General features: G+C 44.4%; 2 protein-coding genes across 5 annotated transcripts in view; both read left to right on the plus strand.

The window, feature by feature from the left end:
* The first annotated feature begins 22,991 nt into the window (after positions 1–22,991).
* ACSL6 (acyl-CoA synthetase long chain family member 6) lies at positions 22,992–82,345 on the plus strand. Of its 4 annotated transcripts, XM_004384752.1 has the most exons (22): positions 22,992–23,027; positions 24,684–24,688; positions 39,511–39,731; positions 42,795–42,909; positions 43,592–43,656; positions 43,895–43,996; positions 44,543–44,642; positions 45,212–45,390; positions 46,465–46,497; positions 47,869–47,920; positions 56,758–56,831; positions 58,435–58,512; positions 59,974–60,108; positions 60,524–60,658; positions 61,738–61,833; positions 62,882–62,954; positions 65,800–65,888; positions 66,847–66,963; positions 71,165–71,308; positions 72,339–72,440; positions 73,339–73,410; positions 81,886–82,345. In XM_004384752.1, exons 3-22 carry the CDS (start codon positions 39,537–39,539, stop codon positions 82,021–82,023), a joined length of 2,094 nt encoding a protein of 697 aa, XP_004384809.1. In that variant the 5' UTR covers positions 22,992–23,027; positions 24,684–24,688; positions 39,511–39,536; the 3' UTR covers positions 82,024–82,345. The 4 variants fall into 4 exon arrangements, with proteins under 4 accessions (XP_004384809.1, XP_004384811.1, XP_004384810.1 ...); XM_004384754.1 differs by lacking the exons at positions 22,992–23,027; positions 24,684–24,688; positions 58,435–58,512 and adding exons at positions 23,341–23,457; positions 58,570–58,647 and having other exon boundaries at positions 39,511–39,626; XM_004384753.1 differs by lacking the exons at positions 22,992–23,027; positions 24,684–24,688; positions 58,435–58,512 and adding an exon at positions 58,570–58,647 and having other exon boundaries at positions 39,513–39,731; positions 81,886–82,333.
* Positions 82,346–91,873: 9,528 nt separating this feature from the next.
* The window catches only part of MEIKIN (meiotic kinetochore factor), a 128,661-nt gene continuing 96,577 nt past the window's right edge, over positions 91,874–123,957 (plus strand). Inside the window, exons 1-6 of the mRNA XM_012557943.1 lie at positions 91,874–91,985; positions 92,153–92,249; positions 92,799–92,886; positions 94,573–94,630; positions 105,649–105,786; positions 112,138–112,257. Coding sequence (XP_012413397.1) covers positions 91,874–91,985; positions 92,153–92,249; positions 92,799–92,886; positions 94,573–94,630; positions 105,649–105,786; positions 112,138–112,257 — 613 coding nt within the window. The remainder of the gene's footprint in view (positions 91,986–92,152; positions 92,250–92,798; positions 92,887–94,572; positions 94,631–105,648; positions 105,787–112,137; positions 112,258–123,957) is intronic.

Raw genomic sequence — 123,957 nt, forward strand, 5'->3', positions numbered from 1 at the left:
TACTCAACCTTGGGTTCCCTATCACCAGCTTTCCTGTCTCCTTCCGCCTTCTAGTCCTTGTCCCTGGACTGCTGTGCCTGATTAGTCCCATTTGGTTTTATGGGGCCATTTACCTTTTTTTTAATGTAGCCATTTATTATTGTACTTTCAATGAAGGTTTACAGAACAAACTAGCTTGTCATTGAACAATTAATACACGTATTGTTTTGTGACATTGGTTACCAACCCCATAACATGTCAACACTCTCTCTTCTCGACCTTGGGTTCCCAATCAGCAGCTTTCCTGTCCCCTCCTGTCTTCTAGTCCTTACCCCTGGGCTGGTGTTCCCCTTTAGTCTCATTTTGTTTTATGGGTCTGTCAAATCTTTGGCTGAAGGGTGAACCTCAGGAGTGACTTCATTACTGAGCTAAAAGGGTGTCTGGGGGCCATACTCTTGGAGTTTCTCCAGTCTCTGTCAGGCCAGTAAGTCTGTCTTTTTTTTGTCAGTTAGAATTTTGTTCTACATTTTTGTCCTGCTCTGTCCAGGACCCTCTATTATGATCCCTGTCAGAGCAGTTGGTGGTGGTAGCTGGGCACCATGTAGTTGTGCTGGACTCAGTTTAGTGGAGGCTGTGGCAGTTGTGGTCCATTAGTTGTTTGGACTAATCTTTCCCTTGTGTCTTTGGTTTTCTTCATTCTCCCTTGCCCCCAACTGGGTGAGACCAGTGGAGTATCTTAGATGGCTGCTCACAAGCTTTTAAGATTGCAGATGCTACTCACCAAAGTAGAATGTAGAACATTTTCTTTATGAACTGTAGTACGCCAGTTGAGCTAGATATTCCCCAAGACCATGGTTCCCATAGCCCTCAGCCCAGTAATTCAGTGCCTCAGGGAGTTTGGATGTGTCTATGGAGCTTCCATGACCTTGCCTTGGACAAGTTGTGCTGGCTTCCCCAGTATTGTGTACTGTCTTACCCTTCACCAAAGTTACCACTTATATATTGTTTATTTAGTGCTTGTCCATTCCCACCTCTCCCCTCCTTCGTAACCATCAAAGATTGTTTCTTTTTGTGTGTAAACCTTTTCATGAGTTTTTATAGTAGTGGTCTCATACAATATTTGTCCTTTTGTGATTGACTTATTTCACTCAGCATAATGTCCTCCAGATTCATCCATGTTGTGAGATGCTTTGCAGATTCATCATTGTTCTTTATCGTTGCATTGTATTCCATTGTGTATAGGTACCATAGTTCTTTATCCATTCATCTATTGATGGACACCTAGGTTGTTTCTATCTTTTTGCTATTGTGAGCAATGCTGCAGTGAACGTGAGTGTGCATATGTCTATCTGTGTGACGGCTCTTATTTCTCTGGATATATTCTAGAAGTGGGATTGCTGGATGGTATAATATTTCTATTTCCAGCTTTCTAAGGAAGCGTGATATCATTTTCCAAAATGGTTGTACCATTTTGCATTCCCACCAGCAGTGCATAAGAGTTCCAGTCTCCCTACAGCCTCTCCAACATTTGTTATTTTCTGTTTTTTTGATTTGTGCCAGTAATGCCAGGATGAGATGGTATCTCATTGTGGTTTTGATTTGCATTTCTCTAATGGCTAGTGATCTCGAGCCTTTCCTCAAATGTCTGTTAGCTGCTTGAATGCCTTCTTTGGTGAAGTGTCTGTTCATTTCTTTTACCCATTTTTTAACTGGATTATTTGTATTTTTGTTGTAGAGGTGGTTGGAGTTTCTGGTAGGTTTTTGAGATTAGAACTTTGTCGGATTTGTAATAGCCAAAAAAATTTTTCCCAGTCTATAGGTTCTCTTTTTACTCTTTTGATGAAGTCTTTTGATGAGCATAACTGTTCAATTTTTAGAAGATCCCAGTTATCTAGCTTGTCTTCTGAAGTTTATGCATTATTAGTTATGGTTTGTATCTTGTTAATGCTGTATGTTAGGACCTCTGGCATTGATCCTATTTTTTCTTCTATGATCTTTATAGTTTTTGGTTTTATATTTAGGTCTTTGATTCATTTTTAATTAGTCCATTTACCTTTTTATTTGTGTTTCTTCCACTGATTTTTTAAAAAAAAGTTTGACTGAGGTACAATTGTTATACATTAAGCTTCATGTATCTACAGTGTATAATTTTGTAAGTTTTGACATATGTATACACCCATAAAGCAATGACCACAATCAAGAAAATGAACATAAACATCACCCTGAAAAGTTTCCTCATGCTCCTTTGTAATTTCTCCCTCCTATTCCTTCCCTAGGCAAACCACCAGTCTGCTTTCTGTCACTATGTGCTTTACATTTTCTAGAATTTTATGTAAATAGGATCATATAGTATCTACTCTTTGTTGTCTGGCTTCTTTTATTCAGCATACTTATTTGGAGATTCATCCATGTTGTAGCATGTATCAGCAGTTCATACCTTTTCATTACTAAGTAACATCCCATTGTGTGGCTGGCTATACCACAATTTGTTTAACCATTTATCTATTGGTAGAAATTTGAAGCATTTCCAATTTTGAACTATTACAAATAAAGCTGCTATGAACATTCATGTACAAGTCTTTATATGGACATATGATTTGATTTCTCTTGGATAAATTCTTTCATTGATTTTTTTCTTAAAAGGTTTTCTCCCATTCAATGAGAGGATAAATATTAAAACTTTTTTTCTAGGGTTTTTATTTTTTTAACATTTAACTTTTATTAGCTGGAATTAATTTAGTTGTGTAGTATGAGGTAGGTATCTTAACTCGTTCTTTTTCTTTTTTCTTCAAACAGCCATTTTCCCACCACCGTTTAGTAAAGAATTAGTCCCTTCTCCATTGACTTATAATCCGTACTCTGCCTTCCTCATAATTTCAGGAACTGGAACAATTGCAGGAAGTATCCTTTACCCACACACATTCGTATCCCTACAACATTCCTCAATGACTTCTGAGTGTCCCCAGAGCAGTGTCCTGTGTCACAGACAACTCATGCTGATGCCCCACACACTTGCTCAAATATTAGAACCACTCATACCCAGTACAACTGCCCATTGATGGTTGGCAAGAGATTCTGGCAGCATCTACCCTGTTCATGCATGATCCAGGCCTTGACAGAATGGGCAGCCAGGAGTCACAAAAGTGAGGAGCCAATCCAGATAGCCATCTTCTCAGCCCAAATCTCTCTCCACTCTATTTTGTTGAAAGAGTCTAGAAAGAAAGCTTGGTTGGAGACGATGGGAGCCTTGAATGCCAGGCCAAGGATTTAAATTATTGATGCCTGCTCTGTAGTCCAATCCTGTGCTGGGTGCTGAGGACATAGAAATGACTTATTTTCAGACCATACCCTTCAGGAGCTCACTGAAAAGTAAACCGACAACTATGGTTTATTCATTCATTCCACTAATATTTATTGAGAATGCACTGATTGCCAGGCACTGTTCTAGGACTTAGGTCTCGTAACTGATCAACACAGCCAAAGATCTCTCCCCTGATGAGGCTCAGCATAGTGAAAGAGAGACAATATGACAATATGTTCCTAGTGAAAAATTATATAGTATGTTAGAAGGTGATAAATTCTGTGGAAAGAATCGAGTAGAATAAAGGAACTAGGAATGTTGGGAAGAGGAGGGAGGGGTAGCAATTTTAAATAAGGTGGTTATGATAGATTTTGGCAGATCGGTGGTGGCCTCAATGAGAACTACAGTATGGAACAGGGACTGTGGGACACAGAGAGGTACACCTCACCCAGCCAGTGGGGGGTTTAGGGAGGGCTTCCAGGAGGAGAGCCCCATGAACTGACTCTTGAAGGATAAGATGAGCAGTCAGGCAAGTGAAGACAGTGGGAAAATGTGTCAGAAACCTCAGACACCTGAGACAGAGGAAGCAGCGTGTGCAAATGCCTGGAGGTAACAGAGAGAGTAGCTCTGCGGGAAGCCAAAGAAAAATCACTCTAGCAGGAGAGTAGAGGGTGTGTAAGTAAGACATGCCCATCCTGGGGCCAGTGGGAGTTTGGGTGGAGATCACAGACCACAGGTGATCTCTAATACCTGCATCTGGACCTCTTGCTCAATGGATTAGTGGCATGCTCCAGAGCATAGAGCTAGAGTGGCTGGGAGGCCCAACAACCACACCTGTGCTGAGAGTGCAGGTGTGCCTAGAGCTACCAGGTCTATTCAGGGCCAAAAATGCCCCTTCCCAAGATATGAAGCTGGCCTGCCACTGAGCTTACCTTCTGGGCTGTAGCCCACTCACCTTGGGAAAGACTGGGTTGGGTGTATGTGGCTGATCTCACACGCATAGCCCTGTATCTTGAAGCATTCCAGCCCACTCTCAGCCAAAACCAGCCTGGAGGGGGCAGTCTCTGGGACTGAGACTGTGGCTTCTGATCTCAGAAAGAGGCAGGAAACTGTGGCCAAGGCTCAAGTGAAAACATTTGCTCATCAAACAGGAGAGAGGAAGGGTGTGCCAGGAAACGTGTGCGGCAGCTCCTCTCTGGCCGGGGCCTGAGTGGCCTCTGTCCAGCAGAGTCTCAGGGCTGACCTGAGGCCCATCACAGCAGCAGTGCACACTCTTTGCCAAATGGCGTTGCCTGACCCCGAAGATTGTGGCAGTCAAGGTGTTCTCAATGACACCATGACCTCAGGGCCCTAGCAGATGTGGAATTTGTGACCAAAGGCCTCAGGGTGACTTGAGGCCTCCCCCAACACGTTCCGACCTAGGGCCTCTCTGAGTTGGGGCTTCCCATGATTGCAGCCACAGAGGTTTCTCGGCCCCTTTTCTCTGACGCTTTTTCCATAGAACAGGTGGGAACTGATGTGAATCACCATCTGGAGACTCAGTCTCTGAAAGCCTCGCAGATTCTCCCCTGAACCCCTTCATCTGCCTCTGCACCCCCACTCTGCCCAGAGGCCTAGCAGAGAACTCTGGGCTCCAAGCTGCCATGGAGCAGGACATCTCACATCAGCAAGGCCTCGACAGTTCTCAGATGTTGAGTGGTAGCCTTCTGCTTCTATGACGGCCACACGTTGCTGGGATTCACACTCTACCCAAACACAGTGCTAGTGTCCTGGATACAGCAATGGATAAGACTGGCCCCGCCATCAAGGAGCTTCCAGGAAAGGGAGAGAGACAGAGAATAAAGAAGTGAACACATGCACCATCAAGATAATTTCCGATAGCGATAAGTGTTATTAATAAAATAAAGCAAAGGAGTGTGATAGAGGCGGGTACCATGAGATTGGGTCATCAGGAAAGGCCCCCCTGAGAAAGGGGCATCTGAGCTCAGGCCTGAATGACGAGAGAGAGACAACCATAGGAAGAATGCAGCGGGGGGTGGGGGGGTATAGAGCAGTACCAAGGCCTGATGTGGGAATAACCTGGAAGTGTTTGAGGAAAAGGAAGCCAACGTAATTGAGGAGGGAGAGCAGAAGGGGATGTGTCATAAAGTCAGGCAGGGCTATATTTCCTATAGCCTCTTAGGCCCTGATAAGGACCCTGGATTCTATTCCAAGTTGGAAGATTTTAAGCAGGTAGTGGCATGATCTAATTTAGGTTTTTCCAGGACGAGTCTGTCTGCTGTTACAGAGTAAACAGCAGTGAGACAAGAGCAGAATCAGGGAGACCAGTGAGGAAGATCTTACAGGGGAGAGGCAATGGTGGCCTGGGCTGGGCTGGTAGAGGTGGATTGGCAAGAAGTGGATGAATTCTCTATGTATTTTGAAAGTAGAACTGAAAGAAGTTGCTGACAGATGGGATGTGTGGTGTTAGAGAATGAAAGGAGTCAAGGATGAGTCAAAGGACTTTGGCTGAGCCACTGAGCAGATTGGCTTGCCATAAACTAAAATGTGAAAGACTATAGAAGAGCAGGTTGGTGGGGTAGTGGGAATATGAGAGTTCTGTTTTTGCTATTGTATTAATCATGATGCTGCAATTAATAAGTAACTGTAAGCACGAGTAAAACTGGCTTACATAGCAAGGGAATGTATTGATTCTGATAACTGAAAAATCTAGATATAGTCCAGAATTCAGGCATGGTTTTATCAGAGCCTCTTCTCTACTTCTAATTCTCTCTGCTTTGCCCTTCTCTGTGCCTTGACTTTATTCTCAGTCTGTCTTCCCTTGAACTCGTTGCCATCAAGTCGATTTCTGACTCATAGCAACCCTATAGGACAGAGCAGAGCTACCCCATAGGGTTTCCAAGGATCGGCTGTTAGACTCAAACTGCCAACTTTTTGGTTAGCAGACGTAGTTCTTAGCCACTGTGCCACCCGGGCTCCAAACCCACCAGAAGAAGAAAAAGCTTCTACTGCTCCAAACATTAAATAGAAGTCCTAACTTTTATTTAATCTGATTGGACCAACTTAGATCACTAATCATTGTGGCAATGGGGATAGAGTTATACTAATTGCCTTGAGCAATCAGAGACCACCACTGAAATTGTGGTGGGAGCATCTGTTTACCAAAGGGAAGGAGTGGAATGGTTGCTGGGAAAGCAACCAACCGTGTCCACAGAGCCAAGGTTAGCTGAAGATGTTATTTAAATTTCCAAGTGGAGCTATCAAGAGGAAAGTTGAATATAGGAGTTCAGAGCTCAGGGAAGAGATCAGGCTGGAAAATAAAGATTTAATCTTCATTGGTGTAGATAGTACTTAAAACCATGATGCTAGAAGAGGACACCTGAGAAGTGAGTGTAAATGCAATCTGAGGACTGAGCCCTGGGGCAATCCAACATTTAGAGGCAGGATTATTCCTGAAGAGAAGCAGACAAGGGCGATTACAGAGGAGCAGCCAGCCAGTGAGGAAGGGGGAAGAGGATTATGTTGTCAAGGACGCGAGAGAAGAAAATATTCAGAAAAATGTTCCCTTCAGCTGAGTTCAATGCTGCTGAGCGAAAAAGCAAGATGAGAACAGAGTCATGGCCTTTGGATTTGGCAACGTGGAGGTCATTAGTGACCTGACAAGTACGTCCTTAGCGGAAAGACTATGAGCTGAAGTGAGGGATAATGAGTTTAGACAACTCTTTCAGGGAGTTTTGCTGTGAATTGGGAAGAGAGTTGGGAATCTGAAGGGGACATGACATCAAGTAAAATCTAGTCCACCATGGCTAGAACCAGTACCCATGAAGTCCACAGCTGTGGTCCAAGAGGAGCAGCCAGGACCAAGGACAGTTATTTTCTTCTTTGTTCTGTGATAATCATAGACTTGGAGTAGCCCTAGGCTAGGAGCCCCTCTTTGCCCCTCAGCCCATTGGTGTCCCTCTATCAGAGCATGTAGCCTACCATGGTGTACCCACCCACATCCACCTCTTCTCAGCAGCCCAGGCTGGCCCAGGGCTGGGCACAGAGTGGAGAGGATGACTGAGTCCCATTCACTGTGATATTGGCCTGGTGATTGACAAAAGTGATTGATAGGGATAGGGAGTTAGGGAGCATCGGAGAGTTTGGAGCTGGACAGAAAGGAAAGTGAAGGATGAGGGACAGTAGAGGACCAACGGCCAGCATGGTGGCAGAAACAGCATGGATGCTGGAAATGCATGAGTCTGTGTTCAGGTGGGATGTGCAAGGGTAAGGGCGACAGGAGGGAGAACTAAGGTCTTGGAAGTGATTGACTAGAAGAACAGGGTTTAAAGGTCCAGGTCATCCTCAGAGGCTGCTGAAAGACAATTGGTGGTACCTGAGCTGGGAGAAGCTCCCTAAGCTGGTGTTCCCTCTGAGCTGTGTTGAGTTTCTTGACTCATGCCACAAAGAAAGAACACCAAATACCAGCCCAACACCACTGTCAACACCAGTGAAAGGAGCCACATAAGGAGATAAGCAGCATGATCATCTACTCTCATTATGAGGGGCAGGATCTATCTGTGGCTGACTCGGGGAGCTACGCAACAACCCTACAGACCACCCACACTGCATTCTAGGGAGTATCACCATGACAAGATCTAGATGTAGGGTTGGGGTTGGGGGATCAAACAAGTGGCCAAAGCCATAGGGAATAGGTGATTTATGATAGCTGTTGTTCTGCCCATCGCCTGAGACTACCTTAGTCTGGTCTAGGAGAATTAACATCCCCATTGAGAACTTCAGTGAAGCAGTTTCCCTGGACAGATCAGTGAAGAGGGTGAAAGGAGGATCTATGAAGAATGCCAGGAAGTTTGGGAATTTTCTGTCCTGGATCCCAGAGGGCACAGGAAGACTTTGTGAGATGGGAGGACGGGTTGGAAGAAGAGTCACTGATAGGGGATGGAGGAGGGTAGGGGAGCAGTGAACTGAGAGGTCTATGTCACAGGTGTCAGACTATAGCCAGGAGATTACATGGTACCCCTGAGTGTGGGCAAGGGTGGAGTGATGAGACCTCATGCCTCTCTGGAAAGGCTTAGTCTTGGTTGGATTGATTGTCATGGGGGCTAAGGGGCGGGAGGCTCTATAATAGCCCAGGGCATGGGTAAGGATCTTGACTGCCCATTGCCTGGATACTCGAATGAGCCAATGGTGACACATTCGATGAAAGGAAAAAAAAAAGGGGAGGGGGGACAACAAACGATCAAAGAATGAGTGATCAGTTCTGAAATCCAATTTCCAAAAAGGCAGCAGAGGCTCAAAAAAAGGCAGACCATCAGCTACCATTACTGAACATTTTGATCAAGAACCCAATAGCTGGATCCTGCTCAAAGGGAGGAAAAGCATGGAACAGAACTTCAAATTCATATGGAAACCACACCACTGGATCCACTGAGACTGGGGGAGCCTCCGAATCTAATTCCCAGAAATACTCTTTAAACCTTGAACTGAAACTGTCCCATGAAGCCACCATTAAACAAAACAACGGTTTAGTCCCACTAATAAAGAATGTTTACTTTGAGCATTGTGCTCTTAGAAAGAATTATATATGTGAGTTTAAACTGACAACAGTTAATCTTAAGCACAGATAAGAACAGTAAGAGGCTGAGAGCCTAAATCAATGGTGATGAAACAATATGGGTAGAGACAGTGAGAATGGTGACTCATAAAGTAGGTAACCAATGTCATTGAACTGTTCATGTAGAAATTGTGAATGGATGTATGTTTGGTTGTGTATATTACCACCAAAAAGGAAATAAAATATTATTAAAAAAAAAAAAAAAAAGCCAGGCCAGGAAGGATTGAGTCAAGCCAGTGAACAACCTGCCCTCTTGGCTGCGCAGGGGAGGCCTGGGCCTCAGCCATGCCTTGGGATGAGATGGCACTGACTCACGGAAAAGATGCCACAGTCAGGGACAATATGAGTTTGTGGGGGAGGATTTTAGAGAAAGACCTATAAGATGTTCCTTTGCCTGGACTTTTATTTCCTTCCACTTCTCAGCCTGTGTTATCTGGATCTCACACCCACCTCTGCTGATACTTCCCCAGTCCTGCCTTCACCTCCATTCCCAGAGCAGCCAGCTCCTGACCTCCATCCAGCCTGTCTTCTCTACAGCAGCACGTATTTACAGGGAAACAATCTCATGATTCTGAAATTTCAACTATTACATGTATCTCAACTTGCTTTCTTTTTAAAAAGATAGCATCTTTCTGGTTACAGATGTGATGTATGTTCATTAGAAAAAGTTTGGAAAACTCAGAAAAGCAGCAAAAAGGGCAAAAACCACCACCCTCAATCCCAATCTCAGAAGTAACAATTTCTTATTTCTAACGCATTGTCTTAGTTATCTAGTGCTACTATAACAGAAGTATCGGAAGTGGACGGCTTTAACAAACAGAAGTTTATTCTCCTACAGCCTAGTAGGCTAGAAGTCCATATTCAGGGCATCAGCTTCAGGGGAAGTCTTTTTCTCTCTGTTGACTCTGGAGGAAGGTCCTTGTCGTCAATCTTCCCCTGGACTAGGAGATTCTCAGCACAGGGACCCCGGGTACAAAGGACGCGCTATTCTCCTGGATCTTGCTTCTTGGGGGTATAAGGTCCCCAATTCTCTGCTTGTTTCCCTTTCCTTTTATCTCTTGTAAGACAAAAGGTGATGCAGACCACACCCCAGGGAAACTCCCTTTACATTGGATCACGGATGTTACCTGAACAAGGGTGTTACATCCCACCCTAATCCTCTTTAACCACAGGTAGAGATTATGATTTATAACACATAGGAAAATCACAAAATGGAGGACAACCACACAATCCTGGGAACCATGGCCCTAACCAAGTTGACACATATTTTCTGGAGACACAATTCAATCCATGACACACATCATTTGGTGTTTTTCCTGACTCTACCAAGCTCTTTCATTTTCTTCTTCTTTTAATCGAAACCACCTTAGTGAATGTTCGCCAAAGAACATTTCTTTTTGTTTTTCACTGTTACGCAAGCCCCCACTGGAGAGCAGCATATATTTTTAGTGGGACGAGCACCCTACCAAGAAACCTGAGACTCCAAAAATATTTGTGGGTGCATTCTGTCCCAAGAATCATAAAAGGTTTAGTCACTCAACAAATATTTGTCGGAAGAATAGGTTTCACAACCTGTTCTCACGTACGGCACTGTAACCATTTCCAGGCATTATTATGCATTATCTTATGCTATTATCTTTAATGCTGCATAGTATTTTATCCTGAGTATATAACAATTTATTTATCTAACCCACTATTGTTAAGCCCTGGTGCCATAGTGGTTAAGAGCAACAGCTGCTAACCAAAAGGTTCGCAGTTCAAATACACCAGGTGCTCCTTGGAAGCTCTGTGGGGGCAGTTCTACTCTGTCCTATAGGGTCGCTATGAGTCAGAATCAGTTTGATGGCAATGGGCTTGTTTTGTTTGTTTTTTACTATTGTTAAATGTTGAAGTTGTTTCAGTTATTTTATATTATAAATAACAGCGTGTGAATATCTTCGAATATTTATATATAGCTAATTCTGCACATTGTTTCCTGAAGATAAATTCCTAGAAGTATAATTTCTGGATCAAGTATAAAAAAAAAAACAACCTGTTGCCATCAAGTCAATTCCGTCTCATAGCAACTCTACAGGACAGAGTAGAACTGCCCCATAGGGTTTCCCAAGGAGCGCCTGGTGGATTCAAACTGTTGACCTTTTGGTTAGCAGCCAAACTCTTTAACCACTATGCCACCAGGGTTTCCTGGACCAAGTATAGTTACTTAAAATTTCCACACATTTTTCCAAATTGCCCTCCCATCCCCAAAAGGCTGATCCAAACCCATGTCATAAATTCTTTCCAATAGAGGGGTGGGTTAATGAATTTGACTTTACCCAAACAATTTGTCCTTGGTTCCTGAGAGAGAACTGTAAACCTTTGGAATTTTCTGAGTAATTTCCAAGTAATTGCCTTTATGATCTATAGGCCTCCAGACTCAGGGTTGTAGTGAGGGTAACGTGCACCCAGGAACAATCTCTAAGCTGTGTCCCCCCGTTTCAAGATGAATAGACGTTGATAGCAGCTATGCATCAGCAGAAACACCTTCCCGCCTCTTGTCCAGCTGCTTCAGTCAGGCGCCTTTTATATTTGTGGCATCTCGGAATGTCATTTGACACTTAGTCTGTTGCCCCTTTGCACTTGCACCCAGGGGTAAGTACCACTCTCTGCCCACCCTCCCCCCCCCCCGCCAACTATGTCTGCTTGAGGAAGGACGTTGGGCCAGAATGGGTTAATAGAAACTGCTCAGTGGCATCCCACCCCCACACCCGCCCTGCCAAGTGGCACCTAGGGCAGGTGCCATACCTGCCATACCATAGATACACCTCTGTCCAGACCACATCTGAGAGTTTATGCTAATGAGGTGATTCTTGTGGGGCTGGTCAGGCCAGAAAGACCACTTTGTGGTATCAGTTGACCTCAGGGGAGGTGGACTGATTCAATCAATCTTGCCTATGTAATAAGACTCCAGTAAAGGCTCTGGACAAGGAAGCTCCATGGGCTTCTTGGTTGGTGAAAGACATTGATGTACATGGGAGGATAGCATGTCCCTTTTTAGGGGACAGAAGCTCAATGTTGGGAACTTGCCCAAATCTCTCCCCATACGTCTCTTCATTTGTATCCTTTCTGCTGTAATAAAACTGTAATTTTAAGTATAGCACTTTCCATAAGTTCTTTGAGTTGTTCTATTAAATTATCAGACTCTGCTGGAAGCCAGCAGATCAGAAGTGAAGGGGTCTGAGAATCCCTGAGCTTACAGCTGGTATCCCGAGGGTAGAGGGAACCGTTGAATTTGTAGCCAACAGGTCAGAAGTGAGGGTTTCCTGGGGACTCCAAAGCTTGTGGCTGGTGTTTGAGGTCTTGGGCCAATTTGGCAGTCTGGAGGACTGTGTGTTCTGTAATTTGTGAGATCTGACTTAGCTCTGATGGTTATGGTCAGAGGAAGGAATACTGCATGTGCAGCTGGTGTCAGAACAGAAGTGGCAGAGAAGTGAAAAGTGGAGAGTTGACATACACTTGCAAGAGGTGATTACCATGTTTTAAATTTGATGATAGAATAGTTGTACCTTATTTTCACTGACATTTTCTTAGATAGCTTGTGGGATTGACTAATTTCCATATATTTACTAGCCATTTTTTTCTTTTCTGTATTACTTAGTCAACTTTTTGTCCATTATTCTTTTGAGGTGTGTTTGAGTTGCAAAAGTTTTAAAATTTCATGTAATATTTTTATGTACTATTTGGGCTTTCTAATCAATTGATCTATCTATCTCTGTGCTGGTACCACAGATTAAATTTTTATGTTATTCCTTGTGCTTATTTATTGTGGCATTTTAATATTTAGTATTATTCTCCTTTTGCAAATGTTTTTCAGCCACGTTCTTCAAATGAAATTTAAATGTATTTCATTAAGTTTAAAATTGAGATTGCATTAAATATGAACATAAATTTGGGGGGAATTGACATCTTCACACTATTTAGTATTTTAATTCAGCCTGTGTTACCTGGATCCCACACCCATGCATTCAAGTCTTCTTTTATGACCCTCCATAAAGTCTTACGGTGTTCTTTGTCTAGATCTTGCGCATATCTTAAATTCATTCCCATTCTATTTTTTGTTGCTTTGGTGAATGGGCTCTTTTTTCCTGTATATTTTGACTGTTATATTTTTACATTTAATAAATACTCAACCACCTTACAATTACTTCTATTTGGTACGAAAAATTTTTATTTGCATCTCTTCGAGTTTCTACTCACTAGGTGCTCAGTTTGGGACTTTCATCATTTTCTCTTCCATCCACATATGGATGCAGAACTAAATTTCAGTAATCCAAAGCAGGACATGATCAGAGCCCAAGCAGAAGTATAGATCAGCATGCACTCCTGTCCTTAGAAGAAGACAGGTGATCTTTCCCCAAACGGATCATTTGCGCTTGCCTTGGAAGATGAGTTCAGAGTGAGTGAGACAGGAAGGATGTAGTCCTCCCAGGCAAGGAACCGTGAAACAAGTCTCCCAGGAGGAGCAAAACAGAGTTAGGTGGAGTGGAGAGCGCATGGAGGAGGTTGTGGCTGGAGATTTAGCAGAACCAGATCTTGGGGGCTTTGGGTTAGCTGGAGGCCCTGAACTTCATGCACTGGACATTGAGGATCCACCCTTGAGACCATGGTGAGGAGAATGGAGAGGCCCCAAGGAGGAGGAGGGGTTGAAGATGAGTATGTTCTGGGGCAGGGGTTACGGAAGGGGGCCATGGGGAGCAGGGGGTACCTGGAAGGAGGCAGAGAATGACTACGAGCCTGTTGCCCAATGTTCCCTCTTCCTTCAAGCACCATTGTCTGTCCCCTCACCACCTGATGAAACCTTTCCCGACCCTTTCTATGGGTATAATTAGAGGTCCATCCTCCCTGCTCCCAAAAGGCCCATGTTGACTCTTGCACAAAAATTGATGCCCTGGGTTGTTTTTAACTCTCCGCCAGACTATGGTCTTATTGGTGTGTTTTGCATCTGTTTAAAGATTTCTTTTTCATTCTAAAATTCTACGGCACCAAACCTTTACTGAGTGCCTTCTGAATGTCAGATGCTGAGCATGACGCTATGCATGCTAACTGGGGGAGGGGAGGGGGTCTCAGTCCTCTGCTGTGAGTGAGAGGGCAGCCCTGTGGGTTTCAGTCTAAATCTCCACAGGTGTTGGTGGTCTAGTAGTCTCCCTCACTGCTTTACCCTTCAGTCTCTGGGAATTCACCTTGTGAAACTATCTTCTTTGCGTCACATGCTTGGCCCATCCTGTCCATCATGGGTGTTTTCCATTCCGTTGCCTTTTTCTTGTTTGGGAGCTTCCGTTGACTAAAACTTTTTAAAAAATTATCTGGAGTGGAGCTGATGTTGTATCCGCACATATGTAAGATGGACCAGTATTTTGGGTAGATTCCTTGCTGCTGTGTCATCACTGAGAGTTTGTGGTTGTCTCTACGAATGCAGAGGATATTCTTTTTCCTTTCCTCTGGGGTTTGCCCCCACTCCTCTCTCCAACCACAGGGAGGCTGTAACATTTTCAGGGTGAGAACAAGGACTCCAGTTGTTGAGGTTACACTGGCCATATTTTCCCACTAAGAAAATATTGGCTTTTGACTTCAATTAGCCTCTTCGCAAGGAATTAATTCTCCTTTTCCCTTTTCATGTAAGAAACTCTCTATTTTAATTTTAAGAGATTTTATTGAGAAATGATGTTGAATTGCATTGAATTCCCTTTTATATGATTTTTATCAATTTTCCTGTTAATAGATGTAGTGAAAAGAACACAAGCTTGAGAATTGAATAGCCTTGGGATCAAATCTCATGCCAGCTGTGGAACCTCAGGCAAGTTACTTCAATTTTCTAAGTCTCAATTTCCTTATCTTTAAAATTAGATGCATAAGTTAGTACAGGAGGCTCTGGGTGCTGCTAATGGTTAAGCTTTCAGCTACTAACCAAAAGGCTGGCTGTTTGAATCCACCCAGAGGCTCCTAGGGAGAAAGGCCTGACAATCTCCTTCCAAAAGATTACAGACATTGAAAATCTTACGGAGTGCAGTTTTACTCTATAACAGATGGCGTCACCATGAGCCGGAATCCACTCGATAGCAACTGGTTTGTTTTTGTTTTCTTTTGTTAGTACAAGTGACTGCAGGGAATTCTAACTCACTCATGCCAGCTAGGTCTAAAAGGGAATTGAAAGAAGGTCACTGGGAAGTATCACCTGAGATTTATTTTGAGATGCAACACAGTTGGTCCTGAGCCATCTTCCAGGCTGTTTCTTTTATCGACTTCCTCCACCCCTAATTTGTTCTTGCAGAGAACCCAACAATGAATTCCTCTGTTTCTCATCTCTGATTCTCATACCTGTTTCATTTTTCGCTTTCTCTGCAGATATGTACTGTGCAGAAAAGGACTATAGTCTCAGTTCCAAATTCCCAGGGAAGAATTATGATGGGTTCAGTTATTGGACCAGTTATTGGTCATCTGGATCAATCATCAGTGACCCAGGGACAAGGTCACATTTTGCCACTGCTATTGCAAAATTGGGAGTCCTGGTTGTGCAGTGGTTAAGCGCTCAACTGTTAACCAAAAATGTGGGCAGTTTGAATCCACCAGCCGCTACTTAGAAACCCTATGCAGCAGTTCTACTCTGTCTTACCGGGTCACTATGAGTAGGAATCGACTCGACGGCAGTGGGTTTGGTTTTCGGTTTTGGATTGCAAAGTTGACGATGTAATGGAGGGCATAGCAAAAGCAGATATTTTCTGAAGAAGCCACTATTAGCGTCCACCTCAAGGGGACACTTACATTTTAGAATTGCTAGGAGTAGAATATGAACTCATCATGCAATTACACCTCAATAAATCTTAAGGCCCTGCCCCTGGATGCTTGTTCCACATCAGCCTGGCATCCTGGGAATAGAGTCTACTTAACTTTAGTAAAATCCAACTTATGTATTTAATGTGACTGTTAAAATTTCATTTAGGATTTCTGTACCCATATTTATATCCAATATTGGCCTATCCATTTTTAGTTGCTCAAAAATCTGATGATGCATCAGGTTTTAGCAGTTTGTCTGTATTTACCTCGTGTATTGTATTGGGTGACAAATAATGTTTTATATGGTTTGAAATAATTTATATAATATAGGGACTATTTATGTTAAAAAAAAAAAAAACTCTCCCTAGGGGGCAGTGGATGGTGCATTGGACTGGGAGTCAGAACACTGGAATTTGTTTTGGTTTTGGTCTTAATTTTCTGTGTGTCCTTGGGCAAGTCCTTGCTCTTCCCTGGGCCTCAGAAGATTGAGGAGGACAGGCAAGCTGGCTCAGATGGTCTCTTGGATCACCATCCAGAGGGCCATTATGGGCTTTGGGAGTATTTCTTTCGGCAGGCCCTGCTCTGCACCTTTCTGGCACCCTCCAGCAGATTTCTAGCTAGTGGTTTTTTCCACCTTTGAAGTGCTTTGTGTTGCGTGTGCATTTTTCTTCTAGCCTGAACGCACTGTTTTTGTTTTCCATGAGCCTAAGCAATGGGCATTGTCTTAGGCATTGATTTCTTGGTTTGTTGTAATATGCTCTGAGAATGGGAAGCGTCCTGCCTGCCTTCAAGGGACACACTACCCTCTCTTTGGAAAGCCTCTTCTCCTTTGACTTCCCTGACACCTGGCTCCTCCTTGAGTTCGTCTTCCCACCAGCTTTGAAAGGGTTGGTCTCTGGCCCCTTGCCCTCTCTTTATAACTTCTCCCTAAGCTGCCATGAGCCACCCCAAAGGTCCTCATGGCCACCTAAACCCTAACCTCTCTCCCCAGTCTCAACTCCATGAGAACCTCTAATGGCCACCAGAGAAGAGGAGTCCCAGGGCAGACATCAGAATCCCCAAGGTCAGAGAGATGAGGTAGCAGTGACCCTCTGCTCATGCCCTATAGTTCCTTATGGGAGGGGACATCATACTGATTTCATTGATAATCTTCCCATGACCTGCTTCTCCTCTCCAGCACCCTAGCCCTTACTGAACCAAGACAGGGGTCTGGAAATGATTTCTTTTAATAGATTTTTTCCTTCTTACAAAAATGTTTATCCGCTGTAGAAAATTTGGAAAACATAGATAAATTCAAAGAAGAAAATATTCATTATTCCACCACTCAGACATAATCACTATTAACTTTTCTTCTATTTTTTCCCCAATGAAATTATAAATGCTTTTAGACATAATTGGAATCATACTGAATATACTGTTTTATAACCTGTGTTTTTCAATTGGCCATGTGCCATGAACATCTCTCCATTTCATTGTGCAGTCTTCTGCATCTTCATTTTTATGGGCAGTTGAGCATACACCATCCTATGGATGTACAAAAAAAATGTATTCAACCTTGTGATTAGGCATTTGTATTGTTTCCAACTTGGCACTACTGTAAAGAATATTGCAATGACAATCCTTGTGAACAAATAATTCCTGATTTTTTTCTGTTGTATAAATTCCTAAGCAAACCCACCCAAGATTGTCAAAGGGTGAGAATTTTTTAAGGTTTGTGACACACTTTTGCCAAACTGCCCTTCAAAAAGGGTAGAATGTCAGACCCTCAGATGCCCACACTATCTCATCATCTCTACTCTGCTTTTATTGTTTGAGATCATCTGGTTGGCTGCTGGGGCTGAGCTGCCTGGGTGATCACTGGGAAAAAGAGTCTGGATTCAGGATGTGTAGAGATAGGCATGGAGGGCTTCCAGGTGAGTCAGGTGGGGCTTATAGAATGCTGGTCCTCCCTGCTCTCAGTGCCCCTTTGACATGCCTGGGGGAGGGGACCCCTCCACAGTCTCTGGAAGAAGGAGACAAAGAACCTGGCAGTGGAAGGTGGTGGAATTCAGGTAGTGGCTTCACATTTTACCTGGATGGGCATTTAGGCACAGACAGGGGGCATTTCTTTCATGACTTGCCTCTTTATGACTTTGGTTCATTTATCTTTTTCTTATTGATTTGGGTTACATGCTAAACCTTTTGTTGTCTGTGGCATAAATATTTTTCAAGTTATCTGTTTATCTTTTAAAAATTTTAATGGTGGTTTTTAACATGTAGAATTTCTAAATTTGCACATAGTCCAATCTTCCCATCTACCAGTTTTTTTCTTTTGTGGTTTCTGTCTTCTTCATTGTGCTTAAAAGGATCTTCCCCATCCCCCAGAAGTTATAACTATTTATTGATATTTTCTTCAAGTTTGTTTCATTTTCAAAGTCTTAAAACCTGAGGTTTATTTCCCATCAAATCTTGAGCTTGTGTGTGGGAGACATATGCATAGATGTCTACTCAGGGACCTGGAGGTGTTGGTGGCTTGACCAGCCAGAACTTCCAGCCCCTGGACTTAGAACAACTCCCAAGGACTTCATATTTGTCTTTACAAGCCTCTGGGAAGATCCCAGGACCCCTCCCATTATTTAATTGGACTTTTTAAAGAAAAAGAATCTAGTTGCTTGTGTTTGTCTTGTCAGCTCATTAGAGGATTTTCTGTTAGAAAAAACCTTCCCAAATAATCAGGTCTGATAGGTGGGCAATGGCATTTCATAGAGCAAGTGCATGCCATGTGTGCAAGGACTTCTTGTTTGTTCACTTCTACATCCTCAGTACCTAAAACAATGCCTTGCACATAGTGGGGACTCAATATACACTTGTTAAATGAATGAATGCATGAGATGACTATCATGTATCCATTCTTCAAATTTAAAGAGGTAGTAACATGGGAAAAAATTATGTTGTGAAGCTTAAACAGTAGCATACGCACCAAATAAACTATATTCATCATTCATGCATTAATTCAACAAATATTTATTCAACTGCTATGTATGGGGAAAAATACTGGGTTGATGTCTGGATTAAATGAGCTAATAAATATAAAGCGCTCATAAATAATGCCTGGCATGTACTAAGCACTACAGAAGTGTCTGCTATTGTTATTATTAGGTAATACACAAAATTGCATTGGTCATTATCTTTTCGGGATGAGATTACAAACTGATTTTAATTTATATTTTTATGTACTTTCCCAAACTTCTATACTGAACAATTTTTTGGGGGGTGGGGGGTGGAATTCACTACTTGTCCAGGTACTGGCCAGTAACTTGAAATTTGCCTCTGAAAATGAAGGGTGCTGAGAGACCAAAGAAAAGAGGTGGGCAAAGGAGTATGTTAGGCAGACTTACACAGGAGGCCAAGTCCTGGGCAGCAGCAGGATCAGAGCAGATCTCCACCCCCAGCAATGGGAGGGCAGAGGTTTTATAGTGGTGATGGATAATAGTGGCTCCATGCCAGAGGCTTATATAAGAATGCAAACTGTAGTGAGCTGGTGGACCACATGGGGATGCCCATGTTCGGCCTCGCGAAGCATGTTTCCCCTTCAGTCCACCCGCCGACGTTGGCTTTTACAATCTGTCACGTTTTCTCTCTTGTGCCGCTACCCCTCCTCCTCTTATGTCATAGCACAAGAGACCCCATTCTCTCCCTGCTGGGAACAGATATAGAAGTGGGTGTGACCAGGTGCTGCATGGTGCCTGTGCATGTGCAAGAGACAGAGAAACTTACTGTGTTCCCAGAACAAGGGGAAAGCTTCTCTTATGAGGAGAAGGAACTGAGGGAGAGAAGGTGACTCAATTCCCATCCTGCTTATCAGAGAATGCTCTGGGCCCAAGGTCTTTACTTAGGCATCCTGGATAGAAGGCACAGAGGCGGACCATTCCCCCAACACTGCTATTCAATAAGAGACATAAGTGAAACACTGTTTGCAGCTCTCTGGCCATTTCATCATATGTTCAAAGCCTTTGCTCTGGATAGGGTAGCTATCCTCAGTGGATTCTTTTCTGGGTCCAGATTTTCAGCCCAGTGATTCAGATTTGTAGTGGTTAGAATAAACAGAAACAGAAATGTGACTCAGATCACCCAACCCCACCAGCCAGAGCTTCCATCTCACAGTGTCTGCAGTGATGAGGGTAGGGGAGGCATCATGCTGTGTGTCCAGTTCCATAACCACATCCTCTGAAGGGCTGGTAAGAAGTACAGTGAGTGGATCAGTCAGAATTCTTGGTTGCAAACAATAGAATTCATGCTGATTATTTTAAAGAGGTTTCTCACAGCATTGTTGGAAATGTTCAAGAAAAAGGCTCAAAACTCATCTTTCATGAACAGCTCACAGAACCATGCTACAGAATCATCCATCATTTCTGCTGCCACCCTGGTAACACCAGCAAGATGGAGGCCATGTATAGGATCTTCTCCCTCTCATTGCTGGCTTTTAAATCTAAGGCTCATGGGGACTTGTCTCATTGGTACAGTGTAAGTCACTCGCCACCCCTAGCTGCAAGGGAGGCTGGAAAAGTAAGTTTTCTGGATTATATCTTGGGAAGGAAGTATTTACAATGTTGGAAACTATCAAAACCTAGGAGAGTGTTCAAAAATGTTGGGGAGCTACAAATAACAGCATTCACCACTGTCAGAGAAGCAGGGCCCAGATGTCCTAAATGCAGGAGCCTGAGCCCAGAGTGGTTGCGCCCATCTTAGGCTGGTTCTTAGGGCCACTAGCAGACTGGACACAAGGTGGACACTGGGTCTCATAGGCCCAGAGGGTGGCCACTCGATTATGATGATAAAAAAACAGCAGAGTCATGGCTTATTTGTTCTGTTGCCTAGAAGCCTCTGTGACAGTCCCTGCTTGTACCAATGAACACAGAGCAGGCCAGAAACTTGCCTAGTGCTCCACAACATGACAGAATCAGAGTCAGGGCTGGAAGTGGTGTCCTCTGTCCCAGTTGATGCCTGGCAAATGCTTACCTTAAGCTTTAGGACCCAACTTGTATATTTCCTCCTTCAGAAGTTCTCCCCTGGGTTAGGCTAGGAGGGACCCTCTGTCATCACACTCACCACACTGGACTTAAGTTACTGCTGCTTACCTGTTTGTCTTTTTTGCCCTTAGTGCCCAGCATGGGGCTGGACACAGAGCACGTATTAGTGAACATCAGCTGAATGAATAAATGAATAAGAGTCTGGAGGCCAGAACTTCTGTGTGACTGGAAACAGATGTTCTCCTCTGTGGACTTCAGGCTCCTGCTCTGTTGAATGGGGTAATGTTCTTTGCATTCTCTGGCCAGACCCTCTACCAGGGTCAAAAACAGGTAATCAGGACTCCCTGCCTTCCTGCTCTCTCAGAGATTCTTGTCTGGGAAGAGGTATGTGTGAGCAGAGCTGCACAATACTGTGGCTGACCTTGCTGACCAAGAGGGATCACTCTGGCCTGGACACCTCTGGGTCCTGAGTTCCTCCCTGCTGTGTCCGCTGACTGCCATACCCTGCTAGCCTATAGACCTCACAGCCACAACTGCCCAGGCCCACATATGGTCCATAGATGGAGACCTATAGAGGAGGAAAGAGACCTCAGGAGCCTGAACAAGTGCCGTTATCCAGAGGAGGAAGCAGGCCTAGAGAGGAGGGAGACCTAGCCATGATCCCATAGCCAGCCCCAGGGCATTCCCATCCCCATCCCTCCAGGGGAGGCCAACCCATGTTCAGAGAGAAACAGAAAAAGTATTCAGTTAAGCTGCAGTCAGTCACAGCTCCAGCACAGGTTTTGAATTAAAATATTCACAAGTAGCAGAGACATCTGTAGGAAGAGTAACTGGATGTGACAGCCTGCAAGAGGCCAGGCTAAATGTGTTCCATGACATCACTCGAGAGGAGGCTGCCAGGAGCAGTGTGAAGGCCTGGAACACTCCTGCAGCTGATGCTTCATAAGAGGGCTGGGCCTGGGGCTTGCTGCCCAGCTTTTGGGCCCCCTCCTATGGGAAGAAGTGCTCTATCAGCCCACTGGGCCCCAAAGTCAGGAGGAAACACTGCCCACCTCCCTAGCTACCTGGTCTGGGGAGAAACCCTGTTTCTATCCAGTCCTTTGGGCTGCACTAGCAGCCAGGTCTGCAAGTAGTCTGGGGTGAGGTGAGGGGATCCTGAAATCCATGTCACCAGCTGGGAGGGACCCTGGATATTACACAGCCTCTGTGACACCCTCTTGGAGGGAGCCCTGGCCAATCTTGGAGCATGAGAAGTTGCAGCAAGGTTCCTGTCAGGCTGTCTGGGTTCAAGCAGGAGCAGCTCTCCTATGAATCCAGATCCTGTGGACAGGGAAGAAGATGGACAGTCCAGAAACAGGCGCATGCACAAACTCACACCCTAGCTGCTGAATTACGAGCGTAGCTGGTGGGTTTGAAGAGAGCTCTGGCTCTTCCATCCTCTGCTGCCTGAACTCTGCTCTCTGGTTTCCTACCCTCTTCCCCCTGGTCTCTGGCTTTAGCCAGTGCTGGGCCTTGGAGGGAAGCATATAGCAGGGTTGAGCTGCCTGAGCGCTGTCCTCGGTGCTGGAGGCCTGGTGGGCCATGAATGTTTGAGGACAAGGAAGAGTGTTGAGAGGAGGTGACCTTGAAATCCAGGCGTAGATGTCCACAGGGGTCCACCATCATGCCTGCCCTTATTCTTTCAGAAGAATGTGCTACTGGGCTTCCTCCTTTCCATCCCGGACAACCCTTAGCCCATCAGTGAGGCCATCCTGTGGCTGTGGGGGCTGTGTGTGGCCATTCATTTTAGCTATGAGGGGCTTCTTAAGAACTCCTGTGCCATATATGGCTGTGTGAAGAGTGTGGCTGCCTGTGTCCTCATCAGACGCCTATGACTCCACGTAATTTCCTGTGACCCTATGTGGATGCCTGTTACTTCATGTGACCACTTGTGACCACATGTAGCAGCCAGTGACCTTGTGCGGCCTCAAAGCTGATCCTCCCAGAAGGGGAGCTGTCACGCCTAGTGTTCCCAGAGGATCTGGGCACTAACTACCCAGCCTAGCTGACCCGTTCTGCTAGAGCCTAGATAGACCCTCCGGTCCGCTCTCCTCGCCCACTTGCAGACGTGGTACCCGGAGTCTCCCTGTGTCTGCAAATTCGCTGAGGGATTGCACAGGGCCGCGACCCCGCTGCCACGCGGGTCTGCCTAGCCATAAAGCCCAGGACGCGGGTCGCACGGGTAAGAGCTGAGCGTTGGCGGGGTGGGTCGCGGCGCTGTCACACTCCCTGCGCTCATTGCCTGTGTGCCCCCTCCCGCCGGTTTCCCCAGAACGTCTTGTCCTGACGTTGGGGGGCGGGGGCAGAGAAGGCTAGTGCGCGCCGCGGCCCGGCCCCTCCCTCACCGGGGCTCGGCGGTTCCGACGTGGCTCTCTCAGCGATGGGGGCTACCAGGACGCGGGCAGGCTGCGGACGGTGGGAGTGATGGGGTGGAGGGGCCGCCTGCGCCGAGCGCGCGCCGCGCCCTCCCCCTCCCGCGGAGAATCCGCTGCGGCTCGGGGAGGCGGGACGCTGCGGAGCCTGGCGGCGGGGGCTAAAAATACCCGGCGGCGGCGGCGGCGGTGACGGCGGCTGCGCGGCTACTGCTCGGGCTGCGGGGCTGCCGGGCTGCCGGCCGGGGAGGACGTCAGGGCCAGGCCGGGCCCCGCTGACAGACATGCTGACCTTTTTCCTCGTGTCGGGGGGCTCCCTCTGGCTGTTCGCGGGTAAGGCCCCATCCCGTCTTCGTCCTTGACCCCCATCCCCGGAACGCTATGGGACCTTGGCCCGGGATGGAGGTCTCAACATTCCCGCAGCCGCCGAGTCCCCCACCTGGGCTGACAAGCCGGCCGCTCAGGGCCCCCCAGGCCGCCCAGCCTCCGCACATCCCCCCCCCCCCCGCTTTACCTCGGGCTCCTAGTTGGGCTTGGGAAGGAGCTGGGTCTGCGGAGATGGGTGGCCTTGCTCCCTGCTCCCCCACAACAACCCCCCTCCAGTTCTCGCTCCCCTCTCCCCTTCTGGCAGAGACTATCTGCGCATAGGACTAGGCCCTGAGCCCACTCTTCCTCTTAGGCCAAAAGCGGGAACGGACTTACGGCGTGTCCTTATCCCTTTCCCGGGAACCAGAAACTGAGGATGTTGGCCCCCGGGGTCCCACAGCAGATCAGCGACTTAACCAGGTCTGACCTGGAGACTCCTGATCCCTGGCCTGGGGATTTCCTCAAGACCCCTGTTTTCTTGCCCTTCAGCTAGAGTGCAAGATTTCTGTAAAGTGGGGTTCACCTGGCTCCTCAGCTCTGCACCGGACTTGCGTCCCCACCTCTGCCATTCCCTCCTTTCTCCTTCACAGGAGTCAGTTCCCCCCACCCACACCCCAGGAGGCTATGAGGACCCCTGCTGGATCCCAGCATCCCCACCACACACACACACACACACCTGGGATCTCAGACCCATTCATCCACCAGTTCTGATGCCTGCACAGCCACTCCTCTCTCTGAACCTCTGGTTCCTCTGGGGTATAATGCCAGTGGGGTATAATGCCACTAAAGGGTCTCCACCCCCAGCCCCATGTGCAGATTAGCCTAATAATTTATGTGAAGTGCTTGATCTTTAAACTGGCTTTAAACTGGGCTGAGCCCAGAGCAAATGCTCTATGAATGTTAGAGTTTATTATTATTTCATATTCAAACAATAGCACCAGAGGAAGTAATAAGATTCTTGTTGAGTCAGAGAAGAAGGGGAGGAAGTGAACTCTTTTAAAATCCTTAACCTGAAACTTTACATGTGTTATTTAATAGTCACAGAAGATCCTAGGAGGTTGCTACCATCCCTTTTTTACTGAGGTTCAGAAATTAATTGACTTGCCCAGTGTCACACAGATATGTATCTGGCAGACTGAGGTTTGATCTGAGGTTTTAATTGATCATCCAGTGCTTAACCTGGACGTTGGTAGGCCAGGTGATCACTTTCCCTTACCCCCACCATTGCCACAGGGACACCTCCCCTGAATGGGGTGAGGGCCTGAGGAGGCCTCTCTAATCCCCTCAGCTCCCTAAGCTCCTTCTGTCTGCTCATGTCCGACGACAGGCCATGCAGGGCCACTCTGGGTCTGATGTGGGCATCTAACAGGCAAGGTTGAGGTTTGAGCTGGGGACAGGGGTTATCAAAATAATGATGATGGTGATGATAATAGTAACAGGCACCATGTATTGTCTGGGTGGTAGTCTCAGAGCCTCTGTCCAGTGCCAGAGACCCTTTGCCCTACCTTTGGAGGCCCCTCTCAGCCATGAATCCAAGGGCAGCTCTCTGAAGCCTTGGCCTTTCATGGCTGCAGGGAGGTGCCAGGAGGCTGCAGGCGTGTGTGTGGCAGGGATCATCGGCAGCCTGTGGGGTTTAGCAGACCGCTGACTCAGACTGGCCTTATTGTCCTGCTTCCTTGTGGAGTGTTTCCCAAAGTGGCCAGGTGTTTTTCAAAATGGGAGACTGGGAATCTACCTCGCTGAGGGATTGCACAGGGCCTTCAGCGTGGTTAAGCAGGGCAACACTTGGGGAAGGTCTTTCCACAGAGGCCAAGCTTCTTAATGCAAACAGGAACTCCCTCAGGATGTCACACTTGGCATAAGAGTGAGAGACTGAGGCCAGGTGTGTGATGCTTACTGGATAGAACACCCACGACACACATTGGGGCATTCCCAGGTCATGTGTCTACTTAGCTTGGGACTTTTCCTGGACCCTAGCCTTTCTCTGGGGCAGAGGGGACTCCTGGGCTAAGAACTGTGGTTTAGGGAGCAGACCCAAGAACACACTCTGCCTTGTAATCTCCAGTTTCCTGTGGCAGTGGCCAGATCCCTTGGGCTCAGCCAGAAAAAGGAGACCACCCTAAGGTGATGTCACTCTTTAGTAGAGTTCTGTGCTTTTTTCTACCCAAACTGGCCCTAGGGAGACACGATAAGGACAGGCAAGGGCTGCCCTGATGGGGCCGCAGGGAGAGAATGCCATTGGAGTGGGGTGGGGGGTGGGGGGGCAGCTGGAGGAGGAGCTGACTGTATCGGGGAGTTGTATGTATGCACAGCTTGCTCTAGGAGAGCAAGGGCTGCACCTGTCCTCTTCCCTGCTGGAGAGGCCAGCACTGAGTCCAGGGCCAGCCCAGACCTCATCTGTGTGTTGCGTAGTAAATAAGGAAACATGTAAAATAGGTTCAGCATGAGTCATATGCTGCACTGGGCCTGGGAAAATGTGGTCTCTTTGCTATGAGCATTCAGAGGACTCTGGGAGCAATGGTTGGGAGCTTCTGCCTAGCAAAGTAGAAAAAGGCACTCATCTTTGTGAATGAATTTCTAAAAGGGCACCCATTCCTCTAGGCTGATGCAGCCCGTGCCCTTGTACAGGGTTGAATCTGCCAACCGTAGACCTGACCACCAGTGACGCCTGAGTTGGCTTCTGCAGCATACAGGGGCGTTTGTCAGAGGCAGGTAGGCCAAACTCCAGGTAGATGAAGTCAGGCCAGCAAAGGTATGCAGGGTGAACTGGGGGAGGAGGAGGTCTTCAAGGTCTTGTGCCTGGTAGGGATAAAGGCTGGGAATGGTGGGAAAGGAATTCCTGATGGTGAGCGGGGTTTTATTTGGGGGACAGGGGAGCCCAGATTTAGCTGCAGTGGCCAAGCTGGGCCAAGGGGAGGGAAGTATAGGCCAGGAGAGCAGTGGGAGGCTGTTTCAATGTTATAGATGAGAATAGATGTGACCCAAGGCTGGGCTCCAGGAAAGAGAAGGGAGGAGGTCCTGCGGGAGAGGGGCTAGCCCTGGAGGGGTGAGGCAGGGCTGCCAGTCCAACAACTAGTGTAGCAGAAGTCTGACTGTAGGTGTGCTGGGCAGGGTTTGCACATCCTGGCTCAGATCAGCCCCACTTGGATCCCCAACGTGGGGTTCCATTTAGGTTGGAGGACTGGTATGAAGCCTGTGACCACCTAGAGGGTCTGAGAAGGTAGTTAGGATTGGGAGAGATGGTGGAGCTCCAGGCAGAACAGGTGGCTCTCTGACCTGCAGGGGGCATGCTTCACAAATGGAAACCTGGACTCGCACAGGGTGTACCACCATGTGAGAGGATTCTGACCTCAGCACCTTCTCACTGCTCCCCAGCCTGTGTAGTAGGATGAGAGGGGGCTCTCAGCAGAGCACAGAGACAGCAGGGGGCAACAGAACCTGATCATCCTGCTCTCCAGCTAGTTTCTGCCCTTGTGATTATGAAGGCTCCTTGGTTGGTCTTCAGAAGGCCGACTTTGGCTTAGCTGCCGCCCCAGATGGGACGCAGGCCTGTCCCAGGCACAAAGCAAGCAGGATGAGTGAGTCTGAGGCTCTGGCTTCTGGCTTGTTTGCAAAAAGAGGCAAAAGTTACAAGTTTTTGCATAACAGAACCTACACTGTGTGCCCAGCCGGCACCTGATACATAGTAGGCACTGAACTGTTTACTGAAGGAACTAGTTTGTGGATGTGTATGAATGAGGTGCTTTTAGGAGGGAAGGAGTGTTGTTGTTGCAAATATGCTGACTTAATTACTGTTTCATTAAGCATCTACCATGTGTCAAGCACTGTGCTCTACAATTCCCCAAGCTTTTCTGTAATCTTCCAGTCCAAGGAAGGACCACTAGCCATGATCAGCCAGGGTCTGAGCCCCTCCAGGCAGGTTCATCAATGGGCACAGGGGTGATTGAACGAAAGGACATCTGTAAAGTACCAAGAGCAAGGGCTGACACACAGGAAAACCAGCCAAACAAACCCATTGCTGTCCAGTTGATTCTGACTCATAGTGACTCTATAGGGCAGAATAGAACTGCCCCATAGGGTTTCCAAGGAGCAGCTGGTGGATTCAAACTGCCAACCTTTTGGTTAGCAGCTATAGCTCTTTAATGTTAGGGCTCTTTAAATGTTAGGTAAAATTTATAACAACTTGACTTAGGTCTTTAAGGAGGTTCCGGAATCCTACAAGCAAAAAGGGAGTGGGGAAAAAAAGGCATTCCAGGCAGAAAGAACTGTGTGAGGAAAAGTTTGGCACTAGGAATGAATGAGGGTCTAGGGACAAATTTTGTTTGTCCGGTGAGGTCACCAAGGCTGGTCTCTGCAGGCCCTAGAATGCCAGGCCAAGCAGTGTTGACTTTATTCTATGTGATGGTTGCCTCAAGGGGGTGTGGCTGGAACTGGGCATGTGGATGGCCAAGGTGACACCATCTCTGTGCTCCTCAAGCTGCATGCATCCCATGGTGGCCCACGTTCTACTGAACTGTGGTCTTCGGCCTCCTCCAGGGGCCCTGCTATCTCCTTGAGGACAGGGCCAGGGTGACACACCTCTGTGCCCCCAGCCCAGGGTCAGGCACACAGCAGACTTCGGTGTTTGTTGCATCAGTGAGTGATATACAGAATCCCCAGAGAATAATTTATTTTAATAATGAAGTGTTTTATAAGCTGTTTTCTGACCACAAGTTGATCAGCAAACAACAGACCTTGAGTGTGCTCCTACTAGGTGCTAGGCTGTGTGCTCAAGTGGAGGATGATGCCAATATGGTAGAAGCAGTAGGGAAAAGCAGGTGTGCACTCCTTACAGACAGGGCCAGCTTTGTCCACTGCTGAACTCTCAGTGCTGAGAACCAATGCAGCCTGGCACAAGAGGAAGTACTTCAGAAGTATTTGCTGAATGAGTGAATGAATGAACAAATAGGTGACTGGTTTTGTGGAAGGTGATCTCTTTTGAAGGTGAGATCATGTTGTTTACTTGGAGCTCCAAGGTTCTGGTGTCCCAGCACACCAAGAGCTCTGGCTGTTTTGCCAACCAGAGCTAAGAGGAGGCCCACTCAAGGTCCTCTGCCTCACTGGATGGTCTGATGCAATGGCCCCATTGTCTGGGGCAGGCTCTCCTAAGCTTGCCTTGGCCTGCTCAGAGTCCCTGCCCAACCCCATCTCATACTGTATGTGTGACTTGACCACTTCTGCTTGGAGCTTCAACTTACCCATCTAGCTCACAGCCCAGACCAGAGAATATTTGGGGTTGCTGAGACCTGAGGCTGAACTCTGACCGGCCGGGAGGTGAGGGTGTATGTGGGCCCCTGTAACCAGGCTGAGGAGGAAGCTACTTCAGGCAGTGGGACAGTAGCAACTGAGCATTGCCACAGGATGTCAGGATGTCACATACACTTTGTCTTTTCTGCTTTTTCCAAGTGTCGAGGACTGATTCCTCTCTTCATTCACAGGCTTTTGACTTTTCCATTGGGAGACCTTGGGCCCCAGGATTAGTGGAGGGGGAGGGGGAGAAGGGGGACCGTTGTGGGTTCTGGCTTAGGCCCTTGAGTTGTCCTTTAGGACATCCATGGGTGGTTCCCCCATCACCATACGGCTGCTCTGGGAACAACATGATTGGTGTAGTCATTCCCAAGCATTCGTGTGGCTCCTGATTCATGTGAGGCTTGGGGTCTGTGTAGGCAGAAATGGACATATGGGAAGTGGGTTGGGACAGAAATTCTGTGCCAAGCTGAGCTATCTAGTCTGAGGCCCAACCAGAAATCTCAAAGTTTGAAAGATTCCAAATCCCTAGAGGTCTCACCTGAGCCTATCCACCTGCTCTTCCCAGAGGCACCCTTCCTCTCCCCACACCTAGTCCAGACATTCAGCTGGGGGATGTCCATGGAAAGCTGGGGGTCAGGAGGGAGCTTGCTTCTGATTTGCCATCTGCCCATTCAGGCCTGCATTGCAAGATAGCTGCCTCCTGGGCTTTAGAGCAGAAAGCCAGGCCAGGCTGGTGCCAGTGAGGGGACGATCATCATCTCAGTTTTCAGGCTCTTGGATGAGCAAATTCAGGTTGGCAGCTGTCTGTTGGGGCCAGGGACAGACCCAGTGATTGTTGACTATTGGGGGAATGAGAGAAGGAGCAAGTAGGTCCAGGTTGAATGGGTAGCTCTGGGACAGACCCCACTAACCAATGCTAGGAACCCTACCCCACTCCCAGCATACCACAGCCTAGCCCACCGAAGCAGGAAGTGGATCCCGAGGGACCAAGCAGAACTAGGCTCTGCTACAAAGCCCTGTCTTCCCCTACAGCTCAGGGACTGTTGTCGGGGTGATGACTCCCCAGTGAGACTCCTCCTGCCCTCCCACCTGAAGGACTGAAGCATCGTTTCTCCTCTTCCTCCTTATCCTCCTCTGCTTTCTGTTCCTCTTCCCTGGGGCGGCTCCATGAACTCTCACAGAGGCATACCTGGCATCTTGGTTTATGAGCATGCTGTGTGCTCCCAGCTAATAGCAAGAAGGCTTGAGGAGGGAGGCAACAGTGGACAGTCATCAGCTAAGTGTTTTCTTTAGGCTGAGAAGCTGACAAGGCCTGTTTCCCTTGGCTTGTGGGAGATCTGGAGCGCCCACCAACCCTCCTATCTGTTCAGAATCAGTTCCTAAGTGGTTTTGTCCTAGATTTACTTTCAGGCTAAATGACCACTAAACGTGTGTTGGAGATCTTGCTGTTTCATTGTCTCCCTGTTAAAGGGAGGCTGAGTAGAATCCATGCTCCACATTGTTGTGTGCTGTAGAGTCGACTCTGATTCATAGAGATCCTATAGGACTCATAGGATTTCCTAGACTGTAATCTTTATGGGAGAAGATCACCAGGCCTTTTCTCCCACAGAGCCACTGGTGGGTTCGAACTGCCGACCTCTTGGTTAGCAGCCGAGCGTGTAACCATTGTGCAACAAGATTTGCACTGTAGTTAATGGTATGGCTTATGGTAAACCTAGGAAATCAGAAAAGCAACATTTTTGGCCTCTGAAAGTCTGGAAGACATTGAAGTTTGACCGTATCATGGTGTCTCTGTTAAAGATGGAGTCTGAGCCCTGGAGCATGTTCAGAAACTAATGATCCCATACAATGGACTCTGAGTTACCATAAATCCCACCCAAAACTCGAGAGCACCTGTGGCAACTCCACTGTGGATGCTGTGTGGTGATACATGTGGCCTCCATTCTTAATAGAAATCCTTTTTTTGCACTGCAAGGTGTTCTTGTTTGCTGTCACTGTTTTCCTTCCTATTTCTTTTCCATGTTTACCGTCTACACCATGACAGTTGCTGAAGTTCCCTGATACAGAAAAAGTTGCCACTTCATATTCAGCCATTACAGTTTTTGAAAAGAACAAAACCAACAGAACTTCAGAATAGGCCGATCCCATTTATTGATCCCACGCACCCCGACCTTACACAGTGCTTTCCTCAGCTGCTTCAGAGGCATCAGCTCTCTCTAGAAATATGGTAGATCCAGTGAGAATCCAGGTGATGGGCACTCTGAGTGGGCGAGCACAAACAACATCCAACGGCCTTCCCTGGGCAGCCAGGCCTCGTTTTGCTTTAGTCTGAAAGAGATTTTTGTTTTACGGTGAGAACAGCCCCAGCCTGGCCAGGGGCTGGAGCTAGCACCGGGAATACAAACCCTTTCATGTGACAAACCCACAGAGTGGAGTGAAGCAGGCCTGCCAGCAGTAGGCCCTCCCCTGCACTATCCTGGGGAGGCATTCATTTGCATATTCCCCATTCATTCTGGCCTTGAAAAGGAGCCTGAGTGCTCAGAGCTCCCTGCCATGCTGAGGGCTGGGCTGCTCAGGCCTGGTGTTAACCCTGTGGACGCCATGGGCTCTCACAGGCCAACATCAGGACTTGGCCACCCAGGGGCACTGAGAGGCACCCTCCAGAGACATGACTGAGGAGGTAAAAGGATCCTGTTGGTCGGCACAGGCTTCTGCTGAATTAGGGGAAATTCAGGTTTGTTTCTTCTTGTGGCATTCAGAAGAGGAATTTATCAGAGTGCAAGGAAGCCAGAAAATTAAGCCACTTTATCCATCTATCTGTCTATCTATCTATATACATACACACACACACAGATATATATATTTGCCATTTATCTACTTTGCTGGAATATTTACCTTTAACCAAAGGCAAAACTATATCTTCTCTACTTATTATCTAATCTAGGAAAAAACAGTCACACGTGGAATTGTGGGTAAAGGCACTGTGTTGGTTCCTGGCTGCAGCAGCAGTCCCTTCGGCAGCAATCTAGAGGCACAGCTTGCCTGGAGCACTTGTGTATCCCAAAAGCCAGGGTAGTAGGTCATGGTACCTGGTGGGTGCCATTAGTTTTTGAGGTCTGAGGCACATACAGTGCAGTACAGGCATTTACATATACAGTACCAATCACAATCTTTTTCCTTCTGCAGCTAAATGCCATCCTCCCAGCCTCAACTTCCTGCCCCAGTCCTCAGTGGAGCCAGGCTTCTGCCCTTCTCCACCACTGTGCAAAGACTCCTGAGAAGTGCCCCCAAGACCTTGTGAGCTCTTCCTGTGACTTGCCAACCCAGTTCTGTGACTCTGCTATACCTTGGTTCTCCTCCCCTTCTCTGAATGCTCCTCCACCCTGCCCCGGTCCTCTCTTGCTCCCCCTCCTTGACTGAGGATGTGCCCCAGATTGAGTCTTTTGGGCATTTCTCCCTGTGCATGGTGTCCCCAGTAGATCAGTAATGCTCCTGAGTGAACAAGCAAGTGAGCAAATCCCTCTCTTGCTCCCCTCACCTCAGTGACTCCACCCATATCTTAGCAGCCCCTCCCTGCCTTGAGGAGCTTCCCCAAGCTGAGGGAGGTCACAGCCTATCCTACCTGTACCCTGGCAACCTGCAGTGGAGCTATGAGAGCATGACTCTGCTAAGTGTAGCCCACATGCCCTTTACTGAGCTTGAGCCTGTAGGGTTTGCAGTGTGTCCTCAGATAGTTGGGCCAGTGATGGAAATGGATCACTGTTCCTAACGCCAGGATACTAGCAGCTGTAATGTGGGCATGGCCAGAACGGAAAGGATCATGTTATGGCCACAGGATTTGGCTTCCTGCACAGTGGGGCCTGGGCAGGGGGTGTCCCTCTGCCTATGTGGGTATCACAACCCTCATTAGTATCCCTAGGGTTCTGCCTGTTCTTGGCCTTGGTGTGGAAGAAGGAGGAGGAGGCCTGGGCTTGTCCACACCCATCAGTCCAGGTGATTGTCTCCTGTAAATATTTCCAAAGGGACAGCTGCCATTGTTTTAACTGCCCCTGCCCATTTTTCCTCGGAGAATTCGGTCCTGCCTGATTCTTGGTGAAGATAACCTTTATCTCCGAGCTTGTGAAAGACACTGTGTTTCTGTTTACTCCTCTGTTCTCAAGGCTATTCATATTTTTAAGTTCCTGAAAGTGTTGTTTGAGCCTGGTTTCCTCGTCTGACCATCAGGAATGTGGGCCTATGTTACCTGACCAGGGCTTGAGGTGAGTGAGATTCTTGAGAGGTGCTAGATGTCTATGGGGCCAGAGAGTGAATTGCTAAAGGCAGGCATGCTCCCAGCGAGTTTAGGCTGGGACAAGTGACTCTAATAAGTGGTCAGTCAACACCATCCTTAGTTAGACTTTTCCACATTCAAGAGGCTCAGTTGGACCTTCAGAGCTAAATCAGGCTCCTCAGAGAGGCTTGGCCAGCATTGTGAGCCACGCTGTAACCTGTCAACCCCATATCACAGGCCCCTCTCTCGTAAGGATGTGCAGTGGGTCTGATCTGGCGATTCCCTTGGCCCCATCTCTGCAGCAATCATCTGTGGTTCTGGGAATCTAATTAGGAAGATGCAGAGAAAGCCCCTCTCTCATATCAGAGACATGCTTGCATCCTGTGCAGATGCGGTGGATGTCAGGCAAAGTGTGTGCAGCTGTTTGTGTCTCTGTGGGTCAGGGTCACACAGGTGTGATAGTGAGGTTTGTGCTTTTCTTCACTGTGCATGGGCCACACACTTCCTGGGGCAGAACTGCTCCCAGGCCTCAGGCCCTCTGTCACCACCCACAGCACCCTGCATGGTTTTCCACCAGCCAGGGCCTTTGTTGTGACCACTGGATTTCCTGCCCCAGAAGCTGCCTAAGAAGCATTAAAGGAAGGTTTTGTGTTATTTAAAGACATCTCTGAAGATGTCTGGAGAAAGGTGGGGGTCCTGCCAAGAAGAAAGGGAAGGGGTCTCTGTGGGCAAAAGGCAGGTCCTGAGGTCAGAGACACATCTCTAGCTTGCCTATTTTAAAGCTTTCTTGGGTGGCTTGGGGGAAGGGGGAGGGGCTGGAGCAGGGTCCAGGACAGGCTGGTGCTAAGTTCTGAATGAGGGCTGCTGAGGCAGAAAGCTCTTCCCATGCCCTACTCCAGGTTGTGGGGTGAACAGTGGAAGCGTAACAGCCCAAGGGTTGGTGTTACAAGGCCAGGCAGGTTGTACATACAGCTCTCAAGTGGGAGCTCAGAGCATGGGGCCATGGCCTCGGACAGTCTTGTTTCAGGAGAGGTGGGTTGGGTTTGAGTGGACAGTGGCCCAGTCAGGGCAGATTCAGAAGCACCTGGAAGCACTGGATGTGGGTAGGGCAGCGGGAGGAGGTGGTGGTGAGCTGGATCCTGTGGCCTGGACTTCTTTTTTACTTGCTGACAGCTGCCACCATGTGCCTACTGTGTGCCTAGCCACATGCTGGCCACGGAAGTAGGAATAGACCACACCTGACCCCCACCCCTCACCCTGTGGAGACAGACCTGTCAGGAGTGAGGTTCTAGGAGTCCCAGGGACCTCAGTGTCCCAGTCTGGCAGAGGTGCTGCAGGATTTCAGGGCTCGGCTTTGGTTCCACTGGGCAAGGGTATGGATTCTAACTTCTAAGTGGCTGTCCCTAGGCAAGCCAAAAAACACTGTCTCATTAGGGAAGGGCTAGTGTGCTGCCCTGGAATCTTGTGGGGAGAGGAGTCAGTATCTTCTGCCTGCTGACCCTGATCCTTGGTCTGGGGAGTCCCCAACCCCCAGAGCATCCCTGAGCTGTTGTCTTATCTGGGACTATGCCCAGTTTCCTTCCTCTCCCAGAGTAGGCTGGTGTGACCTTGTGGGGGTGGGAAGCAGAGGCACCCCTAGGAAAGGCTGGGAGATGTGCCTTCTGGGTGGATGGTGCAGGCCTCCCTCAGTGCCAGTGTGCTGACATCCCATGCCTCACTTCTTCTACCGCCCCACCACGCACGCTGGCTGCAGGTCCTCAGCCCCGGCCCCTAATGGCTATCACAGATGGATATGTAAGGAGGCTTTGTCCTTTAGCAACTCATTTGGCAAACTCCTCTCCAGGACTGAGAGACAGGATTGGTGGGAAGGAGCAGAGGGGTGTGAGCTGAGGCTCAGGCGACCTGGCGGAGTGAGGGTTAAGGTTGGGTTACTTGGCCCTGAGCTGATCTGAGCCAGCGCCGCCCCTTGTGCCGATGGGGGGCGGGGCAGCGGGGGGCCTTGAGGGGCCAGCAGCTCCTCACAGAGCTGCTCTGTGCCCTGGTCCCTGCCAGACCTGCTCCCACAGCCACCAGGGAGCCTCTGCCACCACTGCTACCACCTCTACCACCGCCCAGCTTCTCAGAACAGGCAGCTGTTGCCATCGGCTGTCCCCAGGAGGCCAGACTTGGGGCACAGCTGTCAACCACGTTTGTGCTTTGATCAAGATGTGGTAACCTCTCTCCCTGAGCTCCACAGGCCCTATAAAGGGAGACTGGCTCTATCGGGACCGGTTCAGGCGCCTCCCCAGTGCCAGGAGCCTGCTGGAAAGGTAGGGTGTGATTGCACCTACTTTTTCAAGTTGTCTTTGAGTCCTCTTGGCTGCAAGGAGATGGAGTGACTGCTTCAGTATAGCTACTGTCTACTGAGTGTTTCCCTTATCATGCACCTGGCACTGATCCACTGCCCATGAGTTTGTTTGAGATGTGGCCCCGAGGGCCGAAGTGACTTGCCCAAGGTCATACAGCTATCAAGAGTCTGAGTCAGGATTTGGACCCAGGTCAGTCCAGCACCAGAACTCTCCTTTTGGGCATTTCCCTAGCTTGTTTGCTAGGGGCCTGGGAGAGGTTGGGATTTTCTTTTTGGAGCTCTTCATTGGAAGTCGAGGAGGTTCTTTGATGTTTTGATGGTTTGGCTTGTGCTTCCCCATCATCTCTGAAGGCCTCAGAGGTTTACAGAGGCCCTGAAGCTGCCCCTCTCCCACAGGCTGATGCAGAAGGAAGCTGGAATGATTTTAAGGGGAGGGAAGAATCTGAGGATCATGGAGGGCCTTGGTGCCAGCCTAGTGAGTCTGGACTTTTGTGCTAAGGCAGTAGGGAGCCAGATAAGATTTTTGAGCAGTGGCATGAAATGGTTACATCTGTTTATCAAGAAAATAACTTTGATATGAGTGTAAGCACAGATTAGAGCAAGGAGACCTATAAGGAGGCTGGTGTGGGCTACACTTGGTGGTGGCTGGACCAGGCTAGGGGCTGTAGGGGTGGACAGGAGTGATCAGATGTGAGAGATGTTTAGGAGGTAATCCTGCAGAGCCACTGGCTTGGTTGTGAAGGTCTGGAGTGCTGGGGTTAGGAGGCTGGACCAGCAGAGGGTTCTTGGAGCCCAGACATGGGTTCCAGGATCATTTCCACAGAAAATGTGCTCTGGGGCTTTGTTTCTGACACCCTGCCACCTTGGAGCCAGTGTGCTTCCCACCAGGGCTCCCTTCCTTGCTTTCCCTCTTATCTTGGATTTGGAGAACTATGGCTCTCATCACCCACCCTCCCCATGCCCTGAGTCAACAGAGGACACGGTGAGGTAGGGGGAAGTCCCAGTCCCCCCAGCCTGTGCCACCGCCTGGTCTTCTGAATTGGTCTGTGCCAGTGGCAAAGAGGGCATAGGATGTGCCAGGAGGAGAGGAGGCTATTTCATGTTGAGGGCTGGGCCCTCCTGCCTGGTGAGTATTTACAAACACTTACAGCCGCTCACCTGGCAACACCAGCACTGCTGATTCCTCTGGGTACCCCTCCACCCCGACACTGCTGCAACCAGGACAGCCTCTTGGGCCATGGAAGGAGGCAGCCGTGGTCCAGACCCCAGGGACCACTGAGCCCCACACCAGGTCGACAGAGAATGGAGGTCAGAGGTCCTATGAAGTCATGAGGTGAGACCAGATTCCCAGGCCTAGGCTTTACCCTGCACCATGCCAAGTGATTAATGTTGCAGGCTGGCTCTGAGGCCAGTGTCCTCAGAGGACCCCAGCTTGCAACTCTGCCCTGCAGGGTCTGAAGGGAATTGCAGAGTAAATGCAAGCAGTCCTGACTCTCAGAGGGTCCGAATGAGACCCTCTGGTTGCTACCCAGCCAGGGAGGCATGCAGGCCCAGCCTCAGAGTCAGAGGAGCTGTAGCCACTTCAGAAGCCTCCAAAGATGTGGGCACCTAAGTAGGAGCCTGAAGAGGAATGAGCAGTGAAGCCCTTTTCCCACTGCCCTCCATTGCCCCAGGCTGGTGGGCTTCCTGGAGATGGAGAGTTCTTGATGTTAGGCCGGGAGGGAGCCCACCCATGGTGTGTGCATGGAGAACTAACCTGACTGACTAACCCCCACTCACAGGCCCTGGTGGCCCAGCACTGCCTACACCCCACAGAACCTGGACTGGGCTGTTTTGAGAAGATCTGGAGCTGGTTTTCTGTGCGTTCAGGACCAAAGCAAAGGAAAGAATGGGCTCTGGGTCTGGGCCCAGTGTTGGCAGGAGTGGGGTGGCCATGGTACCACACACGGGAATGATTTTGGAGGCCCTGTCCTATAGGGTCACTGTGAGTTGGAATTGACTCGACGGCAACAGGAGCCTGGGATTTGAGTCGTGGCTCCGCCACTCCCTTACCGTGTCCTTGTAAATGACAGGTAACTTCTTCAGTGGCACCTCTGTGTTCCCATCATACAATCAAGCAGCATGATGTGTATGCAAGGTCTTCCCAGGCATCAGGAATTCAGGAAGTTTAGACAAGTCCCATTTTTCCTTCGACTGAGCATTGTGATACTTTGGTGACTACTGAATGCTCAGCACATCCAAGAAGCCAGCCTCACAGACTTGTGACACTGATACTTGTACACAATTTCTCGGGCTTAAGACTTTATTTTGTGAATAGAATATTCAGTTCCCTTAAGTGCTCCCTGCTCTATGTCATCTCCAGCCTTTGTATATTTGGTTTCTTTCGCCTGTGACACCCTTTCTTCTTTATTCCTTAGTCTCAGCATTGATATCACTTCCTGCCAGAAGCCTGCTCTGACTCCCTGTACCTGAGTTGGGTACCTCCTCTGGCTCCCTGTACCTGATCACAGCCGAGACCACTGCACAGACACTGCCTGCTCCCTCAATGTCTCCCCTGTAGGACTGAGGGCAGGCCCACATCTGGCTCATCCCAGTGCCCAACCCTGGGCTAGGTCAGAGAAGGGACTGCATAAGGATCTGGCTGGTGGATGGATGGATAGATGGATGGATGGATGGATGGATGGGTGGATGGATGGGCTGGTCATACTGGGCTATGCTCTGTGAAAACCCCAGGATTACATCTAAGCTACAACTGTGAGCAGTTTCCAAAGTGGTGGTAGTGAGGTATCCTTCCAGAGTTCTCTCTAAAACTTCTAGGACAATATAGCTGAGCCTTTAGGGGCTGTGAAAGTCCTTCTTGGGCCCCAGCTTCTCAGCCCATTGAGTCAGTTCAGCCTGTTAAAGGAGAGGACAATCACCTCAGGGCCCCCACCAAGAGCTGGAGGGCATGTCTAGATTTTCCACTGTGTAATGAGTTGTTTATCTGATAGACCTGGCTGTGACTTGATCTCCCCCTCTGCAGCTTACGGAAGTAAGTGACCCAAGGAGGCTGACTGGCTGCCTTCCCAGAGTCCTTCCCAAGGTTTTCCTTGGTGGATTCACTATGGTCCATAGACGGGCCTCTGATTTGCTGATGTAGAATCTAATTTGATCAATATGCCAGGGGTGGGTCATTCCTGTGGGATGGCCTCATGACTCACCAAGCTCAAGGAAGCTGCTGGGGAAACTGGATTTCTGGCTCAGTGAGCTCAGTAAGAGTTTTGCTCTGGCTGTCTGGGTACTCACTTTCACTGCTCCATGGGGAACACCCAGAGCATGTGGGTGGTTGGTGAGTGTTTCCAGGACTCAGACAGCCTGCAGTGCCATCTATAGAACATAAACCCTTCTGCAGGACTATAGCACCTGGGTCCAGCCACTGACCCCTTTCCTGTTCCCTGAGTTGGGCAGCTCTGTTGGACTGACAGGCACATCCCTTAGCCATCTCTTTAGGCCTGGCATGCCAGGTGCAGTGTGAGGAGCTTTCCTTGCTGAATGTACTACCCATGTTTATAGATGCGGAAACAAAGGTTCAGAGAGGTAGGGTATGCTCAACCTTGCATAGCTTATAAGTGAAGCAGAAGGCATTTGATCCAAAGAGGTTTACTTTTTCTCTCTCTCCAATGACTTTGCACATCACTTATCTCATCTCCTGCGTGGTGATGTTACAGTTTAGCACAAATACCATTTACTGGGATTTCGACAGATCTCTTCTCCCTTAGAGGTCAAGCAATTGCTGTTTGGCTCATATCCTGTGGCTGCAGAGTGGCCACTTGTGTTTCTCCTTGTTTCCGAAAAAGGGAAGCCACGGCCATGCTTCCAAAGGCTGAGGGCCCGTGATGAGGGTGCCTGTGGCTGGTGCATGACAGCCTGGAGGCTACCTAGCGTGTTGTACCAGGAGACTGTATGCCTTGGCTAGCCCAAGGCCTGCCCTGTGGTAGCCAGGGCCTTCCCAGGGCCAGGGCCAAGCTCAGTGTATTACCCATGATCCGGTACAGGTAAGAAGAAAGGCCCAGGAGCCCCTCCCTAGCTTGCCCGCCGAGGTCTCCTCTCTCACAGCACCTCCTGTCTCCTACAGAGTTTGTCCTCTCGCTTCTGGAGAAGATGCAGACACAGGAGATCCTGAGGATGCTGCGGCTGCCCGAGCTGAGTGACTTGGGCCAGTTTTTCCGCAGCCTCTCGGCCACCACACTCGTGAGTATGGGTGCCCTGGCTGCCATCCTCGCCTACTGGTTCACTCACCGGCCAAAGGCCTTGCAACCACCGTGCAACCTCCTGAGGCAGTCGGAGGAAGTGGAGGTGAGAAGAGTGGGAGCAGTCAGGCTATGGAAGGCATGGGGAGAGGACAGGCATCTTGAGGATGGAAGCCAAACTTCTGTCACTTCTGGCTTACTTGACCTCAGATGGCCCAGAGAATCTTGGTTTCCCCTGGGAGCCAGCCAGTAAGCCCTGCAGTGGCCTTGGGCAGGGCCTCCTACCAGATGCTACTCTGTCTCTCCCACGAACAGAGCCTGACGTGGCCTTGCACTGGGCCTTAGGTGCCTGCTCCCAGATGAGGGGGCCTTGGCCCATTGGCAGAGGCCCAAGCAGGTTGTCAAGGGGCTGTGAGGTGAATTCCCTCTTAAACTCTCCCTGTGACCAGCCCTGGCCTGGTGCTGAGGTCCTGAGCTGAGTGTACACCGTGGCCCTCCACAGACTCATGGGTGGAGCCGTGGAGGGGAAGAAGGTGCAGAGGCCCAGTCTGGACGAGGGTGTTCCAGGCTAAGTCTGGGAGGACTGGTGGGATTTGTTTATTAAGCTCATGGAATTTATTAGCCTTTTTTCTAAACTTTAGTTCCAGTCATTTTGCATAGATAATATATTCACACAGCTCAAAAGAAACAAAAGGATATATACTGAAAATCTTACACCTTCTTCCCCTAGCCTCCCAGTTCTCCTCCCCTGGGCACCCTGTGTTAACAGTTCTATCCTATCCACGACCAAATGTATTGATATTGTACCCCCTTTTAAATGATATCGTGCTACATACACTGTTCTGCACCTTGCTTTTTGCTCTTGACAACAGTGCATCTTGGTGATCATAAGCATGGCAGAGTCTTGCCTGATAGGGGAGGGCATAGATCAAAACAGCGGCTAGGATCTTACAGACACTTCTCTGGCAGAAGGAATGATGTGTGTGAAGGTGCAGGTGTGTGATAATGCACATGGTGGCTATGGGAAATGATGACTCATTTGGGATGGCTGGTTAATGGAGAAGGGCTGGAGAGGGTCTAGCAGAGTGACGATGAGAATGTCCTTTGGTGACCAGCAGCCCTGAACTTGAAGCCTGGCTGTGCTTCTTATTAGCTTTATGGCCCTTGGAAGTTTCTTAACACTCTGAACCTCAATTGCCTCACTTGTAAAGTGGGTCATAAGAAGAATGCCTGCTTCTTATGATTGTGGTGAGGGTTTGGTAAGATAATGCAGAGAAAGTAGTAAGAATAGTTATTTTTGGTAAGCTTATAATTATAACTCACCTGGAAAGGTCAGCAAGGATAAAACCTCATGAACTGGACAGGGACTCCCAGGGTGAGCTGCATGGATTTATTTTGGGTTTTCAGTAAGACATGGCCAATTTATACTTTAGAAGGACGGCCGTGGCAGGGGCAGGTGTGAGAGGCTGTGGGCAGCTGGGCTGGAGGTGGCAAGAGGGAGTGACTAGGGAGTGACCCTGGCTTAGTTGTGTGGGGGTCATGCAGAGTGAGTCACCTCATGGGTCTGGCTGGGAGAATAGGGCATTGGGTGCAGCTAAAGCCTCCCTTCCTGGGAAGACCAAGCTCTCCCTTCCAGGGGCAAGAGAAGAGTAAAGCAAAGGAGAGAGTGGTAGGAAATGAGATGAGAGAGGTGAGAGTGTCCCAGATTATATAGGGCCTGGTAGCACTACATGGTGAGAAACATAGTTCAGACCGCAGCTTAAAATCCTCCCCTAGCTCCCCATTGCCCTCAACATAAAGTCCAGACTCCTTGCCTTGATCTGCAGCCTGTCTGGCCTCCTCTCCCTCTATTGCCTCCTGGAGCTCCATGAATTGCTTGCAGTTCTCCACATGTGTCTGTGTTTCCTTCACCACGCATTTGTACTTGCTGTTACCTGCCATTCCCTGTTCCACAGTCTACGTGGCAAACCCCTGTGCATCCTTCAAAACCCAGCACGGTGGCCACCCCCTGACACATACCTGTTCCTGGCACGTAGTCTCTTGTGGTGTCATTTCTATCATCCAGAGTGCTGACCATGTCTGATTCTGTAAGTCCCCAGCTCCCTACATGGTTCTTACATGGGGCTGGTGCTCAGGAAGCATTGGCCAAACATAACTTGTCACTCCATAACCATTGAGAGCTGCCTGTAGTTTTGAGTTTGGCCTTATGCTTTGTGGCTCTCACAGACATTTTCCCTCATACACAATGTTCCAAGAGGTGGTAGTGTTCCAGCTGAGTGCAGCCCAAACTAATAGTGCTCAGGGAAGAGGCAGAGCTATGGTACTGGAGCTCTGGGCTTGGGGAGCCTGAGGAGGAGCCGGAGGGTGCAAAGGGGAGGGGTCAGGAGAAGAAGCCGAGTCCTCTCCCCAGCCCCCAGCACAGAAAGTATTTGGCACTGTCCCACTCTGGATCTTTTATCTATGAGGGCCCAGAAACTCGCTGCCCTCTCTCTCCCACCATGGGACAGTAACATAATTCAGCCTGTCCTCCCTCCACAGCCTGCCAGGCCTCTGCTTCTGGGAAGCACGTTCAGCATAGTCCTCAAACTAATTCATACTGTTACGTGAATGATGGATGGCAAACTTCTTAGCTACAGACTACACCCAAATGATTGTTAACCTAGGGGCATAGCAGCAGATGATGGGATGGGGATCCCTCAGTAGGCGGATCATGATGCCAGGGGGTTAGACTCCAGCTAACACTCCCTCTGTGTTGTATGAATGGACCATGGGTGTGTATGAAAAATCCCTGTAAATTCTGGACATTTTAGCTCACCTAGTGTGTGTATCCTGTGTGTGTGTGTGTGTGTGTGTGTGTGTGTGTGTGTGTGTGTGTAGGACGGTGGTATACTAGGCCCATGTGTATGAGCCAACTAAGTCTGAGCTGGGGATACCTACAGGTCGAGTGTGTATAAGCCACAGGTACTTGGCATTGTATGTGTCAGGTCATGTGTGTACAGTCCAGATGTGTATAGGTCATGTGTGTGAGTGCACAAAAAGCACGTCCTAGCCCCAACTGTGTGGACTAGGTATGCATCCAAGCTGTGTACGGTCAGGTGCATGCTGTTACCCTCTCCTGATGTCCCCTGCTTACCTGAGCTGGCTTCTCTGGTCTGTGCTTGGCTCATAGGGCAGTGATGGAGCCCGGCGATCCGTGATTGGAGATAGCCCTCAGCTCCTCACCCACTACTATGATGACGCCCGGACCATGTACCAGGTGTTCCGCCGTGGGCTTAGAATCTCAGGTGAGTAGGACTGTGGGAGTGGGGTGTATCTGTGGCAGTGATTGGGTAAGTGCAAGGGAGGTAATGGGCAAGCATAGTACTGGGGGTATGGCAGGTGGGAGGTGCCCAGGTTCAGAGCCACTCCTGACCCTCCTCCCACCCACTCAGAGAAGAGCTGTGTTATGTGGCCAAAAGACTGACGTCAGCTTTGTTCCAGCTCTTAGGAATGCCGGGCCTTAGGCCATCTCTTAGCCAACATCCCACAGCCCCCATTGGCAGCCCCTGGTGAGCCTTGATCTGCCAGGCCACTAGCCAGCATACTTCTAAACCTGAGCCTCTGAAATGTCTGAGAGGGAGGTGATCACCCAGAGGCAGCCTGCCTCACCCACTCAGGGACCCCCCAGATCTCCATCTCCCTTTGAGACTGTAGTACAGAATGTCATCCAGGTCATGGTGGGAATGGGGCACTGTGTTGGTCCCTATTCCATGGCCTCCCTGATCCCTGGAGAGATACCAGGTTTGGGTGCTTCAGTCCCTCCTGAGTTTCAGCAAGTAGACACAGACAGCTTGGGGGTGGTTCCCTTGGCCCATGGACCACCTCACAGTCTGGGATGTCTGTTCAGGTGCCTAATGGTCAGGCACAGGTGGCATCCCCACCCTGTCCTCCTCCCTGGCACAACCAGGCCTGCTTGTCTCTCTGCAGGGAACGGGCCCTGCCTTGGCTCCAGGAAGCCCAAGCAGCCTTACGAGTGGCTGTCCTACCAGGAGGTGAGTGATAGAGGACAGGCCCCCACCCATCCACCCATGCAGACCTGGCACTCGGGAGGCTTGTGAGCATCCTGCTAGATCTCAGAGGGTCAACTTTTACTTACCTGGTCTGTTTGCTTCTAGCCTACCTGGGTGGGGAGTTGACGAGTTCTCAGACCTGTAGGAATGCCACCTGAGGATCTCCCAGCCCGGCTGAACAGCCCTTCTTTTCACATCACTTCCCTGTGTCTATGTGCAGGTGGCTGACAGGGCTGAATTTCTGGGGTCTGGACTTCTCCAGCACAATTGTAAAGCATCTTCAGACCAGTTTATTGGCGTATTTGCACAAAATCGACCAGAGGTGAGCATCTGCCTTGGCTGGTTTTAGATTGGAGTAGGGGATCGAGTACCGTGAAACAGTCCTGCTCCTCCTGTTTATAGGGTCCAGGACAACAGAATAAATGGAGACCCTTGGTCCATGCTATCCTCCCCCCATCACCCCGACTCTGCCCCCCTTATCAGAACTACACACCCCAGCCAAGCTCTATCCACACCCCACCTGACCCCACAAACAGTTTCTCCTTGCCTACCCCGCTGGAATCAAGGAGGGGAAAGACCTGGGGAAGAGGTCCAAACAGGCCCTGGAAGCAGGCTTGGGGCTGTTTGGGCTTTCCCTGGAGTCCAAGAAGGGTCTAGAAGGCTGAAGGTGGGCAGGTACAACCCATTAGCCCCATGGATCCCTTGCCCCATGGACAGAGCCAGAGCAGGGCCCTCTCAGGCACCGGACCCAGAGCAGGGACACTGGTTGTCTGGGCCTGAGAGCAGTACAGCCCAGACAGCACTATTTTCTCCTTTTTGCTCCTCCCCCCTTGCCTTCCCCCGCCCCCCGCCCCGTGTGTCTCTGCAGTGGATCATCGCAGAGCTGGCCTGCTACACATATTCCATGGTGGTGGTCCCACTCTATGACACCCTGGGCCCCGGGGCCATCCACTATATCATCAACACAGGTGAGCCCACTCTCTCCTCTCCACCTTTAGCAGCCAGTCTTCCCTCCTACCACCCTGCTCCAGCCTCTTCAATTATGCCAGTTGTCTGACGCTCATAAGAAGCCCTTTCTTCTGCTCTCAGAGAATGCTGTGGGCTTTTTCTTGGGCCCCTGACTTGGCCTCCTGAGTCCCAGCTGACCCCAGCCAGACTTTACCTGAAGGCTCCCTCCACAGGGCTGGGCTACCAAGAAGGAGCCTTTGGACCAGTCCACACATAGAGTGCCAACCCTCTGAGGTTCATAGCAGCTTGGGGTAGATGCTAGGGGGTGGGGTAAATATCTCATATAATGGGGGCAGCTGAGCTTGGAACAAGGGAGGGTGCAGAATCTGCCCTGGGAGGTTCCCTGACCTTCTGCCCTTGGTTCCATCTGGGATCCTCAGCACATTCCTCTTTACACAAGGTACAGCCCGTACAGCCTGTCTTATGTACATATTTACACATAGCCCATGGCACACACAGCCCATGGTGCTGCTGCCCACAGTCACAGCCTGTGTCTGCAGAGCCTGAGTCTCCCTGATGTCTCCTGCAGCGGATATCAGCACCGTGATTGTGGATAAACCACAGAAGGCTGTGCTTCTGCTAGAGCATGTGGAGAAGAAGGAGACTCCAGGGCTCAAGCTGATCATCATCATGGAGCCGTTCGAGGAGGCCCTGAAAGAGAGAGGGCAGGAGTGCGGGGTGGTCGTTAAGTCCATGCAGGCTGTGGAGGTGAGGACTGGCTTCTGGGCTGTTTGCTGGGCCAGTTCTGGTTGACCACCAAGCTAGAGCTGTTAGGTACCTGCCCCTCTCATGCTGTGTGGTGGATGTTTTGGGCCCTCAGTGTGTGTCAGTGTTGAGATAGGACAGGCCTTGCAAGGACTGGTAGGGGTTGGGGTGGTGCCCATAGACATCCTCTAGGAGCCAGGCTCAGTGGCTGGCACAGTTGATGACACCAGGCACCAACAGGTGCACGGGAGGTGCCAGCTCCCCACAGAGCTACCCACACAGCCTCTGAGCTTGTTCATTCTCAGCTGGTTGCCAGCCTGTCTGTGCCTGAGGACTGCAGAGATGAGGTCTAGAAGTCTTGGAGAGGTTCTTACAAATGTGTCTCAGACTCCCAGCAGCCAACAGAACTGGAGTTTCTGTGCATAACCTCCCCAGAGATGCCAGGTTGATGGCAGTTTGTGGCCTGCTGGGTCATAGGACATCCTGGCCTCCAGGGATCAGTAGTAGCTAACGCCCACTGTCCTGCCTGATACAGGCCCCTGGGCTCTCCAGTTCTCCTGACTCCCTGTCTGTTCCTCACTGTATCTGTAATGCCTGTTCACTTGCAACCCTCTGTGGGTTTTGCTGCCACATCTTCACTGGCATCTCCATCTGCCACTCCATCCCAGACCACTCACCGAGAAGCCTAGGCCACACAGCTACTCTCTCCTGAGCATGTGCCCAGATGTACTGTGGGCACCTCAAACCCAGAGTGTTCAAAACTCAGTGTCATCTCCCCTACTGCACATGTGTACAAAGCCCAGCTCTCCCTGGGCCTCCGTCTCCCTGTCTGTACTGTGTGTGGTGGGCCTAGCACCTCTGGCCCCCTTCCCTTTCTCAAGAGCCTCAGGCCTCGGTTCATGCCTGAGGAGAGACCATGGAGGCATTGTCTAACACACTGGCCCACATCTGGATGGGGCATCCTGAACTCTGGGCTTGGCACAGGGGCACGTGTACTCTGCTGAGTGTATTTTTATTGTTTTTTTTGACCAATGTGAGAATTCTTGAGCATTTAAAAACAGCATTTTCTTCTTCTAGGACTGTGGCCAAGCAAATTATCATGCTCCTGTGGTAAGCTAATCTGCCAGCAGGTCTTTATTGAGCGAGATGGTGTGCTCTACAGCCTGTCCTCATGGAGCCCCACTGTGTGCAGGGGCCAGGCAGGCTCCTCCGTGGTAACGAGCAACTCCTGTGAGCACTTCAGGGAATGCCTGCTTGGGGCATGCAGGACTTCTGTGGGTTGAGGGTCCAGGGAATGACCTGGGATAGGATTCAGATGTTTGGGAGCGAAGAAAAAAAGGGTAGCCAATCCTGGCCACTCTTAGTTCTCTAGTAACTTCTTTGGGAAGTATTATTTTTCGTTTTGAATGTAATGAACTTTCCAGAGGATGGGATGGACAGAAACATCAGCAGACCTAGAAGTGGGCCCCTGGGACCAGTTGCCTTGTGGCACCTACTGTTTTTATTTAGCTTTGTTTTATCCCCATGTCATACTCCCATGATATTGCATGGGATTGAGTCTCCAGTGAGGGTAACTGCTCCTGGGGATGGGCCATTTGGGGGTTTTCAGCTAACATGGCCTCTTACCTCCAGCTGTCACTCCAGCTTGGCCCTTCCCATTGCCCTTGGCACTGTCAGTGAGCTTCCTCACACACACCCCTGCTTCCCAGGGCCCTTGATGGGCAGCCTCTGGTGTTTGTCCACTTCTCACACTTCATGCTCCAGTATCAGAGAACTGCTGTTTGATACCTTGACATGCCCTTGTCTCTTGTGCCTCTTGCCATTGCTGGGGCTAATTTTCTCTCCCCAGAAAGCCCATCCTCACTTCTAGAGAAATCCTGCTTGTCCTTCAATCTCAACTCAAGTGTCGCCTCCTCTGAGAAGTCATCCCCTGTGTACAGGTGGACTTGGTGGGCTCTGCCCTGGTGACCTCAGGATTGTATGCCCAGAGCCAGGACAAAGGCCTAATGCAGAGCAGTCCTGGTGACGCATGGGGCAGCTCCATTCCTGGACCACAGTTGTGCTCTCAAACCTAACCTCAGACATTTTGGAGACAATAGGAAGGAAGGAGGGAACTAGGTCATATCCACTAGAAAGGGGAGAACTTCGGTAGAGGCCTAGATGTGCGTGGCCACTGCAGCCTAATCCTGTTGAGGAGAGTTCAGCTCAGGCTAGAGCAGGGGTGGCAGCGGGACCGGTTATGAGATTGGTGTGCTAGATTAATGTTCAAGCCCCAGTTAAGTTTCCTTGGCTTCTTTTTCCCTTACCTGCCTACCTTTTCTGATCTGCCACACACAGGGGCATGCACACATGCCCAACACGTACCCAAGCCCATATATAACACACATACAAAGGGGCTGCCTGGAAGAGGAGCCCCAGGAGCTTGGGCTGTGGCTGGCCACATCAGTTCTCCCTAACACATGCTTTTTCTTACCCCTGCAGCCCCCCAAGCCTGATGACCTCTCGATTGTATGTTTCACAAGCGGTACGACAGGTAAGCAGAGGCACCCAGGTCACCAGCCAGGGCCACTTGCACCCTTCCTTGGGCAGCCTGGCCGGGTGACTGCAGAGGCCCCTGGTGCCCTCTCTGTGAGATGGACTGAGCCTTGGCTTGTGCCTGGCTCCAGATGTTGGGTCCCTCCCGATGCTCTCAGTGCCCAGCACGAGGGTGGATGGATGCTGATGACAGTGTGTGTTGTGAAGTCTGAGGTAGGAGTCTGGGATTTCCCAGAGCTGGGGCCAGAGGAGGGCTGGACAGCTGGGCCACATGCAGGAGGAAGCACTTGTCTCGCCCCTCTGCTTCCTGTCCCTGCCTGGCCTTTGTGTCAGGGACTGGGGAAGGAGTGCGGTGTTTGGAGTCTGAGGACCTGGGTTTGAGTCTCATCTCCACCATATGCTGGAGGGCTATAAACTAGTCACTTAACCACTCTGCCACCACTGTCCCCAATTTCTCACCTATGACAAGGGTGGTTAAAGTTGCCAAGTAGGTGATGGGATGGTGTTTGTGGAAGGGTAGTGCAAATGCACTGTAGGCTGGGGCTGCTATGCCATGGCCAGACTGTCAGGAAGAGGACATGGCTGAAATGGCACACTGCATGCCTGGAGCTGACAGGAGAGCACGCATGTCAGCAACAGCAGGAACAGTCAAGGAGGGCTTCCTGGAGGAGGTGGAATGCACATGAGGGCTATGGCCACAGGCACAGCACTTCATAGTCTGTTGTGCCCAGATTACCCTCAGACTGCACCGCTGAGGCCTCAGCACAGCCTGTGAGTAGGCAGGCAGTGGGACTGTCCAGGGACATCACCAGAAAGCAGAGGCAGCAGAACTTGTGCCTGTTCTCCTAATTCGCAGTCCAGTGCTCTTGCCACGGCACTTGCTGCTTCACCCTCTCATCTGATGACTTGGAAAGCCACTTGCCCTTGCCCTATATGGGGAAGAAGTTTCCAGCCTTCTTTTTCCAGACCAAGAACTGGCCCGGCTTGATGATAGCTCTTGAGTAGTGAACTGGGGCTCCCCACTCCTTCCACAGACCCAGTTTCCAAGGCGTTCAGCAGATCCTTGATCAGCCTCATAGTGGGACTATCCATGTGGTGTATCCTGATAAACGCGGCTTTATTGAATCAAGATTTTTGCCATTAACTCAAGTAGTTTAACTCACTCTGATAAACCCTGTTAGAAAAGAGACATAACACAGCCCTTGCTCTCCAGGAGCTGATGTCCAGAGCCAACCAAAGTCCTCGGGTTTACATTGTTTTTTTGACAGAGCTTTCAAATGTATTTTTGTCATGAGTTTTACAATGTGAATTTTTTGTGACCTGTCCCTCCACCTGGGTTTGGAGAGCAGGTCACTGCTGTGGACTTTAGATTTTACCCCTGCCTGCCCAGAGTGCCTTTGGGCTTTTAAGGGGTCACTTGGTCACAGATGCTACCCTATGCTTGGAAAAGAGCTTCACAATGCAGACTTGCTACTGCCCCATTGGAAGGCAGGCATCACATCCAGTGTTTTCCAGACTCTGGAATCACGATAAAAAGCTGAGCCATCCTGCTGAAGCTCTGTGTGGTGGAAGCAGAATGCACAGAGCCTGGAAAAAAGGTTGCAGTTTAGTGTCCCAGGCCTCCCACTCCAAAGGTGTGGCTAGTGCCTGGGCAGAGCTGGGGTAGTGAGGGCATGCCACAGCAGGCCTCTTTCCTGAAATCACCCTGCCTGGCTGCACACTTGGATTCTCTTGGCTTTGGGCTAAGTCTGTGCTGTACCTCCTGTATTCATCCTCTTGTTCAATTGTATCAGCCACCTGTGTCCTCAGCATCACAGCCCCAGATACAGCGTCCATTCCGTGCTGGGTGTCCTGGCTCCCGTGTTCATCAAGGACCACGTTATTATTCCAGTGAGGAAAGATGGAAACTGTGATCTGAGCCTGACATTTGGCCCACAGTTCCGGTGGAATCATTCCAGGGAGATTTTCTTCTTGGTATGTGGTGGAAATGTCTGTGGAGAGTCTCAGAGTAAGCTAGTGCTTCGGAGTCCCTAGTCAGGCCAAGAAGGCCCAGGAGAAAGTGAGAGCTTGGGGTCTACACCTAAGAATGACCGATTAGTGGGCATGTGGTTGGTTGGTTGTTTCAAAATAACCACTAGTTAGACTGGATTTGAAACTCCCCCCACCTCCAGAAAAAAAACAAACAACATAATTTGTGGGTATAGACCCGGCTCAGTTTGGGAAATTGGGCCCCATGAATGATATTTAAGATACCATATCCTTATGAGGTCGTGTACCTTCTCTTACCAGAGAAGAAAATACGGTGGTCTTTTAAAACGTTCTTCACAGTCTGTGTGCTTTTAGCACTTTTTTCTAACTTATGTAGATTAATCATTCAGCTGATTTATTGAGCACCTACTGCATCAGACCCGCCTTGGGGGCTGAGTACACAGGGATGAAAAAGATACAGCCAAGCCCTCATAAGCTCACGGCTCACTGTCGTCAGGCAGTTACAATACAATGTGGTCCTTTCCTTGAAGGGGACCATCCCAAGATCCGTGGAGTACCCAGCATCTGAGAAGTCAGGACAGAAAGGATTCCCAGAGGAAATGAATCCAAGCAGAGTCCTGAAGGAGCTGGAGGACAAGAGGAAAGGCATTCTCAGCAGAGGGAACAGCATGTGCAAAGGACTGCAGGAAATAAAATATTGCTTTGAGGGAGGGTCGAGTGAGGAAAAGAAAGGATTGGGAGCAGAATCTGGCAACATTAGTAGGAGAGGAATAATGAGAGTAGGAATTCCAAATGGAGGCTAAGAAGGAGCAGCCAGAGAGGTTAGAGAATAGAATGTATCTGTATTATCTGGTGACTGAGATGTAGCCATTGGATGTAGCCACATAAACAGGAGTACTTTTGGTGCTTTTGTCAAGGGCTGGTTGTGAGGTGGGAGGTGGAGGCCAAGGCTGGGTTGTAGTGGACTAAGGACTGAATGGGAAGTGTAAAACTCTTTCAAGAAGCTTAGCTGTGTTACCAAGCTGCATGCTCCAGAATGCTCATACCAACACTATTTGTAATTGTCAAAATACGGAAACAATTCAGATGACCGTCAGCAATAGAATGGAATATGCCTACAACAGAATATTATATCACAATGTTGAACAAAACAAACCAGGTACAAAAGAATACATACTGTATGATCCCTTTTATATAAAATTGCAAAACACAGTCAACTACTCTATGGTTTTAGAAGTCAAGATAATGGTTATCTTCCAGGATAATGGTGTCCTGAAAGGAGCACAAGGGGCCTTCTGGAATGCTGGTGACATTCTATTTCTTGATCTGTGTGCTGGTTACACAAGTGAGCTGTACACCTATAATTTAGGCCCTTTTCCATATCTATGTTACACTTATTTTTGAAAAAGAAAGAAAAATTAGATGTGAAGGAATGGCAGAGAGGAAGAGTAGCAGCTGATAGGGGTCATGGTTGAGGGAAGGTGGGATTTTTATTTTCCTGGAAATAAGGTATTTATTACTGTCAAGAAGGGGCCACTAGAGATAGAAGGAAGGGAGATGATGCTCAATGGGGCAAAGCCGCTGAAGCTTTGGTTGGGCTGGGGGAAGAGAAGATGCTTCCAAGCACCATGAAAGAGATGTGTCCTGCTAGGGAGGGAATAAGGAAGAGAGAGGATTCTGGGACGCCAGGAAGGTGCAGGGAGCTCTCTGACAGCTTCTGCCTCTTCTGTGAAGTAGAAGGTCAGGGTCCTGGCCTGAGGGTGAGGTGAGTCATGAATGGATCAGAATCTAAAAAAACCAACCAAACCTATTGCCATCAAGTCGATTCCAACTCATAGTGACCCTATAGGACAGAGTAGAACTGCCCCATAGAGTTTCCAAGGAGCACCTGGTGGATTTGAACATGCTGACCTTTTGGTTAGCAGCCGTAGCACTTAACCACTACGCCACCAGGGTTTCCATCAGAATCTAACGGGGGTACAATAGAACAGTTTCTGTGAAGAATGAAACATGGGGAGAGCTGGTCCAGGGAGGCCTGGAGGCTGGACAGCCCCAAGGGTCCCTCTGGGACAGGAGACTGTGAACCCCAAGGGCCATGTTGTAGGAGGAGCAGAAAAGATGGGCAGCTCGATTGGCTGGGTAGGGTTTTCAAAGTGGGGTGCTCCAGAAGAAGCCAGGGAGTTGAAGCACTTGGCAGGAGAGTGGCTGAAGTGAGGGACACAGGAATCCAGCTTGGGAGGGAGGGGTGAGAGGAAAGATAGGAGGGGGAGGGATCACGTGTCTGGAGTCCCCTGAAGGGGTCTCACAGCATGAGGGAGCTGACCCATTAAGTTATAAATGGTGACAGTGGGGCTGGATTGCTGAGGAGGAGGTGGAGGCCACTGGTGTTGGGGCATCTTTTTCGCTCTGATTGAGGATGCCTATGAAAGTCCAGTCACCAGAAGTCATTTAGCTGAGCATGTAAACACCCATCAGCCCTAGAGCTGTGGCTACTCAGAGGTGGGTTCTGTGGGGAAAATGCACACTATGACCTATTCATTTTAAACCAGTCAGTTCAAGACTTGTCTGATCAGATGCATAAAACCACATCTCAGCTGTGAGGATGATGGTCAGTGTTCAGAACACATCTTTGCCACTCCTTCTGTGTGGTTTTAGAATTATTTAACCTCTGTAAGTCTCAGTTTCTTTAGGGGTAAAGTGAATACATTTAATACCTAACATATAGCAGCTTTATTTTGGTCTTCTGTTCCATTAAACTTCCTCGGTATGTGTAGCTCTTTTTCTGTCCCTGGATTAAAAACTCAGGTTTTATGACACTAACATGTCATACAAGTCCCATGGTCATTGTAGGTCACAAACACAGGCTTAATTCTAGATTGTATCCAATAGCTGAGCTACCATGTATGAAGTGCCTAGCACAGTGCCCACATTAGTGGATGTTCAGTAATTGGCTGCCATTATAGTTATTATTTCTATTCCTACTAGCTCCAGATTAAAAAAAAAAAAAAAGATAACGGTGGATATGAGGTTGATGCAAATAAGACTCAGTCTTTAAGGTTTGGGAGACTTTAGTAGGGAGATGAACATTCTACCTGCATTATAAAACTTTCAGAGCATTTTAGTCACCTGTATGTAGATCTGTTATAATTCACCTTTGACTGTGTGAAGGTGGAAATAAGCAGCGGAGCTGCCCCTACCCCCGTGTCCACCCTGGGGGAGAAAACTCGAACTTAGCTTCAGCCCACAACTACTCTCACTTGGAGCCAGCAGCCCAGGGTGGAGCACGACCAGGGAAATGCTTTTCTGCATATCAGCCAAGGGCCGGCTTGCCCAGAACACTCGCTGAAGCCACAAAGCCATTTGTGGATTCTGAAATCAGGAGATATTTCAGCAGCTAGAGAGAAAATTAAATGCGAGGACCCTGACTTCTGAGTGGCAGGGAGAAGTGGGAAGTCAGGTTGATACTGCTGAAACATCAAGGGTCTGGGTGGCAGTGCCCCTCACAGAAAAGGAGTGACCAGAGGAAATGTCAATGCTGTCTCCTCGATTGTACAGAGGTCTGCCTAGGAATGCTTAGCCTGTTCCTCCTTGTGAGCAACTCGGGGGAAATTTTCCATGTCATGTTTAGAAGAAATGCTGCCAGCTTCTCTGGGGTATGCACTTGTCCTGAATCAGAGAAACAAGCAGAGCCTTTCCGAAGGCTCACCTTGCACCCCTCAGCTTGGACCTCATAGTCTTCTTCCAGGATTTGTGGCAACAGACATTCACTGCGCCTTCATCCTTTGGGATCGCATCTTGAGATGACTTAAGGAAATAATTTAAACATGTCTCGGAAATATTTTAAAATCCTATAAATCATCAAAAGTTTATAAAATTACATTCTTATCCACAAGAAAAAGGTTTGTTTCTAAAAGGTTTGAAGTTTGCTCATCATTTTGGAGACATGTGCTTCTCTAACCAAGCAGAACTGAATCACTACGAACGTTGTATGTGTTTTGGCCTGAACTGAATGGAGGCTTTAGAAATTTTTCATAAATGAAGACAACTTTCTCTTGAGATTCTCAAACCATCCACCCTGAGGTTATTTTAGGCATGAGCAAGCTGGCCAGTGTAGCAGATCTAAAGCTCTATAGCACAGGGCCTATTTTATGATGGTTCTGATTTCACACCTGGTATTTTGGGAATGTTCCTTGGAAACTTCCAGAACCTGAGAATCCATGGGTGAAAATCGCCAGGTGGTGCTCTCAAAATACTTTGTGGGTCCAGGAATTTCTATATAGGAGATGATTCAGGGAAATTTCTTAACATGGGCCTGAGTTTGAGGAAAATTGCTGGTAAGAAAGACAAGCAGAGGTAAAACAGATACCATGCCTCTTCTTCCTTCAAAAGGAAAATATTCTAACAGCTACCTATTAGAAAATGTTGTAATTTTTAAAATCATGTAACCTGTGTTACCAGAATCACCTCTGTGATTTGCAACATGAGTGTAAGTGCCGGAGAGCACATTAAAGTCCCGCCTACCACACATCTCTGTCAGGGGGATATGTCTGTCTCCAGAATTCAAAGACGAGGCCATTACTGATGTTCTTTTCTCTGACCAGTGGATGCTATGTATGTCACCAGTAAGTTGAACAAACAGGTCTCATGGGATGTAATTATGGGAGCAGCTTTATTTTGGTCTTCTGTTCCACTAAACTTGCTCAGTGTGGATAGCTCTTTTTCTGCCCCTGGATAAAAACTCAGGTTTTATGACACTAACATGTCATAAAAAGTCCCATGGTCATTGTAGGTCACAAACACAGTCTTAATTCTAAATTACAAGTGTAAGTCCAAAATACTCTTCATTGAGACTTCTCTCCCTCCCCCAGGTAGGTCTGGCTGCTGGCAGGTGTCTGCTGCTTGGTGGGGAGGGCGTGGGTCTCCTTTCCTCTTTTCCTCCCTGGCATTTCTCCTCCTCCGGCTTGTTAAGAGAGGTTTCTGCCCTCTTCCCCCATGTTTGAAATGGGGAGGGAGAATAGGTAAGTGGGATATGAAAGTTGGGAGATGGCTTTGGGCAGTTGTTCAAAGCTCACTCTCTCTTATGGATGCTTTCATGAGTTCTTGGGGGGCTCCTCTGCCGGGCACCCCCACTACAATCCTTGATGCAGACAGTACCCTCCTTTGGTTGTCTGCTCCCTATTCCACTTCAGCTTCTGCCTTAGGTGGTACACTTCATTGCCTTCCCCTGATGGCAAACTGCCTTTGTGGACAAGTTCCTTTTTAACCTACTGCCACTCCACCCCTCCCCAGACTATGTTCCTTCTGCAGACTCCATATCAGACCCTGGGATTTGTTATTTCCTTGCAGGGGTGGGGGGTCACTTCCCAGTCTACTGTGTCCCCCAGCTACAGGGAACACCACTGGGCTCTTGAAGTGATCTCACTGAAGCCCTGCCACCCCTATTAGGGTTTGGGCTAGCTTGGATTTCAGGTTGCCGTTGGGAGCACCCTCCGTTCCTCCCCATTTGATGGGATGTAGGACTCAGTTTAGCTCTATCCAAAGAAATCCTCCTTACAAGTACTCTCAATCTCTGTTTTCTTAGCCTTTTTATGGCCTCCTTTTGAGTGAAGGTAGCAAAGTTAACATCCTCGTTTATTTGCTGTTTCCTGGATAAGTTCTGCACATAGTCCAGCCCCTCACTTTTGGAATTTCACAGCTATTATATCTGTTGCCACAGTGGAAACTTCTAATTTAACATCTTTTAACATCTTGAATCTATCTGCCAAGCAGCTGCAGCACAGTGGTTTAGTGCTCGGCTGCTAACCAAAAGGTTGGGAGTTCAAATGTGCCAGACACTCCTTGGAAACCCTATGGGGCAGTTCTACTCTGTCCTATGTGGTAGCTATGAGTCGGAATCGACTAGACAGTAACGGGTTTGTTTTTGGGTTTTTTTTGGATACATGCATTATATCCATAAACCTTATAGCAGCCCTGTGAGGTGGGTATCATTGTCCCTGTTTTACAGGTAAGGAAACAGAGAGGAGATGCTATGCTTGCCAGTGTTACTTATGCAGGCAGTGAGTAGCAACACTAGGATTTGAGCACAGTCTGACATGTCCAGCAGCAACACCAGTGTTGTGTCCACCCTGACGTGAACTATGGCCAAGCTGGCCTCCCTCCCCAGTCTTCTGTGACCTGGGTCCCCACATGGCCTCTGTCTTCTAAGTGATCCTCGCAGCCCCCAGCTTCCTCACAAGCCCTGAAGACCAGACCTCATAAGCAGTAGTGAAGTCCTGTCAGGACAAAGCAAGAACATCTGTGGGTCATCTCTGCCAGTGAGCAGGCAGGATGGACTGCCCCAGCCCTCTGGACTTCCAGCCTGACCTGAGCCTGGGGCCTTTCCAGAAGCGTGGATGCAGCAGGGAAGCCCTCTGCTGGCACAGCTGCTTGGCAGATAGATTCAAGAGACTACCGCATCTCAGGCCCAGAGAGAAGCAGAGGGCACTGGGTGTGTGTGGGAGGGGGCTCAGGGGACAGAATCTGTGCTCCTGAGGGAGGCAGGAGAGAGTAAGGTACAGGCCGGGTAAGGTATAGACCCTTCAGCCCCCAAGCTACCCCACCTGTGCAGCCATGACACCTGCCTGCTGGACCCAAGCTCCTGGGACCCTCATACTGGTCCTGGAGTGTCTGCAGGATGGAGGTCCTGAAGCAGCATTCATCTGCCTAGAGCTCTGAAGGTGGCTGGGGACCAAGGTCAGAGGCTGAGGTGGACAGCACTTTGGTATCTGGACTGCTGACTAGGACACCGTTCTCAAGGAGTGGTCCTTGAGCTCCCGGCTCATTCGCCTTCTCACTTTCTCTTTTCAGGGAACCCAAAAGGTGCGATGCTCACCCATGGAAACGTGGTGGCTGACTTCTCAGGCTTTCTGAAAGTGACAGAGGTGAATATAGTAGACTGACTAATGCAGGTGTCTCTTGAGGACAACCTCAACCCTCAGAGGTTTTTTTTTCCTTATTTAACCCTGGCTGCCATTCACAGGCAGGTAGTTTCTGTTCACATTAGAGCAACCCCAGTTTTATAACCACTTTTAAGCCCAAACATTGAAAAGGTCTATACCTGATAAATATTCAGTTGATTTCTAAGAGTGCTAATATCCCAGGGGGGAAAAAAAACATAAAAATGGATTTTTTTTATTTTTAACTTCACAAATTAATATACCGATGGTTTTATGTATACCCTTATTTTAAAAGTAATCCATAATAATCTCTGTTTTTCAAGTAGGTCAGGGTTTAATTCAGTCATTTCGCACTTAAGGACTGCTAGAGTCTGAGAAACAACGGCAACTGCTAATTTATAAGGCTATACTTAAAGGGAAATCTGAAATCAGTAAAAAGCTTGATATAATTTTGTCCTGAAAAAAAAGCATGTTACACTTTTATAATGAACTAAGAAAAAAGGATCTCTCCACAAGTGGTGAGTATCAGAATGTCCTGTGGTTTCCTTAAGGAGAAAGGAACGTACCTTTTTAACGTAAGTTGGGCTTTTTCTCCACTGTGGAGAAAATCATTCTCCACATTCACGCTAAATGACATTAAGGAGTACATGCCCCAAACAGTTATATATTTTGATAGAAAATGGTCAGAGTAGGCAGGTCAGGAGCCATGAGCCAGGTTCCCAGGGTTTGTACAAACTCACCCAAAAGCCATCCCAGGAGAATGAAGGCCTCTGTAAAAGGGTGAAGAGATGCCCAGCAAAAGAGAGCCCCCAAAGTCCCGGGCCCGCCCCAGAGCCCAGGCGTTGTGCAGGAGCGACCACTTTCCCCTTTGAGTCCTGGACTTGCCCCACCTTTACTTTCCGGGGCTCGAACCCCAGCCACAGTCAGTGTGGGCATAGAGCTCCCTGCGCCACTTTCTCTGGAAGAAGCCAAGACCCTCTTAAACCCTGTCCAGGTGGCCAGGGAGATTGGTGAGATGGGGCCTGGGGTGGAATCCTGCAACTGTAGGGGGAGGTGAGAGAGCCCAGCTGGCGCCAACTGAGTGAGATGCAGGCCCTCCTGGAGGAGACTTCCCTACGGAGTTGGCCAACTCCGCTGGTTTCTGTGTGCTTCATTTGGCTCTTTGCTTCTGCAGATAACCTAGACACACTGGCGCTGCGACCTAACACTCCGCTTCCTACGCTGCTGCCCCTCTCTCTCCCTTTTTTCTTTCTGTGCCTTTCATCTTCCTCTCTTTCTCTCTTTCTTGATCTGTCTCTTTCTCTCCCTCCCTCTGTCTCTCTTTCTGCTCCTCTCTCTCTGTCTCTCTCTTCTCTTCCTCTGTCTCTCTTTCTCACCCTCTCTCTCTGTCCCTTTCTCCTTCTTTCTTCATCTGTATCTTCCTCTCTCACTTTTTTTTTCTCTCTCTGTCCCTCCCATCCTCACCTCCCCACTCCCATCTTCCTGTTTGCCCCTCCAGGATCATTTTCTCTTTATTGTTTTATGACTCTCTTGTCGTCTTCCTGTCAGTGTTTCTTTCCTTTCTGTCCCCCATGCTTGTCACCTGCAGAAAGTGATCTTTCCGAGACAGGACGATGTGCTCATCTCCTTCCTGCCTTTGGCTCACATGTTTGAGAGAGTAATCCAGGTAAGACGCCCGCCTGACTGACCGGGCCTTGCCTGGGCTCCTTCTCTTTTCTTACAGAGTCAGTGGGCTCCCACTTGTGCGGATGTGCACATTTCCTATTTGCCTTTAGCACACATGTTTGAGCGAATGGTGCAGGTAAGGCCCTGGCATCAGGGAGGCACAGTCTGTGCCCAGAACCCATAACCCTAGCAGCGTGTCACTGGTGGCCTGAAGTAGAACTAAACTGCCCTGTCCTAAGAAGGTACCACGGGAGTCAGAGGGGTCAGAGCACCTTGGCCACCCTACCTGTCCCTCCTGGGAGCATTGCTCCAGGGAAGACCCCAGGCCTGCCCTGTCTTACCCATGGACACAGCTCAGTTGAGAGGGGCTCCAGTTGATGGCATCCACTCCGAGAGCATTGCAGCTTCGCAGAGTGCTTTAACTTCCAAGTTCAGTGCAGTATGGGCTCCATTTATGGGTAAAACGTTTATGTTCCATAACTTCCAAAACTCACAGTCTCCTAGAAAAGAAAACGCTAAAGCTAAGGAATCAAACTGCATGGCTCCTCAGGCTATAGATGGAGACTGGAGTTATGTTTAGCCATGATATTGACCTTGTGAGGGCACAGAGGACGTTGGAGGGAGCAGGAGCATAACCACGTGTTTGTGCGACCAGAGAACTCTCCTTGTGTGTGTCACTCAAGGGGTCAGAGAGTCATTAAACTGTTTTTTTTCCACTTTGCCCTAGGGGAGATCTGGCTTTAGAATGCTTCCAGACCTGGGACATACTTTCCAGACTTGGATTAGAATGCCAGCAATTACTGTTAACTAGTTGTTTGACTCTGGGCAAGTCCCTTTACCTCTCTAAGCTTTGCACTCCTCGTCTATAAAATGGGGATTAGAAATGCTGCTTCCCTCATAGAGTTGCTGTGAACATTAAAGAAAGGCACGTATATGAAGCCCCTGGAGTACTCCTAGTCCCATTAGGAACCAGCCAGGCTTCCCCTTGGCTCCCCACCAAGCAGCATCCACACCAGCTTTAGCAACATTACTGGCTACAGCCCATGCCACCTTTTCAAGCAGTCCCTCCCCCTGACTGAGCAGCGTCTCTTGTACTCGTAGGGGCTGCACACTCTCTCCGAGACTAGATCAGACCCTTTGATGGGGTGCGGTACAGCTCAGAGACCTGAGTGCTCAGGGAGGCCCAGGCCCAGTGTTTGGGGATAGGCGTGAGGGGCAGACACCAGTGAGACTGGCTGCTCTGGTATCTCCCCAAAACTTGGGATTCCACTTGATCCCCTGCTTCTTCTCCCTGTGCCTGAGTGGGAATCAGTGGGCATGTGGTGGGGCAGGGCGTTGCCTCAGATGACCTCCAGCATCTCATGGCAGCAGCCAGAGCGGGGTCAGGAGGTCATGGGTGCCCTCTATGCAGCCAGGAGTGGCCATCCTGAGGGACTCCCCCCTGCTTGTTCTCTCCCTCCAGTCTGTTGTTTACTGTCATGGAGGGCGCGTCGGCTTCTTCCAGGGAGACATCCGCCTCCTCTCTGATGACATGAAGGCTCTGTGCCCCACCATCTTTCCTGTGGTCCCACGGCTGCTGAACAGAATGTATGACAAGGTGAGCCCTGAAGGAAGTCTCTAGCCTGGCTGAGGGGCTGCATATCTGCCCTTATGGGGAGGTTCTGGCACAGAGGTGGAACAGCTGGAGCCCCAGGCAGGCTTTCCATGCCTCTACCCCCAGGTCCTGGAAGTACCTCCTCTCTTGTATTTCCTGACTTTTTCACCCTTCCTTCTCCTGTTTTATTCTTATTCTCTGAAGCCCTGGCTGGGAGATTTTTCAAGGACTTCTACGCTCCAGCATTTCTGTACCCTGGCAATGTTAACTTTAGTGCAATGTCATACATTCATTGACCTCCTACAGGGGTAAAATGGAGCTTGGCTTCTCTGCTCTCCAGTCTCCGCCTAACTCCTAGGGGTATGTCTGGAGGTGGGACATGCAGCCCCAACAGCTGTTTTCAATTTATGCTCCTCAGATCTTCAGCCAGGCAAACACACCATTGAAGCGCTGGCTCCTGGAGTTTGCAGCAAAGCGTAAACAGGCCGAGGTCCGGAGTGGAATCATCAGAAATGATAGTATCTGGGATGAACTCTTCTTTAATAAAATTCAGGTAAGAAGATGAATAAATGATTACAGAGTGACACGTTTAAGTGTCCAGTGGACGACCTTACTGGAGAACTAGAGAACGTCATTCCAGTGGCCTGTAATCTCGTAAAATAATAATTTATTTGATCAAGAAAATCAAAGCTTAAGCTACCATTAAAATTTTAAGTCTGTTGTGTTCTTCAGAGATGAATTGTATTTGCCAGGAGGCAGCCAATGAGAAGGACACTGGAGTTCCTTGACTTCCACAGGCATCCGGGGAAGCTTTGCCCTTGAGTGGTCAGGTCAATGCTCCAGTGAGGAGCTTCTGGGACCTGAAGATTGCCTGGACCCTCCCGGCAACCCTGACCAGGATGGCTTTCTGGCAGCATTAAGTTCTAGCTAGATGGCCAGGAATCTTCCTTTCCCTTCCTGTTTCCTGTCCCTTCAGACTCTCCCAAACCGTGTCCATCATGAATCACTTATTTCTACATCCCCACTAAAATTTTCGAGCTCTTCATTGCCCAAGGAATCTGTAGTTAATTAGTAATGTTACTCATTTTTCTTGCTACTCTATTTTTAGCTTTGGAAATTAATATTTAAACTCTTCTTGGCTCAACTTACAGAAACAAAGTGTTTCAAGTATTCTTTGTTCCTGCAATGCATGGTAAATACATCAGGGTATTGATTTAGAAATGATAAAAGGCAATGCCATAAAAATAAAATTTAGAATAAATTGTCCTAAGTAATTGTTTTGGATGCTTTTGAATGATGGGAAAGTGAGGAAATAGCTGTGTATTTTAAGGATATTGAAAGGAGAACCAAAATTATAGAATGCCACCCCAGACTAATGGTGCTTATCTCAAAAGATATAAAAGAATTGGCCATATTGTGGGCTAAGTTGCAAAACCAATTGCGTCGATGCATTTAGAGGGGAAAGACTTGCTCAGCTTATGTAGTTTATAACCTCAGGCCTTCTCTCTGACTCCAACCCTAGGGTATAGGTAGGGTACAATTGTTGCATGTTGACCGTGGATGAGGCCCAGGTGGGCTGGGCTCCACCTCAAGGCATCATAAACTTTGGCAGACTCCTCTCTCTTCCCATAGGCCAGTCTTGGTGGGTGTGTGCGGATGATTGTCACTGGAGCGGCACCCGCATCACCAGAAGTCCTGGGATTCCTCCGGGCGGCTCTGGGGTGCCAGGTATTGTCACTATGTGGCCTTCCCTGGGGATAATGGGATGTGTGTTAGGGCAGAGCAGGAAAACCATCATACCCTCTACTACATGGAGAAAAATCCTAAGGACAAGATTTTTGTGGGATAAAATCTCCCTCCTCCAAGGATGGACAAAGCCCACTGCCGATTTAAGCCAAGATGACCTTGCTAAGTTTTGGAAAGCCCATGAGTATCCACACTTGGGGAAATACCTTTACCTGGGCCCGTGAAAGTTTTCAGCATAGGGCAAAGGGATCAGGTAAATTGTATATGAGCCATCAATGTGTTAGAGAGCCTGTACCTCCCCTGTATTGCATCTCTACATCTCCCAGCCCAGAAAAAGAACCCAGGGGAGAGGATAAAAGTTCATTTGTGTGTTGTCATTTGATTCAGTAGGTTTTGCTATCTCCAAAAAGCCCATTCCTTCATTTATCCATTCAATTAATATTTACTAAGTTTCTACATATGCCAGGTGTAGTAATGGGACTGTGGCTGGTGGACTGGAAGTAAAGTAGGCACATTTATTTCCTAATTGTGTATGCTTGAATTTTTTTTGCTTTAGAAGCCATGAGCTTCTTATGCTTTCCTCCTAGTCCACAGTAGCATGACCTGACCACTCCTAAAGACAGACTCTCCACCTGTGTATTTATGCAAGCAAGTGGGGTACTGAGGGGAATGTCTCACAGAGATAAAATAAAACATATAGTGGATTTAAAAATATTTATTTTTAATACATATTATCCAAATGAGAAATAGAGTCAAAGGTTGAAAATAGGTCAGCAATCTTTACTCCAAACCACACAACATTACCTACTAAGTGTGGTAAGAATTGCACTTCTTCCAAGCAAACGTGGCCACACTTATTGTCTGTGTTCCACTTCACCTGAAGTTACTTACCTCCAGAGCTCCTCCCCTCCCACTGTCCCCAACATGGAGCAGTCAGATGCTCAACAAGAGCTTAACTGGCTGAAAAGCTCAGCCAGGCAGCTTGAGGAGGATGTGTGCCTACAGCGTGGTTTTTGTGTTTTGCTTGAAGGTTTATGAAGGTTATGGCCAAACTGAGTGCACAGCTGGATGTACCTTCACCACACCTGGAGACTGGACCTCAGGTAGGATGGGCTGGAGATGTGGCAATGGTTCACAGGGCACAATAGTGAAAACAGCAGGCTCTAAGATGCCCTCATGAAAAATAAATTTACATGGGCATTTAGAAAAAAGAAATAGAAGAAAAACATTAACAGTGGTTATGTCTGGTTTATAGCATTATTGATCTGTTGTTTTATTGGTTATAGTGGAGTCACTAGAGTTGGTGTCACCCAGTATGGTAACTCATGATGTCACCCCCTCCATAGACCTCCTCCCATACCAGACCATACAGAATCCTTAGTAATGTTTTTTGTACTAATGTTACTCGTAAATCATAATTCCCGTATATCACTCCTTTTCCTTTACTTACTACTTCATTCTAAAAAAAGTTATTGATATAGGTTCACAGATACTAATTACCACAATATTGTAACTAAAAAACCAGAAAATTTGACAAAATCAGTGACCGTAAAAACACCGGCAGCAAAGAAAACATTATGTGCTTGTGGCCTGTGCAGATGAAACCACGTGATTTGAAGCGCCATTGTAATTGGGTAATAATGACAGCTTGACCAGAGCACATTAGAAAGTTCAAAAAGTAAATTAACATAGAGTTTTAGCCTTGTTAGGTGTATTGAGACATGTAAGCTGGGCTTAAGAGAAAAGTTTTTGTTGTTATAACTAACTACAGGGATATTTTTATAGACAGTCATTTTGGTGTCACTCCCCCACCCCGACAGTATCACCCAGTGTGGTCCACATCCCCTGCACCCCACTAGTGATGCCACTGATTTGTTACACATTTTTTTGTATTTTCTTATTTCTTTTATAGACAAGGAGAAGTTACATTAAAAAAAAAAAGAAGTAATAGATTACAAGATACAACTCCGGGTGGCAAAATGCATATAATATCAGCATATTGGATTTTATAGACTCCAAATACTACACAGCATGATTTACATTCTTTTTCCAGTGAAGGAAGTGTGGGTTTATGAATTGGAAATGAGTGTAAAGGAGAGGCAGGTTTACAGTGGTGAGAGCACAATTCTTAAAGGGCCATTTCAGAGAACCTTTGGGAACCCTGGTCTTCTGGGACATTAATGTCTGTTAAGGCAGCAGCAACCTCAGAAAGGAACAGCATCTGTCCACATCCTCATTCTGAGGAGATTAATCTTGCAGGGCAAGGGGGGAAGCAGGTCTGTAGTGAGTGACCCATGGATCATCCATCCCCAGATTACATCAAACACTGGAAAAATTTGAAAACTATTCAGTGAAAAAAATCCTTCAGGCCACCAGTTTCCTGGGGCCAACCTTTGTGCTTTAGTTTGCTCAGCTGCTAACTGGAAATTTGAGGATGATGTGCATGCAAAAGAAATGCACTCATTAATGCAATACTATTTTCAGAGTACGTTGAGGTAGTCAGCTGAAACATGATAGATGGATTCTAAATTGAACTGATATTTGGCTGAATCAAGTATAGAAGTTTTTTCTGAGTTTTATGTCTTTAAACTCTAGCTAAACAAAGCCTACTTTGTATATAAATTCTTTGATCTCTCTACCGCTGGCGAATCTACTGAAGAAGCTGTCTTCGGAGGTCCCAGTTCACTAATCTTTCTCTTATTACTGCCATCATCGTTACTGATCACCCTCATATATCCCCTTCCTTTTGGACACTTTCTTCCTTCCCTCTTATGCCATCCTGTACATTTTTCTAAGCAAGACTTTTGATGTTCTTCCTTCTTTATTCATCCTGACCAGAAAAACTTTCAAAAGCTGTTAAATATGGGAGGATAGCCACCTTTGTGCAAATTGTAAAAGATTTGGTCATCTCTCTCTTAAGAGAGAAACCAGTGTCACAGCCTCATGTTTCATATACTGTGGCTCACTTTTCTTTCAGGACCTTGGCCAGCACCTGTGTTTAAACCCTCCAATTTGCCAGTAAAATATGTGACAACCACAAACAACAACTAGAAAATGACTTAGATGTAGTTTTGTGGCTAGTATATACAATACTAAGAAAAAATTGAAATCCTGTTTTGCGGGGCAAGTTGCCTTAGCCTGGTTTTCTATTCCTTTGTTACTGGAAGTGTGATGTGTGGACCAGCAGCATCAGCATCCCTTGGGAGCCTGTAAGAAATGTAGAATCTCAGGCCCCATCCCAGACCTTCTGAGTCAGAATCTGCATTTTGACAAGATTCCTAAGTGATTCCTATGCATATGAATCTACAGTCTGTGACTGGATAAAAAGCAATGATGCTTATATTTTATCATCCCCAAACCAAGACTTGTGGTGTTACAATGGGAAAAATGTTTTAATATGGAAACTATTGGAAAAAACCCTGACCATGTGGCTGGTGTGGGTGTAAGCCCTCCCTAGGAAGCTGTGCAGGTTGGTGTTGGGTCAGGTATACCCATTCTGTTCTTTGAGATGTAAATCAGATGTAAAACAAAGGCCCAGGCAGAGTTTGGCCTCTATTTTTCGAGAACTTGAAGGTGTTATTAATGCTTGCCTGTGACAAACGCCTATCTAAAGGTATATCGCTTTGCATCCATGTTGTTGTGTGCCATTGAGTCAATTTCAACTCACAGAGACCTTATAGGACAGAGTAGAACTGACCCATAGGGTTCCAAGGCTGTAAATCTTTATAGAAGCAGACTGCCACATCTTTCTCCTGTGGAGCAGCTGGTGAGTTTGAACTGCCGACCTTTCAGTTAGCAGCCAAGTACTTAACCACTGCTCCACTAGGGCTCCTTTTGCATCCATAGTTCCCCACTTTGGTCATTTAGGGGGTTTACGGGGCATGATGCCTCTTCAGTGTTGAGACTGATCTGAACACTGACAAATGCCATATTGCTCTTGTGCTCTAGGGCATGTCGGGGCACCTCTGCCCTGCAATCATATCAAGCTCATGGATGTCGAGGAGCTGAACTATTGGACCTACAAAGGAGAGGGAGAGGTAAACTTAAGCATTTAGCCATTTGTGTCTGTGGATGCTACATGTAGTGAGTAAAAAAAAAGAAAACAATGAATGTGAGATTATTTTCCTTTCACTTTATATGTAAAGTTGCTTTAAATGAATGATTAATTGGACTCTTATTAACTGAATTTAATACCTTCTCTCCTGTTTTTGAGGCAACCAACCCCTAAGGCTGGGATTAAAAAAAAACCCCAAACCGTTGCCATCGAGTCGATTATGACTCATAATGACTCTATAGGACAGAGTAGACCTGCCCCCATAGAGTTTCCAAGCAGCGTCTGGTGGATTTGAACTGCCGACCTTTTGGTTAGCAGCTGTAGCACTTAACCACTATGCCACCAGGGTTTCCAAGGCTGGGATTGGGCTGGTCTAAACCAAGATTTGAAATTTTCAAGCTCTTTTAAAAATCCATTTTCCTCCTAACTGTGGCATGACCTGCTGCTGTGGCTGTAATCTGTCCCACTGGAGACATGCCCATTTGCAGATAGGCTAGGTAGAGTAGACAGAACTGGCCTGTACTTGTTTGTTCTCTGGGAGTGGATGAGCAAGAGGTGAGCTGGGAAAGCTACCCAGCTGGTAGGGAAGAAGGAAGATTAAGCTTCTCTGGTAGATGATCCACCATCAATATCTGTGATGAGACCCCATCCAGGGTCACAAAGCAGCATGTGCCAAGGTCCAGGGGCTTCCTGAGGAGGGAGAGAGGCCTGGAGTGGCCAGTGCAGGGAGGCCACCTGGGAAGACGGGAGGATGCTCCTTGAGACAATGTGGGAGACAGTTCAGACAGCTGGTGCTCTTCCCTGACCTCCATTTTCATCACTGCAGTTTCCACAGTGATTTCCTGAGTAGTGTACTTTATTCTACATATCTCATGACAGCCTGACATCACTGCACTCCCTACATTGTGGGCTGAGAGAAACCATGGTGTTTGTCCCCACAGATATGTGTGAGAGGACCCAATGTGTTTAAAGGTTACTTGAAAGATCAGGAGAAGACAAAAGAGGCCCTGGACAGCGATGGCTGGCTTCACACTGGAGACATTGGGAAATGGCTGCCGGTGCGTATAATTGGAACCATGGAGCACCAGACATTTTGGTGGTGGGAGGGTGTAAATCTGGTTCACTCCTGAGGCAGGAGTCTTCTCCATGTCTTCCCTGACAATTAGGCATTCAGGGATTAGGAGGCTCTTCCTTACTTTGCCTTCAATGCTTCCTCCTTCCTTCTCCTCATGAAGGTGATAAGAGACCTTTGTGGCAGGGTATGGCTGGGGTCTTTGAGACTGACTCCCTATCCTTAATGGTTTCCAGAAAGAGATGACAGTCCTATGGGACCCAGTGGGTGGAGCAGAGGGAGCAGAGGGTTCATATCTCTGGGAGAGCTGAGAAGGTCAGGGCCTGTGAGCCCAAGGACCTGGCCCCCAGCCAAGAGGTGGCACAGAGCAGTGGGGAAAGCTTGGAGCTGGGCAGGAGGATGCCTGGTTTCCTTTGACTCTGTCGGTAGTCAGTCTTGTGACTTTGAGCAAAGCCCACCCCTCTCTGGGGCACCACATTGATTCACTTATAGAATAAGGGGTTAGGCTGCATGGCATTCTTTGGCTGTGCCCCCCAACTTTTAGCCAAAACCAATTATTGTGCCTCAGTTTTCTCATTTGTAAAGTGAGGATAATAACAGTGTTTACCTCATAAGGCTATTGCTGTGAGGAGTACACCTATAAGATTATATTGGTGGCATAGTGGTTAAGAGCTACAGCTGCTAACCAGAAAAGGTCGACAGTTCGAATCCACCAGGTGCTCCTTGGAAGCCCTATGGGGCAGTTCTACCCTGTCCTATAGGGTCTTTATGAGTTGGAATCGACTCGACGGCAACGGGTTATATATATATATACACACATACCAACAAAAAAAAACCCATTGCCGTTGAGTCAACTCCGACTCATAGCAGGTTGGAATCAACTCGATGGCAATGGATTTGGTTTACATGTATATATATATACACATATATAACTTATTAAGTATATATTGCAAGTATACCTGTGGAATTATACCTGTAAAGCACTTAGTGCAATGCCTGGCACATAGGAGACAGTTGAAAGCTATAGCCAGAAAAAGGCTCTGTGACTGAAACAGTGTCTCTGCATGTTGCTAAGGCTTTGGTTGGACATTTTGAGGTGTTGTGTTTATCAGGCATGTGAACAGTGTTCCGCTCTCCCAGGGGCTCTCTGGGCTAGTGAGCTAATGTGCCGTGTATGGATCTATGTGTTTCCTTTGAGAAATGTCATTCCCGCAGCAGACAAGGATGTGTCCCCAGTGTGTTCCCTAGACCAGGAACTCTGCTCAGGGGGGAAGAGTCATCATTAGACACTTTCCAACCCAATGTGATTAGTAAGAACTGAGGGGTCACACTCACCTAGGGGGAGGCAGAGGAGGGCAGGCATCTAGTGGACTGACTGAGTCTCAGGATTCAATTCATGTTCTGCAGAGAGAGGGGAGAGTGGGAAGGACATTCAGGTCGAGGCACTAGCGCATGCTAAGGAAGAGATACCTGGAGATGTGAGGCAAGCAATTCCAACTGAGTGTCTGTGGGTGTGGGGGGAGAGGCCTGAGAGATTGGCGGGCCCTGGACACCTGCAGAGGGTGTATTGACCTGTCAGCTAAGGAAGCTTATGTTTCAGGACCCCTCACTTGCGTGGGCCCCTCATAAGGCTCTCCACCTCATTTTATATTATTTTTCTTAAAGACCCAGACCGAAACCAAACCCACTGCCCGCGAGTCAATTATGACTCATAGGAACCCTGTAAGACAGATTAGAACTGCCCCATAGAGTTTCCAAGGCTATAAATCCTTACGGAAGCAGATGTGCCACGTCTTTCTCCCAAAGCGTGGCTGGTGCGTTTGAACTGCTGACCTTTTGGTTGGGAGCCAAGCGCTTAAACACTGTGCCACCAGGGCCCCCTTTTTAAAAGAAGACCCACCAAAATTGTAAAAGCTTGAAGCCCTACAAAGCCCTGGATCTTCCACTGATGCCTTGTATCTGTCTTGGGTGAGACCACTCACCATGCAGGTGTTGTGAGAAGCCAGTGAATTAATTCATGTGAAGCACCTAGTGTCAGGCTCGAACACAGAGCCCAAGACAGCAGGCGGGTAGTCTGTGAGAGTCACTTTTTAAAAATTATTATTATTTTAAAAGGCTCTGAGATAAATAAAGGAAAAAGCATAAGATTCCGATTCAGAAAGACCTGGGTTCAAATCCCAGTTCCCCTATTTCCTCGCTGTTTTGCTTGTTGTTGTTGTTAGGTGCCAACGAGTTGGTTCCAACTCATAGCGACCCAGTGTACAACAGAACAAAACACTGCCAGGTCCTGCACCGTCCTCACAATCGTTGCTATGTTTGAGCCCATTGTTGCAGCCACTGTGTCAGTCCATCTCGTTGAGGGTCTTTCTCTTTTTTCTGACCCTCTAGCTTACCAAGCATGCTGTCCTTCTCCAGGGACTGGTCCCTTCTGATAATGTGTCCAAAGTACATGAGACACAGTCTCACCATCCTCGCTTCTAAGGAGCATTGTGTTGCTTGGGAGGAGTTAATTAACCTCTCCCATCCTCACTTTTCTCACCTGTGAAACGGAGATGGCAACACCCATCTCAGGGGGGTGCCATAAGGACCCAATGAGAGAGTGTAGGTAAGGTATATGATGCCCAGCCTGGGTTTTGAGCAAAACAGTGCTGTGTCTGTTTTTCTATTCTGGAGAGATTTCTCTGGCTCTGGTGGATCAAGCAGGCAGAGCAGGGACAGAGTGGATGTAGAAGTCCGATCAGGAGGAGGTGGTTGTGAGAGGGATTTCTGAGGGAGGACTGATGAACCTGACTGCTAGAAGGCCCAGGAGAGGCAGATAGCAAGGTTATCCCAGGTTTGGGGCTGGGGGCTGGGGCATGCTTGAGGAGGACAGTGATGAGCTTTGTTGGGGGCAGGTTGTGTCCTGCAGGGAAGACAGCCTAGTTTCTGAAACATTCTGAAGGCAGTTAGGTTCTGGATCTGGAGCTCAGTGAAAAAGTCAGGACTGGAAGCTTAGACAGACATGGGAGTGGCCAGTGAAGAGATAAACGGTGATTATCCCAAGAAACATTGTTAGTGGATGTGAGGAAGGTGCAACATTTAGGAGTTGAGCCAAGGGGAAGAGGCCCACCCAGTTAGCTGGTGTAGTATTCTCTTGCGGCTACCATAGCAAAGTGCCACCAACAGAGTGGCTTGAAACAACATAAATGTATTCTCTCACAGTTCTGGAGGCTAGAAGTCTGAAATCAAGGTTTTGGCAGGGCTGTGCTCTCTCTGAAGGCACTAGGGAAAAACCTTCCTTGCCTCTTCTAGCGTCTGGTGATTCTTGGCAATCCTTGGCGTTCCTTAGCTTACACAGCTGCATCACTCCAATCTCTGCCTACATCTTTGTGTGGCATTCTCCCTGTGTGTCTCTCTGTCTCTCTAGCTCTTGTCTTCTTATAAGGGCATCAATCATACTGGATTTGGATCTACTCTACTCCAGTAGCACCTCATCTTTGCTAATTACATCTGCAAAGACCCTATTTCCAAATAAGGTCACATTCTGAGGTTCCAGGAAGTCCATGAATACTGAGGGAACACTGTTCAACCCAGTACACCTGGGAAACTCAAAAATGTTGAGGGGAGTCAGGGAGGTGAATACGGATCTTGGAGGCCAGCAGCACAAGCACTCGCTGTCCAAGGGAGTGACCTGCCTGCTGCAGAGGTCCTGAAGGGGTGAGAACTCCTAGTGCCATATGGCTTGTCAAGTGGGAGTCAATGAGGGCCTCTGCTGGAGCTGTGCTCTATCCTGGGGGTGAGAGGCTGCTCTTTGGGGTGGAAGCAGTAGCTGGGGAAAGAGGCCGAAGCTGAAGATGATGTTGAGAAAAGCGACAGCAGGAGCAAGGGCTTGGGTGAGAGGGAAAGACTGGTGGGAAGGTGGTGGGCCTTCTGAGGAGGAGGAGGTGAGGACACATGCTGCTGGGCATGAGGGTGACAGTAGGAAAGGGGGAGCTACGGGGGATAACTGATGAGGGGAAAGGACAGGGTGCGCTCAGGGCTGGGCAGAGCTTGGACATCATCAACCTGCGGTGAAAGATGGCTCTGTCCAGCCGACAGAGGAACCGATTAGGCGGGGTCTGTAGGGTGGGGTAGGGTAGGGGTGAAGGGCTCAAGCTAAAGAGACATTCAGACATCTTTCTTAGGAAGCTGTTTGTCCAACTCCGCAGGCAGGAACTCTTAAAATTATTGATCGGAAAAAGCACATATTTAAACTTGCTCAGGGAGAATATGTTGCGCCCGAGAAGATTGAGAACATCTACATCCGGAGTGAGCCTGTGGCACAAGTGTATGTCCATGGAGACAGCTTAAAGGTGAGGTCCCTATGCTTCAGCTCTTTCGCACATACCAGGCCTGCTGAAAAATGCAGCCAGTATTATACTGAGCATTGATATTTGATTAATGTGGTAAATAATAATTTCCAGGCAGACACCAGCATTCTCCTATACTTATGAAATGATGAGCGAAAAATCCTTTTTAAAGGAGAAATCTTAATTATTTGTAGTTTGATAGATTGCAGTGAGGTCAAATAAGGTGCTTGAAGTAGTAATAATGAATATTCCCACCAATTGTAATTTATGCTCCACCTACTTACCAGGGGAACTTTTGAGATAAGATGCTAAAGCAAGAGCCTCGATAAGGGCTTTCTCATTCTGGTATCCTCCTATGTCAGGATTCAGGGTTTCTGCTTTTTTGCTTTTAAAATATGCAAATGTACTTTACAGATAAATGTATAAAGTAGTGCAAATAATATTACTGATGGTAATATAGGTTATTAGTATTAAATTATTTGGAGAGGATTTATACTTATTCTGCTTCCAACATTATTTAAATTTGAAGTCAGACCTGATATGATATCATTGGATTTATGTTCATAAATATTATAAAATTATATTTCAAGGAAATGCTTTTTTAAAGGAAATTAAAATCCTCATGAGTGAGGACCATATTGATGAAAAAATTTCAAAGTGATCTGGCAATCCTGGGAAATGTATGTGTTCGGGTTCATAGCGTTTGGATCAGTTGTTTGATTAGCATCCAAAAGATGTACTGATTAAAGATTGGCATGAGAGCCAAATGTACATATCAGCCTAACTTTACTGATTCTTAATCTCCCTAATCTTATTCTTTCTTTCTTTTTTTTTTTTTTTAACAAAGTTGGAGGAGTGTTATCAAGAACATGTGATATATTGGGGGAAATGTTTCATGATACAAGCAGATACTTATTTCCAGAAAAGGGTGGAGTCTTTGAGAATACCAAGAGATTATCTTTAATCCTGGACCACAAGTAGGCACTTTAAAAGCTTTTGTCATGACTGTGTTTTCCTTTGGTGGGAATTGCAGGCCTTTTTGGTGGGCATTGTTGTGCCTGACCCTGAAGTCATGCCCTCCTGGGCCCACAAGAGAGGATTTGAAGGGACGTATGAAGAGCTCTGCACAAATAAGGTGGGTACCTCTGGGCTGCCTCCGAAAAAGTTGCTGATCTTTTTATAATATGACATAAGGGGAGGATTGAAAAGCAGTAGATCAATGAAATTTGAACATGTAGGTAAATTTCTAACATTTTTTAAAGTGGTAGTCCCAAACCAGAAGTTCATCTTTTCTGGCTGAAAAGGAAGTTTGAGAAACCGTTGAATTTTAGAGCCAGATGATATCACAGAAAGCTTGTCCAGCCCTGTTGTTTTGCAATTTGGAAGAGAGTCCAGAGAGGGAGGGACTTGCCAAGGTCATCCAGCTGGTTAACAGCCAGCCGTCTTGGTGTGAGCACAGCCTCCCTGACTCTCTGGCCACACACTTTCCAAATGTCAGGTAGATTTTGTACCCTACTGGCCTTCAAAAGACAGCTGTGGAATTGAAAAAGTAATACAATCCTTCCTGCTTAGAACATTAGCCACTTGACGCTTTCAGAAACCTTCTTACGGCACGTGTAGGACTGTGTGCTTCCTGGAGGGGCACTGCTGTGCTCTGACCCTGCAGTAGTAGCCCCTTCGGTCACACCGTCCATGTTTCAGCAGCAGCCATAGACTCTTCCTTTCCCAATGGACCCTGGGCTCCCCTCGGGATGGCAGGGCCCCTGTGACTCACCAGGTTGACCAGAGGGCCCTCTTTAAAAGAAGAAATTGAGTGGTCCCTTAGCCTGTTCATGGTCACTATTTGACCATCCCAACATTGACTTTCCTGATGTGAGGTAGTGATTGACGTGCAACCAGGGAGCATGTGAGGGGGGAGGGGAGGAGGGTCAGCACAACTGCCAGTTGCACTTTGCTCAGAACTCATTGTTTCCTTTACCTCCATTTTGAAATGTATTCTTGCCTTGTAATTGTACTTATATGGTTCAATTCAGGACGTAAAGAAAGCCATTTTGGACGATTTGGTGAGGCTAGGAAAAGCAGGTGGACTCTATTCTTTTGAACAGGTAAATGTTACCTTCTGCATACTCAATACAGCCCTTTATTCAGTGATGGAAATTTGCCCCTGGTGACCCTGACCTACATTCCCCACCCTCCATGCTGTGGCCCGCTTGCAGGCTGGGTACAAGCGGACCACTGAAGGACTATTTCAAGCTGACACTGCGACAGCCTGCCTCCTGAACTGAAATAGGTCATATGTAGAATGAGATTGTGCTCATCCTTGTAATTACAGAGGTTCATAAGGCTGAAATATTAGCCCAGCTGTCACTAGTAGATCATGTGTACACAGTCTGTCTCCCAAGCTGACTGCAATACTCAATACCAGAGTCCTATCTTATTTTTACTTTTATGGGGATCTGAAAGACATTAACTGTCTTCTTAGCTTACTCGCTATGAGGACATCGGAAAGATTGGGCTGGTCAGGCCAGTAATCTGGCAACCCAGAATGCCCTCTTCAAAGAGTAGGCAACAAAGAATGTGTTGGGAGAGAACACAGTAGTCCTTTAAGCTTTTTTTGTCTTCTCAAGGTTAAGGTCTTATTATAACTGGGTTTATAAGCATACTTGGTCCTACTTAAACACGTATCATCTATACATCCTCTTTAGTCAAAATTTCAAAAAGAAAAATTCATTAATATCCTGATTTTTAAAATTTCCCCTTATGTTTAAAATAATTATTTTTCATAAAGTTTTGTTTCTCCAATAGGGGTCCCCCTAAAATAGTGTTAAGGGTCTGCAAGGTTTATGGGAATTTTTAACTTCTGTGTGTTCATTTTGATAACCTAAAAACATTTTTAAACCAGTTTTAAATATAAAACTCTTGTAGTGATAATTTGTGATCTAAAAACATTTTCACAGATTAAGAGTTTGATTTCTTATGCTTCAAGCTGAGAAAATCTAAACATAATTTCAGGGTTTGAAAGAATTGTTTTTCTTTCAAAATAGATTTTTACATGAATTCAGTTTGAGAAATACTGCTTTACCCTAATCTGTCATTGCTGGATAAATGAATCTTTATTTTAAAAAAATTATAAAATCTGAGGCATTCAGGCAAGTTACATTTATCTTTTGGAGTAAAAGATCAATTCTGGCATAATAATTATCTAGATTTCTAAATTTGCCAGCACTGACTTCATTGCCCTTCCTTAATTGAGAGCTGTGTGACTGGATCATGTGATAATTTAGAGCAGGGACCACACTTGAGTGGTCCCAGGCCTGACTGGGCTGGACCTATGAGGTGCTTTGAAGGGTTGGCTGTGAGGTGACTGGGGACATGCTTTTTCAAGTTGCTTAGCCCCTGCAGGGAACCTCTGGTGGCTCAGTGGTTAAGAGCTAAGACCGCTACAGTTCGAATCCACCAGGCGCTCCTTGAAAACCCTATCGGGCCGTTCTACTCTGTCCTATAGGGTCACTATGAGTCAGAATGACACTATGGCAACAGGTTTTTTTTAGCCCCTGCAGACATCCTTGGGCATTAACAAGCCCCGCACGCCCCCTGCTGGCACTAGGATGGATGACCTGCCCCAGGACATGCAGAGAATTTAACATTGCTCAGTTCATGGGAAAAAATACCAACTCCTAAGAAAATGCGGAAAAGGGATCTTTGGTTACATTTCTAGTGTTAACCATTGCTTTGATTAGATCTTTTACTGAGAGGAGACGTGCTCTTGACATCACACATTCCTTAAGCAGAGTTTCTGCTCTAATAATCTGCCCTCTCCACCGTAAACCTCAAATACAGGGAAGTCATGTGGCATCCCAGAGGCCTTTAGTTTTATTTCCTAGGCTGTCACCTCCTGATTTTGTCTGTTCTCATTCTCCTCTTTGTTGATCTGTGGCATCCTCCCTACCACAGCTAGTGTGTGCCCTCAGCTGACCACAGGAGGGCAAAAATCAGGCCTCACGCCTGAGTAGGGTGTGCTCCCTGCTGGGTTCCAAAGCCTGACATAAATTATTTAGGTTAACCCGTAATTCAGTGTCAGCTTGTTCTTTTCTCTCTTCCTCAAGATTGAATGGTCAGTTAAGGCTTAACTCTAATTAAAACGCACACACATACGCACAGACAATAGATATGCAAGTCCAAGGCTTAAACTGTCCAACAAAAGCTTTAAAAGCTCAGACTAACTAGCCTGGATTGGTCTGAATTAAACTTTGAATTAGAAAAAATGTAATTTAATTTCCAAAAATAGTTCCTAAAAGTAGGGTAACCATTATTCATGGAGATCATTGAGAGATATATTTTAATGAGTAGATCAGAAGCATTTAAAATAATTATATCTACAATTAAGGTACTTGAGCATATGTAATCGTGATTTGACTATTTTCTTGACATTTATATACTTCATTAATTTGCATACGCAATACAAAGTTTACTTTGACACTTCATAGATTTTTCAAATTCTGTGTAGTGAAGCCCTAACTAAAAACATTTTACTGTATTTCCTGTCATTGAAATGAATACTTACCTAGCCAATTTGCCTTTGAATCAGAAATGAATTGAGCATTTCCATAATTAATTTAAATGCTTCATTTTTACTTTATCTCTTCTATCTTAAATTATTCACTCTGTGTTTTTTATCTACAAGCAAAATTGTGTTAAAGTCTTTTATTTAGTAATACCATTGAAAAACTTAAAATACTGTTTCTTCAAAATTATGAAAAGCTCTGTGCTTTAATGAAATGGTATAAATTGAAGCTTCGAGAACTTTTATTCCAATGCAGTATTTAAATATTACAGTATTTCTAAATTAAGGGAAAAAAACCTATGGAATCTCTTTTCAATGACAAGAGTGTAGTTTCAGGAAAGGAAGAGAATCTCCTTCCTTCTTTCCTCAACAAAAACGTTGCCTATTAAAAATTGGAAAACTAGTTTCATACTGTGTTTCGTACAAAGATAGAATAAACATTCTCATACCTTTTTTATATAAATTCACAGTTTGACAGTTTAATTTTATGGGAAAATATATAATCATTATAGAAAATGAAAATTGGTTTTATCACTGATTCATTTCTGGAAAAAAAAAAAACAACTATCGGTTTGGGGCCCACAGTTAAGATCAGTGATAGTCAAACAACTGGTTTGACTCATTTTTTTCCACTTAAGAATTTAAATAAACCCAGGACAGTAGGTTAGACTGGAGCAGGGACTTGCAGCCTAGCAGCAGTGTTGTTCTGACCCACTAAGGAACTGGAGAGTGAGCCAGGTGCAGGCTAGAATATTGCTTGACCTTCTGCAAGGCTGTATTTAATGATATTGCCTCTCCTCAGGCAGGGGCTGTTTTGTAGATAGTCATATTGGACTGCTGATGTCCCAGTCTGCTTGCTGCAGGTAGCTGGTTTGACAGGTATTCAAAATCTACCTATTGATGCAGTTTTTTGGTCCTAAGATCTTAATGTTTTCTTTTACATTTTACTTACTATCTAAATAACATTATGTAGCTCTTCCCATCAAATTCATCTTCCCTGTCCTGTATTGTTTGTAACTTCTGCTTGTCACTGCTAGGTTTTCAAAGGTGTCCCGATTACACAGTGTTCTCTATGTGCTGTTGGGATTGCAGACCAGCTGAAAACACAGGCTGCAAGGATCCTATAGAAATTATATCTTGGCATTTATATCTCCTTTTAAAAATCATATTATTAATTCTGTTCACAAGAGAAGGTGAATAAATAGTTTGCACCGATCAAAAATTTTTCTGATACTGTTTCTGTCAGAAGAGAACTTTTTTTTTAAGTTAGGATATTAGCACTTCGGATTTTTCAGTTTTTCATTTTATGACAGTAAACATGAGTTACTAAATTAAGTCACTGTGTCTAGGATTAAATTTTATCTAGGTTGTATTAATTTTCTCTTCAAGCTAACTAATTTTGTTGTCAAATGGTGATTTCCAAATTTGTTTTAAGTTGCGGAACATAAACAAACAAAAAAACCCATTGCTGTTAAGTCGATTCCAACTCATAGTGACCCTATAGGACAGAGTACAACTGCTCCATAGAGTTTCCAGGGGGTGCCTGGTGGATTTGAACTGCCAACTTTTGGTTAGCAGCCATAGCACTTAACCACTACACCACCAGGGTTTCCAACAGAACATAGATGGCATCTTATAGGAAAGTCCAGCATGCACAAAACATAAGAGCAGAGCTGCTTGGGTCAGTATGGGGCTTGAGCCAGAGCCCTGCCTCCACCCTATCTCCACCCCAACCACCTCGCCCCACCACTCCCCCACCTCACCTCCACCTACCTCTGTCTCTCCCCCACCTCCATCCACTACTACTTACCTATACCCCACCTCCACACCCACCTTCACCTCCACACCACCCCCAGCAGCGGCCTCTGTAGAATCCCTAGTTCTTAGTGCACTATGGTTTGAAAACATCTCCCTTGGGACCTGTTTCCAGTAAATTTTGGGTTCCCCAGAATAGTTTCTGTTTAATGAACACAAATTAAGAAAGAATTTTCCAGAGGGCCCAAAGAACAATAGCCTTATTCTTTGGCAAACTCATGCTTCTTTGAGTATCAAGAACACTGAGTTTTCAAACAAAATACTTTTGACAAGAACCTTCATCAATTTTGAAACACTTGATGACACCTCTCTTTAGCCAAGAGCCTAAGATTTCCAGCTATTTAAATTGGGTATTCAAGTAGAAATCCTTTCAATATGTAAAGTTGAGGCGGCTACCTGTAATGCTAGTTGCAGTTTTAGCCTAACCCTCCCCCCCGCCACACAGACACAGACACACACAGACACACAGACACACAGACACACAGACACACAGACACACACACACAGACACACACACACAGACACACACACACAGACACACACACACAGACACACACACACACGAATCCCTTAAAATGCTATTCTTTTTATGGAATAAGCTACTCTAAGTTGAGAGTGAAAGGAGCCCTGGTGAGGCAGTTGTTAAGTGCCTGGCTGTGAACCAAAAGGTAGTCGGTTTGAACCCATCAGCCGCTCCAGTCACTCCGTGGTAGAAAGCGGTGGCAGTCTACTTCTGTAAAGATTTACAGCCTTCAGAACCCTATGGGGCAGCTCTACTCTGTCCTATAGGGTCTCTATGAGTCGGAATCAATCAACGGCAACGAGTTTAAGGTGAGAGTAGATCCTTCATTTGGACATATTTCTGAGACACAAAGATCAATATTATTTACTAATGCTGTGCTCATTTGAAATTACAAACATGGGTTTAAAAAAATGCCAGAATTTGTTAAAAATTTTCTTTAAAGCTTTTTAATTCTTAAGTAGAAGTTGGAAGTGTAGCTATTTTAGAGGGCTGTTTATATCAAGTGTTTGGTCTGAAAATCAGTTAATGAAACAGAGTTTTCTGAGCAGAGAATTCTTTGTCATATTAAAATACCCACCTGCCAGTACATGAAACTATTAGCATCAGAGATTTTGAAAACAAACATTGACATATTGAAGTTTTGCAACTATTGGACATAACTTGATTTTTAAAATAAGTTATTTCCTGGTTGTGTACATTGATTTTAATAACAGTCCTCATTTGACAGTAGCATCTCAGACAATAAGTGATCTTTCTCCCTTCTTCCCCTGGCTTTTGCATCCCACACTCGCCTGCTTCCTTTCTGCCTCAAATCCACTTCTCTGGCTCTAGCCCAGGCTGCAATTCTGACCTCCAGACTAATATATCCAATGTCCAAAACCCAATTTTGGGTCTCTCAGAGGTGTTTCAAACAACATGAATGCTTTATCTTCCCACTCCCCCCAAATTTTTCTGCTCCTCCTCCAGTTTTTGACATCTGAGTATGCTCAAGTCAGAAACCTAGAGCCATTCTTATTATCTCAAGATATCCCAGTTTCCAAGTCCTGTCCTTTCTGCCCCCAAAGCCTATTTCCATCTCCACAGCCAGCTCCACGACCAAATAACCATCATCCCTTGCCTCTTGACTGAAACAGCACCTAATTGGTCTTCCAGCTTCCACTTTTGCCCCGTTTCATCCATTGTTCACAGGGTAATCTTTACAAAGAGCCATTCTGATTTAGTCTCTTACTGCTTAGAAATTGCTTAAAGAATCATGTCCAAACTACTTAGCTTGATGTATAGGTCTTTTATAATTTTTCCCGTTTATCTCTCCAGACTATTTCTTTCTTCCTCTTTATTTGTACCATATGTTTCAGCCCACACTTGTAATGTCCCAAATGTGCTTTGGCAAATGTTGCCTCTGGCTGGAGCACCCTCCTCTCCTCAGGCCATACAACAACTTCCCACCCCTTGCTTTCTTCATCTGGATAAATCCTACTTATCCTTCAAAGTTCAACTGAGGCATTCCTTATATGCCTCCAGCCTGGGTTAGGTGGTGTATGAGGAATTTATTCAGATCTAACAGAAAAACCGATTCACAATGTCTTTAAATACATAGGATTTTTTTCCCCCTCTCACATAAGAAGTCCAAATAAGCAGTCCAAGACAGGTTCAGGTCCTAAAAGACCTAGGCTCTCCCTGTCTTTCTACTCTCCACTCTTAGCATGTTGGCTTATTACCTCATGGTCACAAGGTGGCTGCTACAGCTTCTGTCCATATTCAGAGAAAGAAGAAGGGCATGTGGGTGGAGATAGCCATGTCTGAACCTTTTATCAGGAAAGCAAAAACTTGCCCTTACCACTGGCCAGAGAGGAATTTCATGGCCACTGTAGCTGCAAGGGAGGCTGAGATAGCAGGGAACAGGATTATCATGATTAGCATAGACTGATTTAGCCCCAAACCGAATCAGGGTTCTATTAGCAAGGAAGAAGTGGGAAGTGGATACTGGCTGGGAAAGCAACTAACTGCCTGCCACAGGTGTTGCTCTGTGTGCTTGTCCCCATAGTAGCAGTATCATACTGCAACATCTCCCACTAGATTGTAAACTCTATGCAGGCAGGGATTATGTCTTGTTCTTCTTTGTATCCCTGGTGCCTAACACAATACCTGACACATAGTAGTTGCTCAATAAATATCAGTTACACAAAACAACAAATTATATGTACACATAAAACATATATTTTGAATTAATTGACAAAAAAAAATTATACCAATTCATAACCCTGTTTGCTATTTAATGATGATGGGTGTAGTCTCTCAACAAAATAATTAAATTTAGTCCCAGTTATCATTCAGTATACAATTTCTTGGATACAGTGTCACTTCATGATTCAGCTCAAGCTCAGATTATAACATTCTCATAGAACTGACTGTGACCCTTTCAGCTGGAGCCCCACGTGGGAGGAGACTGCCCAGGCCCTCCTAGACCGGTCCATCTATTCTCTCTGGCTCCATTTAGCCTTGTAAAGAACCTTTGTATGAGGAGACCTGGGACCTGCCTCACGGAAATAGGCAGTGTGAATACTAAGTCTGATTTGTCTATACCTCCCCTCCCCACAGATGAGATAAAATTCCATGGCAGAACTTTTTTTTTTTTTTTTTAAACACGGACTCATCATTTAACTTGGACTTTATGTTCCTCCTGTGAATGGCACCACCATCCATGCAGCCATCCCAGCCGGAAATCTGGGAGTCCTGAAGGCTGCCTCTCTCTTATGCTACATCTTACCAATTTATCTCTGAACTGTTCTTGAAACTGCTTACTTGTCCCTGAATCTGCCACTGACCTAGCAGAGGCCCTTATCGTCTCTCCCATGGATTGGCCAGATCCTTCTGATTGGCGTCCCTGCTTCCAATCTTGCTTTCTCAAAAACCATCTTTACGTTTCTATTGGTGAGATAATTCTAAAACACAGATTCAAGCAGTGTCATCCCCCTGTACAGAAACCTTCAGTGCCTCCCTATTGCCCTAGGAATAAAGTTTAAGCTCCTCCAGGAACTGACCCCTCTACCAGTTCAGTTTCATCTCTCACCCTCTTTACCTCCTACTTTATATTACAACAATAAGAAACCAGTTGGATTTCCTTTCTCACACTGCCATTTCTCACCCCCATCGCTTTTTCTTGGGGTTGCTTCTCCCTAGAATGCCCTTTTCCACTCAACTGTCCCCCTTTGTTGGTTAACTCTTACTTATTCTTTAGAACTCATCTGATTTGGGAAGTCTTCCCTAACTGTTCTTCCCTCTCTCCTACCATAACTGCGTTAGATGCCCTTCATCCTGTGCATACCATATTGTGTAATAATTGTTCAGTGTGTCTCTGTCTGCTGTACTGGATGAGGATGTATACTCCTTGAGGGCAGGGACATTACTGATTCCTCTTTGTATCTTCAGTGCCTGCTACAAAGTAAGCAACCATGCATTTCTGTTGACTGGCTAAATGAATGAGTAGAAGGAAAAAAGGTGGCTTTCAGACATGTCAAAAGAGCTTAATGTTCAGTTATTAACAATTTCAACTTTTAAATAGTCATAATGTTTGTATGTCTGTATATCTATTCCCATATGCCTGTCTACTTTTATCATGTATGTTATAAATATTATGTTCTATTCCTGTTAAAGATGTATTCTGCATTTGGTTTTTAGGTTAAAGCCATTCACATCCACACTGACATGTTCTCAGTTCAAAATGGCTTGCTGACGCCAACACTAAAGGCTAAGAGACCCCAGCTAAGAGAGTACTTCAAAACACAAATAGAAGAGCTTTACTCAGTCTTCATATGAAGTTCAAGGAAAGTTCTCAGTATAATGGACTGGGTAGCAGTATTAGTTATTCTGGAAAGTAATGAGTCAGAATGATGCAGCTGAAAATGAATAAGCACCTGACCTTATAATTAAGCCTTTTCCTGTCCCAAGAGGTCTTTAACGATATTTTCTCTATCATCATCGAGTACACTTTATTTTTATTAAAATGGTATTGTAGCAAGCTGATAAAAATATTATAAATGGCAATGTAAAAATCAAGACATTTTCTCAAGGACTGTGTATCACTAAAAGTAATATATTCTCAATGTTCACAGAATTCCTATTAAACATAAAGGAAAAATATAAGTGATATATTGTACTTAATTATTTGTGGCATAGAAACCAGATACAGCAAATATTTAGGCAATGTGGACTACCTCATTCAATAACTGATTGTCAAAATCACAATTAAATCAGACTTAAAAAATTAAAGCTGGGTGTACAGAATCATGCTGAAACAAAGCATGAGAGCTCACATTCTACATAACTTTAGATTATTTAAACATGACAATCCATATTGATGTGAAAAAGTTTTCTCTCTAATTTTTACCTTTATTCATGAAAAATGCATATTCAGATATTTGTAAAACAAATGTTATATAACAATTTACAAAGATCTTTCAATACATTTTTTCATTTAAGACCATTAATATTCAGAAACTACCTAGGAAAAAATGTCATGTGAAAACTACTTCGAAATAGTATATGTATATCCATGGACTTCTTATCATAATGACTTCTAAAAGATGTTTGTTGATTTTACAATGAATGGACCCTTGGGGAAGACGGGAGAAGAAACCCAGAGTTATTTCTCAGGGTGGGCAGCAATTAATGTACCTATGTTCCTTGCTGGGGTCTTCCAGTCTTCCATTGTCACCATGTCCATGCCAGGCCTGAGAAGCCCAATATGACTAACTCTGAACAACCTCACCTTTCAGTAAGGCTGTCAAGGCAGGATGGAGGGAGGGGCTGTTATCGCCAAATAAAATAATTTTCAACAACATAATTTTGAAGAACTTCTTCAAAATGCTCCTAGGAAACTTTATAAGTCCATCATATAGAAATAAACCCTTAGGGCATAATTCTATTCCCAAAATTTTTAAGTGTTTTTAAGTTAAGCATGAAAACCCCCTCTCTTGCATTATGTATTTAGACATGCCTGGCCCTGGGTGCCAACACTTTCATATGAAGCCCAGATATTATGGACAACAATTAAGCTTCAAGCTACAGACTGTGCATCTGAAGAAGGCACAGTACCTAGGAAAGTGTTTTTCTTCTGTAGAGCCAGGTCTTTGAAAGCAAAGGAGGGGCCTATTCACAGTCCAGAAGCTCTTTTCACCTGGAGTAAATCCAAACTGTAAATAAATGCTGTCAGTTAAAAACTGCGTAATTACACAGGCCTCCTGGATGAATTATACACTTACATTTCAGTCTTGCTAGTAGTGGACTACAGCTTCATTTGATGTATTTATTTAATCTTTTACATAATTCCTTGAGCATATTCTCTCTGAAGATCCACTGTGTTCACTTATGGATTTGACATTTAGTAAATGAGTTAGTTATATGTGCATTAATTTTGAAAGACATTTCTGAATAAATAATACTAAAAATGTCTGAGACCACATCTATGTAGTATTAATTTTTTATATTTAATATATATTTAACTAATAAAAGTAAAAATTGTTACCGGAATTGGCTATTGATACTATTTTAGAGGCCAGTAACTTCACATTACAAAGAAAAAGCTGTCCTTCCACTCAAGTAAAATTTTACAGTTGGCTTTGTTTTCAAAAAGATTTTGGACAATGTAATACAAGCAAATAATTTAAAACTTATTTTGATTCTACTATACTTTATAATGGTTGGATATTATTGATTATGGAAAACTTAGGATTTCTTTTTTCTCACTGCAAAGATTTTATGTTTCGACCTGCTTTCCTGATCTGTGTGAAAATCATCACATTGGGCCAATAAATAGTGACGATGTGCTGAGAAAAGAGTGAACCCTAAATATGTTGCATGTACATTTATCTATTCCTATCTGTTTAACTCCACTTAAATTTTTAATAAAGGAAAAATGAGACAATATGTATTTCTTGCTTCAGATTTCCCAACATTATTCTGCAAAAAAAAAAGTTTGTATTTCTCTTTAACCAATAGAAAAAGGCTATGTACTTAAGACATTGGCATTCAGATTGGGCATAAGATCTAAGACCGGAGGTATAATAGATAATCAGTTCCTTAAGCATAAACATGTTCTTAAATGTTTGGCTTTTTTACCTGTTTCTCATTCAGATGTGTTAGTAATCCTCACATTTTGTAAACTAATTCTGTTGTGTATATTATAAAATGGAATTACATCAATTCTTTTTCTTTTTGTCATAAAAGATGTCTCAGTATCATATTGTGATTTCCTGTCCAGACAGGAGGGGAGACTGTGTCCAGGTGTGGTGTATAGACCTAGCCCCATGTATTAGGAATTCACAAACTCAGAAGTCCAAGGAGTAAACCTACCGTGTCTCCCTCACATAAGCAAGTCACCCTTTCATTCTAAATTTAGGTAAAACTGCAAGCATGAGAAAAAATAGAACTTTCCATTGCAATTTTTGCAATCAGATAATGTTTTAGCAACTTGAAATCAGTTAATTTGATATTCTTATCCATCAAAGAACCAATATTATTTTATTTTTTTGCAGTAAAGAAAATTATTCTTTATTTTTCAAGTGTATAAAGCACAAATGTGATATAGTTATTTAGAATATAAAATACTATAAAATGAATGTAAAGAACAGGAAAACATATTTTTGCATGAAAGCAGACCACTTGCAAACTTGCTTATATCTCAGGAAAAAGAAATGAATGATCATATATAAAATTGATAAACTATATGTTGGGCTAAGTTGGCTGTATTTTCTTGCCTGTTTTTATTTAAAGAAGCATTTACTTGAAAAAGGATCCTGGTAGTCTGAATTGTCTCTCAAGTATGCTCCACAGTCCTTTCTGTGAATGTACAATTAGCTGCAGTCAGAATGGGATTAGCATTCCAGTGAGAACTAAGCCCCAAATGAGAAACTCTTCAGATAGAACACATTAATAATTGTAACACAGAGGCAGTAGATAAATACCTGAATACAAGCATTTCTAAACCTGGTTCCAAACTGAAAAGGTTAAATGTTCATTTGACTGCTTATTTTCATTTTCCTTGTTAAGTCATTGCAATGATTGCATGGGCGGAAGATTGATATTTTTTGAAGAATTGCTTATTCTACTTTCAATTTTTAAAAACTGAGAGGATTAAAATATTACTTTTTAAATATGCATAAAAGTATCTTAACTGTAATTATATTTTAAGTTGCTTTGTTATAATAGCATGCATATCAAACAAAATGCATTTATGAAAACTTTTGTAAAAAATAAAGATTTTTCAGTTCTCAAAGTTGCTTATAATTAGTATTTTATATATTTAGATCACATAATCTCCTGATGTTAATATATTTGGTAATCATCAATGATAATCAATGTTTATGATAAACACAGTATCGAGCTAGGTCACTAATCAGCCTTTGTAAGTGTTCCCCAAATTCCAAAGACTCATGGTGTACCAGAGAGACTCTCCTTTGCCTGGGACTCTGCTGAAACTGTTGCTCTCACCAAATGTGTCCTAGGTTTAAATCATTCTTATAGTTTTGAAAGAATAAATAACTGTATTCAAATTTTCCATCATGATGGCCCTTAAACATATTTCCATGTCTTTACTCATATACAGAGTAGTAGGTATGATTTCTTAAAATGGTGCATTCTGCCATGTCTAAGTTTTACAGATTCTGCCTTCTCCATATATTTGCTACCATCCATTCCTCTTCTTTCTCATAGCTATTAGTGTAGTCTGGTCCATTTTCATCTCTTGTCTGGACTCACTGCACTCTTAACTAGTCTTCCTGTTTGCTGCCGGCATTCTCAAATTTCACCACCACATTTCAGCCAAGGACGATCTTTCTAAATTGGAAATCTGGTCATGCCACTCTCCTGCTTAATATTCCTTTGATGACTTCCCGTAGTTAGCAGGATAAAGTTTAGCATACAAGGCCTGAAGGGATCTAGCATCTCTTCTCCTGCCCCTTCCCTATGGAAGGAAACTTAATTCCAATCATGCCAACAACTTTTTGTAGTGCCCTGAACGTATCATGCTTTTCTGTGCCTCCATGCCTTGCATGGTATCCTTTTCCTAGAATGCTCTTCCCTTTTATCCCCCTTGTCTAACTTCTACCAGTTCATCTCTCAAAACTCAGCTCAAGCATCCTTTTCTCAGGCTTCCCACATGGTTGATTGATTGATTGTTCCCTCTGCCCCACTCCCACTCAGACTGTGAGCTGCCTGAGGTGGTAGCCCCAGTGCGGAAGACCTGTCCTGTCTGTAGTATATGCTCAAAAAAATCTACTAAATGAAATCTGCTTGGTTCTTTTTCATATGTTGCATAACATTAAGACTCAATACTTGAAGGAACATTTCATCTATCACTGTGATTTATTCTATTCTTGTCAATTACGCAAACTTAAACTGGCTTTCAGTTGGACTCCTAAAGCCTGTGGATGGCGTCACAAATGAAGCTGCTTAGTGGGTTACTCAATTGTTGTTTGTTAGTTGCCATTGAGTCAGCTCTGACTCATGGCAACCCTATGTGCAACATAACAAAACATTGCTCAGTCCTGTGCCATCTTCAAAATCATTGGCATGTTTGAGTCCATCATTGAGGCCACTGCATAGTACCTTCCAACCTAGAGGGCTCACTATGTTAAATAATTTTCTGTTGTGATTCATAGGGTTTTCATTAGCTAATTTTTGGAAGTAGATTGCCAGGCCATTCTTCCTAGTCTGTCTTAGTCTGGAAGTTCTGCTGAAACCTGTCCACCATGAGTGACCTTGCTGGTACTTGAAATACTGGTGGTATAATTTTCAGCATCATAGCAACATGCAAGCCATCACAGTAAGACAAACTGATAGATGCGTGGTGTGGTTACTTCATAGGAAAATATTCAGAAAGCTTTCCTTTGGGCTCCAGTGAATCCCAAACCCACAAACTGGCTGTATATTCATACACATAATATTATAATCATATACACAATATTGGAGTATCACAGAAAAGTCCTTCTTGAGCTTTTTGTAATTTTACCTCTAAAAACTGCATTTTTAAAATGTGAAATGTTGACATTTTTTAAAAAAATAAGAAGATAGCTATTGTTATGTGCATAATATGCTTATCAGATGCAGCCAGATATTCAGCCTGAATGTATGGTCACTCTAATGTCCCTCTAATTAAGCAGAACAGAAGAGTTGAGCCCCACTGCACTAGGAGGGAAGCCCCTATGGAATTTTCTGACTTGATCACAAAAATGCTTAATGTCCAGAAAGTGGTTCCTGGGCAGGCACTAAGGGACTGTGTTTGTCCTCTAGAGCCTGGTCTAACTGGTCTTCATAGGCATGGTTAGAGCGACCCTCAAGTGCCATGGCCTCTCAGTAAATTGCTGGCCCCAAGACATGAAGCTGATTCCTCAGGCCTCTGCTCCCTGTTGCCTTAATGTGCATTTGTTCCTCTTCGACCTTCTTGAACTGAGTTAGACTGACCCCTAGACACTCCTTGTGCTCAGACTCCTAAAGCTCCATTACTGTGGCCTCCCTGCAGTGCTGATAAGGAGAGCAGCTGAGGCATCAGAAGCAGGTGTTGGAACTAATCGACTATTGAGGAAATCAAAACCAAACGAGTGCCCCCAGATAAGTAAAACACTACTGGAAAAAAAAAAGTAGGAGGCCTCACACTACTCAATCTCAGAAACTACTAAACAGCTACAGTAGTCAAAACAGCCTGGTACTGGTACAACGACAGACATATAGAATGATGGAACAGAATTGAGAACCCAGAAATAAAGCCATCCACCTATGGACACCTGGAAGGAGCTCTAGTGGCTCAGTGGTTAAAGAGCTTGGCTGCTAATCAAAAGGGCAGCAGTTTGAACCCACTAGCCACTCCGTGGGAGAAAGTTGTGACAGTCTGCTTTTGTAAAGACTTACAGCCTTGGAGAAACCCTATGGGACAGTTCTACTCTGTCCTATAGGGTCGCCATGAGTTGGAATTAACTCGACAGCAATGGCTTTGGTTTGGGTTATGGACACCTGATCTTCTGCAAAGGGTCGAAGTCCATTAAATGAGGAAGAGATAATGGTGCTGGCAAAACTGGATAGCCATTTGCAGAAAAATGAAACAGGATCCATACCTCACACCATACATAAAAACTGACTCAAAATGGATCGAAGACCTAAATGTAAAACCTATAACTTTAAAGTTCATGAAAGAAAATATAGGGACAATGCTAGGGGCCCTAAATTATGGCATAGATAGAATATTAAACATAACTAAAAACGCACAAACTCCCAAAGATAAGCTAGATAACTGGGATCTCCTAAAAATTAAGTACTTATGCTCATCAAAAGACTTTTCCAAGAGAGTAAAAAAAACACCTACAGACTGGGAAAAAATCTTTGGCAATGACATATCTGATAAAAGTTTAATCTCTAAAATAATACAGAAAACTCCAACAACTCAACAATAAAAAGATAATCAATCCAATCACAAAATGGGCAAAGGACACGAACAAACACTTCATCAAAGAGGACACTCAGGCGGCCAACTAATACATGAAAAGATGCTGGTGATCATTAGACATTAGAGAGATGCAAATCAAAACCATGATGAGATGCCATTTCACCCCTGCAAGAATGGCACTGATCAAAAAATTCAGGAACCAATAAATGCTGGCGAGGTTGTGGGGAGACTGGAACTTTCATACATTGCTGGTGGGAATGTGAAGTGGTAGAACCACTATGGAAAATGATATAGCACTTCCTTTAAAAGCTAGAAATAGAAATACCATATGATCCAGCAATCCCACTCCTTGGAATATATCCTAGAGAAATAAGAACGATCACATGAATAGACATACGCGCACCCATGTTCATTGCAGCATTATTCACAATAGCAAAAAAATGGAAACAACCTAAGTGCCCATCAACAGATGAATGGATAAACAAATTATGGTACATATGCACAATGAAATACTATGCAACGATAAAGAACAATGATGAATCTGTGAAACATCTCACAACATGGATGAATGTGGAGGACATTATGCTGAATGAAATTAGTCACAAAAGGACAAATATTGTATGAGACCACTAGTATAAAAACTCAAGAAAAGGTTTATACACAGAAAGAAACAATCTTTGATAGTTATGAGAGAAGGGAGTGGTAGTAGAGGAAATCACTAACTAGATAGTAGACAAGTGTTAACTTTGGTGAAGGGAAAGACAATACACAATAAAGGGGAAGTCAGCACAACTTGATCAAGGCAAAGGAAGACACTTATAGGAACACAAGAAGAAAAAGAAAAAGGCAACCACAGTAAATACTATAGCATATATAACCCTACAACAACAGTAAAAACAAATAATTTACAAGCAGATACATAAGCAGATATGTATGCTGAATAGGAGAAGGACTGGGGAAGATGTCTTAGCCTGGGTTCCCTAGAGAAGCAAAACTAGTAAAGTATATAAATATATATATAGACCGAGATTTTTATCAAGGACATAGCTCATGGCATTGTAGAGGCTGGAATGTCCCAAGTCCATGGGTCAAGCTGGAGGCTTCTCCTGGCTCACAGACTGCGGAGACTGATGAATCCCAAGATCAGCAAGCAAGGTGGCAGGTAAGCTGCTAGCTAAAGTCCCAAGAACGGGGGTCAGATGAACAGGAGCCAGCTGCAGGATCTGGAGTGAGCAAAAGCCCACATGCCTTGCCAGAAAGTCCACCTATATTGGATGCAGGCCACACCCCCAAGGAAAGTCCCTTTCAACTGATTGGCCACTCACAGCAGATCCCATCATGGAGGCAGTCACATTATATCAGATCTCTTCATGGAGATGACTGCATCATTATATGACTGCCAGACTACATCATAACTGCCAAACCACTGAAAATCATGGCCCAGCCAAGCAGACACACAACCTTAACAATCACAGAGGGCTTATAGGAGTATACAATGTACATATACAGGTTAGGCTGTGGATATTTTACATACATATTTGTATGTATAGCATGTATAATCATATATATAATAGTACAACCAACAAGGTTAAACTGTTCCCTCTCCATCCATTACACCCTGGGTCTATGGTCAACTAGTCCCTGATAAGGCATCCTGTGTAGCAGCCCAAAGCCACTTTACTGCTCCCCCTCCTTTGGGACATGCGCAATAAGCCTCAAAGCTGTTCTTAGATGAACTTCATGCTTCACACCCTGAAAAACATACCCCTGGACGCCATGACACTGCACGCCCCACACATGAATTATGCATTACTTCCCTATTCTGAACCTTGTAACTACCCTGAAATCTCCAACCTCAGGGAACTTGAGATTTAGTTTCCAAGCTCCTTGCTTGACTGGCTTGCAATAAAGTCTATTTTCTCTTTCTCAAAGGCCTGGTGTCTCTCAATTGACTTGAGGGGTTGCACCAGGCAGGACCCACCCTCACTGGGTTACCATAGAGTACAAAGGGGCACAATCATAAAAGCTTCCTAAACATATCCCAACACGTTGAGAGACCAAGTTACTGGGGCTGAGGGCTACAGACCGTGGTCTCGGGGGACATCTAGGTCAATTGGCATAGCATAGTTCATAAAGAAAATGTTCTACATCCTACTTTGGTGAGTAGCTTCTGGGATCTTAAAAGCTTGTGAGCACCCATCTAAGATACCTCTACTGGTCCCATCCCGTCTGGAGCAGAGGAGAATGAAGAAAACCAAAGACACAAGGAAAATATTAGCTCAAATGACTAAAGGACCACATGAATCACAGCCTCCACACACCTGAGCCCAGAAGAACTAGATGGTGCCCAGCTACCACCACTGACTGTTCTGACAGGGATCCCAATACAGGGTCCCAGACAGAAGAGGAGAAAAATGTAGAACAAGATGCAAATTCACACAAAAAAAACCAGACTTACTGGTCTGACAGAGACTGGAGGAACCCCTGAGACTATGGCCCCCGGACACCCCTCTAACTCAGAACTGAAGCCACTTTTGAAGTTCATCTTTCAGGCAAAGATTAGACAGGCCTATAAAACAAACAATAACACCTGGGAGGAACATGCTTCTTAGACCAATCAAGTATAGGAGACTAAATGGGCACTACCTGCCCAAAAGCAAAGATGAGAAAGCAGGAAGGGACAGGAAAACTGGATGAATGGAAACGGGGAACCCAGGGTGGAAAGAGGGAGAGTGCTGACACATAGCAGGGATTGCAACCAACGTCACGAAATAATTTGCGTACAAATTTTTGAATGAGAAATTAATTTGCTCTGTAAACTTTCCCCTAAAGCACAATTAAAACAAACAACAAAACACAGAAACAAAGGTCTCCTGGACGAGGAAAAGGCTTTTTCTAATTAGTTTCCCTTCAGCACAGAGTAAGTAGCCTGTGGCAGAGGCCCAGGTGCCATGCAGGCCAATGGTCAAAAGGGTGGGGCCGACGCCTCACTCTGGGTCTTCCCAGAAGCCGCCGCGCGGCCTCGCAGAAATAAAAAGGCGGGAGCGAGGCTGAGGGTTGTGGTTGCAGTTCTGGGGCCTTCGTTGTCGGTTTTTTTTTTTTTTTTTTGGCACCTGTCAGGTTGCTCCGCAGGCCTCGCCTGGGCGGTGATTCCCTCCGCTTGTAGTGCCATTCCTCAGGGATACGTCGAGAGTGGCCAAGAGGCCCACGAGGCCTGGGGATAGGCTGGCAATGTGGCCGCTACGGGTCTATACCCGCAATAAGCGGGCCGGCCAGAGGCTTAACCTAACTCCGACTCCGGACCTAAGCGCCCCCACGAAGGCAGAAGCCCCACCAGGCCCGGGCCGATGGCTCATTGCCCACTGTAAGCCTAGTCGGGCCGGCCTCTGGGGCGGGACCCAGGGCGGGTGAGCGCAGCGGGCCAAGCGGCCAGGCCTCAGCCCCAAGGATCCTGAGACCCATGGGCGGGGCTCCCGGGCTGTTGCCCTGAAACGTGTCGCGTTTTCGCAGGCCTGAAGGGGAAACGCAAAGCAGCGCAGGGTTTGCCAAAGGTCGTGGAGAAAGCCGAACGCAGCCGGCGGGGCGGGAGCGGCTCTCGGCTTCTGAGGTGAGTAGCCTCGAATAACAGCCCTACACCTTCTGGCCTCCTCAGAAAAATTCCGTTTCTAATTTTTTGCTAATACCCTCTCATTCTAAGAATCAACGAAGAAAATAAATGAATACTCTGATTTCGCTTTTCTCTGAACAAAAACCAAAATCTGTTGCCCTCAAGTCGATTCCGACTCAGCGACCCTCTAGGATAGAGTAGAACAGCCCCATAAGGTTTCCAAGGTGCAGCTGGTGGATTCAAACTGCCAACCTTTTGGTTAGCAGCCACTGCGCCACTAGGGATCCTCTCTGAACACAGACCCAAATATTTGACAGAAAATTTTGTTTAAAAAAAGTGGAAATCTTGCCTGTTACCTAAAAGCAAGTGAGATAAAACCTCTGAGAAGGCTTTTGTAGCATGATTTGGGTATTGGTGGAATTTATCCACTCCGTTTCTTACTTCCTAAGAATGTCTCCAAAGAGTTGTTAGGTTCAGAGCAGTAATGAACAGATACATTGACAGCCAAGTCCAGACCGTACGGACTAATTATGTTGTTTTGTTTGTTAGCACTCAGTTAAGAGTTACAGGAGAGAAAAGCCTGAAAGAAAATAGCACTAGTGAAGAGACCCAGGATGAGAAGAGTCCTCCATTGACTGTATGTATGTTTCTCCTATGTTTCTTGGATACGCTTAAGAGACCTGCAGTACCTCATGTACCTCAGCATAAAAGAATAAATTGGTCTTTGTTGATAGAAACTCCATAGGCTTCTGGTATTTTTATAAACATCGCTTTTGTATCTTTAGACAGGGCCTTGAATTTCTGATTCAGGTTGGTTCCTAGCCATGCGTTTTTGTTTTTGCTTTCACTTGAAAAGATTTGAGAAATATATGTTACTGGACAATTTTCTGTGACAGATACAAAACATTTCTTAATAACTCGTTATGTTTAGTGGCACTTAAACATTTTAAAGCCATTTTCACCTTTGACTTTCCATCAACCACTAGAAACAGGATTCATTACCATTACAATATTATGTAACTTCTGATCTACTGTATTTAATATGAATTCTGTACAATACTTTAAAGCTGTACTTCAATAGTTTGGGGAAAATTCACAGTTTAAAAATGGGTTGTGACTCATCTGATACTAGACATTAAATCTGATAGTCAAGTTACAAGTTATTAGTTTACATATTCCACTATAACATTTGTGTTTATCTGTGTGTGAGGAGGGCAGTTTCAACACAAGCCTTTTTTTTTTTTTTTCAAAGGATCTTGTGTATTTTACCACACACAGAAAAAAGACTGTAACAATGTTGAGCATTCCTTGTAGATGATTCTTCAGAATATGCAAAAAAAAGTGTAAAAAAAAAAGTTTCTTCTAATATTTGTATATTTCTTCCCATTCTTTTTTTTCTGTACTTAAAAAATTCTAGAAAATATTATCTTATTGTATATTCAGCCTCTTCCCCTAACATTAGTCTTCAAAAAATACAATGGTTAGTGTCTGCATAGTACTTCGTCTTGTAGATAGATGTACTATAATGTGTAACCATTTTCCCGTGGTGGGGGGATTGAGATTGTTTCCAAGATTTGCTGTTATACATCAGTGGACATCCTTCTACAGAAGTTTATGTGTGAACCTCAGATTATTACCATAAGGCAAATACTTTGCACTGGGTCAGGAGGTTGGATCATGTTTAAGATTTTTGATTCATGTTGGCAGATTGGCACCATCTTGCCTGAAATTTAAAAAAAAAAGAAAGAAAATCTTTATTAGAAGAAAAGTAGCATGTTTTAATTTGCGTACTCTTTTCTCATGTTATTGACCGTTTGCATTTCTTTTTTTGTGTGCAACACCTATTCATTATTCATATTGAAGATATACTTTGACACACATACATACGTAACAAGCATTTCCTTATTTGTTTGTTTTCCTTTACTTTCTGATATTTTAGACTTAGCTATCTTTTCTCTTAGTTTATTTATTTTGCTCTTATATTTGCAGGAAAAAAAGTCCTTCCTCTCTAAGGGATAAGAAAAATATTCACCTTCATTACCTATTTATTGGTTTATCCCATAGTAGTTATAGATTGTCGACTCCCTAGATATGTCCACAGCATTGTATTTTAATATCTGTTCTTTAGATTTAATATTAAATTTTATGAGATTATATCTATGATCAGTAAGCTGAAGGAATACATAGTATGTATGAAACTATATACAAAGTTGATGTTATTTCTTCATTTTCAAAATAGCCAAATCAATGTGGTATAACACTGTAATATAAAAATATTCAATCTCATAACTTATGCTATATCTTTAATTCTTATTCTACATAGGAATCAGTGACTGACCTTCAGGTTGACAGTAGTTCATCAAATAGTGAACTAGTATCAGGTAAGACTGCCAGATGTGAACTCCCTCAGCTTCCTGTCCTTCTGTCAAAGATAAGCATCCATTCATACCTCTGCCCTATCTTCCCATCTTTGTGGAATAGGTATCCTTCCCTTAGTCTAAGATGGATTGTCTGCCTTTGCTCCGAATCTCATCCGTAAAACCTTCAAGTACATACAAGTAAATGTGCAATTACAATAGTGATAAGTGCTACAAAAGAGAAATAAATATTTAATGACTTGAGTGTAACTAATCGAACTTAGTTGGAGAGATTAGGGAAGGCTTCCATGAGGGAATGAAAATTGAATTGAGATTTGAAGAAGGGTAGAAATCAACTGCAAAGAGATAAGCAAAAAGTAATCCAGGCAGAGAGAATGGCATGTGCAAAGATCCTAAGTTGGGACTGAGCATTATGTGTCCACTGAACCGAAAGAAGGCCGGTGTGGCTGGACTACAGAGAGCAGGAGGAAATGTAATCATAAGACAGGGTTGAACAGTCAATTAGAGGCCTTGCAAAGCCTTTAGGCTATGTCAAAGACATTAGTCTTTATCCTTAGAGCAGCAAGAAACCAATGAAATCTTTTAAGTGAAAATGATAATGATCAGTGGCTGCAATATGGGAAAAGGAGTGGAAAGGAACAAGAGTGTATGCAAGTAGGAGGCTATTGCAGTAATTCAGGGGAGAAATAATGGCAGGATATAATAAGGTGGTGACATTGGAGATGGAAAGAAGTGGACAGATCTGGTAGCTATTTTAAGAAGTGAAATTGACAGGATTTGGCAAATGACTAGTGAAGGAGATGGGAGGCGTCAAGGATGACTCCTGTTTCTGGCTTGCATAACTAGATACAAGGTGATGCCTTTCAATGAAGATCTGGTTTAAGGGGAAGATCATAAGTTCAGTTTTTAATATGTTATGGGTGCCTTTAAGATAACCAAGTAACAATAGTGACATAGGCAGCTGGTTATGGAGGGATGGATGTACAAGTTTGTAATCAGTCTACATATTGGTATAATTGAAGTTGTTCTTGAAAATAAGAAAGGGTGCTGTCAAAAAACCAGAAATTCTGAGGTATTCTTAAAAGGTGAGATTGATGAATATATCAAGAGCAGATAAAAACTACTGCAGAGGTAAGAGTAGTGCTAGAGAAACTCCAAACTCTTGGTCAATAAATGCAAAAAATTATAATAGAAGCGACCCTGACAGACTTGTCAAGGTGGTGAATTAAGAACTACATTGGGAATATTTGGTCCCCTTCTCCTCATTCCCTTCTTATACTGGAAACACAGATAGCTACTGGCTCTTGCTGCCACGTTAAAAGCCTGAGAACTACTCCCAAGCAAAGTGAGCTTCGGTCAGGGGTTGACCCCTAAAGGTCAATTTGGGGGCTGGAGTGAGAAGCAGAGGATATCCTGAAGTAGCTCCAGATAGCCACAAAGATAGCAGAGGGAGGAAAAAAAAAAGAAGACAGATAATGCTTATGTTTGTTAACTCCAGGATAGATATAGTATGGCTCTCTGAAATGGGAATTCTGATGCAGGAGACTTCCTGCGTGGACACTGACCCAGACAATTAGCACAGTGTCCCATGTAACCTATGATACCAGAAGATACAGTGGACATCCCCACCAGAACACAAGTTCCCAGAATATCTCATTGCTCTTCCAGAATCTCCAGAGATAGGCTACTGTTACCAGAATTTATACTCATTGCCATACAAGAGATTCTCAAATAGAAATATGAACAGACAATTAGGAACAGCCTTTGAAGAAAACTAGTGCCATGGAAGAGAGGCAACACGTATAACAAACAGAACTAACAACTGAGGAAAAACTAACAACTGAGAAAATGGCAGAAAACTTTAAATATCTTTTGAGAGACAAGAGGCCACTGAATCCATATAATAACAACAGGCTGCTATGAAAAAATGATTATAGACTTGGAAACTAAAAATATCATCAGATTAAAAGCTCAATAAATAGGCCTAACATTGTAATAAATACAGCTGAAAATCAAATTAGTGAGCCGGAAAATAAGAGGAATTTTTCGTAGAATATAGTGCAAAAGGACACAGAAGATGTTCAACAGATATTTTTCCTTCTTTGCCTGGTTCACTTCTTATTCTTCAAGAATAAGCGCAGGTGCCATCTCTACTGGGAAGCCTTTTTTGACTTCATTCTAGATGAGTTGTTCTAGCCTAGTAGTTTTGTGGTACTTTTTGTATACTTGTGTTATCGTACTTAAAACAGCAGTGTAATGTTTCCGTCTATCTCTTCATCTTGGCTCTAAGGCCCTTGAGAGCAAGTACTACCTTTTTTCTTCCTATCCACTTTTTTCCAATAATAAAATGGTATAAATGTGTTAGGTTTGAGTAGCCCACAGAATTTTATTTAACATGTAACCGTTTTAATTCTCCCTTGGAATCTAGTAATTTTATAATATGTTGAAAGATTAATTGAGAACTTCAGGTTTAATGTGGAAGATTGAGCACACATATTTATATCTCCCTTCTGAAACCCCACTAAAATAATAGTAAAAGCATAAAAAAGACATAGAGTCATATGGTGGAAAGAGCAGACCTCAACTTATAAGAGAATCAAAAAAGTTGGATCTAGAAGATAGATGGATGAATTATAATTAACTTAGACAAAAAACAAAACAACAACTGAAAGCTAGGTGCCTAGATTAGGGAGAAACCAAGAAGCAAACTGATTCAGGCTGTAGATTCAGAAATTGTAAGCGTCACATATTCCTGAAGGAGTGGATACAGATAGTGTTGAAAACAGGAAAATTTTTATCCTTTCCCCCGCCCTTTGTAGTGAGGCAACTACCTTTCTTCACACCCTGGCAGTCCAGAGACATTGAACTAGAGGGACTGGACTTAGGGATGCTAGGTACTGTTGAAAGCAGAAATGTACACCGAAAACTAGGTGGAAAGGATTAAGGAAAGTCATACTTAGTGGTGAAACCACCAGATCTTATCCCACTCCGCTGCTACATTGGCAGCCATACAAATATACCCCAAGTAAGAGATTAGAGGATACCGATACCTCTTTGGGAAACATACCTAGGAGAAGACCTATATTCTGTTAGTAATGGCCTTGTCCCTGTCTAAATGCCCTTCAGTAAAGCCAGATACTTCATACACCCCACTTATGAATCCAGAGCTTCCATTTAGTATTTTAGTGCTTCATTCTCATGAACGAACAAACACAAACACCAGACATTTGAGGAAAACATTTAAAATAAAAGATAGCAGATAAAAAGAATCTTGAAGGATACAGACAATACAGGGGAAAGAAAACTTTAAAAGCTGTATTTTCATTAATATCCTCAGAGTGATGAAAAGATGTTGTGTCCATGAAAGAAGTGCAGGTTACTGTAAAAAGCAACATTCAGAGAACAAAATAATTCTTAAAAAGTAAAAATATGAAACTAGAAATAAAAATTCTACAGAAAGATTAAATGGTAAAATTAAGGAAATATCTCAGAAAGTTCAACAAACATCAAAGAGATAGAAGATAAAAGATAAAAATAGTGGTGATGGTGGTACAACTCAGAATATACAAAAAATCTGTGAAAGCCGGAACCTGCTTAAGGCAGAAACCTGTTGAAGGAAAACTCAAATATTTTCCACTAATACAGAGTGATAGAAAAGTGGTAAGACTGTGCCCTGTCAAAGGTGGAAAACTTGGAAGACCCAGAAAAACAAGGCAGTCCTGTTGGGTTCTGGCTCTCACAGGTTTCACTATACAGGTAGTCCCTGACTTACCACGTATTCAAGTTACCACAAACTGCACTTAAGACCGTTTGTTTTTGTTTTTGTATATCTTATCGTTAGTCATATGTACTGCATACAGTGTTACAGTGCATAATTTGCTGATGTCATCGTATCTGTGAGTTTGTATATAATGTTTCCAACAAATAACAAATAATGTTTCCAACAAATAAAGATCGAATTTATAAAGATACTGATAATAAAAGTCAATAATAATGAAAACTTTAAAAAAAAAAGAAGAGATATTCAACTTACGTTAGAACTGACGTACAATGGAGTCGTCAGGATGGAACCCTGTTGTAAGTTAGGAACTACCTGTACTAAAAATCACTGAATTGTATACTTTAAATTGGTAAATTTTATAATATGAATTATATCTCAATAAAGTGAGATCAGGGATGCTGACGTCTAAAATATAGCAGTTCCAGGCATTGTAAACAGAAGGAAATTATTAAGCAAATAAAACTTGAAATTTTTCTAAAATTAAAAATGATCATGAATATGTACATTGAGAGAGCCCACCAAATGCCCAGCATAACAAATGAAAAAGAGACCCACACCAAGGTACAACGTTATAAAATTTTAAAATCCCCAGGATAAAGAGAGAAATCCTTCAGTCTTTCAGAGAAAAAATAATCAGTGCAAATAAGCAATCAAGAATATGAATGGCATTGGGTTTCTCTAGAGCAAATCCAGAACACAGTGGAAAATGCATTTAAAATTCTACAGAGAAATGATTTCAGAGAGATAGGATGGACCTCCACCAAAAATTTGGTTTGGATTTTAAGACTGATGATGCAACCTACACACCAAGAGAGTTTGAAAAGGTTTATTACTCACATATTGAGGCTTTCTAGAAAGAAGGGTGACTCCCAAGCAGGTTTGAAAATGGCTTGAGAGAACCAGGAAAGGAGACTGGGGTTTTTATGGTGATTAGGTGGTGGGGCCTGGGTAAGGGTTCTCATGCTTGATCTAAACTTAATGCCAGTGCCAAAGAAGGGAGCACTAGGGCATTCTTACCAGCTTTTCCAGATGCAGGGCACAAGGGGAAGAAGGAGGACTGAGGCTTAAAAGCTGTCAAACATCAAAAAACAAAGTCAGACTCTTTAATACACTAACTTAGATCACTGTATTTGGCTGTATCCAGCCAAACTATCACTCAAGTGTAAAGATAGTATAAAGAAATTTTTAGACAAGTCTTCCATGCACCTTTTCTCAGGAAATAGAGGAGATGCTATAATAAAACCAGGGATTAAATGAATAAAAAATTATAATCCAGTAGTCAAAGGCTCTAATATAGGAAATATATTAAAGAATTTCTTAAGATAATGGTAAAGGGAGATCCCAAGAAGACATCTCTGCAGCAAAAAACAACACGTCCAAATTTGAGCAAGTGGATTGAGATCTCTAATAGTAATATTTCTTTTAAGAAGAAAGGAAGGTTACCTCACACAATATACAAAAATCAAATCAATGACCTAAGTATGTTGCAGTTGTTGTTAGGTGCCATTGAGTCAGTTCTGACTCATAGCAACCGCGTGTACAACAGAATGAAATACTGCCCGATCCTGTGCCACTGTGTCAGTTCATCTCACTGAGAGTATTCCTCTTTTTTGCTAACCTTCTGCTTTACCAAGCATGATGTCTTTTTCCAGGGACTGGTCCCTCCTGCTAATATGTTCAAAGTATGTGAGACGAAGTCTTGCCATCTTCCCTTCTAAGGAGCATTCTGGCTGTATTTCTTCCAAGACAGATTTGTTTGTTCTTCTGGAAGTCTGTGGTGTATTCAGTATTCTTCACCAACACATAACTCAAATGCATCAGTTCTTCTTTAGTTTTCTTTTTTCATTGTCCAGCTTTCCCATGTGTATGAGGTCATTGAAAATATCATTGGCTTGGATGAGGTGCACCATAGCCCTCAAAATAACATCAGTGCTTTTTAACACTTTAAAGAGGTCTTTTACAGCAGATTTGCCCAATGCGATGCGTCTTTTGATTCCTTGACTGCTGCTTCCATGGGTGTTGATTGTGGATCCAAGTAAAATGAAATCCTGGACAACTTTGATCTTTTCTCTATTTATCATAATGTTGCTTATTGGTCCAGTTGTGAGGATTTTTGTTTTCTTTACATTGAGACATAATCCATACTGAAGGCTGTGATCTTTCATCTTCATCAGTAAGTGCTTCAAGTCCTCTTCATTTCAGCAAGCAAGGTTGTATCATCTGCGTATCACAGGTTGTTAATGAGTCTTCCTCCAATCCTGATGCTGCTTTCTTCTTCATGTAGTCCAGCTTCTCAGATTATTTGTTCAATATACAGATTAAATAAGTATAGTGAAAGAATACAATGCTGATGGCACACCTTTCCTGATTTTAAGCCAGACCTAAACATAAGGTCATTAAAATCATAAAACTCTTAGAAAAAAACGTAGGGGTAAATCCTCGAGACCTGGATTTTGGCAAATGGACTCAGATATGACAACAAAAGCATGAGCAACAAAAGCCAAAGTAGAGAAATTGAACTTCATCGACATAAAAAAAAAAGTTTGTACATCAAAGGACTCTATCCAGAAAGTGAAGAGACGACCTACAGAATGGGAGGAAATAGAGGGAGCCCTGGAGGCGCAGTGGTTAAGAGCCAGAGCTGCTAACCAAAAGACTGGCAGTTTGAATCCACCAGCCACTCCTTGAAAACCCGATGGGGCAGTTCTACTCCCTCCTATAGAGTCGCTATGAGTTGGAATCAACTTGACGGCAATGGGTTTATATATCTGATACGGGTTTATATATCTGATATGAGCCCTGGAGGCACAGTGGTTAAGCTCTCAGCTGCTAACCGGAAGGTCGGCGGTTTGAACCCCCTAGTTGCTCCACGGGGGAAAGATGTGGCAGTTGGCTTCCATAAAGATTTACAGCCTTGAAAACCCTATGGGGCAGTTCTCTCTGTCCTATAGAGTTGCTATGAGTTGGAATCAACTCAATGACAGTGAGTTTTTTGTTGTTGTTGTTTGTTTGTTTGCTTATGTATCTGATAAGGCTTTAATATCCAGAATACATAAAGAACAGCTCAAAAACAAGAAAGATAATAAAAAAATGGGCAAAGGATCTAAACAGATATTTCTTCAAAGAAGATATACAAATGGCCAATAAGCACATGAAAAAATGTTCAGCGTCATTAGTAATTAGGAAAATGCAAAGGAAAACTACAAGTAAATACTATTTCACACCCTAATGTGAAATGTCTATTACCAGAAAAGTGGAAAATAACAAGTGTTGCCAAAGATGTAGAAAAATTGGAGCCCTCATTCCTTGCTGTGGGATTGTAAAGTAGTACAGCTGCTATAGAAAATAGTTTGACAATTTCCTCAAAAAAGTTAAACTTAAAATTACTATATGATCCAGCAATTTCCCTCCTAGGTATATACCCAAAAGAATTGGAAGCAGAGACTCAAAGAGATACTTGAATACCAATGTTCTTTGCAGCATTATTCACAATAGCAAAAAAGTGAAAACAACTCGTGTCCATCAACAGATGAACAGATAAACAAAATGTAGTACATATATACAGTGAAATATTAAAGCATAAAGAGAAATGAAGTTCTGATACATGCTACCTATACGGATGACCCTTGAAAACATGCTGAGTGAATTAAGACAGACACAAAAGGACAAACATTGTATGATTCCCACTTACATGAGGTATCTAGAAGAGGCAAATGCATAGAGACAGAAGTTTATTGGTGGTTACCAAAAGCAGGTAGAAGGAGGAAATAGGGAGTTATTGCTTAAGGGGTACTGAGTTTCCGTTATGGGTGATGAAAATGTGGAAATGGATAGTGGTGACGGTTGTAAACATGGTGAGTGTAATTAATGTCACTGAATTGTATACACAGAAATGGTTAAAATGGCAAATGTTTTGTTATATGTATCTTACCACGATGAAATTTTTTTTAAAAATTGAAAAGTTAAAATGGCAAATTTTATGTTATATGTATTTTACCACAATAAAATAAAATTTAAGAAGGAAGGAAAATAGGAAAGGGAAGAAAGTAAGGAGATAGGGGAGAAAGGAGGAAGAGAAAGATGGAAAGAAAGAAAACGGAAGGAAGGAAAATACTAGATAGCCTAGGATTTTTTTTTAAATCTTGAGAGGAAATTTATACTTTTCAAGAAGTTGAGATGAAATAGTGATACTTAGAAAACTAATTTAAAAACTGGGTTATCAATAACTTGACAGAAAAACAAAAACTTATACCAAAAAGATGATGAATATAGATAGTACAGTACATGGCTCGTCTCTGAATCTGTTTGAACAATCATAATAATAGAAATGTTGACTACATTGAATTTAGATATATAAAGGTGAATATCAAAATAAACAGTTAATTGAGTTGACGGTAGTTGCCTCTGGAGAGTATAAAACTGTAGTGAAAAGGTATGGGACAGGTTTTTGTTAAAAGCCTTATAGAACTATTTGACTTTTTAAAAAATGTATGGTATGATTTGATGAAAATGTAATTTTTAAATGTATTTATATTGCTAACTTGTGATACCAGGAACAACCTTCCCCAGCTACAGCTATAAACATGGATTTTTTTTTTCTTCTCTATCCAACTACCCAGATGGTGGGAACAGGGCTTTCCTTATTTCTGAGCCTGGGTTGAGTTCTGGGGTTTGGTGGAAGGGATAGCTCTACTGTAAGTGGTATTCATGGAATTCTGACAGATGGAGGGGAAGACAGATGTGACAACATGTGGATGGGAGGATGAAGACTATAAAAATGGCTTGACGAAGGCCAAGGGGGCTGACCTCGTCTGACTTCACAAGGGGGAAGAATCGTTCTCAGGATCAACAACCCAAGGCTGATTGCTGTGAGACAGAGGTCAAACATGCCTCCACCCTCTAACCTTTTTACCAATTCCTACACCAGCTGTCCCTCCCACAGCACTCTCTACTCCTCTGCTGGGTTCTATAATTTGTTGCAGTGGCCACACAGACAATATTCATGATTATGGGGCCTATTAGGGAAGTAACAGGTTACAATTCAGGATCAGAAACAACTCAGGATACAGTTCTTCAATCAGGACAGCCTCTTCTCAGTTGTGCCCCCAGGCAAGCCTCTCTGTGGCCCTCAGCCCTTTGGTGGGCCTTTTCCCTACCTGGGCAAGTGTTACAAAGGTCTTTAGCTCCTCCAATAAGTGCTTGGAGGCACCCCATACCACCAGCAAGCCTCCTGCTCAAAGATGCTCAGCTTTCTCTCAGTGGACCGGGAAGCTCACCACACTGTCTCCTGCTGGTCTCCTGGTTCTGCTGCCTCTGCTGCCACTGTTTCTCTGCTTCTCATCTCCTGCCATCTCCGGTGTTATATATCTCTCTCTCTATCTCCTGCATCTAGGAGGTTCTCAGTGCAGGGATCCTGGGTCCAAAGAATGCATGCCACTCCTATCTCTTCTTTCTTGGTGGTGGTAAGGTCTCCTTTGCTCTGGGATTGGCTCTTTTAAGCTTAGCAGGATGGCAAAACTGACTAATCCCCTTGTTAGGGTTCCATACATCTTATTTGCATGGTCCCACCCCCACAAGGGTGCCATGCACCTTATTTACAACATTAGCAAGCTATCCAATCCCCTTGGTGGGCCACAAGCATCTCATTTGCATAGCCCCACCTAGTCGTTAGGTGGAAGTTACAAAAACTAGAAGGGCCATATTAAGTAATTCACTGTACCGCAAGACAGAGTGATAAAAGTAATAAGTAGCATGAATAGGGACCGGACACTGTAGGGCAGTTGGAGCAGGGGAAACAAAGGATTCTCAGAGGGATAACCTACCTCTGACAGCTGAAGAGGTGGAGACGGATGGTAGATTGGGTCAGTCAGTTTAGGTGTTATGGTGGTGGCTGGAGGAGATGACCAGGTGAGAAACAATTGTCAGCTTTAACAAGGTGTTGGGAGTGGGAGAGAAGAATGTGGTGAGGTCAAAGGAGGAAGGACAAAAAGTAGTTGTCTCAGGTAGGTCATGGATGAGCAGAGATAGGCATAAGTCAGCTCCAGGCCAGGAGATAATAGGTTGTTAGAACAGTGCTCCCCTTTCTCCCTTAGTTTCTAGTATTGTTGACCTCCATCTTGTCATGTGGTAGTGTTTAATAATGCTGACTAAATTAGAGTATGTCTTCCTTTTTCTTACTAAACCTTCTGGTTCTCCTCAACTTTTAGTACTATGTTCTATCCAAAGTTCTTCATTCTAATCTATTCTCACAGGAATGACTTTAAAGCCTCTGAGTCTGAGACCTTTTCTATTCCGTTTTGTTGCCCATTTTCTTATTGAGATGTTTGTTTTCTTATTATTGGGTTTCCAGAGTTTATATATATATATATATATATATATATATATATATACAGGAGCCCTGTTGGCACAGTGGTTAAGCGCTTGGCTGCTAACCAAAAGGTCAGTGGTTTGAACCCACTAGCTGCTCTGCAGGAGAAAGATGTGGTAGTCTGCTTCCATAAAGATTTACAGCCTTGGAAACCCTATGGGGCAGTTCTGCTCTACCCTACAGCGCTGTTATGAGTTGGAACTGACTCAACAGCAATGGGTTTGGTTTTGGGATTTTATATATACTGTATATAAAAGTTTTATTATACTCACAATTCCCTGGGAAGAACATAGCTCACCACGTGGCATAGCCACTCAGGGAGTTGAACACAGGTTCAGGGTAACAACAAGCTGGAATGTAGGAGATGGCTTATGTTTGGCAAGCAGGATGAGGTTAGCTAGTTTTTGAAGGCTTCCTGTGGATTGGGTATTTTCAGTAATTTCACAGATACTTGGGGTGGGGGGTGAGCATAGAGGCTGTCCCTAGGTGTTTGGTACCTGGCCCCAAGGCAATTAGGGTGGGTGCATAGTGGCCCAGGAGCATGAGAGCCTGATAAGAAGAGTGGTTGTAGAGTGGGCTTAATCAGCTATTCAAGAAGGGGAACTGACTGGCCTCCAGTGAGGGCCTTAAAACTGGGCCAAGACAACATTTTAAGAAAAAAATTACTTGCAAGGAGGATTATGATGTATTTTATCAACATCAAAAACAATTATTTTATACAGTTAAAATGGTTTACAGTAGTATGTCCTTTCAGTTCAATTTTACATTCTTCATATGTAACTGCACTGTACATTTCTACAAATTTGAATTCTTAGGAGTTTGAGTCTGTTTTCTATTGAAACATCTTACCCTTTTTGTCTGTCAATTCTGCAGGACTAAGTTTGCAGCATGATATTTCCAGTTCACTTCTGAGCTATTCAGTCACAGACTCTTACACAGAATGCAACAGTTTTGAAGAGAGTTTAAGTAGCTTCTCATCACCTGAACTGTTCAGAGCGTCAGGCTATTTAGGTAAGAAAATATTATCAACTGTAAATTGCTCCACTATAGAAATTGTTTCTTTGTCCACAAATTCTTCAATGAATAAATGTTCCTTTTGAGAAGACATACTTTTCTTCTTCTGTACCCACTCCCCTGCCTGAGGCTACTCGCTCTGTTTCATGCTCAATCACATACGACTTTAGAACCAAAGTCCTAAGATCAGGAAAGGATGAAGAAATGTTATTAGCATTTACATGTAATACAAATCCAGTTTTAAAACAGTTTTGCACATAGTGAAGGTATACTTGTTTTCTTGAACTATGGGCTGTATTTTATGTACTTCTCTATTTTCAGCGAATAAGTTAAATATTAACTAGGCCATTTTCCCGCTTGAATTATCTCTATAAATTAACTTATTTATGTATATGTAAATAAGAGCTTTCAGTTATAATGGCAGATTGAACACATGCCTTCTTCCACTACTTTATGCAGTGGCAGAAAATAGTTTTTTGTTTTTCGAAAGACATAAACACACAAGGGCAAAGAGAATAGAAAAGAAAAACGTATGAAGTTTGCAAAGTTAGTGCTATGGATCAAATTGTGTCCCCCTAAAAATGTGTGTCAACCTAACTAGGCCATGATTCCCAGTATTGTGTGCTTGTCCACCATTTGTGATCTATGTATTATAAATCCTAACCTCTATGAAGTTAATGAGGCAGGATTAGAGGCAGTTATGTTAATGAGGCAGAACTCAATCTACAGGATTAGGTTGTATTTTGAGTCAATCTCTTTTGAAATGTAAAAGAGAGAAGTGAGTAAAGAGGAGAGAGACCTGCTACACCAAGAAAGGAGAGCCTGGAGTGAAGCACATCCTTTGGACCCAGGGTCCCTGCACTGAGAAACTCCTATACCCAGGGGAAGACTGATGACAGGAACCTTTCCTCAGAGCTGGTGGCCTGAATTTGGACTTCTAGCCTCCTAGAGTGTGAGAGGATAAACTTCTGTTTGTTAAAGCCATCCACTTGTGGTATTTCTGTTATAGCAGCACTAAGTAACTAAGACAGCTAGAGGGCAGCAGACCTGAGAAAGCTGAGTCCTAAATCAACAATGAGACTACCTCAGAAACAAACCAGTTTGCACTATGGTGTTTGAGAAAAACTCACAATTTGACTGCACCAAGCACCTATGAAAAGATTTGTCTGAAACATGAAAGATGCAGCGTCTGCTCCTTCCCTTCTTATCTTTGGAATGTGTTGAAACAGAGGGACTCTGGACTGAAGGACACTAGACGCTGTTGATAGAGGGATATTGTGGTATTTTGAAATGTTAGTCCCAATTATTCATTCACCTCTGCTAGTATTATATATCTACACCCTTGCTGTGGCCTCGTAGTGAGTGGAGTATACTTTCCCACTCTTTGGCTTTGGGGTTTGTCATGTGACATGCTTTGGCAATAGGATATTAGTGAATGAAATAAGCAAAGCTTTGACAAGTGCTTAAATGGTTGGGCTTGTTCTCTTGTACATTTGCTATTACCATGAGAAGAATATACTCTGATATGCCTCTCCTGAGAGAACCCAGACAGAGACCTAAAGAGCAGAGCAGTCCCAGCCAACTTGCAGACCACAGAGAGTTGCCCCAACTGATCTGCAGACCTGTAACCTGAAGCAGAGCTGCCTAAGCCAACCAGCAGACATAGGAATAAGAAATAAATATTTGTCATTTTATGCCACTGAGATTTTGAGGTTATTTATTATTCAGCAAAATCTTACTGCTACCGATACTGTAGTGAAAACAGAGGAGGTGGAATTAAATGAAAGTTTACATCCTAAATTGTGGGACCTGCTCAACCTATACCTATCTTACCCCCACCCAACAGCCCATTTCTCTGCTCAACTTGAAGAATATTGGTAACTGGACTTCAACCTTCCAGGCAGGAGAATGGAGGATTCTTTTCTGAGGAATCTGAGCAGCTCAAAAGAAAATCCTAAAGATACTGACCTCAGGAGTCCTTCAGTGAAACTGCCAGTCAGAACACTCTACAGTGAAGCCAACTACATGACAAGTCCCACCAAGGCCACAGTGATGCCACTTAGCCTTTTAGGGCCCCACTTAAATATGAGCAGAGGCAAGGATCATCAGACTTCTGAGGAAAGCCTCTAACCTAAAAAAACAGAGGTCAGAACAAAACAAGAAAAGGAACCAAGCAGAAATAGAAACAACATAAGGAGAGGAAGATATTGTAAAAAAAAAAAAAAAGAGTTCATTGAGATAAGAAAATATATATTGCATCCGTTAAATAGGAATATTGTTAGTTGCTGTTTGATTTAGTTCTGACTCGTGGAGACTTTATGTATAACAACGAAACATTGCCTGGGACTGCACCATCTTCATGATCATTTGTATATTTTAATCCATTATTGTGGCTGTTGTATCAATCCACATCACTGAGGGTTTGCCTTCTTTTGCTGACCCTCTACTTTACCAAAAGAGTCCCTAGGTGATGCAAATGGTTAAGCATTCAACCAGTAGCTGAAAGTTCGTGATTCGAACTCACCCAGAGGTGCCTCGTAAGACAGGCTTGGAAATCTGCTCCCAAAGGTCACAGCCCTTGAAGACCTTATGGAGCTGTTCTACTCTGCACACATGGGGTCACCAGGTGTAGAAATAGACTTGATGGCAACTAACAACTACTACTACTTTACCAAACCTGATGTCCTTTTTTTTTTTTCAGTTCAACCTGGAATGAAGGTCAGAAGGATTAGCTGAGATTATGGATGTGGATGTGGTTTTTGTGTGTGTGTGTGCTTTACATGAAGGTTTACAGAGCAAATTAGTTTCCCATTCAATAGTTTATACACAAAATGTTCCTTGACATAAGTTGCACTCCCCACAATGTGTCAGCACTTTTCCCATTACCACCCTGAGTTCTCCATTTCCATTCATCAGGTTTTTCTGCCCCTTCCTACCTTCTCATCTTTGCTGTTGGGCATATGTTGTCCTTTTGGTCTCATGTAGATGATTGTTCTAAGGAGCGCTTTCCTCCTGTGTGTTATTGTTTATTTATAGGCCTGTCTGTTATATGCTGAAATGTGATCTCCAGGAATGGCTTCAGTTCCAAGTTAGAAGGGCATTCAAGGGCTATAGTCTCAGGAGTTTCTCCAGTCTCTTTCAGACCAGTAAATATGGTCTTTTTTTGTGAATTTGAATTTTGTTCTACATTTTTTTCCCCACTCTAACCAGGACTTTCTAATTGTGATCCTGGTCAGAGTGGTCAGTAAGGGTAGCTGGGCACCATCTAGTTCTTCTGGTCTTAGGCTGGTAGAAGCTGTGATTCCTGTGGTCCATAAGTCCTTTGGACTGCCTGATGTCCTTTTCTAGCAATTAGTCTTTCCTGATGATGTGCCCAAAGTAAGTGAGTTAAAGTCTCGCCATTCTTGCTTCTAAGGAACATTCTGGTTGTATTTCTCCTAAGACTGATTTGTTTGTTCTTTTGGCAATCCGTGGTTATTCAGTATTCTTTACTAACACTACAGTTCAAATGCATCAGTTCTTCTATATTCCTTTTTCATTAGCCAGCTTTCACATGGCTTAGGTCATATGCACCTTAGTCATCAAAGTGACATCTTTGCTTTTTAAAACTTTAAAGAAGTCTTTTGCAGCACATTTGCCCAGTGTAATACATTGTTTGATTTCTTGACTTCTACTTCTTGTACGTTGGTTGTTGATCCAAGTAGAATGAGATCATTGACAACTTCAATTTCTTCTTCATTAAGCAGGAATAGGATGCTATGAAAAGGAATAGTCAGAGCACAATTAAGTGCAATACCAGAATGGAAAACTCAGTAGAAGGATTAGAAGGTTGAAGAGATTTCCCAGAAAAAAAAAGAATCAAAAGAAAAAGTCTTTCGGTGGCTAACAGACACATGAAGAAATGCTCACGGCCATTAGCCATTAGAGAAATGTAGATCAAAACTACAATGAGATATCATCTCACCCCAACAAGGCTAGCATTAATCCAAAAAACACAAAGTAATAAATGCTGGAGAGGTTGTGGAGAGAGTGGAACACTAATACACTATTGGTGGGAATGTAAAATGGTACAACTGCTTTGGAAATCAATTATGCTTCCTTAAAAAGCTAGAAATAGAAGTACCATACGATCCAGCAATCCCGCTCCTTGGAATATATCCTAGAGAAATAAGAGCCATCACACGAATAGATATATGCACACTCATGTTCACTGCAGCACTGTTCACAGTAGCAAAAAGATGGAAACAACCTAGGTGCCCATCAATGGATGAATGTATAAACAAATTATGGTATATCTACACAATGAAATACTATGCAACAATAAAGAGCAATGATGAAGCCATGAAACATCTTATAACATGGAGGAATCTGGAGGACATTATGCTGAGTGAATTTAGTCAGCCACAGAAGGACAAATATTGTATAAGACCATTATTATAGGAACTCAAGGAAAGGTTTAAACATAGAGGAAAACATTCTTTGATGGTTACGAGGGTGAGGGCTATTCACTAACTAGATAGTAGACAAGAATTATCTTAGGTGAAGGGAAGGACAACACACACTACAGGGGAAGTCAGCACAACTGGACTAAACCAAAGCTCAGAAGTTTCCTGAATACAATCAAACACTTCGAGGGACAGAGTAGCAGGGGTGGGAGTCTGGGGGCCATGGTTTCAGGGGACGTCTAGGTCAATTGGCATAACAAAGTTTATTAAGAAGATGTTCTGCATCCTATTTTAGTGAGCGGTGTCTGGGGTCTTAAAAGCTTGCAAGTGGCCATCTAAAATGCATCAATTGGTCCCAACCACCTGGAATAAAGGAGAATGAAGAACACCAAAGACACAAAGTATTAGCCCAAGAGACAGAAAAGGCCACATAAACCAGAGACTTCATCAGCCTGAGACCAGAAGAACTAGATGGTGCCTGGCTACCACCAATGACCACCCTGACAGGGGACACAACAGAATCCCTGATGGAGCAGGAGAAAGGTAGGGTGCAGAACTCAAATTCTAGTAAAAAGACCAGACTTAGTGGTCTGAGACTGGAGGAACCCCAGAAAGCATGGCCACTGGATTCTGTATCAGCCCAGAACTAAAACAATTTCTGAGGCCAGCTCTTCAGACAAGGATTGGACTGGACTGTGGGACGTAGAATGAGGCTCGTAAAGAGTGTGCTTCTTAGCTCAAGTAGATACATGAGACTAAATGGGCAGCTTCTGTCTGGAGGTGAAATGAGAAGGCAGAGAGGGTTAGGAGCTGGTTGAATGGACATGGGAAATCGGGTGGAAAGGAGGAGTGTGCTGTCACAGTATAGGGAGAGAAATTAGGGTCACATAACAATGTATGTGTAAATTTTTGTATAAGAGACTAACTTGAAATGTAAACTTTCACTTAAACTATAACAATAAACAAAAACTCTTTAAAAATGCAGAAAAAATGGAAATTTGGAGAAAAATAGATAAATTAGAGGAGCAATATAGGAAATCCAGTTTCACTTAACATGAGTTCCAGGAAGAAATAATGAAGAACACAGAAGGGAGAAGATTATCAGAAAAATTATTTAAGAACATTTTCTAGATCTAAAGAGTATGAGTTTCTATATTAAAAGGGTCATAGTGTGCTCAGCACAATAGATTGAAAAAACCCAATGTACAGTATGATGAAACTTCAGAACACTGGACTGGAAAAAACAATGAATTTATACAATTCAGTAGCATTTGGGAATAAATAGGTGAAAAATGCATAGAAAGCTAAACAAACGCAAAAAGACGTTGACTTCAGGAAAAATAAGAGGTAACTGATATTCCACAAGAGTGAATAGCATTTTTATAGCATTTTATCATTCTAATGTCTACGTTGAATATTGATCTAACTAAATACGTATCAGTATGGGGACTGTAGGAGGAGTGGGAAAGGTGAGAACAGGGAGATACAAGACGGAATAGCCTCATTCTTCCAACGGGTGAAGTCAACAGAAAGCTTAAAACTGATGTCAGTAAATAACAATATAAGTATGCTCTTTAGTGATATGTTGTTTAATGGGGCATAGGAATAACATATGTAAAGTGTAAGAGCTAGCTCCCATATGCTGCTTGTCCCTTAGAGCCATAACCTTTATAGGGCAAAAATCTAGCAAAGCAAGCAGGATTACAGAACCTAAATAGGCCAAAGACTGTACTATCCCCCATTTAATATCTTGATGCCATCAAGGTTTGCCTTTTTTCTCTATCTCACCCCAGCCCTTCTTTAATTACTATATTTAGGGCCCTAAGAGGGGAGAAAAAGGTAACCTGTCACTTATGTGCTGTTACTCAAAGTTTTATGCCATTTCTACCTGCTTTTTGTTTAGATCGGGAGTATCCCAAGTTGGAAGAACGTATGCAGTGCAGGAATTCCACTCTTCTGGATAGCAGTAAAGCAGTAGCAGTAGAGAAGGCACCACAGTTTTCAAACCTCTCTGCCATTTTAGGTAAGTTTTCACACTCTTTTTTCTCATGTCACATGGGGAAGAACCGTCGTCTATGTTGGAAAAACAAAGTTTATTTTTTTCCCTTGAATGATTCTAAGGTAAGTTTATTAATTAGGATGCCTTTGGCTGCAAATAATTTCTGACTAGCACCTAACAACAGCAACAATAGCAGCTTAAGTACATATGGATTTACTTTTTTAAAAAATAACTTTTTATTTTTATCTAATTTTAGACTTACAGAAAGGATGCAAAAATACCTCACACCCACGTTTCCTTAATGTTAACATTTTACGTAACTGTAGTATGATGATCAGAACCAGAAAATTAACATTGGTATAAAACTATTAACTAAACTATAGACTTTATTTGAAATTAACCAGCTTTTCCACTAATGTCCCTTTTCTGTTTCAGAATCCTATTCAGAATCTCACATTGCATTTAATTGTTATTTTTCCTTTGTTTCCTGTAGTCTGTAATAGTTACTCAGTCTTTCCTTATCTTTCATATTCTTGATCCTTTTGAAAAGGACTGATCAGTTATTTTGTAGAATGTCCCTCAGTTTGGGTTTGTCTCATGTTTTCTCATCCTTGGAATGAGGTTATGGTAAGAATATGACAGAAATGATGTTGTATCCTTCTCAGTGAGTTGTATCAAGGGGTTCCTGATGTCAACATGTCTCACTACTCGTGGCGTTAAGCTTCATCTTTTGGTTAAGATGGTGCCTGCTGGGCTCTCCACAGTAAAGTTATTGTTTTCCCTTTGTAGTTATTAAATATTTAGGGAATGATACCTTGAGACTCTGCATATTCTGTTCTCCTCAAACTTATGTTCATTAACTTTAGCACCATCAGAAGATCTTGACTACAACAGTTAGTACTATGGTATTTATCTAATGGTGATTTTTTCTTATCTTGCTCTTCTACATGTATTAATTGGAATTTTACTGTAAAATAAGAACCATCTCTTTCCCTCTATTTATTTATTTGATATTTGTATCAGGATGGACACATGTACATTTATGTTATTCTATGTGTTAAAAATCCAATGCTATCATTATATATTTACTTATTTGTTTAACTCTAATACACACACACATAAAATAGTTTCAGAATTGTTAATCCACACCTCTGTGAGAAGCACATTTACTAACTAGATTATAGCATTTATGTACCGTTCTTTTTGTTTTTAGCCTTACAGTATCTAGTCAGAATGTTATTTTCCAAAGTTACTTAGATTAATTCTTTTCTTCCCCTCCCCTTTCTGTTTGGTTGTCATTCATTTGTAAAACAGGTGCATTTGTTACTGTTGTATTCAATTCTGAGGTCCTTCTATATCCTGTTTGGTTTTAATTGTTTATTTAGTCAGAGGGTATGTGAAACATTACTATGGTTCTAAGAGTCATAGCTATACAAAAAGATATTCTCGGAACAGTATCACGTCCTCCTTCATCATCCTTACTACTCTAATCCCATTCCCTCTTCTTTCTACCCCTTTCTCACCCACCCCCTGTAGGTAACCAGTATCTTTCATTTCTAGTTTAGCCTTCATGTATTTCTTTTGAACAAATGAGCAGATATCTGTGTATTTTCTTAAACCTTCTTTTTCTTATATGAAGGATGGCTTACTGTGTAGATACTCTTTTTTACTTTGATTTTTTTCACTTAGCAATTTGTATTGGAAATCACTCCATATTAGTTTATAGAGATCCCCCTAATTTTTTATACAGCTGCATAATATTCCATTGTGTGGGTGTACCTTAGTTTAGTAAACCACTCTCCTATAAATTGGACATTTACAGGTTTTTTACACCCAATATTTTTCCCTTACAAACAGTTCTGCAATGAATAAACTTATGATAATATATTTTCATATTGTTAGAGGAATATCTTCAAGGTAAGGAGCCCTGGTGGCACAGTGAATGGTTAAGCACTCGGCTGCTAACTGAAAGGTCAGTGATTTGAAGTCACCAGCAGCTCCATAGGAGAAAAGTCTCAGCAATCTGCTTCTGTAAAGATTACAGCCTAGGAAACTCGGGTGGTTTCACTCTGTCCTATAGGGTTGCTATCAGTAAGAATTGACTCAATGGCTTACCACAACAACAACATTTTAAGGGTGGATTCCTGGAAGTGGGATTGTTGGGCCAAAAGGTAAGTAGATTGTGATGGTTAACAATGAGCGTCAACTTGGCTGGGCCATGATTCTCAGTGTTTTGGCAGTCATGTAATGTTATGATCACTTCTGTGTTGAGATTTGATATGTGATCACCCTGATGTGCTATGAGCAGGCAGTCAGTTGAAAGGGAGTTTCCTTGAGTGTGTGCCTGCATTGAATATAAGTGGACATTCTAGCAAGGCTTGTGGGCTTTTTGCTCATGCTGGATCCTGTTCATCTACTCTCCGGTTCTTGGGACTTGAGCTAGCAGCTTGCTTGCAATCTTGCCTCCTGATCTTGGGATTCATTGATCTTTTCAGCCTGTGAGCAAGGGCTCTGCTGTCTGACCTGCTGATCTTGGGTTCACCAGACCCTCTGGCTACATGAATCAGGAGAAGCCTCTATCCTGACCCATGAACTTGGGATGTTCTAGCCTCTACAACTGTGTGAGCCATTTCCTTGATATAAATCTCTCTATATATATATTTATACACTTTACTGGTTTTACTTCTCTAGAGAACTCAGCCTAAGACATGGATATATAATTTTGTTAGGTGTTGCCAAGTTTCCTTCCAGAAGAATTTTACCAGCAATGTGTAAGAGTGCCTGTTTCCTCATAGCCTCACCAACAGAATGTGTTATCATATTTTTAAATTTTTGTTACCTTGATAATTAAGAAATGGTATCTCAGTGTTGTTTTAATTTGCATTTCTCTAATTATTGTCCTAGTAGGGACATTGGACTAATAGATTTTTTTTATTGTGCTTTAGGTGAAAGTTTACAGCTCAATTTAATTTCTCATACAAAAATTTATACACATATTATTATGTGACCCTACTTGCAATCCCTATAAGATGACAGCACACTCCCCCTTTCCACTCCCAGTTTCCATGTCCATTCAACCAGCTCCTGTTCCTTTCTGCCTTCTCATCCTGCTTCTGGACAGGAGCTGCCCACTTAGTCTCGTGTATCTACCTGAACTAAGAATAAGAAGCGTACTCTTCACGAGTATTATTTTATGTTTTATAGTCCAGTCTAATCTTTGTCTGAAGAGTTGGCTTTGGGAATGGTTTTAATTCTGGGTTAACAAAGAGTCTGGGGGCCATGTCTTCTGGAGTTCCTCAAGTCTCAGTCAGAGCATTAAGTCTGGTCTTTTTACTAGAATTTGAGTTCTGCACCCCACTTTTCTCCGGCTCCGTCAGAGACTCTCTGTTGTGTTTCCTGTCAGGGCGGTCATTGGTGGTAGCCGGGCACCATCTAGTTCTGGTCTCAGGCTGATGGAATCCCTGGTTTATGTGGCCCTTTTGTCTCTTGGGCTAATATTTTCCTTGTATCTTTGGTATTCTTAATTCTCCTTTGCTCCAGGTGGGTTGAGACCAATTGATGCATCTTAGATGGCTGCTAACAAGCTATGAAGACCCCAGACACCACTCACCAAAGTGGGATGCAGAACATATTCTTAATAAACTTTGTTATGCCAGTTGACCTGATGCCCCCTGAAACCCTGATCCCCAGGCCCCCACCCCTGCTACTCTGCCCCTTGAAATGTTTGATTGTGTTCAGGAAACTTTTTAGCTTTTGGTTTAGTCTGGTTGTTCTGACTTCCCCGCATTGTGTGTTGTCCTTCCCTTCACCCAAGATAATTCTTGTCTAGACCAATAAATATTAAAACAAAAATTTTATTGAAGGAATAATTCATTCTGAGGAATTCTTACCTACTGCAATGCATGCTCTGCTTTAAGGCAGAACAATGAGGTATTTAACAGGCAAGGTAAACAAATGCAAACGAGTTCACTTCAAAGCAGTTTCAAAGGAAGGAAGGAAAATTTACAAGAGGTGATTAAACTACAAACTTTCTTACACATCAATTTCTAGTCTAGCACAAATCTCTCATTCCTGATACAGTTTGACTAAGGGAGTATTTCTAAAATGAAATGTATAAACATTCTTGATATGGAGGTTTAGTGATGTACTGTAGGCTGAGTCCACTTAATTGGAGTCCTTGGAAAGAGTGAAGGTCAACTCTAAATCTACAGTCTTTTGAAGTGTAAACATTGCTTATTTAGCTAAAGGAGGAGAAAGATAAAGACCAGGCATCCACTGGTGAAATTCCCTGAAGGTAGTTAAGACAGGAGCCCTGGTGGTGCAGTGGTTGAGAGCTTGGCTGCTAATCAAAAGGTCAGCAGTTTGAATCCACCAGCTGCTCCTTAGAAACCCTATGGGGCAGGTCTACTCTGTCCTATAGGGTCGCTATGAGTTGGAATCAGCTAGATGGCAACGGGTTTGGTTTTTTGTTTTGGTTTAGTTAAGACAGTAATTATCAGTACATCTTGATTGCATGTTTGATCAATTTCACACTGCAGAAGTTGGTAAAAATCTTCAATTTCCTCTTCTTTGGCATTAGTGGTTGGTGTGTAAATTTGAATAACAGTCATACTAACTGGTCTTCCTCACAGGCATGTAGATATTATGTTATCACTGACAGCATTGTACTTCAGGATAGATCTTGAAATGCTCTTTTTTGACAATGAATGTGATGGCATTCCTCTTCACTTTGTCTTTCCTGGCATAGTAGACCGTATGATTGTCTGATTCAGAATGGGCAGTACCAGTCCATTTCAGCTCACTAATTCTTAGGATATCAATCTTTACGCATTCCATTTCATTTTTGATGACTTCCAATTTTCTTAGATTCATAATTCATACATTCCATGTTCTGATGTTTGCAGCTGTTTCTTCTCATTTTGAGTCATGCCACATTAGCAAATGAAGGTCCCAAAAGCTTTATTCCATCCACGTGATTAAGGTCGACTCTACTTTGGGGAGGCAGTCTTCGGCAGTCATATTTTCAGTGCCTTCCAACCTGAGGGGCTTGTCTTCCAGCACTATATCAGACAATATTCTTCTGCTACTCATAAAGTTTTCACTGGCTGATATTTTTGAAACTAGACCACCAGGTCTTTCTTCCTAGTCTGTCTTAGTCTGGGACCGCTACTGAAACTTGTCCTTCACGGGTGACCCTGCTAGTATTTGAAATAGCAGTGACATAGCTAATAGCATCATAGCAACATGCAGCCACCACCGTACGACAAACTGACAGATATGTGGATGCATTGATAATTACTGGTGATTGGAATGCAAAAGTTGGAAACAGGAGAAGAATCAGTAGTTGGAAAATATGATCGTGGTGATAGAAATGACACTGGTGATCGTATGATAGAATTTTGCAAGTCCAATGACTTATTCATTGCAAATACCTTTTTTCTATAGCATAAATAGTGACTATACATGTGGACCTCACCAGATGGAAAACACAGGAATCAAATCAACTATATCTGCAGAAAGAGATGATGGAAAAGCTCAATATTGTCAATTGGAACAAGGCCAGGGCCAACTGTGGAACAGAGCATCAGTTGCTCATATACAAATTCAAGTTGAAGCTGAAGAAAATTAAAACAAGTCTTTGACAGACAAAGTATGACCTTGAGTATATCCCACCTAAATTTAAAGACCATCTCAAGAGTAGATTTGACCAACTGAACACTAATGACCAAAGACCAGACCAGTTGTGGGATGACATCAAGGACATCATACATGAAGAAAGCAAAAGGTCATTAAAAAGACAGAAAACAAAGAAAAGACCAAAATGGATGTCACAAGAGACTCTGAAACTTGCTAAAGTTTGAATGTAGAGGACCTAAAGAAAATGGAAGAAATGATGAAGTAGAAGAGCTGAACAGAAGAATTCAAAGGGTGACTCGAGCAGACAGAATAAAGTATTGTAATGAAATGTGCAAAGACCTGGAGTTAGAAACCCAAAAGAGAAAAACACACTCAGCGTTTCTGAAGATGAAAGAACTGAAGAAAAAATCCCAGCAACAAGTTACAATTTTGAAGGATTCTATGGGCAAAGTATTGAACGATGCAGGAAACACGTGGAGTTAGAAACCCAAAAGGAAGAAACACACTCAGCATTTCTCAAGCTGAAAGAACTGAAGAAAAAATCCAAGTATCAATTACAATTTTGAGGGATTCTATGGGTAAAGTATTGAACGATGCAGGAAACATGAAAAAAAGATGGAAGAAATACAGAATCACTGTACCAAAAAGAGTTGATTGACATTCAGCCATTTCAGGAGGTAGCAGATGATCAAGAACTGATGGTATTGAAGGAAGAAGTCCAAGCTGCACTGAAGGTATTGGTGAAAAACAAGGCGTCAGGAACTGATGGAATACCAATTGAGATGTTTCAACAAATGGATGCAGCACTGGAAGTCCTCACTTGTCTATGCCAAGAAATTTGGAAGATAGCTGACTGGCCATCTGACTGGAAGAGATGCATATTTGTGCCCATTCCAAAGAAAAGTTATCCAGGATGTGGAAATTATCCAACAATATCATTAATATCACACACAAGTAAAATTTTGCTGAAGATAATTCAGAAATGGCTGCAGTTGTACATCAACAGGGAACTGCCAGAAATTCAAGCTGGATTTAGAAGAGGATGTAGAATGAGGGATATCATTGCTGATGTCAGATGGATCTTGGCTGAAAGCAGAGAATATCAGAAAGATGTTTACCTGTGTTTTATTGACTATGCAAAGGAATTCAAGTGTATGGATCATTACAGATTATGGATAACATTGAGAAGAATGGAAATTCCGTAACAGTTGTGCTCATGCAGAACATGTACGTAGACCAAGAGATAGTCGTTCTAACAGAACAAGGGGATATTTCATGGTTTAAAGTCAGGAAAGGTGGTGTGTCAGGGTTGTATACTTTCACCATACTTATTCAATCTGTATTCTGAGCAAATAATCCGAGAAGGTGGGCTATATGAAGAAGAATGCAGCATCAGGATTGGAGGAAGACATTAACAACCTGCCATTGGCAGATGCCACAACCTTGCTGAAAGTGAAGAGGACATGAAGCACTTACTGATGAAGATCAAAGACTACAGCCTTCGGTATGGATTACACCTCAACATAAAACAAAAATCCTCACAACTGGCCAATTAAGCAACATCATGATAAACAGTGAAAATACTGAACTTGTCAAGGATTTCACTTTACTTGGATCCACAATCAATGCCCGTGGAAACAGCAGTCAAGAAATCAAATGAGAGGCAGGGCCAAGATGGCAGAGTAATCAGACACTTCCTGTGGTCCCTCTTCCAACAAAGACCAGAAAAAAAAAGTGAATCGATTATGTATGACAATCTAGGAGCCCTGAACATCAAAGGCAAAGTTGAGGAATCAGTCTGAGTGGCAGGGGGAGGGAGAGATGGTTCGGAAGCAGCGAGGAATTGCCAGGCCTGACCCAGTGGAAGCCGGCACCCTTCAGGCTGGATAGTCTGGCATGTGAGGTGAGGCAAGCAGTGGCACTTGGGAGGCGTTTTCCACATTGGCAGAGAATGAGCAAGAGGCGGAGAGTCTACTCACACCTCCAGAACCAGTCTAAAGCAGTGCTCAATTGGCAAAAGATAAGTACATGCGTCCGACCTACCACGCTGATCAAAAAACACCCTCTTTGGGAAAAATCTCTCTCCCATTTACCTGCCCTCTCCCTGGTCTGCACTGGGTGTCAGGCCAGCTTCAGTGATTGCTGAGTCCCCTGGGCTGGAAGGGGGACCCCTCACATGCCCTGAGCCATTCTTCTGACCTTGGAGAGGAAATAGATGAACAAAGGAAAAAATAATCTGCCGGCTCCCCTAAACTGGGAATCGGAGTAGGCACGGCTCCTTTGCCTAGGCTCAGGCATAAGGGGTTCATGGACTTCTAATGCCTTTCACCCCTGCATAGACCTCTGTGGGCCCATTTCAACAGCATAGGCCCTCATTACCACAGTACAACCGGGTATATGCCTGAAGCCTAACTTCAGCTGTATCAGCTATATGGTGAAGTGGCAGGTTCGTGACATTTGACACTGCTGTGCCCATTAAACAGGGTCCTCACCTACCCACATCAGGGGCCTGATAATTGGTGGCTTCACCCATGCCACCTAGCGACTTGTGACAAGGGTCCAAGAATAAGTGGTGCTACCCAGTCCTTACAGCCAACAGCATTGACTGCTCATAGTCTGGCTGCAAAACCCACCCACCTATGTACTCTAGAGAACAGGGACACGCTTTTCTCCCACTCGGGCAGCTGTCAGCCCCCTGCCTTGCTCAGCACGTGACCCTCTACTACAGCCAGATACCTGTGTCTACACCAATCACCCCTGCCTGTCTAGGACTATAGGTGAGAGCCTGTACCACACACTTGGTGACTAACTTCCTGGACACCTGAGCTGAATCCATACAAGAAAATTAAACAAGACTCCTGGGCTGACATACCTAGTAACAGATCTAACTACCTGGTGACAGGACATTAGAGCTTCAAAGGCACCAATAATCAAACTAGCTCACACAAGCAGCCTATCTGGGCATATCAAAACAAAAAAAAAAAACAAGAAGCTAGGACACAATTATCAAACATAAAATAAATAAACATAATAACTTATTGATGGCTCGGAGACAACAGTCAGTATCAAATCACATAAAGAGGCAGACCATGATGGCTTCAGCAAGCTCCCAAAATAAAGAATCAAGAAATTTTCCAGAGTAAGAGAACTTCTTGGAATTACCAGAGGTAGAGTACGAAAGAGTAATATACAGAACTCTTCCAGAGATCAGGAAGGAGATCAGACAAAACGCAGAACAAGCCAAGGAACACACAGACAAAGCAAGAGAGGAACCTAAGAAGATTAGAGAAGAGCATAATAACAAACTTAACAGGCTGCAAGAATCCATAGAGAGACAGTAATCAGAAATCCAGAAGATTAACAATAAACTTTCAGAATTAGACAACTCAATAGAAAGTCATAGGAGCAGAACTGGGGCAATGGAAGTCAGATTTAGTGAGATTGAAGATAAAGCACTTGGCACCAACTTATTTGAGGAAAAATCAGCTAAAAGAATTTTAAAAAATGAAGAAACCCTAAGAATTATGTGGGACTCTATCAGAGGGATAACCTACAAGTGATTGGAGTACCAGAACAGGGGGATAACAGAAAATACTGAGAGAATTGTTGAATATTTGTAGGCAGAAAACTTCCCTGATATCGTGAAAGATGAGAAGCTAGCTATCCAAGTTGCCCATCGAACCCCACACTGGGTAGATCCCAAAAGAAAGTCACCAAGACATATTATAATCAAACTTGCCAAAACCAAAAGATAAAGAGAGAATTTTAAGAATGGCTAGGGAGAAACGAAAAGTCACCTACAAAAGACAGTCAGTAAGACTAAGCACTGACTACTCAGCAGAAACCATGCAGGCAAGAAGGCAATGGGATGATATGTAGAAAGCCTTGAAGGAAAAAAATCGCCAGCCAAGAATTATATATCGAGCAAAACTGTCTCTCAAACATGATGGCAAAATTAGGGCATTTCCAGATAAACAGAAGTTTAGGGAATTCGCAAAAACCAAACCAAAATTACAGGAAATATTAAAGGGCGTCTTCCGATTAGAAAATCAATAACATCAGATAACAACCCAAGACTAGAACACAGGACAGAGCAACCAGATATCAACCCAGATAGGGAAGTCACAAAAACACCAAAGCTAAAACACTTAAAATAGGGAAACAGATGTCAATATGTAAAAGATGACGACATTAAAACAAAAAAGAGGGACTTAAAAAATGTAGACATAGACTTTGCATATGAAGAGGAAGTCAAGGCAATATAAAGAAATAAAAGAGTGGTTTAAACTTAGAAAAATAAGGGTGAATATTCAGATAACCAGAAAGTAAACTAACAATCCTACACATCAAAATAAAAAACAAGAAAAACATAAAGACTCAGCAAATACAAAATCAACAACAATGAAAAAGATGAAAAGAAAATACATAAAGAAAAACAACTGAGCACAGAATATTAAGTGGAGCAAAGAAACTATCAACAACACGGAAAAAAAGACAACATGACAGCACTAAACTCATACCTATCAATAATTAACGTTGAATGTAAATGAACTAAATGCAGCAATAAAGAGACAGAGAGTGGCAAAATGGATTTAAAAAATGATCCGTCTATACGCAGCCTACAAGAGACACACCTTAGACTTAAAGACACAAACAAATTAAAACTCAAAGGATGGAAAAGAATATATAAAGCAAACAACACTCAAAAAAGAGCAAGAGTGGCAATATTAATCTCTGACAAAATAGACTTTAAAGTAAAATCCACCACAAAGGATAAAGAAGGACACTATATAATGATTAAAGGGTCAGTACACCAGGAGGACATAACCATAATAAATATTTATGCACCCAACAACAGGGCTCTAAAATACATAAAACAAACTCTAACAGCATTGAGAAGAGAGATAGACAGCTCCACAATAATAGTAGGAGACTTCAACACACCACTTGTGGTGAAGGACAGAACATCCAGAAAGAATCTGAATAAAGACACAGAAGATCTAAATGCCACAATCAACCAAACTGATCTCATAGACATAAACTGAACACTCCGCCTAATGGCAGCCAAGTATACTTTCTTTTCCAACGCACATGGAACATTCTCCAGAATAGACCACATATTAGGCCAGAAAGCAAGCCTTAACAAAATCCAAAGCATCGAAATATTACAAAGCATCTTTTCTGACCATAAAGCCATAAAAGTAGAAATCAACAATAGAAAAAGCAAGGAAAAAAAATCAAACACATGGAAACTGAACAACACCTTGTTCAAAAACTACTGGGTGAGAGAAGAAATTAAGGATGGAATAAAGAAATACATAGGATCAAATGAGAATGAAAACACATCCTACCAGAACCTTTGGGACACAGCAGAAGCAGTACTCGGAGGTCAGTTTATAGCAATAAATGCACACATCCAAAAAGAAGAAAGGACCAAAATCAAAACATTAACCCTACAACTTGAACAAGTAGAAAGAGAGCACCAAAAGAAGCCCTCGGGTGCCAGAAGAAAGGAAAAAATAAGAATTAGAGCAGAATTAAAGGAAATAGAGAATAGAAAAACAATTGAAAGAGTTAACAAGACCGAAAGCTCGTTCTTTGAAAAGATCAACAAAATTGATAAACCATTGGCCAAACTGACAAAAGAAAAACAGGAGAGGAAGCAAATAACCTGAATAAGAAATGAGATGGGTGATATCACAACAGACCCAACTGAAATTAAAAGAATCATAACAGAATATTATGAAAAATTGTAGTCTAACAAATTTGAAAACCTAGAGGAAATGGGCAAATTTCTAGAAATGCACTACCTACCTAAACTAACACAAACTGAGGTAGAAAAACTAAATAAACCCATTACAGAAGAAGAGATTGAAAGGGTAATTAAAAAACTCCCAACAACAACAAAAACAAGCCCTGGCCCGGATGGCTTCACTGGAGAATTCTACCAAACTTTCAGAGAAGAGTTAACACCACTACTACTAAAGGTATTTCAGAACATAGAAAAGGATGGAATACTCACAAACTCATTCTGTGAAGCCAGCGTAACCCTGATACCAAAACCAGGTAAAGACACCACAAAAAAAA

The sequence above is a fragment of the Trichechus manatus genome, unplaced genomic scaffold, assembly GCF_000243295.1.
Source record: "Trichechus manatus latirostris isolate Lorelei unplaced genomic scaffold, TriManLat1.0 scaffold00127, whole genome shotgun sequence".
NCBI lineage: Eukaryota > Metazoa > Chordata > Mammalia > Sirenia > Trichechidae > Trichechus > Trichechus manatus.

Coding starts and splice junctions, on each gene's coding strand:
- ACSL6 (XM_004384752.1), top strand. CDS start 39,537: ATGCAGACACAGGAGATCCTGAGGATGCTGCGGCTGCCCGAGCTGAGT. Junction 60,109..60,523: donor TGAACAGAATGTATGACAAG/GTGAGCCCTGAA, acceptor TATGCTCCTCAG/ATCTTCAGCCAGGCAAACAC. Junction 72,441..73,338: donor AAGAGCTCTGCACAAATAAG/GTGGGTACCTCT, acceptor GGTTCAATTCAG/GACGTAAAGAAAGCCATTTT.